Below are 105,043 nucleotides of genomic sequence, written 5' to 3'. Positions count from 1 at the left end.
AAAGCTTTTTAGAGGCTGTGGTTAACGCATTAATTGGTTTGTTTTACTGCAAAACTCAGTTTATAGCGAATTCCCAGAAACCATTTGATTTACTTCGCTATATCCGTAATTCGTTATAACCGTATAACGAATTCTTAATAATATGCATAGCGAATTCGTTATACACAAGGTTTCTTTTCACTTGACCCCAATTTGTGTTTATTTAGGCAAATAAGTAAAATGCATTTCTTTTTAACTTTTAAAAATTAGAATTGATAATTTTCTAAAAATATGAGAGAATAAATGCATTGAAACACTTACGTTAATTAGTATTGGAAACTTTTTACAATATAAAATAATTCATTAAAAAAGTTGTAAATTTTGTTATTTTTCCCTTCTATAGGGACTCAAAATTAGTTCGCTACATCCAAAATTTGTAAAAACCAAGTTTGTTATAACCGAAAATTTAAGAAGGACTTGTTAATGATTTTACCGGGTACTCCACAAAACTTCGCCATATTCGAAATTTCGATATATCCTTGTTTGTACTAAACGAGTTTTACTGTATATTGCTTCACAGAGAAATCTTTCTACTGATAAATTTAATTTGCCAACACATCAGTTTTTCACAGCACAGAAATACATGTAATGTCTACATGTATATGCATTGCTTTTACCTTTGTATTGACATAGTAAACATACGGTAGGTTAACAATGAGAAATATCTACATGTGCCTGCATCCCATAGCATAGAGATCTTGACAGAAAACAATGCTGGAAATATAATTTAATTTGCCAGACAATCACCTTTATTGACAACATGTAATATAACAAAGGATATCTTCACTGGAAGCAGTATAACAAAAACATCTGTAGAGATTCAAGCTTCACAAAGTCGATAACCCTCACCTGGCCAACTATTTCCTCTCAGTAACATTGATTTCATTTATTTTAGATACATGTAAGAATAGTTAAAAACAAAAAACTAGAAACCTTATCTTTCAATTTGATGGACACCTACATGTACATGCAACATAATAAATGTATCCTATAATCAAACATTAATTTCAAATAAAATAATTTTGAACTCAGTAACAATAAAATAAATTCATAGTCATAAATCAACTTTAAAAAATACTCTATGCATCATACATTCCATGATTTTCTTGTTCTTCTTTATACATATGTATTTCTGTTGACAGAAATGCCTCCTAGTCTTAATATCAACTAATTTTTCATTTTGACAATCCTTGATTTCAGAGGCCCCCCTCTGCGCGAGTTCCCCACTCAGTCTTCACTTTGTCTTCTTGTCCTCCTCCTCTGTCACATTTCCCTCCCCTTCTTCAGTTTCCTCCCCTTCTTCCCCCTGCTCCTCCTCATCTTCCTCTTCTTGCTCCTCCTCTAGGTCCTCTCTGTCAACCAATTCAAACTCCTGATCCCCGTTCTGCTCCTCCTCCCCTCCCTCCTCCTCCTGACCTTCACCTTGGTCCTCGTTTTTATCGTTGACCTCACTCTCTGAGTCATTGGCCTCTTGCTCCTGCTTCTTCTTCTTTTTTTGCTTTTCTTCTTTCTTCTTTTTTTCATTCTCTTTATCTTCCTTGGTAATGAATTTGTATGTATATAATGGCTTGAATGAATCAAAGAATCCCACATCCTCTGTTAGATTAGGGAGAATCCATAAATGCACTTTGCCCAGAGTCAGTAACCACAGAACACAAAACAGGCATCCTCGAACTGCAGAGAGAAAAACATGTTGAACAACAGTTCAAACAAAAGTTCTGTATTAATATGTGAATTTTATAATTAAATTCACTTAATTTAACGATAAATTGATGTACAAATTTACATATTCTTTACAAAATAAATTCTATACTTCTTCACTACTTTTATGTACATAATTAATTGCCAAGTTTTTAAAACAAAATACAATTTGCATTCTTTAAACTTCTAAAAGATGGTTGAGCACAATATGTACATGTACTTACCAACAGCCAAGAACAGAATAAACCCAACAAAACTGGCTCCCACTAAACTGACGTAGTAAACGGCCACTCTCAGCCAGTCGGGCCACAGGGGGAACACACACAGTAAAGCAGCACCAAGCACTGAAAGAACAGCACAACAATTAACCTTTCCTGTATATGTACTACTCTACAGAACTCGATTCATCACTCTCATCATATAGGAACTATACCCTACAAGGATCTTGAACATTACCTCTTGTGAACTCAATTTTGACAGGAAATACTGCATGTATATGAATTTTACTTACCCATAAGGAGCCCTATAAGAAATGTAGACATTGGCACAGGGTCGTATATCCACACATATATCTGCAGAATAAAACAAAGCACAATAATGATTACATCATCTAGGTACATGCGCATTCTAGGTTTAAAAATAAAGAAAAACATTTGTTACTTGCTAATAGTTACAATTAATTTTCAAGTTGATGTTTGTGCTTATATAACTATGGAATTCATAGATAGAGCTAAAAAGAAAAGCCTATAATGATGTCAAGAATTACCAGTACATTTACTGTTTAAAACTGATTGATCAGAACACTTAATAAACTTGAACATATGTACAATGTACATGTACTTAAATGTCATTTGATTTTATTGATCTTAACACATCACAAACCTCTTCTGCATCAATAAACCGCTGTTCATCTGCCATGTTCAATCTCAGTTTCTTTTCTTTCTTCTTCTTTTCTTCTTTCTTTGGTTCATCCTTCTTTTTTTCTTTTTCATCTACCTATTATAAATGTATACCATTAATATGTATGTAATTTTTTAAGTAAGTGTAGCTAATGCATACTGCAACTTTATATAACCCAGCAACACAATACTTGATAAAGACTAGACCTGCTGTCTATAAGTAGTTTTTTCTACCTTTTTCTCATCTGAAGTGTCTGGTTTATCAGCATCAGAATCTTTAGCATCTTTGTCCTTGATCTTCTTAGTGTCTTTTTTGTTCTTCTTTTCCTTCAACGAACAATTTCCTTCAGTATTTTTTACAATCAGATCATCAGATATAATCAAAATTAAAAACATTCTGAAATTAAATTTATGGGTATCATTTCCATAGCATAATTATACAGATAATGCACGTGTTGAAGATTATCATGTGAAATTTATCTTTTTATACATGTATAAACAAAAATCAATATATCTATCATCAATAAACAATTCCTACATCTAAAATTCAACCTATTACTACCTTGTCATCTTCTATTTCTTCATCTTTCTTTTTCTTCTTTAACTTGTCTTTGTCTTTTTTGCTTCGTTCAATTTTTGTGGCTCGATGGAAGAGACCTTTCACCATCAACCTGATATTGTATGTAGCATATCACATATTAATTCATTGAGAATATGTATATTTAGTAATGAAATTATTTATTTCTCAGTAATCTTAACTACACGGTTGTAAAAATTATATCTTCGTCAAGTACATGTAAGTGGTAATACATGCATATTACAAGCTATTTACTGGTCAGATGTAAGTTATTAGATAACTTAAATTTTTTTTAGAGATATGTATGTATGGAAAAAAAAATTGAAACACTACAGTAATAAACCAAAGCTACAATTGTGGTTCATGAGGTTTTAAAATCCAAAATCTGTGAATAGAAGATTATCTCCAGTGATAAACCTACCTTTCTAGAAAATAAACACATGATTTTCTGTCTGTGAATTGGATATCACTCTTGGTAGATTTTGCCCATTTAGAATCCAGCAAAGTGTTTATGGCTTGATTTCCTAAGAATATGATATAAAAATGCCATCCTCTTAATTACTCCAAGATGGACATCAGAATTTATCTAATTATCAAATGAAAAACAATGTAAAATGTGTAAGGGTTTGATAGCTTCTAATGCCATGAAATACTTCTACGCTTCAGTGAACGGAAACAGAAGATAGAAGATATTAAAAAGAATATCAGAGCAAATTTGCAAACTAATTGTATGTTTCAGTACTATAGAGGTACAATTTCAAAAAATCTAAGAAGTTGCAAAACTTACCATAGAAACATTTGACCATATTCTGCATGGGAACGAACTTGGCATCTTTGACTGGACAATTGAATCTCAGGTGTTTGGCGATTGCATACTCTTCTTTTGTTGGCTTCTCATTTTCCTAATTTCAACAAATAAATAATAGCAAATAAATCGTATTTTAAAAAAATCATAAACTGTCTATATCTACCCCAATCTTTAAAAAAAAGCACCAACCTGATCAGGGAAGGTGTTTGTGGACATTTATTTTCAGATGAGATAAAAAAAAATGTTTTTATGTCTTATTGTCTATGTGGCTACTGAAATTCCTAAACGGGTTAATGGGTGTATAAAAAGGGAATAATCGTCGTTGATATTTTGTTAATTATTTCATGGGCCTAGATACACGTAACGAAATAAACATTAAAACAGAGTAAATTCTTCTGACTATCCTAACAAAGTGAAAAATAAACAGAACACAGCTGTTTCTAAAAATCAAGTTAACCTGAATATTTCTATAGAAATATACAATGTCATGAATTGAAATGCGAACATACAAATTCTTAATCAATAAAAATAACGGTGAAATTAGGATATATTGCTAAATCTAAGCCATACTTGATCAATTTTCTTCAATTTTTTCCTTTTGTCAGCCATGTTTACGTGGACTATACTACATCATTTGAATGCTTCGCGATACTGACAAATGTATGCGATTTTAAGCGTTTATGTGACGTAGTTTTGCATTTGGGGCGGATCTAAAAAAAAAAAGGGGGGAGGGGTAAATTTCAGGGACGTATATACGTCCCTGGCTCATTTACAGCAATTTCAACAGAAAATATGTTCCCACTATGTTTTTATTGCTAATTCCATTGCGTTTATTTATATATAGGGACCAGAGACATAAAATGTCTCTGATAGGGAAGTGCCCCCCCCCTTCGGAAAATTATCAATTTGCGCATATCTAGAGACGGGGCACAGGGGGATCCGGACCCCTCCTCCTGGAAAAGAAAATCCAATTTAATAAATTTACATGGTAAATATTATGGATTAAAGGCCTCGGATCCCACCCCGCCCCCACCACCCCCACCCCAACAAAAAACAACGTCCCGGGAAAAAATACTGACCAGCTTTTCCCAATTTTTTGTCAGTATTTGTGCGACATGACATAGCGATGGACTATTTTGGATCCACACATGCCCCAAACGTTTTTAAAAGTAAAAACAATCTCTAAGAATTTATTACTGCCTGCGCATGTATGAACAATTTGAATCCTTAGCCCCCTCCGAAATATTTAACATGTACTGTCTATAAAACGCTATCACGGTCATGCAGTCTGAGCCTATCCCCCCCCCCCCCCCCCCACACACACACACACACAAACAAAACAAAAACGTCATTTGGTTAATTCAGAGTATAGATGATTTTTATAGAGCTTATATCAACATTTCCTCTCATATTGACATCTTTTTTAATATCTGATTTATCGAAACTTAATTAATAGTGTACATGTACGATATACAAGTACACAATGTGAAGTGTGGAGGAACAATGATAATATAATATCCTAGATATCAAAAAGTCAAGTTTGTCACAACAGTATATAAAACAATACTTCTACAGTTTTAAATTTATATAAGTTATGTGCAAACACCCGTCCTTAGCCAAACGTTTGTATTTAGGCGAGACAAATAGACATTAATGAGTTTTATTTTGATAATGAGGAATACCGGTAAACTAGTATACAGGTAATAACTGATACCTGGATCTTCTGCTTCCAGTTGAGGAAGGAGCTGCGCTGCTTGGCCTTCTTGTTGTTCTCCTGGATCGCACCTGCCTTGCCCGTCTGCTTCTCCTCGGCCCGTGTCCGATCCTCCGCCTCCTGTTTCATTTGCTGCCACACCTGCTGGATGTCAAACTCCCCCTCCTCCCCCTCGTCACCACCCCCGTCTCCCCCATCCTCGTTTTCACTCACATCTTCCTCCTCAAACCCCACACACAACTCGTATTTTGGGCGGACACGCGGCATGCTGTGTAGTACTAGCTAGGACCCGTGATATTTCGGTACTGGGACGATGGATGGTGCACAGTACACGGGTAGGTAAGAATGAGAGACGTGTTACTTCCGTGTGTCATAGACATACACAGTGTTATGCAAACTTCGTCCCCCCGGGGGTAGCGATCAAGGAAAAGTTATTATTCGGAAACCTAGCTAAAATGGGTTTAATTTATACTGATATATTTATGTATCTTCATAGTAATAATGAAGTTTATTTGAGATATTATTCTGATTATTTTAATTTGTTTAATTGATGACAATACATGATAATAATGTGCATATAATATTTATTTTAAATACATATACAAATAGTACACGTATACAGCATGGAAATATGCTATACTCAATAATACATGCAGAGAGAGTTCATTTGATTTTCACAATAAAATGCATTCAATCATGTTGATACACAAGACTTTCTTCTGTGTACTGACTCCAGCGACTGTCCACGTAGAACTGTTCGTCTGTGTGTCGATCCGTGGCGGTTGTGCCGGTGTTCGTGTGAGTTGAGGATGGGCTGGGATTGCCGTGAAGACTCTACCAATCAGGGGGCTGGGCTGCTTCACACCTGGTCCACTTCCTCTATGTCCCTGTCGTCTCCGTCGGAGTGGTCCGGAATCTCGCCGAATATCTCCATTTGTAGACTGCGCATCCTCTCGGCCTGTGTGACGGCGTAGTCGCGGTACACGTTCTTGGCTCCTTCGATGACGGCGAGCTGGAGTCGGTAGGTGTACCGGAAGGTCCGTAGGTTCCTCTCCTTGGCGATGTCGTACCTGGTCTGCATCCCGGACAACTTGTAGTTCAGGAGAACAATCTGCTCACAAGCACGCCGGAACTTGTGCTCCGTCGCCGCTAACTGGAGCCGCAGGCGGTGAGTCTGCTCCTCGCTGTCCACCATTTCCACGTCTGTATTAATGGCAGCGTCGTTGTCGATCGTCACTGGGAAGGTTGGCTTAGAAGTGAACACTTGTGTTTCCATGTTGATTATGGTACTGTTGATTGCAATAAAGGGCTTTATATAGGGAGGAGAAAACAGCGCTCTCAAAATGTCACACAGAGACTGGAGCATTCTGATTGGTCCGCCACAGGACGATTATCTGGAGATAATCGGAGTGCGATAATTATCACGCTGCCGTTGATAATCATCTGAAGACTCGAACTTCGTGTCACAGTTATGATTGGTTCAAATCGATCATCAGAAAGCCGTAAACTCAATTAGCGGAATGTCATATCGGAATTTGTGTTAATTATAAGTGAAGAGTATTTATTAACGGGAATGCAATTAATTATCTAAGATTTCAGTTTGTTTTTTTTGGGCAGTACATCTAACCAAACTATATAACTTTGAAATAGTATTTAATATATGTAAGAACTATTTGTAATAAATCAATTTCGCAGACGTAAATAACGGAGGCGTAAAAACTTTAATTGCATGGCGATTTATTTTATATTTAAATATTTTTTAATATTTTGCATCATTTGCACATTTTCATTTGGAAAATACAATATTATAAACCTGTGTATAAATACTTGCCATTCAAGTTTGCAGAAAAAATGCCATAAAAATCGGAGAATGAAGCATTCCATTGGACCACCACAGGACGATTACCTGGAGATAATTATCACACTGTCGATGATAATCATTGAAGACTCGAACTTCGTGTCAGAGTAATGATTGGTTCAAATCGATCATCAGAGAGCCATAAACTCAAATAGCGGAATGTCACATCTGAAGCTGTGTTAATAAAAAATCACGCGTAATTAATAACGGACAAGCACTTGTATATTTAACAGTTTAGTATAGCTAATTATGCATATGTCACTGTGACCAGGGACGAATAGCATCAATATGAAGATGCTGAACAGTTGATAGGAGAAAATTTTACACCAATACATTTAGGACCTACAGCTGTAAGTATTGTACTTAGGCATTGGAATTTAATTACGTATGTAGTGTAAGATATATTCAAGAAAAAAAACGAGGAGAAGCCTCCCTCCAAAATGTATTGAAACAAATATTAATTTTTTTTCATTGTTGGAAAAACATTCCAAAAACAATTTGATAATGTCAATTTAAGATAAAAGAAACGTAGAAGCACTTGAATGGTAGCCAAAAGGTCATAAACGGTGAGTGCATGTGTTTTTCATGTACAAATGTTTGGGTTTTTTTATCTACATTAAATTTCATTATCAATTTCTCTATATTTCAGTGGTTTTTAAATAAATATGTTTAATATAACAAGTTCTTTTCCTCAAAGTTTTGGTAATACTCTTTGTTTGTTACACTAACACGGAAAAATGTATTGGGTGCTTCAGACTGTACATTATATATTCACAACCAATAGCAGTAGTAGTATTAGTAGTTTATTGGCGTATACATTACATACATTGCCATAGCATACAATTTAACAGTACTTTACAATAATTGTGGGTACAAGTGGGAGGCAGGTTATTATATAAATAGTGCCTGTTTGGGAGGGTAACAGTTGAAATTGACACCCCGAGAAAACCATTGTCAACCGACGCGAAGCGGAGGTTGACAATGGTTTTCGAGGGGTGTCAATTTCAACTGTTATCCTCCCAAACAGGCACTATTTATTTTGTTATACTGAATGTCTTTTTTAAAAATTTTAAGAAAATTTTACTGCTTTTATATAGGAATAACGTGAATTCTACAGCGAACCGTACGCGCATAATTTTCGCGCATGTAACATTTTTTAATGTTACCCGTTGCCAAGTGCGTTGCTAACGCTGAGGGTAATAGTAAATATTATTAACTGCGTCTTAACTAATCAGATTTCAGTATTTAACATGAAAGTATAACAAATATATATACATATATAAAAGGTATAAAGTGGATGAAAAAATATCAAAAAGACCAACAAAGCAGTAGTTATATATAAACTTAATTTACGCGTATTGACGTCTGATGGTAAAGTTGTCCCTGTTATTAAAAGATTCGTACACATATTTAGCCAGTTTTTTTTAACATAAATATAGAATCAGAATTGAGTAAATCAATAAATTTTGCCATACTTAAAAGCTTGGTCGTATATAGAAGTATTTCTTAATGTATAATTTCCTTAACTCCGTGTAAAAATCACACACCAAAACAAAATGGTATTCATCTTCGACATCGTTTGAATTACAATATGTACATTTCCTTTCATTAATAGGACATTTTTTATCATATCTACCAGATTCGATTCGTAAACGATGTGGAGATAATCTAAGTCTACTTAAGGCTTTCCTATGTTTATCATATAATATGTGATTTAGATACTCTGCCTGGTGTACAGGCAAGTTTAGATATTTATATAGACGTAAAGGGTGAGCATTTTCAGTTTCTAACCTTAAATTTTGGTAAAAACAATCTGACAATCTTTGCTCAAAATATACATAAAACATTTTTTCATTTACCGACTCAGGGTAATACCATACATCACCGAAACCATTTGACAATAGGGTGTTCTTGACAAAAATAATCCAGCTTGATAACATGTTTTTCAGATCATAATCATAAATTGATTTTTAATAAGACAATTTTGGTAGCGTAAAACTTTAAACCAATACTTAATTATGCGTAATGTTCTAGTTAATAACAATGGTGTTCTTCCTAGTTCACAATACATGTATACTGCAGGGGTACATGTAGAAGTGTTCACCCCGAGCAGTCTTTTACAGAATTTTAAATGAACACGTTCAAGGTCTTTCGCATTTGTATATCCCCACACTTCAGCTCCGTAGTTCATTTTCGAGGAAAAGGCCACGTCAAATAGTTCCATCATTGTCTTGCAATCAAGAGACAATTTTTGAGTTTTGTGCATAAACGTTTTATATAATTGTAGTGTTTTTTCCGCGGTTATTTTCACATGTTTATTGAAGAGGCCATTTGGGGATAGAACCGTTCCAAGATATGCAAAACTGTCCAAAACTTCCAGATTTTTTTTATTATAGCAAAATTTGTATCCCTTTCTTGTTCGACCATTTTGGAAAATCATCACCTTAGTTTTATCGTTATTGACTGTGAGGCCCCATCTTTCACAATATGTATGAAGCGTGTTTAGGTGTTTTTGTAGACCATTAGTTGTTTCGCTTATTATAGGTAAATCGTCTGCAAATAGAAGCAGAAAAATGTTTATTTGATCAATGTCATAACAGTATTTATCTATGACACAATTAATTTTTATAAATGCTTCATACATGTATGGTACAATGTTGGTACATGCACTGTATATTTACAAAAACTCTTTGAATTACCCCAATACTTCCCTCATAAAAGAATAGGTTTGATAACTTAAAAAATCTACAAATTTTGTGTTTTTATTTCAAATATTCATATTTTGACATTTTTTTCTCTGCAACTTGTGAGTCAAATTAAAAAAAAAGATTTCTGCCGTATCTTCATAGTTATAATAAAGTATATTTGAGATATTATTCTGATTATTTTATTTGTTTAACTGATGACAATACATTATAATTATGTGCACATAATATTTATTTTAAATACATATACATTTGCTACAATACAAATAGTACACGTATACGGCATGGCAATTTGTTATACTCAATAAAACATGCAGAGAGAGTTCATTTGAATTTCACAATAAAATGCAGTCAATCATGTTGATACACAAGATGCACATCGATTCACTCTCTTCTGTGTATAGACTCTATCGACTGTCCACGTAGAACTGTTCGTCTGTGTGTCGATCCGTGGCGGTTGTGCCGGTGTTCGGGTGAGTTGAGGATGGGCTGGGATCGCCGTGAGGACTCTACCAATCAGGGGGCTGGGCTGCTTCACACCTGGTCCACTTCCTCTATGTCCCTGTCGTCTCCGTCGGAGTGGTCCGGAATCTCGCCGAATATCTCCATCTGTAGACTGCGCATCCTCTCGGCCTGTGTGACGGCGTAGTCGTGGTACACGTTCTTGGCTCCTTCGATGACGGCGAGCTGGAGTCGGTAGGTGTACCGGAAGGTCCGTAGGTTCCTTTCCTTGGCGATGTCGTACCTGGTCTGCATCCTGGACAACTTGTAGTTCAGGAGAACAATCTGTTCACAAGCTCGCCGGAACTTGTGCTCCGTCGCCGCTAACTGGAGCCGCAGGCGGTGAGTCTGCTCCTCGCTGTCCACCATTTCCACGTCTGTATCCATGGCAGCGTCGTTGTCGATCGTCACTGGGAAGGTTGGCTTAGAAGTGAACACTTGTGTTTCCATGTTGATTATGGTACTGTTGATTGCAATAAAGGGCTTTATATAGGGAGGAGAAAACAGCGCTCTCAAAATGTCACACAGAGACTGGAGCATTCTGATTGGTCCGCCACAGGACGATTATCTGAAGATAATCGGAGTGCGATAATTATCACGCTGCCGTTGATAATCATGCATCTGAAGACTCGAACTTTGTGTCACAGTTATGATTGGTTCAAATCGATCATCAGAAAGCCGTAAACTCAATTAGCGGAATGTCATATCGGAATTTGTGTTAATTATAAGTGAAGAGTATTTATTAACGGGAATGCAATTAATTATCTAAGATTTTAGTTTGTTTTTTTTTGGCAGTACATCTAACCAAACTATATAACTTTGAAATAGTATTTAATAGATGTAAGAACTATTTGTAATAAATCAATTTCGCAGACGTAAATAACTGAGGCGTAAAAACTTTAATTGCATGGCGATTTATTTTTTATTTAAATATTTTTTAATATTTTGCATCATTTGCACATTTTCATTTGGAAAATACAATATTATAAACCTGTGTATCAATACTTGCCATTCAAGTTTGCAGAAAAAATGCCATAAAAATCGGAGAATGAAGCATTCCATTGGACCACCACAGGACGATTACCTGGAGATAATTATCACACTGTCGATGATAATCATTGAGGACTCGAACTTCGTGTCACAGTTATGATTGGTTCAAATCGATCATCAGAGAGCCGTAAACTCAATTAGCGGAATGTCACATCTGAAGCTGTATTAATAAAAAAATCACGCGTAATTAATAACGGACAAGCACTTGTATATTTAGCAGTTTAGTATAGCTAATTATGCATATGTCACTGTGACCAGGGACGAATAGCATCAATATGAAGATGCTGATCAGTTGATAGGAGAAAATTTTACACCAATACATTTAGGACCTACAGCTGTAAGTATTGTACTTAGGCATTGGAATTTAATTACGTATGTAGTGTAAGATATATTCAAGAAAAAAAAACGAGGAGAAGCCTCCCTCCAAAATGTATTGAAACAAATATTAATGTTTTTCATTGTTGGAAAAACATTCCAAAAACAATTTGATAATGTCAATTTAAGATAAAAGAAACGTAGAAGCACTTGAATGGTAGCCAAAAGGTCATAAACGGTGAGTGCATGTGTTTTTCATGTACAAATGTTGTTTTTTTTTTATCTACATTAAATTTCATTATCATTTTCTCTATATTTTAGTGGTTTTTAGATAAATATGTTTAATATAACAAGTTCTTTTCCTCAAAGTTTTGGTAATACTCTTTGTTTGTTACACTAACACGGAAAAATGTATTGGGTGCTTCAGACTGTACATTATATATTCACAACCAATAGCAGTAGTAGTATTAGTAGTTTATTGGCGTATACATTACATACATTGCCATAGCATACAATTTAACAGTACTTTACAATAATTGTGGGTACAAGTGGGAGGCAGGTTATATATATATACATATATAAAAGGTATAAAGTGGATGAAAAAATATCAAAAAGACCAACAAAGCAGTAGTTATATATAAACTTAATTTACGCCTATTGACGTCTGATGGTAAAGTTGTCCCTCTTATTAAAAGATTCGTACACATATTTAGCCAGTTTTTTTAACATTAATATAGAATCAGAACTGAGTAAATCAATAAATTTTGCCATACTTGGTCGTACATAGAAGTATTTCTTGATATATAATTTCCTTAACTCCGTGTAAAAATCACACACCAAAACAAAATGGTATTCATCTTCGACATCGTTTGAATTACAATATATACATTTCCTTTCATTAATAGGACATTTTTTATCATATCTACCAGATTCGATTCGTAGACGATGTGGAGATAATCTAAGTCTACTTATAAGGCTTTCCTATGTTTATCATATAATATGTGATTTAGATACTCTGCCTGGTGTACAGGCAAGTTTAGATATTTATATAGACGTAAAGGGTGAGCATTTTCAGTTTCTACCCTTAAATTTTGGTAAAAACAATCTGACAATCTTTGCTCAAAATATACATAAAACATTTTTTCATTTACCGACTCAGGGTAATACCATACATCACCGAAACCATTTGACAATAGGGTGTTCTTGACAAAAATAATCCAGCTTGATAACATGTTTTTCAGATCATAATCATAAATTGATTTTTAATAAGACAATTTTGGTAGCGTAAAATTTTAAACCAATACTTAATTATGCGTAATGTTCTAGTTATTAACAATGGTGTTCTTCCTAGTTCACAATATACTGCAGGGGTACATGTAGAAGTTTTCACCCCGAGCCGTCTTTTGCAGAATTTTAAATGAACACGTTCAAGGTCTTTCGCATTTGTATATCCCCACTATCAGCTCCGTAGTTCATTTTCGAGGAACAGGCCATGTCAAATAGTTCCATCATTGTCTTGCAATCAAGAGACAATTTTTGAGTTTTGTGCATAAACGTTTTATATAATTGAAGTGTTTTTTCCGCGGTTATTTTCACATGTTTATTGAAGAGGCCATTTGGGGTTTGAACCGTTCCAAGGTATGCAAAACTGTCCAAAACTTCCAGATTTTTGTTATTATAGCAAAATTTGTATCCCTTTCTTGTTCGACCATTTTGGAAAATCATCACCTTAGTTTTATCGTTATTGACTGTGAGGCCCCATCTTTCACAATATGTATGAAGCGTGTTTAGGTGTTTTTGTAGACCATTAGGTGTTTCGCTTATTATAGGTATATCGTCTGCAAATAGAAGCAGAAAAATGTTTATTTGATCAATGTCTATGCCCGCTGACAAGTTCTCGTGCAAGTGTGTGTCCAGGTCTTCCGGGAATAGAGAAAAAAGCAATTGCTGTGATGTTAGCAAATGAGCATTCATTTAGATTTCATATCCCATGAGCATGTTATTGCTCATTATTACAAAAGATATGGCATTCGTTAGCCGGAAATATAATGAACAATAAGGTGTGAATTAACATTTTATCTTTAATTTATTGTCACAAACAATATTACTTTAAAGGACATGTTTAACAGTACATTCGTAATACATAACAGTATTTATCTATGACAATTAATTTTTATAAATGCTTCATACATGTACGGTACAATGTTGGTACATGCACTGTATATTTACAAAAACTCTTTTTGAATTACCCCAATACTTCCCTCATAAAAGAATAGGTTTGATAACTTAAAAAATCTACAAATTTTGTGTTTTTATTTCAAATATTCATATTTTGACATTTTTTTCTCTGCAACTTGTGAGTCAAATAAAAAAAAAAAATTTCTGCCGTATCTTCATAGTTATAATAAAGTGTATTTGAGATATTATTCTGATTATTTTATTTGTTTAACTGATGACAATACATTATGATTATGTGCATATAATATTTATTTTAAACACATATACATTTGCTACAATACAAATAGTACACGTATACGGCATGGCAATTTGTTATACTCAATAATACATGCAGAGAGAGTTCATTTGATTTTCACAATAAAATGCAGTCAGTCATGTTGATACACAAGATGCACATCGATTCACTCTCTTCTGTGTATAGACTCTATCGACTGTCCACGTAGAACTGTTCGTCTGTGTGTCGATCCGTGGCGGTTGTGCCGGTGTTCGTGTGAGTTGAGGATGGGCTGGGATCGCCGTGAGGACTCTACCAATCAGGGGGCTGGGCTGCTTCACACCTGGTCCACTTCCTCTATGTCCCTGTCGTCTCCGTCGGAGTGGTCCGGAATCTCGCCGAATATCTCCATCTGTAGACTGCGCATCCTCTCGGCCTGTGTGACGGCGTAGTCGTGGTACACGTTCTTGGCTCCTTCGATGACGGCGAGCTGGAGTCGGTAGGTGTACCGGAAGGTCCGTAGGTTCCTCTCCTTGGCGATGTCGTACCTGGCCTGCATCCCGGACAACTTGTAGTTCAGGAGAACAATCTGTAAGTATTGTACTTAGACATTGGAATTTAATTACGTATGTAGTGCAAGATATATTCAAGAAAAAACCCCAGAGGAGAAGCCCCCCTCCAAAATGTATTGAAACAAATATTAATGTTTTTCATTGTTGGAAAAACATTCCAAAAACAATTTGATAATGTCAATTTAAAATAAAAGAAACATAGAAGCACTTGAATGGTAGCTAAAAAGTCAGTAAATTGAGACATAAACGGTGAGTGCATGTGTTTTTCATGTACAAATGTTGTTGTTTTTTTATCAATATTTTAAATTTCATTATCATTTTCTCTATATTTCAGTGGTTTTTAAATAAATCTGTTTAATATAACAAGTTCTTTTCCTCAAAGATTTGGTAATACTCTTTGTTTGTTACACAAGCACTGAAAAATGTATTGGGTGCTTCAGACTGTACATTGTATATTCACAAACAATAGCAATTGCTGTGATGTTAACAAATGAGCATTCATTTAGATTTCATATCCCATGAGCATGTTATTGCTCATTATTACAAAAGATATGGCATTCGTTAGCAGGAAATATAATGAACAATAAGGTGTGAATTAACATTTTATCTTTAATTTATTGTCACAAACAATATTACTTTAAAGGACATTTTTAACAGTATATTTGTAATACATAACAGTATTTATCTATGACACAATTATAAATGCTTCATACATGTACGGTACAATGTTGGTACATGCACTGTATATTTACAAAAACTCTTTGAATTACCCCAATACTTCCCTCATAAAAGAATAGGGTTGATAACTTGAAAAATCTACAAATTTTGTGTTTTTATTTCAAATATTCATATTTTGCGATTTTTTTCTCTGCAATTTGCGAGTCAAATAAAAAAAAAGAGTTCTGCCTCATAATTAACATACTCAATATGCATATTTGTAGATGTAAAGTTTTCATGACAATTGTACATATAGCTCCATTTCCATAACACAGCGAATATCACAAGAATATTTTTGTCAAATCTAATAAGCATGGTTTAAAGAGTAAATACATCAACATGAATGTTCGTTAAGGTATCCGATCTATAATAGCCCCAGGTTCAATGAATTTGGTGCATAACAGATATGTATGGGCTTAATACTCAGTATACTTGGACATAATTTTCATGTTTAAGTATCAATATGTAAGAGTGGAATGTGTCCTAATTAATGACCTTTTCCTTTTTTTGAAGAGTTGCGCCCCTTTGCTTTTATTCTATAAAATTCATTTTAAAAAATCTATATAGTGTAAAATTGATTTTCAATAGTTTTTGTATTCCTAATGATAAAATACATCTTTTCACCAAAGCATTTATTGATATTCTTAGAATTTACTTTTTTATTTTAAAAAATGTGCTTGTCCCCATAGACCATAATGCAATCTTTATGATCAATTAATCACTGCTTAGTTAATAATATTTTTGAAAATTTCTCTCAGTAAATCTTTTTCTTGTTTAAAATGCTTTAGGTATCAAAGTATTAAATACATGATGGATATTCAAGGTTGGAAAAATTAGGTCCTATTATGGATCGGATACCTTAATGACATGTACATGTGTAATAACTACATGTGTATTAACATGTACAAAAAGACATTTAGAATTTATCCGCATAGCACTTATAAAAACTGTTGTCAGCACAAAATAACAGAGCCAGCACTAGTATGTACATCAGACAATACAAAACAGGACTTACCCGGTAATGACTGCATGTACAAGTAAGTACATTCATAGAAGCATACTGTACACATAAAAATATGGAACCTCGACACATTCATAGCATGAATGTTCATACATAAATGTTGTGAAGCATGTGGTTGCACATGTTAAGCTACTAGCAATGTTTGATTGTAAAAAATAAACCTGAATTGCAGTAACATTGTCAATAATTACCAGTAATCATTAAGTAAAGTGGAGCTTATAACTTGTTTTGAAGCAAACTTTAAGATCCCAAATTTTATGATACTTTCATGTTTCTAATTTACGGTAAAACGATTCACAGGATACATGTACATGTATCATAATTCTCTGTCATTTTCAGTACTTGTTCATTTGTTTAGCAAATTGCTAAAACATGTCATTACTACATAAATAATCCATAAACAAATATACAATCAGTAAATAAGTTTCAAAAAGGCATTTGCAAACTATCTTCTGTACACAGGCACATTTAACTGCCAAATTAATCTATACATAATTTGCAATAAAAAAACAACATGTTAATGTACATATGTATGTAAGACATACCAACTTAATAAATCACAGGTGACATGCATAACACAGTGTTTACAGGTGGAAACACCACTGCACACACATCAGAGCCGAGAACCTTTCACCAGAATGGACACCACCCAATGTAACACTGACACAGATTCTCGTGGGAGGTGGCCTGTTTTATCAGGAGGTCCACCTGGGTGGGGACATCAATCGGATCCCCCTGAGAGAAGTCACGACCAGTTAGTTTGTCCCTGACCCGATTAATGATGGACAGTGCCTTCTTGTTGATGACCTCTGCCTGGAAATTGTCCCCGCTGACAGAACTTGCGGCCTCAGGGGCAGATCGTTTGTGGGCGGTCTGATTGATATCGACGTTTTCCAACATGTCCGCCTGTTCCTGACTTCCACCAGAGTACGAATCTTTGGTCTTTGTTTTCCCTTTAGCTGTTGCTATAAATGAAATTTATAAGTTCACAATAATGTCTGAAATGCTTAGAAAATGTGCAAACAACCAATTCAAAAACAATTATTTCAAGCCATTAAATTGAAATTTTTTTTCATGCAGATGAAGTTGATTCCCTCTTTATTGAAAAATATAAATGTTCCTGGTATATGATTTAAGTCAGTGACCAATTTGATGTGACAATTTTAAAAGAAACCAATATAATATTGATGGTTAAAGGGAGTGGGCTACATACTGTCCATGAGCCTCCAGTTGAGGAGAGGGTCGTACACGAAGGCCTCGAGCACGGCCATCAGACTGTCCTTGTGTTCCCTTAGTACCTCCATCACACTCTCACAGGTCATCTTATAGTTACCGTCGATACCTGTCACCTAGCAACAAAAAGCATTGCATGTTATGAAATAGTAAGATACATTATAGAAGAATAATTTGCAACATTATTGTCACACAAATTCTGTTTTAATAATAACACAACGATTTCAAAAAGTACGGTAAATGAGAAAGGACACACATATATAAGTCAAACAAATTTAAGATATTTTTTAATTCAGGATCTGGGAAAGGACAATGTTATATGAATATCAGTCAAGCCTGAGTAAAATTTTTTTTATCTGATGATCTTATTACAAATAAAATTAAGTCAATTAAATACAATATGCACATAATATTGGTAAGCATAATTCATAATGGTCATCAGGTTGTGTAAGTCGTACCTCCATAGCATTGATTAACATGCGAGTCAAGCGGAATGGAATCTTCTCTGGAAACTTTTCTCTCACCATGGCAACCTCAAAGCAGTCACCAAAGTCAATATGGATGACCTTGCCGCTAGTACGGTCCAACATCAGATTGGAGGGATGTCTGAATTTAAGTTGAAATTTTTACAAAACAACCCTTATTATAACAAATACATGATAACTAAGGCATGGGACACAATCCTTGAAACCTTTTAATCATACCTGTCTCCAAGACCCAACACATAGCCCACCATAGACATAACAGCCAGGGAGCGTGTATAGTTTGTACGTCTATCGAACCACACCTGTCAAATTATGAAGCACACACCTTAACATTTCTCTAACATTTATTAAATTGAGTTTAAAATTGTTCACCATCGGAGTTTTATTCACCAACACAAAGCATGACACTGTGTGCTTTACCTCTGAGCTGGGACTCTTGTACCACAAGATCTTGGCCAGGTCATCTCCCTGGGTGTGCTCCAGAGCATGCTCAAATACCTCCACCTTCTGCATCAGGGTCAAATGGTCATAGTCTGGTGCCATCTATAAAACATCAATGAATACTTGTATATACATGTAGTAACCAAAATTTTGATCTCGGATACTGAAAATTAACTTTTGTTTGTATAAGAAACATTTTTGCAAGATTCAAAGCAATATCATTGTCAGAAATATTTTTCACTGCAAACCAGTCTTTTTTACTCAATCGCTATCATTGGTCCCCATGAAGAAGATGGAGAAGGCATTGCCTGCTGCCTAATCCATTTAAGTAAATGTATATTTGCATAACAAAATATTTTCATTTCAAATTGGTCCCCATGAACAAGTTTAGCACTGGTAAATTAGAAAAATAAGGTTGGTTCACAGTATTTCAGAAATGTACTTACTCTGAGCATCAGCCTGTGCTCTATGTTGAGCAGAATTTTCTTTTTCTCTCGGTAGTCACGGATGAGGGAGTGTAGGGTGTCGGTGTGGGGGACCCAGCCAATCAGGCCGGAGTTTGTTGACAGGGGGATAACAGAGAACCGCTGAATCCTGTCAATACGTCAGAGATATAGCAATAGTGAAGACTGTCGACTTGTGCATGTACAAGTACATGCTTGCAAAGCAAATAAATGTAAAATGTACCGGTAATAAGTTAAATAAACTAAATCTACTATTACTCCTACACATCACAAACTATGAGGAGGAAAAGATAATTTAGTAAAATTTACAAAAAACATTCACAACTTTCAAATCAAGTAACAAAGTTCCAATCTATTTTTTATAGAAGTTAGTGTCTTACGTAAGGTTCCTTCGGAAGGTCTCTGGATTTTCCACCAGGAGAGAGTTGACTAGTCCAAAGAGCTGCATGACTCGCTCGTCTTGTCGCAGGTCCTCGTGTCCCTTCAGCAGGAACTGGAACTCCTTCCCATTGGAACCTATTAATGAGGGATTAAAGTGAAACAATTTAAAGTATATATTCCATTTCTATTGGAACTCCTTCCCATTGGAGCCTGTTAATGAGGGATAAAAGGGAAACAACTAAAAGTACATATTCCATTTCTATTGGAACTCCTTCCCATTGGAGCCTGTTAATGAGAGAACAAAGGGAAACAACTAAAAGTACATATTCCATTTCTATTGGAACTCCTTCCCATTGGAGCCTGTTAATGAGAGAACAAAGTGAAACAACTAAAAGGACATATTACATTTCCATTGGAACTCCTTCCCATTGGAGCCTGTTAATGAGGGAACAAAGTGAAACAACTAAAAGGACATATTCCATTTCTACTTGATTAAAATACAAAACAGGCGTATGTTATTCTGCAAACATTAACAAATAAGTACTAATGTTTTAAATAAAACTGATGAGTTGTTTTGTTTGATTCCTTATTGTATTATCAGCTTGTAACTGCAATAATGCACAACTAAAATACAATGTACATTATTTTGATTGAATTTACCAATCTACTTAAACTTTTTTAAATACATGCATAAGGAATCAGTATGGTGACATAAAGGCAAGCCACTTACCAAATATGCTGAGTTTTCTGGGCCTCTGCTTTGAGGTAATGACTTGCAGTGAGCTCTGGCAGCGTTTGATTTTGACGATCGGTTGGTTTGGTTCATACTTCCCAGGCACAGCTAACTCCAGATCTTGACAGCGGAGAAGTTTAGGAGAAACATACTGAAGCTCCAGGGATGTCAGCTGTTAAAGGTAAACAATACAATTACCAGTAAATACATGCATACATACAAGACTACCTAGATGCTAGAACCAGGTAATAATTTTGTATAAATTTTCCAATATGCATCCATCTACTTTTAATTTTGGTAGGACAGCAAGTCTGAGAAATTCTGCATTTGGTTGAATGCTATCAAATCCATTATCTTTTTCTAAATGTACATAGACTTACACTCAAAGGTTTTGACCTGAATTGTTACCAGTATAGGTGATGGTTACCTGAGGTAGCTGTTTAGAGATCCTCCTGAACACATGGTAGTAGAGATCCCAGGCCTGGGTCAGGTCCTTGACATTCTCTGACCTCTGGTACTTCCTACACCACTCCTGGGCCTCCATTAGGTCACGGCCGTACGCCTACAGAGTAACACACTCAATGTATACACACAGATGTACCACTGATAGAGTAACACACACCATATAGACACACTAATGTACCACTGATAGAGTAACACACACCATATAGACACACTAATGTACCACTGATAGAGTAACACACTCCATATAAACACACAGATGTACCACTGATAGAGTAACACACACCATATAGACACACTAATGTACCACTGATAGAGTACTAATGTACCACTGATAGAGTAACACACACCATATAGACACACTAATGTACCACTGATAGAGTAACACACTCCATATAAACACACTAATGTACCACTGATAGAGTAACACACTCCATATAGACACACAGATGTACCACTGATAGAGTAACACACACCATATGAACACACTAATGTACCACTGATAGAGTAACACACACCATATAGACACACTAATGTACCACTGATAGAGTAACACACACCATATAGACACACAGATGTACCACTGATAGAGTACTAATGAACCACTGATAGAGTAACACACTCCATATAGACACACTAATGTACCACTGATAGAGTAACACACTCCATATAGACACACTAATGTACCACTGATAGAGTAACACACTCCATATAGACACACTAATGTACCACTGATAGAGTAACACACACCATATAAACACACAGATGTACCACTGATAGAGTAACATACACCATATAAACACACTAATGTACCACTGATAGAGTAACACACACCATATAGACACACTAATGTACCACTGATAGAGTAACACACTCCATATAGACACACTAATGTACCACTGATAGAGTAACACACACCATATAGACACACAAATGTACCACTGATAGAGTAACACACACCATATAGACACACTAATGTACCACTGATAGAGTAACACACACCATATAGACACACAAATGTACCACTGATAGAGTAACACACACCATATAAACACACTAATGTACCACTGATAGAGTAACACACACCATATAAACACATTAATGTACCACTGATAGAGTAACACACACCATATAACACACAGATGTACCACTGATAGAGTAACACACACCATATAAACGCACTAATGTACCACTGATAGAGTAACACACACCATATAAACACACTATTGTACCACTGATAGAGTAACACACACCATATAGACACACTAATGTACCACTGATAGAGTAACACACACCATATAAACACACTAATGTACCACTGATAGAGTAACATACACCATATAAACACACTAATGTACCACTGATAGAGTAACACACACCATATAAACACACTAATGTACCACTGATAGAGTACTAATGTACCACTGATAGAGTAACACACTCCATATAGACACACTAATGTACCACTGATAGAGTAACACACTCCATATAGACACACTAATGTACCACTGATAGAGTAACACACACCATATAGACACACTAATGTACCACTGATAGAGTACTAATGTACCACTGATAGAGTATCACACTCCATATAGACACACTTATGTACCACTGAGAGAGTACTAATGTACCAATGATAGAGTAACACACTCCATATAGACACACTAATATATCACTGATAGAGTACTAATGTACCACTGATAGAGTAACACACTCCATATAGACACACTAATATATCACTGATAGAGTAACACACTCCATATAGACACACTAATGTACCACTGATAGAGTACTAATGTAATGTACCACTGATAGAGTAACACACACCATATAGACACACTAATGTACCACTGATAGAGTACTAATGTACCACTGATAGAGTATCACACTCCATATAGACACACTTATGTACCACTGAGAGAGTACTAATGTACCAATGATAGAGTAACACACACCATATAGACACACTAATGTACCACTGATAGAGTACTAATGTACCACTGATAGAGTAACACACTCCATATAGACACACTAATATATCACTGATAGAGTAACACACTCCATATAGACACACTAATGTACCACTGATAGAGTACTAATGTAATGTACCACTGATAGAGTAACACACACCATATAGACACACTAATGTACCACTGATAGAGTAACACACACCATATGAACACACTTATGTACCACTGATAGAGTTACACACACCATATAAACACACTAATGTACCACTGATAAAGTAACACACACCATAAAGACACACTAATGTACCACTGATAGAGTAACACACACCATATAAACACACTAATGTACCACTGATAGAGTAACACACACCATATAGACACACTAATGTACCACTGATAGAGTAACACACACCATATAGACACACTAATGTACCACTGATAGAGTACTAATGTACCACTGATAGAGTAACACACTCCATATAGACACACTAATGTACCACTGATAGAGTACTAATGTACCACTGATAGAGTAACACACACCATATAGACACACTAATGTACCACTGATAGAGTAACACACACCATATAGACACACTTATGTACCACTGATAGAGTAACACACACCATATGAACACACTAATGTACCACTGATAGAGTACTAATGTACCACTGATAGAGTAACACACTCCATATAGACACACTAATGTACCACTGATAGAGTACTAATGTACCACTGATAGAGTAACACACTCCATATAGACACACTAATGTACCACTGATAGAGTACTAATGTAATGTACCACTGATAGAGTAACACACACCATATGAACACACTAATGTACCACTGATAGAGTAACACACACCATATAGACACACTAATGTACCACTGATAGAGTAACACACTCCATATAGACACACTAATGTACCACTGATAGAGTACTAATGAACCACTGATAGAGTAACACACTCCATATAGACACACTAATGTACCACTGATAGAGTAACACACTCCATATAGACACACTAATGTACCACTGATAGAGTAACATACACCATATAGACACACTAATGTACCACTGATAGAGTAACACACACCATATGAACACACTAATGTACCACTGATAGAGTAACACACACCATATGAACACACTAATGTACCACTGATAGAGTAACACACCATATAGACACACTAATGTACCACTGATAGAGTAACACACACCATATAGACACACTAATGTACTACTGATAGAGTACTAATGTACCACTGATAGAGTAACACACTCCATATAGACACACTAATGTACCACTGATAGAGTACTAATGTACCACTGATAGAGTAACACACTCCATATAGACACACTAATGTACCACTGATAGAGTAACACACTCCATATAGACACACTAATGTACCACTGATAGAGTAACACACTCCATATAGACACACTAATGTACCACTGATAGAGTACTAATGTACCACTGATAGAGTAACACACTCCAAATAGACACACTAATGTACCACTGATAGAGTAACACACTCCATATAGACACACTAATGTACCACTGATAGGGTACTAATGTAATGTACCACTGATAGAGTAACACACTCCATATAGACACACTAATGTACCACTGATAGAGTAACACACACCATATAGACACACAGATGTATCACTGATAGAGTAACACACACCATAAAGACACACTAATGTACCACTGATAGAGTAACATACACCATATAAACACACTAATGTACCACTGATAGAGTAACACACACCATATAGACACACTAATGTACCACTGATAGAGTAACACACACCATATGAACACACTAATGTACCACTGATAGAGTTACACACACCATATAGACACACTAATGTACCACTGATAGAGTAACACACACCATATAGACACACTAATGTACCACTGATAGAGTAACACACACCATATAGACACACTAATGTACCACTGATAGAGTAACACACACCATATAGACACACTAATGTACCACTGATAGAGTAACACACACCATATAGACACACTAATGTACCACTGATAGAGTAACACACACCATATAAACACACTAATGTACCACTGATAGAGTAACACACACCATATAGACACACTAATGTACCACTGATAGAGTAACACACACCATATGAACACACTAATGTACCACTGATAGAGTAACACACACCATATGAACACACTAATGTACCACTGATAGAGTAACACACCATATAGACACACTGATGTACCACTGATAGAGTAACACACACCATATAGACACACTAATGTACCACTGATAGAGTAACACGCTCCATATAGACACACTAATGTACCACCGATAGAGTAACACACACCATATAGACACACTAATGTACCACTGATAGAGTAACACACTCCATATAGACACACTAATGTACCACTGATAGAGTAACACACTCCATATAGACACACTAATGTACCACTGATAGAGTAACAGACACCATATAAACACACTAATGTACCACTGATAGAGTAACACACTCCATATAAACACACTAATGTACCACTGATAGGATCAATTCAACAAGACCAGTACTCAGTAACCCTAATCTTGCAGTACAAAGTACTGTACACCAACTTTTATTAATTCTGATCACTTTATTTTGAAAGTTATCAGTGATAAATTGGATCACTGCCATTCATGAGGAAGCTTTAATTTTGTTAAAATAATATATACATGTACATAAAACATTAAAAGATTAGTTCATGATTTGAAATATTAGTGATGACCAGGTAGTCAGTAACTTCATAATCAGTACTGTACCTAGTCATCATAATTACCAGCATATATACAGTACACTACTGTGGAGATTCAAAATGATGTCACTAATTACCTGATTAAATGAAGTTTCCTTGAGGGTCTGGGGCCCACGCTCCACCATGTTATGTAGCGGCTCCAGGGTAGAGAACATGCCCTTGATGTCCCTCTCCCCAAAGTATAGCCTGGAGGCCTCCTCTAGTCCCTCGTGCCACAACTCATGCCAGAGAATGGCCACTCGGATCAGCTCCTCACTCACCTAAACATCAAAATCAATTACAAATTCTGCTTATTATTTGAACACAGTTTCAAGGAAATGACTACCATTTTTGAAATTGGTATGTGACATGACTAAGCAGGTGCTACTTAAAATGATGTACAATAAATGTAATAAATGCAAATAAAATATGAAATTGTTGTGGAGCATAAGAAGGTATCTTTTGTGACTCAATTTCTGAATAGAAAAACTTACAATATTGTTTTAATAACAAGCAGGCTTGGGGCGAATTACATTGTAGAGTAATGCATTACATTACCATTACTTCCATGAATTTGGGCATTAAATTACCATTACCATTACTTGATTTTCTTGAAGTAATGCATTACATTCCCATTACATGAGTAAAGTAATGGATTACCATTACCATTACTTTGTTTTAAAAAAGCAAAGCTAATAAAGAGTTTTTGCAAATGTTTCAAATATAAAACACTCTTTAACATATCTAGAGGTTCATGCTCAGTATTAGGTTCAAATTCAATGACTATACAAGAGTCATTCTTTATTTGCTCAATATATAATCATCTTGTGGCATTATGAACAACATACGTATTACATAAGTAAAATGATATTCATAGACATTTGGCATGATCCAATGTAGGATACGAAATAGAGACACAGAATTACATGCATAACAAAAAACAATTTATGGAATAATGTTGCGGTTATCAAAAGCTAAACAGAGATATTTCCCCAGATTACACAAATCTTTATAATTTTGGACACTTAATTGTATTAATTCATTAACAGATGGTTTTTCCCAGTTACATTTTTTAAGATACGGTGTTTTAAGATTGCTGTTGCACTTTATGATCGAAGTTTCAAAGGGTTCATCTTTTAACTGCATCCTGTTAGTTTGAAAATCTTCCCAGCTACATGTATACTAAATAAATGTTTTAAAAATACAGGAGCAGTCGAAGCTTGGACTGAAAAGTACTGTTTGATGATCTTTATCTTAATTAGGATATATTAAGTGCAATAATAGAAAAATACATGAATCTTGTATTTTCTATCAGTCCAAACTAATGTACAGTGTACTTAATATACAAGAGAGAGACAAGAGAGAGAGTGAGAGAGAAAGAGAAAATAAGTAAGTAAAATTATTTTCAAATGGGTTGTAATATTGGAAGTGATATTTATTTTCATCATGGATGAACAGTGCATTCATTTTGCTTTTAAAGGTGCATGTCTGTCTCCTATTCTATTGGGACATAGCGAAGGGAAGGGGATTGGGGTGTTTAGCACTTAATTCTTATAACAATAGATTGTTTTAATACTTAGATTATCCTGGGAGCATAGTGTGTTGTTGACACATTTCTTATTGAAGTGCAAACTAATTGGAGTAAATTGTTTAAATGATTAAAAACTCTTCATAACAACACTCTTAAAAATGTTATGAAATTGTGCTGTTATATTTAGTAATACATGTATTAACAATTCAAAAATGAATTTTTTAAAAACTTTTTTAATAATACAATTAAAACATTTTTATCTCAAGAATTATTTCTTTCTTCTTTAAAAATAAATTTAATCAAATTCAATTTCAACTATTCATTTATTCATCAGATTTAAAAAAGTGAACATGCATAAATAAGCATAGTAATGTAAAGTAATGCCATGTAATGCCAGCATTACACTAGATTTTGGAAAGTAATTAATTACATTACCATTACTTGTAATGCTAGTTTTGTGGCATTACACATTACTAGCATTACTTTGAAAACATGTAATGCATTGCAATGCATTACCATTACATTTAGCATTACCCCAAGCCTGATAACAAACATAATGTTATATATGTATAAGACATTAGGATCTTACCAGCTTGGCCTGCTGTACCAAAAAAACTAAATCAATTACAAATTCTGCTTATTATTTGAACACAGTTTCAAGGAAATTACTACCATATTTGAAATTGGTATGTGACATGACTAAGCAGGTGCTACTTGAAAATGATGTACAATAAATGTAATAAATGCAAATAAAATATGAAATTGTTGTGGAGCATAAGAAGGTATTTTTTGTGACTAAATTTCTGAATAGAAAGAACTTACAATATTGTTTAAGTAACAAGTATAATGTTATATGTGTATAAGACATTTGGATCTTAATTACCAGCATGGCCTGTTGTACCAAAGTGTTGCTGTGTTCACACATGTTCTTCAGGATTTTGTTGGCTGCTGTTTGGCGGGCAGGAACGTTAGACTTGGAGGCCACAGTAAGGGGGTAAATCAAGGCCTGATATACATGTAACAATCTTAACATCTTGAATCAGCCAATTCAATCATCAACTTCATTGTACATTCAAATAAAGCCAAGAATGTTGTAGAAAATGCATAAAGTGGAAGGCAGGTACTTTATAAGTATAATTTAATTCTCATACTTTAACTTTAATTATTACTTAAGACAAATTACCTGAGGGTGAGCCTTGCCGATGTCGATCAAGAGCTGACTGATGAGACGACTGACCAAGGGGCGTGGAATGTCAATCCTGGCAATCAGTTGAGGAATCACCTACAAATAAAAGGAAATAAGTCATCTTTCTCAAGGTAACCCTAAAAAAATACACTCACATGTACATGTATGTACTAATAAAAGGAATAGTTTCCTCAGCTTTTTAAAATCCCTGGGTTGTAAGAATCCCACAACTTACCTGCAGCCAGTTCTCCACCTGTATGGTTTTCAGTCCATCATTCAATGCCTCATATACCTCTAACCACTGACCATAGTCAAACATCAGCGTCAACAACCTACAAGTTAATAGGAAAAAAAAATGAAGCATGTAAATTCCCTCTTCCTGGGTTTCTCCAACAGCATGAAGAGGTAATTAATACATGTATAGAGTCATGATGCCTACAATGAGTTGCTGGAATCTACAGAATTTACCTGAGTGTGTCCTGTAAACTTTTATTCTGGGACAGAGAGATGGACCTAAAGAATCCCTGTACAGCTAGAACACAGTATTTATGCATCTTGGAGGCAGTCTGTAAGCAAAGAAACAAGACTGGTAAAAATGCAACTCTACCAAACAAAAGATCAACTTTAGTTAAAACTATGAGAGAGATAAGGGTAAAGACTAAAGGGAGTCTACATATTGTGGTTTCTTTAATATTCAGTGGTATCAAATTTATTGGATAAACATGTTGTAAAATACAGTTTTGAGGATACATGTATACATGTATCTTATTCAGATGAAAATCTAATCTTTCAAATATTGTTTAAAACATATCACCGAGACACTGGTGTCCGTCTTTGGTGAGAGGGGCGCGTCTCCTCTCCCCGGAGGGCCAATATCTCCAGGGGACTGGGGCTGATTGCCCGACTTCTCTGATTGTTTGTAAAATAAGACTGCTTCATAGTTGATTAGAGCCCATCCATGCCACGCCTACAGTAAACACAATACAAAAATCAATCCAATTTTTTTTTTTTAAGTTAACATGGTGAATGGGAATATCTGCCTGAGGAATCTCCTGCTTACCTTGTACCAGTATTTGTCGTACTCTGTGGCCAGGCTGTAGTACTCTAGAATCTGGGTCACTGATTCCTCGTTCACTCCATACAACATGTCCGCCCAGTCTCCAAGCTTCAGGTAACACCTTCATTATAACAAAATAAGGAAAAATTGTACAAAAAATGTCAAACAGAGTCCTCCACATCATTACGTAAGATAAAAGATATTTACATGTAAGTAGGTCTGGAAAGTCTTAAAGTAGTGTGAACATTCACAAAATCAAAAAATTTGACAATTTAAGTGATTTCATCATAACATGTTACATGTATATAACTGAAGATTATAACTATGATTTTAAAATTTGATGAATAATTACCTGGCCAGCAGCTTGTTCAATTGAGTTCTTTGTTGAGTATCCTCAGGCGTTATCAGTTGGAGAGCCCGAGTTTGAAGTGAGTGTTGGACAAAATGTTGCAATTTACCATAAGCTTCTTTCTGCAAATTTTGATTTTTTTTATGAGAATGTTGCTACATTTCAATTAAATCTGATAAATGTAATACCCTTACATATGACTGTAGATTTAATAGTCTTTTACCTTCTGACTACTCTTCCACATGTGTTTGAGGTAAGCAAAGGTGACCTGAGGGTTGGTGGTAGGAATAGGCTTATCACAGTTCTTAGCAGGGTCCATTCCCAACAGCATCACCAGAGTCTTCTGGGAAAGGGCCTACAATTTCATAAATTCTTTGATAAAAAGAAGACAATACTTTCCTAATTACTAATAATGTAGATGAACATGCAGAAATTCCCTGCAAACAAACACAAAGAGCTGCTTTAGTCCAACAATGGAGGAGAACTGTTGAAACAAGAGAGGAATGTAGCTAGATAGTCTAGCTTGAATGCTACAAATTCAGAATGCTGCAAATTCAGCATCTAAGGACAGAAAAAATTTAAAGGAAGTATTACGGCCTACTGTGCCTTCTGACGTAGAGAGAATTTACATGTAGTCTACCACTGACCAGTCTTCCACTCTTCCTGCATAGGCTGGCGTACTTCAGCCATGTTTTCATGTCTTCCAGGGGCGACACAACCAGGGAGCGGACCTGGATGATCTTCTGCCAGTCTTCCACCACGCGCTGACAGCCTTGGAGGCGGTCCCACCACATGTGCTTGATGGCCTCCTGTCGTTCGGGGACCAGTTTAAACTGCATGACCTCCTCAAGCTCCGACAACATCTGGACATTGACCATGGCCTGGATAACAGAATTAACTCCATAATATAAATAATGTCCTACAAAACCAGTGAAATGAGTTGGGAATATGAGATTTGGATTTAGAGATGTAAAAAGAGTGTTTACCCCATAGGCTCTGTTGTAGCTCTCCCCTGCCATAGCTGTCAGCTCTGTGTCCAGAATATCTCTGGCTTTGTCAATGCACTGAAATAAGATGCATTGGTATTCTTAATTCCCTTAGCCATAACAATAATATAGGATCACATTTGATTTTATCAATTTTTTAAAAATGTTCAGTACTGACAGAATGCATACCTGTTGTGCTAACTGGTAGTTCTCTGTATGGAGAGCGAACACAGCGCGGTAGAATGCCCCATTGTAACTGTTCCTGGGGATCAGACACATGTACTCCTCCATACTGTCCCACTGACCTACATAACGCAAAACAGTTACAAATCAATCTCTTGGCCATAGTGCCCCACTGACTCATGTAATACACAAAGAGGTACAACTCAACCTCTCTGCCTGTTCCAAGGACTCCTTACTTACCCAGTCCCCAGGCAGCTGAAGCAGCCATTCTCGCCATGTCAGTGCGATTCTCATCACTACTGGTCCCCCACTTCTCACAGGCAATCTGATGAAGGTGACCCCTGGATAAAAAGGTACAAGATGTAAAATGATCTTTGTATCTTAACTTCAGGATAGAGAAATAGAAAAAAGAGAATAAATCATGGAACCAAGTCTCAGAATAATCAATTACACCAACACAATGAACTGTACTTGAGCTTCTGTAAGTACATGTCCATTATGTCAAAAGTATCCATTTATTACACACACATCAAAATGAATAAGCACCCTCTGTTATAAACCTACCACTCTGCTAATGCCTCTAGACATCTCATTCTGCCCAGAGTCAGGTTGAAATCCTCAGGTTTCTCCTCCTGTTTTTTCTCGTAGGCCTCTAGAGCTTTATTCCACTCGTGAAGCTTCTCATACCAGCTTTCTTGTACTTTCTACCAATGGCAAGCATTCATCAATTTACACGTATATTAATTTTCCAGCATCTTTTGTTAACATTTACAAATTTATCGTTTATTTAAGATAATGGAATAATATAATTCTGGATGAAGACAAATGTTATAGTTTTGTTTGTTGCTTTATGCTATTTTTTATCAATGAATAACAAATACTGGTACTGTTTTGATGATAGCCTTAAGTTAGCCTACTAGAAAAAATAAAAATAATTGGGAGCTCCAAACAATTGTCTATTTATACATGTACATCATGAAAATTTCTAATTATTTTGATGTTATTAAGTCATACCACATCAGTCCTGTGATTCTGTGCGTACTGTAGCACACCAGAGGCTGACTCGGGCTGCTGAAGCTTGTTGTTAATACTAGAAGTAAACAAAAGGTACATAAAAGTATACACGTAAGAAACAACATGTTGTATTTAGACAAAGTGGCCTTTACATCATTCAGAAGTCACATGACAGTCACCTGATCAGAGATTCGAGAGTGGCTGTGGTGGGTCCCCGGTGGAACTCCTCTTCCTTGTAGTGTAGAGCCTTGGCATACGCTCGGCACCTCATCGCCCGAGATCCCAACAGTGAGGTATCTAATGGCAAGGGCCCCTGAAAGATTCAATCATTAATTCATTATGTGATTGATAAGTTATTAAAATTTATGACATCTGTGACCTCATTTCTTCTTTGTTACTCACTTTATCACAGTGTTCCATGAATTCTGCCAGATTAAGAAGAGTCTGAGTGATCTCGGGTATTTCCTGAGATGTGAGGGCTTGCTCGAGACTAAGAATGAGTTCATCTTGCTGAGCCTCTGTAAGTTCAGTCCAGCAGGACACAAAGGCAGCATTGAACAGATCTCTGAAAACCAAAACTCAATTTGTTATCTTTGACTACAGGGATAGAACAGGTATAACTTTAAATTGAGAAAGCAAAGTTTTGGTTATGAGTTTCAAGCATTAGTCATCATATTTAGTAAGCTCCTCTGGAGAGGAGATGGGGATTACTTGGCAAGAGACTTATAATGAGATGGGGACCAACTTGGCTAGTAAGTTGTAATGGGATGAGAACTTACTTGACCATACTTTGCCAGTGAGTTGTAATGAGATTGTAAGATAGGGGCTTACTTGGTCAGTGAGTTGTATTGAAATATTGACATACTTGGCCAATGAGTTGTATGAGATGGTGAGATTAGGACGTACTTTGCCAGTGAGTTGTAATGAGATAAGATATGGACTTACTTGGCCAGTGAGTTTTAATGAGATGATAAGATAAGGACTTACTTGGCCAGTGAGTTGTAATGAGATAGGGACTTACTTGGCCATAGAGTTGTAATGAGATAGAGACTTACTTGGCCAGTGAGTTGTTATGAGATGATGAGATACGGACTTACTTAGCCAGTGAGTTGTAATGAGATAGGGGCTTACTTGGCCAGAGAGCTGTAGGTCTGGGCCAGAGCCCAGCAGGACCTGAGGGCAAGGGACAGGGACTTACTTGGCCAGTGAGTTGTAGGTCTGGGCCAGTGCCCAGCAAGACCTGATGGCGGGGGATGGGGACTTACTTGGCCAGTGAGTTGTAGGTCTGGGCCAGTGCCCAGCAGGACCTGAGGGCGGGGGACGGGGACTTACTTGGCCAGTGAGTTGTAGGTCTGGGCCAGTGCCCAGCAGGACCTGAGGGCGGGGGATGGGGACTTACTTGGCCAGTGAGTTGTAAGTCTGTGCCAGAGTCCAGCAAGACCTGAGGGCGGGGGACAGGGACTTTCTTGGCCAGTGAGTTGTAGGTCTGTGCCAGAGCCCAGCAAGACCTGATGGCGGGGGATGGGGACTTACTTGGCCAGCGATTTGTAGGTCTGTGCCAGAGTCCAGCAGGACCTGAGGGCGGGGGATGGGGACTTACTTGGCCTGTGAGTTGTAGGTCTGTGCCAGAGTCCAGCAAGACCTGAGGGCGGGGGACGGGGACTTTCTTGGCCAGTGAGTTGTAGGTCTGTGCCAGAGTCCAGCAAGACCTGAGGGCGGGGGATGGGGACTTACTTGGCCAGTGAGTTGTAGGTCTGTGCCAGAGCCCAGCAAGACCTGAGGGCGGGGGACGGGGACTTACTTGGCCAGTGAGTTGTAGGTCTGTGCCAGAGTCCAGCAGGACCTGAGGGCGGGGGATGGGGACTTACTTGGCCAGTGAGTTGTAGGTCTGTGCCAGAGCCCAGCAGGACCTGAGGGCGGGGGATGGGGACTCTTTCAGGAGCTCTATACTCAGTCTCCTCAGCCACTCCATCCAGTCTTCCTTGGATTCCTTTCTCCCAGCTTCCAAAGCCTGAAACAAAATGAAAAAATTATAGAACAGTGGTTATTTTAACAATACAAAGTTTCTTTAACCATCCTCCCCTTAACCAAATGATTATTTCTTATAGGTCTACAAAGAATTTCTGTAAACAGATTCAAATATTTCTATTATTACAGTATTAAAAAGAATCATCACAGAAAATTTGTATGTACATTGTACATAATATATACATGTATATGTATATAATTGAACATGTACATGTACATTGTTTGGATGTTTCTAATAGGTCCTTCAAATGTAAATTGATCAGATTAATTCTGGTCTATAGTTAAATGTATTTCTATACTTGACTGAATATTCTATTACAACGGAATATCTAACCAATAAACAACAATATCTCAGACCACCTTACCTTTTGGAGATTTATAAAGCTGACATGAAGCTTCTTAATCACAGCTGTGTCTGCCATCGATTCACTAGATTCTGTTGCCTTCCCACGATTCTTTCTGTGCTTCAATAAAATAGGATCATCTTCTTCCTCAGCAATGGTTGATGCCTAAAGGTAAAGACACAAAAGAGTGAAAATTCCAGAGTCTATAAGATGATATTTTGTATTTAAGCTGTTAACATACTATAATTATAATAACATTTTGACTGACCTTGAGAATCCTTGCCATTAGAATGAAGTATCGCTGGTGAGCTATCTTGTGTTTCTGTATCACACGTTGGACCATCGGAATGAAGATAGTGAACTTTGGACCCATCTGCATCACCATGGCACACAGTGTATCCATGGCGGCTGTCTGTAACTCAGGCACAGAGTCCAAGGTTCTCACAAGGGGATGAATGATCCGGGAAGCAAACTCTGTCAGGTCAAGGGTCAAGGTCAATTTATCTACCGTTTCCAAGGCAATCCTAAAAATAGAAACAAGAAACTATAATGTACTTTGTGAGTGTTAAAAAAAATATATACAATTGATTCAGAACATATGATGAGCTTTTAGGGAAATTATAAATATCAGATTCTTTTTTCTGTTGATTTATGCACTGACCTTTTGACTGAGAGAGGGACATCTGGGCTGTCAAACAGCTTCACCACAGGAGGGAGAAGTAGATGGAGGTAGTCATCAAGGTTAGCCCCAAACAACTGTAGGGCATTCAGTAACTGTAAGGAACAGAGTCTACATTTAGCATAGCAACATATACATAAAATATTAGGACAAAATATCATCGAAGGTAAATATTGTTTTATTTCATTGATAAAGTGCTGTAACACTGGTAATTCCTAAAATGTATTACCAAAAGTAATCCCTACAATGTATTACCATAGGTAATTCCTACTATGTATTAACACAGGTAATTCATATAATGTATTACCACAGGTTAATCACACTAAGTATTACCACAGGTAATTGAAAATGACCTGTGTTTGTATCACAGGTAAATCTTACAATACAAGACATTGACCATGTACAGACCTTGCCGGTGACTGCCCGGTTGTCGCTGGAGTCCTGCATGAAGACTTTGAGGATCTGGGGGATGATCTGGGGGAGGTAGATCTTGAACTCTGTCCCCAGGGCCGTCACAATCTGCTCCACCAGGTTAATGATTGTGTTCTGCATAGTGCTGTTGGGACTCCAGTACTCCTACATTGGTCAACCAAAGTTTATTTGTTAATGTTTTTAGAAATTGTCTCAATACTACAGTAATATCATATTTGAAGATCCTTGCTTGGTTTAGTTGTAATACAACAACAAGAAAATATTTCCATAATACATTTTGTTGTTTATGAAATTATCCATGTACATCGTATGTATGATAACTTGAAATCAATCAGCTTAAAAATATTGTAAGGACTGTACCTTTATAATGGTGAAAATATCATTGAGGTAGTTCCTGATGTGTTGCTTCACGATCGCAATGATGACTCCCAGTTGTTGGAACAAGAACTGTTTAGAAATAACATTAACATATTTTGTCAATATTTGGTAAATAACAATCAAACAATTGGCATGGTGTACATAATAAAAGTATTGTGACAAATGAGAAACAACTTCAAATAATTTATCAAGCACCCGTTATGACCACACCCACTTCATAACATAGATCTTCATTAGAGTAAACTTGACATGATCTAGCATATATAACTACTGACCTCTCTAAACGTCTGATCCGCGGACCGGATGACCGCCAGGTAAGCTGGGATCACCTGCTGGATGTAAGGAACACACTTTATTCCCAGACTCTTGAAGATGAAGGTGATCGCCTGGACCACCATTGTGTGGTGCTGTGAGAGAGATGGATCACGGATTATCCGCATCAGTGTTGCTATGGCAATGGCTGGATAGATTTCCTCCAGAGTGGTAGAAGCGGTCATGTTGGCTAACATTTCACTTGTGTTTTCTGGATAGAAACATACACATGTACTGAATGTATTATATTTTTTGGTATCAATATTACTTTACCTCTACATTGTATAAACATAATAAGAACTTTTCAATTAATTTAGAACAGTTTTCTTTGTCAGACAATAAGATATGAGTCAAGCACGAAAAAAGTTTACAGAGACTATAAAGGTCTCACCAGGCTGGGTGCTGTCAGAGGATAGCTTTGTGTCCGATGCACTGACAGAGTTGGATTCATTCCTCTGAATCATTCCCTGGTTCATCTTATGTTTGTGGGGATCAAGTGCTCCAAGCAAACCAAGTACACGGATCACCTATAAAGCCAATACTCAGTAATAGATATTGTTGATAAAACAAAACAAGAGGCCCATGGGCCACATCGCTCACCTGAGGAACAATAGTTATGATAAAATCAGCTCAATGGAGTCATAATACAAACTATCTGGACAATGTACAATAATACATGTAGATCCTGTATAAATAAAATCCATTTTCCCCTGGATATTCTTATGTTTATAATCATTAGTCCCTTTTCTAACAGGATGATTTTATAGTCATATCATATGTTGAGTATTGCAGTTCTCAAAAAGATCCCTAACAATAGTTTATATACGGGATATAAACGTACATCAAACTCTGAACCTTCTCATGAGGCCAAAGAATTGTCCTGGGGCCAAAGTCTTAACAATTATAAAGAATCATCTGGCTGATTAGTTTCTGAGAAGATTTTTAAAGATTTACCCTATATATTCCTTTGTTAAACTTTGACCCCCCCCCCCATTGTGGCCCCACCCTACCCCTGGGGATCATTATTTTCACAACTCTGAATCTACACTACCTGAGGATGCTTTCACACAAGTTTCAGCTTTCCTGGCTGATTAGTTTCTGAGAACAAGATTTTTAAAGATTTACTCTGTTTATTCCTATGTAAAACATCGACCTCCCATTGTGGCCCAAACCTACCCCCAGGGGTCATGATTTTCACAAATTTGAATCTACACTACCTGAGGATGCTTCCACACAAGTTTCAGTTTTCCTGGCTGGTTTCTGAGAAGAAGATTTTTAAAGATTTACTCTATATAATCATATGTTAAACTTCGACCCCCCATTGTGGCCCCAACCTACCCACAGGGGTTATTATTTTCACAACTTTGAATCTACACTACCTGAGGATGCTTCCACACAAGTTTCAGCTTTGCCGGCAGATTAGTTTCTGAGAAGAAGATTTTTAAAGATTTACTGTATATATTCCTATGTAAAACTTCGATCCCCCATTGTGGCCCCACCCTAACCTCGGGGGTCATTATTTTTACAAATTTGAATCTACACTACCTGAGGATGCTTCCACACAAGTCTCAGCTTTCCTGGCCGATTAGTTTCTGAGAAGAAGATTTTTAAAGATTTACTTTTTATATTCATATGTTAAACTTCGACCCCCCATTGTGGCCCCACCCTACCCCCGGGGGTCATGATTTTCACAACTACCTGAGGATGCTTCCACACAAGTTTCAGCTTTCCTGGCCGATTAGTTTCTGAGAAGACGATTTTTAAAGATTTACTCTATATATTCATTTGTTAAACTTCGACCCCCCCCCCCCCCCCCCATTGTGGCCCCACCCTCAGGTGAGCTAAAAAGGTTAAGTTTACAATTCAATAAGTTGGTTTCTGGAAGAACAGACTTTGAAAATTTTCGTAATAAATATTGACAATTTTTTTACTTTTTTAATCTGTAGCTTTTAAGATCTGTGTACAAACATAGAATTGTGAGCAAATCTCTGTATCTTGCTTATAATTCGAAGCTTAACACTCAAATATGGTTAGTAAATAGAAATTGTAGGGTAACAATTAAACACAAGAAACATGCACTAGCTACATGTATAACAAATAAAGAACACAATTTATTTTTTCGAAATGAATCATATATATACATGTATATACCTACATATTTCCGTCAGCGATATCAAACTCTATTTAAACTGAATAAACTCGAGAAAATGCCGAGCATCTCAACAAAACCTATTGCATTAATCTACCATTACGCAAAAGACAATGCCGAATTACCGATAGAATGAATTGTACTTCAGTACCCCTACATCAGATATTGCTTAATTTGCGCAGGTAAACTGTTAACTGTTTGATTTACCGAAGTCTCTGTTTTATTTGATACGTAAAAATCACGAAATACAGACGATAGTTCCCAGGTTACAAAGCATAAATAATGAAAACGAAACGAAAATCAGAACAAGCTAACACCAACGTCATGTGTGAAAACTGTCAACGCATTGAAATATTTAGCCTTAATTTACTTCACAAAATCGGCACCAATATATTTTGCATGTTTCAAAAATTTCCCTTCATACGCGAACGGTTGCATAGCAAGTAAATTCATCATAGTCAGATCGACCCTTTTTCGTATGATGTCATGGCTGCTTTAAACAAAGAACCTCGTTTTAGAAGTATGGAATACGAGTCTTGGTAAAATGGGTATGCAAACCCAGGCCGTGGCAAAATAAAAGCCGGGGCAGATCGGCAATCGTCAATTCCAAATACGCATTATTTTGCAGCAATTTTTACAGCGAATACAAATATACTGGTCCATCAAATACCCTGAAATTTTAATGAGATTGGCAGATTAATACCTGCCAATCTTTTGTTTTGCTCAGACCAAGTCTTGCCTACCCATTTTACCGTAGGTAATTCTTACCGTATGCCGAGCCCGAAGCTATTAAACTGATTGAAACACGCATTTCCTTTATTATTATTTTCGTAATAACTCAGATTTGAATCAGAATTAGCACTTAATTTTTGCAATTTATATTTTCCTTCCCATAAGGATAATTTATGCTAAACTACGTTGAATTGAACTAATTAGTTCTTGAGAAGAAGATTTTTAAAAATGCACCCCCCTTTTTCTACAGTTTCAAGGTTTTCTCCGCTTTGAATACAGATCGGACTTTTATTTCTGCAATTTATATTCGCCCTCACATAAGGATGCTTTGTGCCAAATTTGGTTGAAATTGGATAAGCGGTTTTAGAGAAGAAGTTCAAAATGTAAAAAGTTTACAGACGGACAGACGGACAGACGGACGGACAGACGGACGGACGGACGGACGACGGACAAAATGTGATCAGAATAGCTCACTTGAGCTTTCAGCTCAGGTGAGCTAAAAACAGAAAGATATTTAAAATCATTACAAATGAATCATTTATTTATCAAACAATTGGGATAATGTTATAAACTCACCTCTCTTCTAATTCCTGTAGCTTGCTCTGTTTTCAAGAAGTTAAGGAGTACTTCCAGCAATGAGGGGTAGCGTTTGTAGGGCTCGATCACGTATCCTGTACTCTCAACCAGCTGTCCCAGGGTCCACAGTGCAACCTACAGGTACGCATTGAATTAGATGTACAAGTACATGAGTATCATTGCATTTTACATTTCACTGATAAAAGAAATGCAACTTGTATGGTACAATTTCTGCGATAAAGAGGTACATGTATTAGTGTTTCAATAGCAGCAGAAAATTCAAACTTGCACAGAAGAGGTATCAGATTTTTTATGAAACTTAAGTTACCTCTCTTTTCTGTAGAGATGACGAGTCTTGTAACATTTCCAATATCAAGGGAAGTAACTCATCCATCCACTTCCTCATCTCTGTACCACTGACCTACATTTACAACCAAGGCAACTGTATTGAGTCACACAACAGAACTACAATATGTAAATAGAAAAAGGAACAGATGGTTTTGTGTAGCAGTTTCTTTACACTTGTTGCCCCTCTACCTGTGCCTGTTCTCCTATGGCGACCAGTACACTGATGGTGACGTTGGGGTTAGGGTCGGGCTCCTTCAGTTTGGGGATCAGGGCGTTCAATATGGGTTCCATGTACGGGCGCACCAGGCGGGCAGCATTAGCCACCAGGTGGCCAAGCATCTTAGCGGCTTGTTCTTTGTTTCTTCCCACCCCACTGTACTCCAACTCTGTTCTGATCTGTGCATAACATAAAAGTATTCAATTCAATTGGTATGAAATGTTTTTTCTCAATGTCAGATAATGTAAAAAAAAAAAACCAACAAAATCTGTGAATACCTGAATAAGTGTTTTCCTCAAAGAAGGCATGACATATGCTGGGTTTTTACTGCTAAGTCGACCAATGATACAAATTGCCAGCTCACGAATCTCGAACACCTCATCATTCAGGGCCACAAACAAAGCAGACAGATTCTCTGCTTGGGCTAGATGAGGATCGAACCGGTCATCCATAGAGACCAGAACACAGTATCTGATGTCAGAATCTGAAACATCAAAATGTTTATCACCAGATGGATCAGCATGAATGTACATGTAAGAGTATCTTTGAAATGGCTTCCATGTGAGGACATTTATGGTGCCCCAATATATGCATTGAATTTGGGACTTGCATGTACATTTTGAGGAGTTAACCTTTCTCCCAGTTTCAATGACCTACATTTATAATGACCCCCTCCTCCCACTCACCTGTGTCTGTGATGCCCACTACCAGCAGCTTATGTAACACCTCAGCCACTGTATTCATGGCCGCTATGCTGATCTGTCCTTGACTATTGGCAAGCAACTGAAACAAAAACAATCAAAATGCATTTTTTTCTGTATTTAATATACAATGTATAATGACTCTCTCACAAGAATGACTACAGTGTGTGTCATACCTGTAGGAGAGGTGTCAGCAGCCTAGCACAGGTACGGACGGCTTCCATGCGTATCTCCTTGTGGTCACTGGACAGGTACTGCTCAGCACAATGCTGGACAAACTGGGTCAAAGAGTGGCCTAAAATACCAAAACAAATAAGAATGCATTATAATATGAAAAGATTAAGAACTCTAAAATTCAAGCTAATTTAAAACACAAAATAAGGCTCCAAAATCTTCATGTGTAATGTAAAATCACAAAAAAATTGCTCACCTTCAAAATCAAAGCTTCCCAGAGTTTTTAATGCCAGTGTTATGCTTGTGGCATCTTGGATGTCTGCCAAATTTGTTAAAGAGGCTAAAATAGAACGAAATGAAAATAAGCTTTCTTTGGAATCAAAAGACAATCAAATGACCAAACCTTTAGATCAATAAATAATAAATATTGCATAATCATGACAATAAAACAAAAGTAAAAAGACTTTACCTGACATAGGGAAAGGCTGTAGGGGACTTTTGGGGGCCCCAGGGTGGCGGAGTTGTCTCCCCATTAAGATGAGTGAGAGGTTCTTCAGCAGCCCTTCCTGAATTTCTTTCTTTAGTTGTGGGATCTGTATGGCCAGATCACGAAGGGCTGCAGTCAAAGCAGGACTGAAGAAAAACAATCAACATCACATAGCAGTGAATAAACTTAGAGAGGTGAAATAGTGATAAAAAAACAATAATTCTTTTTAAGTTTTTTCTTACCTCAGACCAGTCGCAAACATGGAGTCTAACAGATCTCTGACATCCTTAATCATGGCTGGGCCTACAGCTCTGGCCAGCATGCTGATACAGGTAAAAACTGATGGATCCACCACCATATTCTTCTGTTTCCTGTGATTTATTAATGAATACATATTTTTTTTCAAATCTCATTTCATTAATGCTTAACTAGTCAAGAAAGCTGTAAATTTAAAGTAAATTCATAAGCATCGTAAGAGAGGGTTCAAGCAGTGAATACTTCACTAGACATACTTGGCTGGTAGGTCTTTGGGAGGGAGGGAAGCCCTGATGACCTCCAGGATCCCGGGAAGGTATCGGACAATGTTGTCCTGGACAGAAATGGCCAGTAGTCCAATGGCCTGGAATGTGGAGGTCTTGTCACGTGTTGTTTTCAGTGACCCCAACAGGAAGTTGATTGTATCATCCAGGTACCTTGATCCAAATATTGACAAAATGCAAACAATATCAAATTAAGTTAGAAATACATTTTATTTGTTAAAAGATTTCTTGAAAAGTCATAAAAAAGTACTTATAGTACATAACATTGTATATAAATTCAGGGCCATTGGACATTCAAGACCAAATTCATCACTTACAGTCGGGAGAATTCATGTGGTTTAAAGGCGGCAAGACGTGGAAAGATAACTTGTAGAATCAGCTGGATGTGAACACTCTTGCTGTTCTTGTGTCTCAAAAGTAGGGCACACACCTTCAAGACAAATAACCTCATCAACATATACTGTACAATATTGGTCAAGTATCACTGGTATTTTTCTTTCTTTAAATGTACCTTATCAAAATGACTTTCGACAAGCTGTTTACAAGTTCGGCTTTCAAAACTGATTTTCTGCATGTTATGCCGATTGCCAGACATAAAGTTGTTGATGGGGAATGCTTTGTGTTGGAACTGCTGCAGGGCTAGAGAACTGGAGGGTGATTTGTGGGTCTTTGACATCTCCTTAAAAGTAAAAAGTATATTCTATTGTGATATACATGTATTTTGCATAAAATTAAGAACAAACAGCTGAGTCATCATTATATAACATAAACATCTAAATGTCCTGACAGACCTTAAGAGTCCTTTCATGTTGATACTGCTGGTTAGTTATATCTTCCATTTCCATTCTTAGCCTCTGTTGATGAAAATTGAGTATTAAACATTAATGTAGTACAAATGTATAACATAAAACCAAATCTTAAAAATCTCCATGTAAATTTAATAGAAACGCCTTCATCAGATCTAACTGACAAGCGCTTCTGTGCAATGATTTAAACCCTTTTCCTATTACCTCTCCCTCAATATTACTACATCTCAACAGTTCATTCATTATGAGAAGGGATCCATGAGCCCAGTCATCTCGAGATAGTTTCTTCTCTCTTCCCTGCAACTCATCATACAGTTTCACAGCCTCATCATAACATTGCTAATAAAAGAAAAGATTTGTTTTGTGTAAATCAATGATAATCATGTACATTTGGTATCAAATCTTAAGGTTTGTAGTAATAATAATGCAATCACTACATACCCTGTACCACTGAGCCTTCTGAGTGGCCTTGCTCTCTCGCTGTGAGGTTACCGCCAGAGCGGCCCTCAGGGCTGCAACAGCTCCTTCTCTGATGTTGGGCTAAAATTTACAAAGTCAAAATCATAACTGATTTCATGTACGTTATTACAAAATTCTTGGACATATGTAGAAAATCTTAATTTCTACTCCTACCTACCCATATTTGTATTTTAGTTTTCCACAAAGTTAAAATACAAATGTAACTTCTATTAAATTAAGTCTTACCTTCGGATCTCTAACAGCATTGAAAATACAATCAAAAAACTGCTGTACTTGTTGAAAGAAGAATGTTGGGGTATTTACAGCAAGTTCTTTCAGCACCAGAACCTATGAAATATAGAAAAAAATTATGTGACGTACATACAAGAAAAATTGTCATTCAACTTTTGTTTATCTTTGGCAAAATCAGTTTAGTTTTTTAACTTCCAATATAAAAATAAAAGAGATGATTGACTCACAGCAGCTAGTCGCTTGCTCTCCTGTCGATCACTAGTTAACCACTCTAAGGCACGCTTCACTTCATGCTCCACGTACTCTGCAGCATAGGAGCCTGAGGAGTAGGCCAGCCAGCCCACTGCCCGAGCAGCCATCTCCATGACTGATACATCATTGGACGGCAGAAGATTCCGAAGGTAATTAGAGAACCTACTTATTCTGGTGGAGGTGTTCCCTACATCAACTCCAGTGAGACTAACTATAAAAGGGAAAAAGTTATTTTTTTCTAAAGAATAAAAAGACTAGTAAGTCATATTTCAAAAATCAAAATAACTTTCTATTATAGTGCATATCATTATGTCATACAACGTTACATACCTATGGCCAATATTCCGCCTTTGCGCTCATTCATATCTGAACTGGATACCATTTCAAAAATGAAATGGTTGAATTTATCCATGAAGGTTGTGTGGTACTCGGAGGGCATTTCCCGTAACTCAGTGACCACAAAGCGGTATAAATCCATGGCAGACTTATTTCTAACATCTTCATTTTTATTTTTTAACCCTGTCACAAACTGGGTTATAATTTCTTGCAGATGTTGTGTCATATTTATAATTTAACCTTTACACTGGCCTATATTCTTCGAGATGAGCATCTAAAATAAAAGATTTTATTTAATCTTACACCACTTGCAGAAATTTTAACATGTCTGTTAACTACTACTGAACATCAGTTAATGGGGTTATGGTAATGTGATTATGTGCATTACCGTGCATTATGATAAATACTAGGCTAAAGCTTCGACAAATCGCCTACGCCCCCAAATACTTCATCATAAACTCCGCATCTACTTATGACACTCGATTAAACAAACATGCATATATTTAGCTTGTAATATAAAACCTACAAGGTTCCATGGAAGCTTTACGATAATAAAAACAACGCAGTTTAAGACATCTCATATAATAACAATCATGCTTTCCTTGATCAAGTGCAACCGGATATAAAAAGTTTTACGACAATTAGCAGGACAAGTTTTGTTTTTAGGAAGATCCAAATGGCCAAATGCATTTATTTCTAAAGTATAAAAGATCACAAAATTTCAAGTCTAATCCTAAAGAGTACAGATTTATTTCATTCATTTTTGGAAAATTTTACGACATTGTATCATTTCCGTTTTCTGTTCTGACCATGAGTACCAAGCTTGGCAAGCATGACGTTAACGGCACAGAGAATTACACGAGCCATTCTACAAAGACAGATCGGACTAAAATGTCTTCATTTTCCTTGAATCTCAGAAAGTATTTTGTGGCCCTCCGTCCGTGGTCTTTTACTGCATCATTGACGCCAGTGGCCCTGGGAAGCACCCTTGCCTACAAAAGTACAGGGGACTTCAGTATCAGTGTCTTTTTGGTGACTTGTCTGTCAGCATTGTCAGTTCATGCAGCTGGGAACTTAGTGAACACTTATTTTGATTATCTGAAAGGCATAGACAGCAAAAAGACCAGTGATGACAGAACATTGGTGGATAATGTTCTACCCCCAGCTGTTGTTTCAAATCTAGGAGCATTATTTTACATAGTAGGATGTCTTGGATGTTTCGTATTGACAATCATCTCTCCAGCAAAGATGGAACATCTTGCTCTCATGTATTTTGGAGGACTGTCTTCGAGTTTTTTGTACACAGGTGGTCTTGGACTGAAGTATATCGCCTTAGGAGACTTGCTGATATTTCTCACGTTTGGACCACTGACCGTCATGTTTTCATATCTTAGTCAATCAGGTCAGTTATCTATGATGCCAATTCTGTATGCACTGCCACTGGCTCTGAACACTGAATCGATTCTGCATGCCAACAATACTAGAGACATGGAATCAGATCGAAAAGCTGGCATTGTTACCATGGCCATACTTCTTGGGAAAACTGGATCATATTTCTTCTTTGCATTTTTATTATTTGTGCCATTCATTATGTTTGTGTTGATGGGACTCCATTTCTCATTTTGGATGTTTATACCTTTGATATGTGTTCCAGAGGCCTTCAGTTTAGAGCGTGTTTTTCGAGATGACAATTTGCAAAAACTTCCACATAAAGTAGCTAAATTGAATTTAGTATTAGGAATTTTATATACTGTAGGTTGCATCTTATCTACCAAAACTGCTTTTGTTCTATAAATAGTATCTAGATGTTGTTCATTTTGTGATTTTGGTTTTGTTTTACTTTAAAAAAAAATATACTATTCTAATTTGACATGAAAGTTATATTGCATGATTTAATTTGAATTGAGACATTACAATCAGTACCGGGTAGATATTTTATGGATCGTAAAAATTGCTTGTGTTTTACAGTATACCAGCATTATATTAATTTGCATGCAATGTTCACAATGTATATTTATTAGCCATGACTCATGAATATTTGTCAATCTGTGTAAACATACTGTAAATTCATTGTGCATTTATTAAAAATGACTGAAGCTTTCAATTATGAAATTTTATTTCAAAGTAAACCCTTTTCACTGCCCATGATGGCTGATTTTGAAAATAAGTAGTTGCTAATGGAAGTTGATCTACAGTATTGTATACCAAAGCTTCTGAGTATAGATGTATATTTTTACACAGTTTATTAGTATACAACAAACAATTAAATTAATAAAATTCATGGTGGCCAAATTTCACAGATTGTGAATTTTGTGGAGTGGCATGTAACAAATAAGACTTTGTTTAATAATCTGTTGAGAATGTGAATACCAATGTAATTCCAAGAAAATTGAGCCACCACAAATTCAGCTTATCTTGCTTACTGATCTCAGACTGGCATTTTATGAAATTTAATACACATCCTGCTTGTCTCATTGATAATTTAATAGGAGAAATTTTTATACCTGAATGTAGTATAGATGTAAAATTTGTTAAATCTTATGTTTAAAGATATCAATTGTCCATAAGTGCTTGTGATTTGAGGATGTAAAATTGTGCATTATGAAAAAATTGTTCACATCTGTTTAACATCTGTTCATCTTGTTCAGATGATGGCTCAGCTCAGATAAAAGATTTATATTTTGACACCTGGGTTGAACAAACTTGAACTAATGAGATTAACACCTACATTACCAGGAATTTATGTAATCTATGAATCATTTGGTATTATTTTATATGATCATTTTGTGCAACTATGCCAAAGAGCATCCCATCAAACAGACCTGCAATCAAAAGTCAAAATCAGTGTAAAGATCAGCATGGGATAGGTCCTGCTAAAAATTAATACATGTACAAATGTATATGTACTTTTGCAATAAATACAGAAATTTATTTTTTTTTCAGAAATCACCTTGAAATATTTAAACATTGTTAAAATTTACATTGCTAATTTTTTCCTACAGATCACCTGCTTTGTTTCTCTTTTACTCTGGTATCAGAGTGAAAATATAGATAATTATGAGTGTCACACATGCACTAAAGTGGTTAATACCTGCAACTTTTAAAATGTGACTATTATTTTGCATGTCTAAAATCATAATTCATTATATTTCTGTAAAGTTGGCATAAACCATACCATTTTGGTCAAAGAGGGCCGTGTACATGTAGTTACTCAGGAGTAGATCTACCCCACTGACCAAAGCACTCAATACCAAATACAGACAAAGTACTGGTACATCTATTGTATTTCCAGATTCATATTCCATGCAGATTTTCAAAGCTGAGCTCCAAGTTCATTGAACCTTATCTGGAGATATGCTTGAAAGAAGTTTCAATTTTATACTCATTTAAAAAAATTGGGGTCCAATTCAGCTTCCGAGTCATTACTGGTATTACGTCTATCTAGCTGCATTTAGTTCAGGTAGGACCTATTTCTATAATTTGGGAATCAGATATACAAAATTGTACCTGACCAAAGCAAACCATTCTTGCTAACCCATGATGAAAGCAGGTATGTTTAATAGACAGATGAATGTCGTTTAAAAACACAGAATGCGACCATCTTAAAATCTCCTTTTCATTGATTTAGTTAGCTGCAGGTCTCCGAATTTTTTCAGACCGGGAGTTACAGACCTGCATCTATGATTTAGTTAGAAATAGATACTCTTTCTAATTGACAAGGTTATTTAAAAATGCTTGAATTCGCCCAGTCTTTAGTCTTCCGATGACAACGAAGGCGAAATTAATATGGGGCCAATATTTCCCTGTATACAGTACTAAGTATTCTGTTTCTTTATTAAAGAAAATCCTTTTTGATTACCGAAGTTAAAACCAGGAACATTGAACAAGTCCAGATCACTGGTGTCGGAAGCAAATTGAAAGTGGAGGGGGGGGGGGGGGGGGGCTAGACTGATCCTCAGAATTATTGAGAGAAAAAAAACTAATTCCCAAAATCATGAAAATCCTTATCCGGGGGGGGGGGGGGACCTATACTTCCAAAGCATTCCAGAATCATGGAAATCCTAATTCGGGGGGGGGGGGGAGCTAGTATGCCTTTAACTCCAACTTCTCAATCTTTCAAACGTACATTACGGAACAATTATGTTTCAACAATTACGAAAAAAAAAGTGGGGGGGGGGGGGGGCTTAACCCTCTATTCGGCTATGTGCCTAATGGTTTGGTCTAACTTAGCTAAACCCCCGGTTCCGACGCCTTTGCAGATTATGTCATGCCTAAAACGGGTTGCGACCAGATTTTGATCTAAGAAAGGCAAAAGGACCACAACGGTAACTTGTTAGCTGTAAGCTTTTGCCGCTTAAGGTTTTGGATCATTAAGGTCAGAGTAACGCTTCTGTCAAATTTAAGTGGAGTTGGGCACCTAATTCAATACCAACATTGGCGCGAATTACGTTTCACGCAACCTCTTGCCATTCAGACAAGTTTTAGCTGATTATATGATTATCTAGGCCTGTATCGGAAAGACTTTTCATCTCATCTATATTTACATAAGGTAGAAAAGATTGCTTTGGTCTTCAAATGACTGTGTCACGGTGTGAAATTCAATCTTTCGGACTATTTTTAATAAATTTGTAAATTATGTTTTCGGACTTTGTGTTAAAAACTTTTCATCTATTTCGACAACTGTTTTATAAACGTTATAAATTCCGCGCAGCATTAATCCCACCTGAGGCACAATCAGTGATAGACAGCTAATCTTTTAATTGACTTCTGTTTATGTTTATTGACACTTAAGCTTCTTTCATCTTATTAATCCTTTTATGTACATGCTGCTAAAATGTCCCGAGTTACTCAATAGCTGTTTGATAATTGATTTACTTACATCTGTACTTCTTATGTTAATCCTTCATTGTGTTGTTCCATTGTTTATTATATATTATTCTGAATTGTAAATTATAGTCAGTTGGAATCAGACCTTCGGTGCTGATACATACCGAACTCACGTAAAAGTATATTTCATGTAAAGTCTATATAAAAGTCTGAAAACTAAAACGCGTGTTGGCTTGTTGGAGGTTTTATGAGGCTGGGTCCAACAACAAGAGAATAAGCTCACGGTTGGCCCTGTATTAGTCCTGTACGGGAGAGAGCGCCCCGTAATAACTGCCCCGTTTCCTCATAGTCGATCTTGTTTCCCAAAGTATGTTTTCATTGTTTTTACAGAATTTCATATGCATATATTTACATCTACCGAGTACATATGTGTTTTTCTGCAATGTTGCCACCTTCTTACCCTGCATGAATCACCAAAGAGAGCATTTTATTTTTAGGTAATTTCCGGGAAATTTTAGGTGACTGTAGCGATTTCAACACTCTGAATTTTCCGAATATCACTGTTTACCCGATACGCCTCTTTGACAAAAAATTCAGACCCAACCGTTCTTTCATATTGCTTGTCTTCACTCTTGATACATGATTGATCTTTCAATAAATAAGTCTGACTCTTACCTCGCTTGTTATGGAAATCGGATCAGTTCTCCACGTTCCTTAACATTTACAGTCATGATGCCAATTCTAGACTTAGAGGTTCATCATTCAACAAACGGATCTACGGTCGGTTTGTACTTTCAAGGTTACCGTGAAGGTAGAGCTTGCAGAACTAGCATAATGTTTTATTTTTTACGTTGTGCACAGCTACTAAGTATTAAGCTATAAAAGCTACAATAAGTCACACTTAAGATATTTACTGCTTCTTTGTCTATGTATCTATGTAATTTTTCTACTTGCAAAGACAACTGGTGGCTTTTCTCCACCAAAAGATTGTAAAAGGATAGGTGGAATGAAGAAATTAGAAATTGTTCAAAAAATTTATAAAGGCACTTCCTGCTTCTAATGCTTTTGGTTAAAATGTTAAGATGATAGGGATTAATGACTATTGTTATACCCCTGTAACACAGTTACTATATAACTCTATACGGAAAAAAGTCCAGCATTTTGACTGTTGGACTGGAACTGTTAGATTGGAACTGTTAATTAAAATCGACTGTTTAAAAAGACTGTTGACCGGTGACGTCACCTTCCGTGAAAACGTGTTATTGATTAGAAGGGGTATAACAAAACAGTTGTTGACTGTTTCTGACTAGTGATTGATGTCGTTAATTACATGTAGTTGCTGTGACTGTAAAATTGTGCATTATGAAAAAATTGTTCACATCTGTTTAACATCTGTTCATCTTGTTCAGATGATGGCTCAGCTCAGATAAAAGATTTATATTTTGACACCTGGGTTGAACAAACTTGAACTAATGAGATTAACACCTACATTACCAGGAATTTATGTAATCTATGAATCATTTGGTATTATTTTATATGATCATTTTGTGCAACTATGCCAAAGAGCATCCCATCAAACAGACCTGCAATCAAAAGTCAAAATCAGTGTAAAGATCAGCATGGGATAGGTCCTGCTAAAAATTAATACATGTACAAATGTATATGTACTTTTGCAATAAATACAGAAATTTCTTTTTTTTCAGAAATCACCTTGAAATATTTAAACATTGTTAAAATTTACATTGCTAATTTTTTCCTACAGATCACCTGCTTTGTTTCTCTTTTACTCTGGTATCAGAGTGAAAATATAGATAATTATGAGTGTCACACATGCACTAAAGTGGTTAATACCTGCAACTTTTAAAATGTGACTATTATTTTGCATGTCTAAAATCATAATTCATTATATTTCTGTAAAGTTGGCATAAACCATACCATTTTGGTCAAAGAGGGCCGTGTACATGTAGTTACTCAGGAGTAGATCTACCCCACTGACCAAAGCACTCAATACCAAATACAGACAAAGTACTGGTACATCTATTGTATTTCCAGATTCATATTCCATGCAGATTTTCAAAGCTGAGCTCCAAGTTCATTGAACCTTATCTGGAGATATGCTTGAAAGAAGTTTCAATTTTATACTCATTTAAAAAAATTGGGGTCCAATTCAGCTTCCGAGTCATTACTGGTATTACGTCTATCTAGCTGCATTTAGTTCAGGTAGGACCTATTTCTATAATTTGGGAATCAGATATACAAAATTGTACCTGACCAAAGCAAACCATTCTTGCTAACCCATGATGAAAGCAGGTATGTTTAATAGACAGATGAATGTCGTTTAAAAACACAGAATGCGACCATCTTAAAATCTCCTTTTCATTGATTTAGTTAGCTGCAGGTCTCCGAATTTTTTCAGACCGGGAGTTACAGACCTGCATCTATGATTTAGTTAGAAATAGATACTCTTTCTAATTGACAAGGTTATTTAAAAATGCTTGAATTCGCCCAGTCTTTAGTCTTCCGATGACAACGAAGGCGAAATTAATATGGGGCCAATATTTCCCTGTATACAGTACTAAGTATTCTGTTTCTTTATTAAAGAAAATCCTTCTTGATTACCGAAGTTAAAACCAGGAACATTGAACAAGTCCAGATCACTGGTGTTGGAAGCAAATTGAAAGTGGAGGGGGGGGGGGGGGGGGCTAGACTGATCCTCAGAATTATTGAGAGAAAAAAAACTAATTCCCAAAATCATGAAAATCCTTATCCGGGGGGGGGGGGGGACCTATACTTCCAAAGCAAAAAATCTTGCCGACCATAACATTTCTTTTTCCAGAATCATGGAAATCCTAATTCGGGGGGGGGGGGGGGGGGGGGGGGGGGCTAGTATGCCTTTAACTCCAACTTCTCAATCTTTCAAACGTACATTACGGAACAATTATGTTTCAACAATTACGAAAAAAAAGTGGGGGGGGGGGGGGCTTAACCCTCTATTCGGCTATGTGCCTAATGGTTTGGTCTAACTTAGCTAAACCCCCGGTTCCGACGCCTTTGCAGATTATGTCATGCCTAAAACGGGTTGCGACCAGATCTAAGAAAGGCAAAAGGACCACAACGGTAACTTGTTAGCTGTAAGCTTTTGCCGCTTAAGGTTTTGGATAATTAAGGTCAGAGTAACGCTTCTGTCAAATTTAAGTGGAGTTGGGCACCTAATTCAATACCAACATTGGCGCGAATTACGTTTCACGCAACCTCTTGCCATTCAGACAAGTTTTAGCTGATTATATGATTATCTAGGCCTGTATCGGAAAGACTTTTCATCTCATCTATATTTACATAAGGTAGAAAAGATTGCTTTGGTCTTCAAATGACTGTGTCACGGTGTGAAATTCAATCTTTCGGACTATTTTTAATAAATTTGTAAATTATGTTTTCGGACTTTGTGTTAAAAACTTTTCATCTATTTCGACAACTGTTTTATAAACGTTATAAATTCCGCGCAGCATTAATCCCACCTGAGGCACAATCAGTGATGGACAGCTAATCTTTTAATTGACTTCTGTTTATGTTTATTGACACTTAAGCTTCTTTCATCTTATTCATCCTTTTATGTACATGCTGCTAAAATGTCCCGAGTTACTCAATAGCTGTTTGATAATTGATTTACTTACATCTGTACTTCTTATGTTAATCCTTCATTGTGTTGTTCCATTGTTTATTATATATTATTCTGAATTGTAAATTATAGTCAGTTGGAATCAGCCCTTCGGTGCTGATACATACCAAACTCACGTAAAAGTATATTTCATGTAAAGTCTATATAAAAGTCTGAAAACTAAAACGCGTGTTGGCTTGTTGGAGGTTTTATGAGGCTGGGTCCAACAACAAGAGAATAAGCTCACGGTTGGCCCAGTATTAGTCCTGTACGGGAGAGAGCGCCCCGTAATAACTGCCCCGTTTCCTCATAGTCGATCTTGTTTCCCAAAGTATGTTTTCATTGTTTTTATAGAATTTCATATGCATATATTTACATCTACCGAGTACATATGTGTTTTTCTGCAATGTTGCCACCTTCTTACCCTGCATGAATCACCAAAGAGAGCATTTTATTTTTAGGTAATTTCCGGGAAATTTTAGGTGACTGTAGCGATTTCAACACTCTGAATTTTCCGAATATCACTGTTTACCCGATACGCCTCTTTGACAAAAAATTCAGACCCAACCGTTCTTTCATATTGCTTGTCTTCTCTCTTGATACATGTTTGATCTTTCAATAAATAAGTCTGACTCTTACCTCGCTTGTTATGGAAATCGGATCAGTTCTCCACGTTCCTTAACATTTACAGTCATGATGCCAATTCTAGACTTAGAAGTTCATCATTCAACAAACGGATCTACGGTCGGTTTGTACTTTCAAGTTTACCGTGAAGGTAGAGCTTGCAGAACTAGCATAATGTTTTATTTTTTACGTTGTGCACAGCTACTAAGTATTAAGCTATAAAAGCTACAATAAGTCACACTTAGGACATTTACTGCTTCTTTGTCTATGTAATTTTTCTACTTGCAAAGACAACTGGTGGCTTTTCTCCACCAAAAGATTGTAAAAGGATAGGTGGAATGAAGAAATTAGAAATTGTTCAAAAAATTTATAAAGGCACTTCTTGCTTCTAATGCTTTTGGTTAAAATGTTAAGATGATAGGGATTAATGACTATTGTTATACCCCTGTAACACAGTTACTATATAACTCTATACGGAAAAAAGTCCAGCATTTTGACTGTTGGACTGGAACTGTTAGATTGGAACTGTTAATTAAAATCGACTGTTTAAAAAGACTGTTGACCGGTGACGTCACCTTCCGTGAAAACGTGTTATTGATTAGAAGGGGTATAACAAAACAGTTGTTGACTGTTTCTGACTAGTGATTGATGTCATTAATTACATGTAGTTGTTGCTGTGACTGGCTGCGGCTAGTACTACTAATCGATGTTAGTGGCTACAGTTAGTGGCCCTGTTTGTGGTAACTGTTAGTCGCTACAGTTAGTGGCCCCTGTTTGTGGTAACTGTTAGTGGCTAATATATTATTGGTTGCTGTTACTGGCTGCTGCTAGGACTATTGGTTGCTGTTTGTGGTTATTGTTAACGGTTACTGTTAGTGGCTCCTGTTTGTGGTTACTGTTAACGGTTACTGTTAACGGTTACTGTTAGTGGCTCCTGTTTGTGGTTACTGTTAACGGTTACTGTTAACGGTTACTGTTAGTGGCTCCTGTTTGTGGTTACTGTTAACGGTTACTGTTAACGGTTACTGTTTGTGGTTACTGTTAGTGGCTCCTGTTTGTGGTTACTGTTAGTGTCTACTATTGGTGATCACTGTTAGTAATTACTGTAAGTGGTCACTGTTAGTAGTTACCTTAGGTGGTTTCTGATGGTGACATAAATTAGTGGGTGCTGTTATTGGATACTGTTAATGGATGTTGTAAGGGCTACTGATATTAATTACTGTTAGTGGCTACTGTTGGTGATTGCTGGTAAGGGCTACTGATATTAATTACTGTTAGTGACTACTGTTGGTGATTGCTGGTAAGTGCTACTGATATTAATTACTGTTAGTGGCTACTGTTGGTGATTGCTGGTAAGGGCTACTGATATTAATTACTGTTAGTGGCTACTGTTGGTGATTGCTGGTAAGGGCTACTGATATTAATTACTGTTAGTGGCTACTGTTGGTGATTGCTGGTAAGGGCTACTGATATTAATTACTGTTAGTGGCTACTGTTGGTGATTGCTGGTAAGGGCTACTGATATTAATTACTGTTAGTGGCTACTGTTGGTGATTGCTGGTAAGGGCTACTGATATTAATTACTGTTAGTGGCTACTGTTGGTGATTGCTGGTAAGTGCTACTGATATTAATTACTGTTAGTGGCTACTGTTGGTGATTGCTGGTAAGGGCTACTGATATTAATTACTGTTAGTGGCTACTGTTGGTGATTGCTGGTAAGGGCTACTGATATTAATTACTGTTAGTGGCTACTGTTGGTGATTGCTGGTAAGTGCTACTGATATTAATTGCTGTTAGTGGCTCCTGTTGGTGATTGCTGGTAAGGGCTACTGATATTAATTACTGTTAGTGGCTACTGTTGGTGATTGCTGGTAAGGGCTACTGATATTAATTACTGTTAGTGGCTACTGTTGGTGATTGCTGGTAAGGGCTACTGATATTAATTGCTGTTAGTGGCTACTGTTGGTGATTGCTGGTAAGGGCTACTGATATTAATTGCTGTTAGTGGCTACTGTTGGTGATTGCTGGTAAGGGCTACTGATATTAATTGCTGTTAGTGGCTACTGTTGGTGATTGCTGGTAAGGGCTACTGATATTAATTGCTGTTAGTGGCTACTGTTGGTGATTGCTGGTAAGTGCTACTGATATTAATTGCTGTTAGTGGCTACTGTTGTTGATTGCTGGTAAGGGCTACTGATATTAATTGCTGTTAGTGGCTACTGTTGGTGATTGCTGGTAAGGGCTTCTGATATTAATTGCTGTTAGTGGCTACTGTTGGTGATTGCAGGTAAGGGCTACTGATGTATTACTGTTAGTGGCTACTGTTGGTGATTGCTGGTAAGGGCTACTGATGTATTGCTGTTAGTGGCTACTGTTGGTGATTGCTGGTAAGGGCTACTGATGTATTACTGTTAGTGGCTACTGTTGGTGATTGCTGGTAAGGGCTACTGATATTAATTGCTGTTAGTGGCTACTGTTGGTGATTGCTGGTAAGGGCTACTGATATTGGTTGATGTAAGTAGCTACTGCTGGTGATTGCTGGTAAGGGCTACTGATATTGGTTGCTGTAAGTAGCTACTGTTGGTGACAATTGTTACAAAGTATAAGGAACTTTTATTTAAACAGAAAATGTCGGAAGATGTCTAAATATTTTATATAAATTTCCTTTATAGACCATTCCAACTTGCCTGTCATGCAGTTGAGCGATTGCTGATATGACAAACGCATATTGAAACAATTGTTACTTAGTCTAAAGAACTTTTATTTCATCAGAAAATGTCGGAAGATGTCTGAATATTCCCAATATGTAACAACAATATTAGAACAATGAGAGCAACAACATAAGAATTCTGCACGGATTGACCCAGGCATGGTTTTGTGTGAAGACCATCACTACATTATTAAAAGCCAGAAACAATGGAATCAGACATTGTCATCTTAAATTCATAACATGGGTAGCCATATCAGATAACAGACACAATGCCACAATTAATGTTAGCTTAACGCTTATCAAAGAAAAAGGTCAAATAAAGCTTCACAATCTGACGTCTTCTTTTTTTTGCCAAAAAACTAATCGTTGCATTCAACTTTGGTTAGCACTTCTTCGAGGAACAAGACCATTTCAGAACAGACGCCAAACGATCAAGATGTATTACTTTAATGAGAGAGGATAATTAACTTGTGATATAGGATGGGTAACGCACCCAGTGAGATCGATGACGCGGGGAAGAGGAATCGGATCACCCCCAACATGAGCCGACAGAACACCCAGATAACGGTCCGGCCGGTGGATGAGGGGATGGAGATGGACTTCGTGGACGAGCGCTCCATGTCCCATTCCCCCAGTCAGGTGTTCGCGGAGAGAGCGTGGAGGGATACCCCCGACGGCCGGACCCCGTCTCCCAACCCGATGTCTAATGGAGGGAACTACAAAAAGAAGAAGGCCATAGACAGGCTCAACCAGGTCATGGACTACGTGAGTTTCATCTTCCTTTGTATCAAAATTTTCCATATTCCGCACGCAAAATCAATTTTTAAATTATATATCAATTATAAAGGAAATATATACCCAAAAACATTTCAAAAGATCTGCCGTCAATTTTGATTTAGTGATTTTTAAAACGACATGGTATTTAAAACCGTTAATCCTAAGGTTTACGTAATATTAACCATTTGCGAGATAATGCAAACTCTTCTCATGCATATTTTTAAAATTTGCAAATAATTTCAGTGCCAGTAATTTTTTCCCTTTGATATTTGTGTCACGCACAGTTCCAAATAAACTGACGGATGCATGGTTGATTTATTTTGAGATTTAACTAGTAGGTTGGTCTGACATTTAAAGTGTCAGCTCATACTGAACAATGATTGCGCCACGGACAATTAATCATTAATTAATTAAACCTCCCCAGTGGTATCTCTATCACTACATGCATGGTATCACCACCCTGCGAGAATCTCTTGTATTTAATAGCCCACCCCCCCCCCCCCAAAAAAAAAAAAAAAAAAAAAAAAAAAACAAAAAAAAAAACAAAAAAAAAACCCCAAAAACAAAAACAAAAAAGAAAACAAAAAACTTTTTTGTGTGTATAAATAATTATCATAATTTGGCATAAATTAAGTTGGCATAAATAAATTTGGTTAATATCCAATATGATTTTAAATTTGAATACCAGGGGCGGATCCAGACTTTGAAGTTAGAGGGGGCGCCAGTTGTAGGGAGGGGTCTGCAAGCCGCCCTGAGGCCCCTATGTAACACCAATGAACCCATGGGTTTTCGTCATACTATACCGTTAAAATCGTCTGTAGAAAAATCTCATGAATTCCCATAAAATCAATAGTTAAAACTTATAAGTTATTCATTTTCTTTGCAGAGAGGAGTAATTTTAGGGGGGTGGGGCGCCGGATTCGCTCCCCAACCCCTTTAATCCACCACTGATATATGTACTTTGTAAAAATTAACAATTTGTAACACTACTTGTCTTCTACTTTATCTAGTAAAAAAAAAAATATTTGTTCCTTTGACGGTTCTTCCTTGCATTGTATCTCAAGTTTCAATTCTGATTGGAGAATGCCACATCTGAAATTATCAAAATTTGTTTTTAATTTCAATACATTATTTTATTTTGGAAGTTAATTTATCTTTCTTAACCATATATTCCCTGATTTAAAAGTAATTTTTATGTTCAATAAAATCGCACAGTAATTAACTTTCTCAGATATGTACTAAATAAATTCATAGATTCAAATAATAATCTGATATTTGACGTTCATCTAAGATTAATTGGTTTGATTCAAGTTCTGATAGAAAACTGCTAAACGCCTTGTCTTTCATTGTCAGTAATAGATTTAAAGAGAAAAGAAAAATTCAAAAAGAACTCGTAAGTTGTAAGAACTTTTTCCTTATCCTTTTGAGAAATCAATAAAATATGTTCAAAACAGATTTCAAAATCGTATTGCATCACAATCGTGATTCTAATGCGATAACCCCCACCCCAATTTCTCGTGAAAGGCTGGTAAAGGTGTAAATTAGAATAGAAAATGATAATATTTCATCACAATTTAAATAATTTACAATGAATAGAATAAGGATAATCTGTAGCGGGGCAATTATGTTACAAATACATGTACATGTATATTGGCATATTTTAAATTTCTATACTGTGTTTAAACCACCCCCCCCCCCTCCCTGCACCCGTTCATTCGTAGATTTATAAAGAAACTTTGCAACCCTTTACATGTACAAAGTACTTTGATTCCATCTTTATAATGGCTCATTAATTTTTTTTGCTGACTATAGGTTTAGTTATGGTCTTAGATATCTAATTTCATACTAGTATTATAGTCTCCTTTTAATTTGCCATACCTTGAAGTGTGATCTTTTTTGTTTCAGATGAGCGCCAAGCGTTCTAACACCGTTCTCTCTAATCCAGCGTCAACCAGGTCAACGAAAGACATCGTGTACGAACTTGAAGAGGAATTCTCGGATGATATAAATAAGAAACTGGGGAAAAATCAAGAGGAAAAATATAATGTAAGATAAGAGAGAGAGAGAGAGAGAGAGAGAGAGAGAGAGAGAGAGAGAGAGAGAGAGAGAGAGAGAGAGAGATCGTGTACGAACTTGAAGAGGAATTCTCGGATGATATAAATAAGAAACTGGGAAAAAATCAAGAGGAAAAATATAATATAAGACAAAAGAGAGAGAGAGAGAGAGAGAGAGAGAGAGAGAGAGAGAGAGAGAGAGAGAGAGAGAGAGAGAGAGAGAGATCGTGTACGAACTTGAAGAGGATTTCCCAGATGATATAAATAAGAAACTGGGAAAAAAATCAAGAGGAAAAATATAATGTGTGTGAGAGAGAGAGAGAGAGAGAGAGAGAGAGAGAGAGAGAGAGAGAGAGAGAGAGAGAGAGAGAGAGAGAGAGAGATTAGGCAAATGATGCAGATTACTATTTTGATAAGTAAACGAAATAAACAGTGTTTGTTATTTAACTTATTTTACCAGTTTATTGGCAAATTCAATTAATAGTGTAACATGCCCCAAAGAGAGCGAAGTAACTCAGACTGTACCTGGTTCACTAAATTAATCCCCTCTCCACAATTAAGTCATTTAAAGGTTAACCCAGTGTAGACTGAACATAATTTAGAAAGTTTAATATCTCGATTAATCCGATTAAAACAAAGAGTTGATTCTTTGCGACACTGTTCTCCTTTGTACAATGTAGCATGCCACTGCTTGGATGGATGCTTTACGCGGGGATTATGACGACACGTGTCGTCTGCTGATGATGTGGGTGCTCTGTTTCAGGTAATTGAAAACTTCTTCGAGAGGATGGGGTCGACAGTGAGCGCGGGAGAAGAGAGCTCAGAACGGGACCCGTCTCCTGATTATTATGGGGGATCCAAAAAGAGACCCCTGGGCGACGACCCACACCCAGTCTCTATAGGTGAAAAGAAAAAGGGTCTTCCTGATGATCCCGTGGACGAGAAAAAGAACAGGCTAGCGACGTCACAACTGGTAAGTCGGTTACTAAGGAAACATAAATTTCATTAGTTATGAAAGTTACTATCTTTGAGTTCATATCCGGCTTTCGTGTTTGGGGGATACGTGATCTGGAACGTGTTTTATGAAAAACAGCAATGACACGTATACCTTATTTATGAGTTTAAAGTTTAAGTTTAAATATGCTTTATATCATTTTAGAATTGAACACTTTTGAGTCGGATCTTATTATAATAACAATATAGTTCTGATAAATCAAAGGTTCAAAGAAACAATATGGTATATGTCATTTCCCTTCAAATGGAGTTATATGTTAAAGTATCTGGTATAGAAAACAGCAAAACTGTATATTCGTCTCATTTTAAGTGCCTGCAATCTATCAAATTGAAAAACGAAAAAAAGGTATCTAAAAGCGAATTTATAGAGTAATTTTCATTATCATATTTTAATTAAGCTTAAACCATTCTAACTTTAGTAAGTCTTCATGTCAGTAGTGATATGGTAGCCAGCCACTAAAATAAGTTAGGGTATTTGAATTCATTTGTATATAGACGCAATGGTATAAACCATTTCGGGTATATAATATACATTGTATTTCAAATCCTGAACCCCCTACTCGAGTCTTCAACGTGTCACATATATATGGTTTTGTTTTTTCATCAAGCCCGTGTTTTACGGTACCCATTCCTTTGAAATGAAGGTAAAATGTATATCTATTCCATTTATATTTTGCTTACATTACTATCTATTTCACACAATATATCACAGTACCTAACAACAAAGGAATAAAATAGACTAATTCTATTAATAAATTGTGTTTCAATATCAGTATACACAACTCAAATGATGTTCATAAAAACGTACTTTTTGACACAACCAATCAGTTTGCCTCGTTTCCAAAATAACACATAATGCAAGGTGCGATATGATCGGCAGGGTAACACGACATTCTTTGTACGGTACTCTGGGCTATGGGACTGGGTCATTACTCAAAGCGAGGAACCTCGTGAGGTATATTGCTCTTACATTAAAGGGGCTTTGTTTCTCGTAAGAGCTTACATCACGGAGAATAAAGAACATTTAAATTACACCGGGTCCTAGATCTCGCACAATGATTCCTTTTAATAGAGACTGTCAAATCTAAAACTTAAATTAAACAAATTACTTATCTCATTATTTTTTTTTTGTATTATATTAAGATGTGTATTGCACAAATATTTTAGCATGTGCTGTATACTAAGAACGATATTAAAAAAAAATAGTCAATAGTCAATTTTAATATCAACATACAAAGTAACCTAACAAATGACCTGACCAGTAAAGTGCAATTCCACTAAAAATTAGAATAAAAATTATTATATTTTTACAATAAAATTCAGTATTTTCAAACAAATGATAATCATGTAACGATACAGTCCTAAATGATACAGACGGAATTTTAACAAATGTCTCTTCTTCGTCAGTTTTTTTTAATCTTTTCTTTATGTAATTTTATGTACCTTGAACTGGCGGGTAAGTTGTAAATATGTCACTATCTTTCTGTTGCACAGAATAGGGAAAAACCTACCGTACAGTTTGCTACCATGAAGTTTCACAAGAAGTGCGTGTATTCCCAGACTCACTTTTTGTACACACGTGACGAATCTCTCCTTCCGGACATGCCGCCGCCACACCCACCCTACACACGGAAGTCCGAGATCTTTGATGCCAGACAGTACAGAAGAGTGGACAAAAAAGCACTGAAGGTACATGTATCATGAATAAATATAAGTATCGCATACATATCACCAATCTTGCTCGAAATTATACACTATACAACCGATACAGCACTGCGTTTAGTGACAACACTTCTGATTGGCGCATTTTTATAGACCCGTCATTTATCAAATGCTTGATGCATAACGCGTGGAAACAAACTACTGTCCTTTCCGATTTATTGCATTTTATCAAATATAATATACAACATGATTATGTACAAGTTTCGATTCCCAATAAGCTAAATTTCTGTCAAGGACACTACGAAGTCGGTTTGCATTTTGAGAGAAAGTCTGCGGCAAGTAAAGAGTCAACATCAATAGTGAATATTTTATGATGAATTTTTAGGTAAATTAATGTTCCTAAAGACTGAGTGAGTTATAAAATAAGGTTTAGCAGTTCGGGAATAAATTAGCAATACTGCGCAAGAGTTGGCGGGCACCAAATCGGCAAATTAACACGCTTCTTTTATAAACTACAACCCCTGATTCAAACTGTTTAACTGTTACAACAAATAGTGTCTTCACTCAACGCATCGCTTTATCAACCGAAGTGTATACTTTCAAGCGAGACTTGTTAAATATTAGCTGCCGACGTCAGAACTAGTCAGGACTTTTATTTTAGATAGAAAATATATTCCAATATTTTAATCTGACATACTGATAAAATCTTTTTTAGGTTCGTAAAGCAATTATAAATGGAATGTTAAGCGAATTAGTCACTTACCTCACAGAGCGCTACAGAGACGATATTTCAAAGCTTCGCGCCCTGTACGTGTGGCTGACGTCACAAAACCTGCGCAAGCTTAAGCTTCCACTTAAACCAGCAAGAGAGGGACATGTTCTACATTACCTAGAAAAGTTGAAAAAGAAGCGAGGAAACTACGCACAGCTTTTTAGTCATCTTTGCAAGTAAGTTACATTTTTGCAAGCATGTTAACCATGCTCTTGTGGAATTCTTTGACATAATACAGTGGTAAATAAAATAACAAATATCTTTATTTAAGTTTGGCAGGCCTCCCCTGTGTTGTAATTCACGGATACTTGAAGGGAAGCACATATGAGATTGGACAAACCCTTTCCAAAGACACACATTACGGAGAATGGAACGCCGTTCTTATAAACAACAACTGGCGTTTCATCAACGCCTACTGGGGTTCATGTGCCGTAGGGACTGAGACAGACAGTGATATCGCCATGTACCGATTGGACGAAAATTTCTTCATGCCTGATCCCGATCAATTAGCATACACCCATTTTCCAGAAGAACAGAAGTGGCAGCTTTTGGAACCTTCGATGTCAATGTTTATTTTCGAAAAACGTGCATTCCTGAAAGAGAGATTCTTCGAACTTGACATGAGAGTTCTATCCCATCCAGACTGTGAAATAAAGGTACAAAATGGAGAAGAGGAAATTCTGTTTGGGATGAATCCAGCTAGAGCCCCGAATTTAGATTTCATGTGTTTTATTTTTCTGAAAGAAGAGAAAGATTATAGAATTCTATACGACGACGAGAATAGGTATCAGCACGACTTTCTATACAGACCAAACGACGATTCTCTCTCCATCAAAATCAGATTTCCCAAGAAAGGCACCTATCGTGTTGAAATCGTTGGTAAAGACAACTCTATAATAGACGAAGGCTATGATTACGACTGGATTGCAGTCTACAAAGCAACAGTAGTAAATGGTTGCAAAAAGTATGTAGCGTTCCCTAAAGCAGCAGACGCCGGTTGGGGGAACAGTCCCATTTTGGAACAAATCGGCCTCGAATCCGCTAATTATGAGCAGAGAAGGGCCATACTTACCGCGGAAGAGGGAATGTGCACAATTGGTTACGAGATTAAAACACCAGAGGCCAGAGATCTCATGCTGTCGTATAAAATGATCAACGTCAATTCTGGACTTGATGACGTCACTATGGAATCAGACGATTTCACGATGGAGGATGGCAAGTTTCAAGTTCACATTAATTTACCCCCCGGTGACGAAAGTGCGTTCTGCTTGTTCGCGCAAATTGACGACCCAGAATACGGGTCTATTGAGAAAAATCTGTGTAACTATCTCATCATATCCACCCCTCTGAAGGAACTGGATAAACAGGAGAAGCAAGCAGTGAAAAGTGTGGAGGAGGGTGAGTTTGAAAGTTTGAACATTAAATAGGCCTGTTGTTTATGAATACAAAAGAATAAAGGTGAATGTTTCTCTAATACAATATAATAGCATTAACTCTGAAACAAGTAAGTCACTTTGCTTGATAATTATCAGAGAATTAGATTATCAGAAATAACTATATTTGATGAGAAGGATAATGTCCACGTGCGTCAACCTCAACAATTGTCAAGTATTTGCAGCCCCAACATATTCTTTGATGCATATAGGGACAATGTATATCAATAAGTCTAGTAAGTCAACGCAAGTGGTTCACTTTTTTCCAAAGCAACCAAAAGGAAATACATGTAGTTAGTTTGGACCATTTGCTTTGAGATTTGCACTTATTTGCGATGTCATACAAACAAAAATCTTGAAAAGTTTTGTACACCTCTCCCATTCAGCAGCAGTTTTATTGTTTGTACATAAAATTCTGGTTTACATTTTAAAGTAGGACTAAATAGGTCAGGTAAAGCTATTTTTAAGAATAGTCTAAATTGTTGAAATATCACGAGTTCATTTTTGCGGCAAATTCTTCTTTCACAGTGCTTGATGATGCAATTCACTTCAAACAACTGGAGATGCTTGAACGAGCGGTTGATCTAGTAGAAACAAAAAGAGCAACCCGACATATGTATGCCAAAGTGATGGAAGCGAAAGACACCATAGAACGGTTGAAGAGTATATCCAAGATGATGCACAAAGTTCTGTCCCTTGATCAGAGAACCATTGCTGAAATCCGAGGCTATTCGAACCCCTCACCGGAGATTCATGCCGTGATGAAGGCAACCTTGCTGTTACTGGGTCATTATGAGGAGGAAACTAGGGTAAAAACTGAATATGAACAAATCCTCGTTAATTGTTATCCTAGTGTATAAGGTATATTTTCAACTAATTCTTCAAATTTCAGGAATGGAGAAGCGTTCAAGCAATCCTGGGTAAAACAGGTCGTAACTCATTAAAACGGAAAATCAACATGTTCGATATCAACCACTGTAAACTAGATATTGCACTGGGTGCCCAAAAACTACTTGGCGATATGAAATTACAGGACATCTTAAACCAAAGCTGTGGAGCAGCCACATTCTTTGAATGGGTATGTTATTTATCAATTAAACTATTTCGGCAAACTATGCTCTATTGTAATATTTTATCTATCTTGCATAATGTGTTTCAAAGGTTCACTTTACTGCAAACGAAGTATCCCTTAGAAGACCTGACGAGAAACTCCGCGCTGTTCCGTTGATTTCATTAGCGGCAGTACGTTTCAAAGCAAACAATAAGGACCTTGACAAAGTTAGACAGATGGCCCAAGCCGACATTGACAATGCAATTTATTCTAAACAAAATGCGGCCCTAGCACCACCACCAACTTCTCAGAATAGCTTACCCACCAACAAGCCCTACTTCAAAGAAATCAATGAGGTAGACGAGGAACCTGATTTACCGAGTCCGTTTGCCAAATCGCTGAAGGGTCCCAAAAAGGGGGGGCCAAAGGAGGATTTAGAAAGGTTTGGAGCAGTTGGTGGGGAGGATTATGTTACAATAAATGATGGCGATCTTGCTAGCGGTTCCCAAACTGTTGAGGCTGTAGTCGAAAATTCTTACCCGCAACGAGGCGGAAATAGAGGAAAAGGAAGAGTAGCAAGTAAGCCGGTGGTAACAGGTCCAAAAACCCCAAAACCAACTGTTAAAGCTAAAATTGAGCAAGAAAAATCAAGTTCAGCATCTGCATCCAAAAATATACCGCTTTCACCCTCATTCGAAAAAGCTATAGAAAAAAATTTAGAAGTTGACCGTCCAACGCCTCAATATACTAAAGCCGCGGCCAGTCCACCTGCGCCCCAGAGTCCACCGAACGCTGACGATGAAGGGGGTCTACAACTTCCGGGAGGAGATGACTCATACGTTAATATGTGGTTAAACAAGTAGAGCTGACAACCTCCATATGCTGAACGTCTTTAAAGAATCTGGTAACTGACGTGGTTTGAGATTTGGAGCTTTGCTAACTGTGACGGAGGCATTGACGTTTGAAATGCTGCATTAATTTCTCGCTCTAAACATTTGACTTTTTTCTAATGCTTGGTTTTGTATAGTTGTAACATGCTGAAACTCTAAAATAATCTTATTATATTTCAGCGTGAAGTTGATACTTTTTTATCTCAATGGTACCAATTTGACTTTTACAAAATTCGTCTTAATTTGTATGCAATATATGTAATAAAAATTGCTTTCTCACAAATCTTGCTGCGTGTATAAAACTATAGTCTGTCACAAGTTATTGCTTCCATCACTTTTGAAAGAAATACAGTTGAAATCGATGTAAGGGAATATATCCAAGATATCTTCATTGAACAATTATCATTTTTCACTCTTAAAAGTTCACAGGAACGAAAACAAGTTTCTTGCGAAGATTTATAATGGGAAATGTTTACATTTTTTCTCCATTCGGAAGTACTCGGGATGCCTCGTTATTATCCTGGCTTATTAATGGCTGATGCAATGCAATATCCCCGTAGACTTTCTATTTTTGGATGTGTAATGAAACCTGAATCGGTAAAGGGGGCGTTTCAAAACAGATAATCTGCACATTTTTCATATTAGTGGATGGACTTAGTTTGAGCACAAAGGTATCAATGATTATCGAAATATCAAGCAAAAAGTGGTGGAAGCAAAAACTCGGGACAGAGTATAGTATATCAAATTCCAGAATGAAAGTGCCATGCATGTCTTTCATGACTATGCATCCATGACATTCTAAACTTAGTGGGCCAAGTTAAGCTGTGTAATTTGCAGTATTGCAATTTAATTTGTTTTTAGCGACGAAGTAACTTTAAAGGCTTTTTATGTTGTGTCATTATATATATACACACAAATATTTTAAATTTTTATTTGCAGACAACTGAAATAATCCACGAAATGAAGAATCGATATGAAGACGACGTTGTCCAGATGACTATTGCTCGGACTCGAGGTTCCCGAATTTCTTACACCCGCCAGAAAACTTCAATTTGTACTGAACTCTAAATATTGCCATTGTGTTTAAAATGAAACTTAATGATATTTTGGGCGAGTTTTATAATTCAAGTCATTGTAATGTCATTGGCAGTTTTGTAAATACCGGTATTCTATAAATGATCATATGTTTATAGATTTTAAAGTTGTAATTTAAATTTGTAATCATAACTAAGAATCAAAACTTTGTACATATACTTTCATGATGCAACCATGCTTACTTTGTTAAGTCCATTTTCATATAATCAGTATTAGTTGTGTTGCTATTTTGTAAATCATCTTTAAAACTGCTGCTGTATCTGTTATTTTTGTAGGTGTTTCATCTTTCAAAACCTTCGGTTTGTTATGTACATTTGATCATTGCAATGTCAAACATATTGTGAATAACACAGCAAAGGCGTTCTCGGTCAAAATGAAATTGCAGTTTACATTAAATCATTTAGATCATATCTGCATCCTTATAACTAGGGTAATTTCATTCCAAATTTGATAGTCAAAGCCTCATTATATACCAGATTCCATTACTATTGTATTGTTCAAAACTGTCATATTGTAGGGTTTTTTTTATTTGCTTGAATTTTCAATCAATTCTGATACTATTTGAAAAATGCACTGTTACTTACACTGCATGTGATAAAATATATTTCAAGTTATTTTATGTTTTAAACTTATATTGTTATCAGTAAAATTATACCAAAAAAAATGCTTCTTAAGTTTAACTATTTCCTTTTTAATCTATATTCGGCGATGTCAGGATTGAACGAAATTCGCTGGGCGGTTAATTAAAGGGTTCACTGTCCTAACCCAGTTGTATCAATTCGGTAGCCCTTTAGTGTTTAGATATTTCCTGCAGAGCTACATTAGAATTTTCCATGCATCTTCTTTAAACAGAGGTTGTGATTAAACGCACCCACCACAAAGCCTCTGCTGCTATCTTAAGGTCTTTTGTTCCTCGCTTTGCTGCGATGGTGATCGGACCACTACATATAAGATTACCGAAATGGTGCAACCTCTTTTTAGCCTCTGCTATTCTGTTGTAAACTGATCGATATTGAATCTGAAGAATATGTTGTCAAAGTAGCTTTTAATGGTTTTCTGGATGAGTCTGGTACATGGCCATGTTGCAGTTCTTCCATGATGATTATGATGAGTAAGAGCGGGATGGATCTATAAGCATTTGTTAGGTCTAGCCAAAATGTTGCTATAGGTATCCATGGTTTTTTGATATACTAGCCTCTCTGGTTAGCTGTGTTATTAAACTGGTATGTTCTAGACATTCTGGAAATCCGGAGATTCCCCTTTCTTCACGGCAATATCAGTGTAGCAGTTGATCATGTACGCTGTCAATATTAGGAGTGTCATTGTTCTAGACAGTGGCTTACCTTGATGGTGTCTTCCTCTTATGATATCATAACTCTTGCTGTTATTTTTCCAAATACTAGTATTTTTCAAAATACCTGGGACGATTCTTTTCCTGCAAATACCTTTAAGAAGCCTCCATAGTCGACGCAATAGCTGTGGGCATCTTATACTTTAAATATAGGCCAATTAGCCCAATAACTGATCGGGATCTTGCTCTATTTACGACTTCCATCACTTCTTTCCATGTTGGTTCTTTTTAAGGTGATGCTGGTTGTTCTACTTGTAATCATTTGAGCACTTTCCAATTGGGTCGTTCGTCATTGGGTCTGAATGGCTTGACATTAAGTGTTCCTCTATATCTTTCTTTTTAGTTTTTAGTCCTCAACGCTCCTGAATTTTCGTTCTCTAAAGCTGATTTTGTTAACCTAGAAGGGTCGTAGACAAAAACTGCTCTTCTTCTGGATGATTTTCTTTTTCTTGATATGTTTGTATTCTATTTTTACTTCAAGCGAGATCTTATGGTGTTCCTGAGTTGTTGTAGCCCTCCTGTATATTTTCCTAAACGACTTTTGCTTTGTATGCATATAAGATTTCTGAGTTTGTTCTGACCTTTCTTTTCACGCTTCTTTGAAGAGCCGAATTCAGGATAATTGTTAATATTTACATCGTCATTAAGCTGGTTCCATTTTCCATTGTTGTTCATGGCTGGCAGTCTGATCTTTTTCCCTTCCACTTTCTCCTGGGTCTTTTGCAAATTTTTCACATCCTTATTAAAGGCGTAGATTCTTCCTGTGACTGTACAGCTGTGTAGAGGCCATCATTGCTGCGGTGTATTTCCTGACTTTGCATTTCACCAGTTGGTATAGTTGCTGTGTTGGTTGAAGTCTACACGCCCCGTGTATCGATTGGTCGAAACCTACAGCGACCTAAGAAAAACTACGGACTGCAAGGAATAATCATGATATCGATGTTGTCAGACTCAAATCCCCGTAGGAGACGATTTGGATGTTCCTTTTAAGAAACGTACAGATGTATACCAGTAATTAAATGAATTTTACTTATTGTTTAACGAACAATTTGCTAAAAGAAAGATGTAAATATAAACAATAAAATGCTTTCTTTGATGATTCATGCGGGTTATGAAGGTTTTGCGATCATAGCAGAAAAAAATTACATAACCTATTAACGCGGGTCATACTTGATTTCAAACGGCGAGGAGTTTCCCGAAGGTGACGGAGTTAGGGTAGTGGCGGAGTTAGGAGGCTATATGCGATAGCATGTACATTTATAGCGAGCGAAGCGAGCTCTAAGAACCAGTGTGCGCTGGAAGAAGAACGAGCTAAACCTACAGTTCATCAAACAAATTTTTTTGTTACGTCCCATAATGCTCTCTAATGTTTTCACCCGTGGTGCTATGCCAAAAATGGCCGACTTTAAACTCGCCATTTACGATGTCTTAAGGTTTGAAGACACGTTTAGAGTACTGTATATGCTTTGGCGAGACTCAAGAGATTTGTTAGTTGCTTCCATACTTTCGTATTGAGTTGAGATACGTAAACAAAGACGAACAAAGTTATGGATGACGTCACAGTGCTCTCGCGCTATATTTCCCGCGATAAATTTAGAGGTGGATCAAACATCTGTTATGCGTGTACTAAGCTATTTCAGTATAGACTGCGATACCAATCTGATTAAAAACAGATCTTTGTAACGCTCCGAAATCCTGATAGTCGCTGAACAAAGTGACGACATCAGAATTTGTCGGAGGGGATCAGAGATCTGATTTTAATCAGATTGACTGCGATACCTATCTCATTGACATATGATTTGTTTTTTTTTAATATAGAGATTATTTAAGTATATACTAGCAAGAGCCATACTTTACTGTCATATCGATTAATTTTTAAGCTAATTGTACATGCATGTACAGTAGGCAGGTAAGTATATATGAGTATATCAGTAGGGAGGAAATAAACAATAGGATATTGTGAACTAAATAAAAAGGAATAAGGGGGGGGACCAATTAAAAAGATTATGTAGATATTGCATATAGTCAAACCATTAAATTTAAAAGTGGGAAATTACACACCTACAAACAGGAACCGGACACACACACACACACTCTCTCTCTCTCTCTCTCTCTCTCTCTCTCTCTCTCTCTCTCTCTCTCTCTCTCTCTCTCTCTCTCTCTCTCTCTCTCTCTGGAGAGGGGTAGGGGGTTGCGCTGTATGTATCGTAGAGAAATAATCTCTCAAAAATTCTTTGACGTTCGTTGATACCTAAATAACACTACGTTGACAATGATGCAATGTATGTGTAATTCTTTCTGCGCTCGCCAGAACGGTAGCACCGTAAAACATATTATTTTAAAGAGACTGAATTTTATGTATAGTTAATTAGTTGTCTTTGAACCCCATTTTCATAAAAATTTACATCACTTACATCTATCATTTATCATAATCGAATTATGTTGTCAAATCTAAACAAAATGTATCGGATGATATACATATAAAGGTTTTACTTTTAATTAGGCATTTATTTATCAAGCATATGCAAAAGGGTAATAAGATTGTGCAAAATTTTTATTTGGATTTTTTTTTACAGTGTCTAAATTTAGTACATTAGGGCAACACGGGTGTTAGATATCGAATGAATCCATTAATGGAATTACAAATTGGTTTGTCTTCATACTTGATACTTTTTAATTTAAATTGTATTAGATTAAAATATTGATTTTTAAATTTAAAATTTTTAAATTCAATTTAGTTTTTAATGCAGAGTTGTTCCTCTTGTTGGAGCTCTTTAATGACCTTCTTACACAAGGTATGGCGGCCAATATGTGTAATAATATATTATCCATGGGTTTCCGATAGTCTTACACTAAACACTGCTAATTGTCTCTTTGGTTAACAATTTTGAAACTTTGCCATTTTTAACCTCAGCCATCAGGTACAAGTCTAGGCAGCCTACGGTTTTGGAGGATAGATGCTTGCACCCCCTGGTGGATCTTTTCAGATGAAGGGCAATTAACTCTGTATTTACAAAGGGAGTTAACTATGACGTAAATATAATCATAAGACAATTAAAAAACCACGTTATTTAACTGTCAATAATTATATTTATTGATAATATTTAATAAATATTAAAGTTAAAATAATTGCAGGGCTGATTTTAAAGAAAAATATTTTCAGTGGAGACTCTCACATTTTTTTAATACTCGATCAGTATAATCGATATTAAAAATGGTATCATTAAATTCATGTTAATTAATATAAGTTGACAATGTCTTTTTGTGTGAAGGAATTAATTTTGCATGATACTAAATAACCTGTGTATTAATTAGAATAAGAGTAACAAAGTCCCTAGGGTGTGCAAAACATTTACTTAAATTATACATATACAATACAGCTGACCACAAGATATCCATTATTGTCTCTAAACGTGAATACATTCAGTTATGTTCGAATGAGGAATAAACATCACCATGTTGTTATTTTTATTAAATAAAACAGTTGTAAACAGTCTCTGTCATTTGTAAAACTGAACACAGGAAGTACACACTTTCAAAGCATATTGTGAAAATACTATACATAGAATTTCAAATCGCCGCATACAATCATTAGTTTATTTCCTTAACTTCAATTTCCATGGTCTGGTGCTTGCATTTTTTCATTAAAAAGATATTCACGAAGCCTTTGAAATATACCGATGCTATCCTCCAAAAATGGAGGATAATTTCACTAACAATGCAAAGCGATCTTCCATATATGGTAAAAATTGGCAGCCATCTTGAAATTGAGCTATCCTCAAAAACGGAGGTTGCCTAGAACTGGCCATAGCTAGCATCGGAAAACGCCGATATAAAATCAAAGTTAGTCTTCGTCACATGCAGTTTCTAGCTATAGTGCCGCATTTGATCAATGAAAATTGGCGACATACGTTTTCGATAGTAGGATTCATTAACTTTTTTTTAGTTACACACAAATGTGACATTGGACCTAACCTTTTGAATATATTCTTGACGTTGCGCACGGTGTTGGTGTTAATTTCGGTAACGTAAAAAACGTCATTTTCACTCATAACGTAATGATACATTTCATTAAAGTTCCCCGAGATAATGTAGTTTATTTGAGATATGTACCTAAAAAGTGTTACCTATCTACATGCCATTTCTAGTGAAATTTTCAGTTTTTAACACCGATTTATGAAATATAAAAAAAAAATCCTACATTTTATTACATGTTTTGTTGAAGTCCGCATACATTCGAACAGATCAGTATATAAAATTACATATGTCCAAATTTTTTTTAATAATAGTCAAATACTGTGCACGCACCTTGAATTAAGGACATTTTAACACCAACACCGTGCGCGACGTCTCTTTTATATTTTCAAAAGTTTTCCAAGCCTTTATTTTCACTTAAATCGTCATATATGTATTATTAATAGTTTTCTCCATGAATTCAATGCATCACATATAATCATTACAATATACGTACCGTCTTATTTCAGAAGAAGTTTATTTATTACCCTTCAATAGGATTCCAAGCTAAGAAAAGCTTTACAAAGTCATGAGATAATTTTAGCATATGAATACGTCATCAAAGACCGGACGATGAGTATTTTAGATACTGTGGTATCATAATTGGAAATTTTAGTGACTTTACTTGAAGCACTAACTGAGCCTAAAATAAATTTTATTAGTCACTTAATTAAATAATTTTAACCATTTAACGCTGCATAACTTAGACGGTACATATGTATAAAACCGAGAAGAGATTTTGTAGTCCGATTTCCCAAGTAATTTGGAAAATGATGTAATTTTAGAGAAAACTTGCGCGTCCAAAATAGATTGACGATACCGGAAACACTGACGACACTCTCTCTATATAGTACACTGTTTCATTTAAAAATGATGAAACAATTTACTGTTGTGTTAATTAAAAATTGTGTCTCTATTTACATGACGTTCTGTTTTCAGTTGTGCTTTTGATTCTATAATTTAAGTAACAACAAGTGTGTACCTGCGTTTTATAATGTTTACAGTCCCGACCAGGCCTCCATACTTTAAATCTGATGCAACCCGGCATTGTGGAAGCAACATGGCTGAAGACGAGCTGGTAAGAACAGAAATCAATATGGCGATGTCTATCAAAGTAGCACATGCTGAAAATGGCGGGTTTATCGAGTCTTACGATGCAGATTTCCCTAATATAAGACGACGTATTATAATTGTTCAACGTAAATTCAGATTCGAGAAATTACCAGATGGTCTCCTCCATTATTTCTACAACGTAGTTAAAACTTCGTCAATTAACAAATATATTTGTTTAAGAACTAAAACATTCCTTTATAACTTATAACAACTAACCTAAAATCGTGAAGGAAGAAAAAAAAGTATGTTTATTCCCACGCCAAACACACAGCGCCGTTTACTCAATTTACCATCGGCATTGTAAATATATCAATCACTAAACCGACGTTCCTTGAAGTTAAAAATTTACACCAATTTTATTCAAAGATTGCATGATAACTTGCTTTTTCCATAAAAAATATATTACAGAAAATGAAATTTATTTAACCTTTACATGCCCATTTATGTGAACACATTTTATTTTCATGATAATTCATTTTGTGTTGTAACTTTCTGTTTGATGTGCTAAACAAAATAGTTAAACACTTGTATAGTCCTTCTTGCTGAAGTTACCATGGCTTGTACCTAAATTTATAAAAATCTGCATGGTGCAACATTAGTTGGTATTTTATACGGGGACAGTTTGTCTTAATTTCTTTTCCTTATTCGATAGAAATTGTGAACCACCCTAACGGTAACCCAGTGTATACTTACTCAAATATTTAAGCTACCAATTCCTATGATAATTTCAGTTACCGTTTGATCCCTCAAATATGAAAAAGAAGAAGAAGAAAAAGAAGATGCCATTTGAATTGGATGGAGGAACAGAGGAGGCAGAGACCCCCACCCCAGCCCCAGAGGAGGAGGCACCTGCAGCAGAGCCAGAAACCTCTGAAAAAGCAGATGATGGTAAATATTATAACTGTACTGGCGTGCGACCAGTTCTCGCCGAGTACCATTTCTCGCCAGTACATTGTGACGTCATTTTATTAACACATAAAATTATATACGAAAAATGACGTCACAATGTACTGGCGAGAAATGGTACTCGGCGAGAACTGGTCGCACGCCAGTACCTTTTTTTTTTCATTAGGTCACCAATTGTTTTTTGTTTTTTTTTTGTCTGCAGAGCCATCACTCCCCTCAAATTTGAACCAAATATCAAACCCATTCCTCATGGCAGAAAGCAACAGATTTTCCAAGTTTCATGATTAAAATTCCTAAATGCATTAGAGTTATAAACTAGAGCAGAGCTCGTTGCAAAGCAACGAGTGGGTCTTCCGTTAATGTCAGAAGTAAAGCTGGAAGTTCCTGTCAGAAGCAGAGCTCTTAAACCAACAACAAGAGTAACGAAAATAAAAAGATGAAAAAATCGAATTATTCCTGGTACGACTTAACAAAATACGAATGATTTTAAGTACGACTTAACCAAAACATTTCCGATTTCAAGAACGACTTAACAAAAAAAATCCGAATGTGTTCAAGTACGACTTAACAATTATTTTTGGTACGAGTTTATTTTACTTTGAACATTACGCTATTTTTTAAACCAAGGAAGCGGAATCAAAATTTCCGGAAAAATCAATTTTTAAACCCCGATATCTCTGTTATGCATCATCCAATTTTGAAACGGCTTTCAGTGTTAGATTCAGCTAAATAAGCTCTACAAAACACATATTTGTTTTTGATTTGATTAGAAAATTCATTTTTTCGAAAAATTTGTTTCACTTCCGGTTTCGACCGGAAGTGACAAAATATTTTTTTCTGTACATTTGCCATAAGTCTATTCGCAGATTTACAATCACAGAAAATTTCAAGTCTTTATAAACAACCGTTTACGAGAAAAGTGCTGGACAAAATCACTTTTTGAAAATTTTTAAAATGACGTAACTAGAAACCGGAAGTGACTTAATGACTAAAAGTTTGAAGGCTTCAAGGGACAAGAAATTAAAATAATCCCTGAAAATTTCTTGCAAATTGGTTGAATAGTTTTTGAGATATAAAGCAAAAAAGAAGTCAGAAGGAAAAACAAGAAGAATAATAATAATAAAAAAAAACAATAGAATAACAAGAGGGTCTTCCGTTGAAAACGGAAGACCCTAATTACAACTTGTGGGAAATGTTAGTTTTTTGGTTGGTAAATATGCCCTATTTGGTTGAAGCTGGCCAGTATTCTCAACAAATGATCAAGGGGGAAAACTGATTATCATCTCAATTAAAAGGTTTTCACAACTTGACTTAACACCCGTGGTAAATAATAGCCTGGTTTAGAATTGGCATAATGAGTGAAGCAAATTTAATAGAGACCTCAGAAAATTACAATCAATGTTTAAATTATTGTTCTGACAATAGAATTGGTTGGTATCTTGTTTAGAAATAATAAGCCTCCCAAATAAATGCTCAGATTATTATAAAATCATTTAACGTTGGACATCTGCGTTACATCAATAATATATTAATTTAAAACAGAATTTTGTTAATAAGATAATGCAAGTATTTCATTTATAATATGTAAAGAAATATAAATTTCACTTGAAATAGATTCGTTTCTTTTTTCCAAATTTGATTTGAATCATTTTTAAATTATTTTTGAAAAATAGGGTTTTTTTAATCCATGTTTGTGGGTTTCCTTACTTGCTACATGTACCAACGAAATTACGTCCCCACGAACCAGGAAAATGTTGGCTATCCACGAACATTGACTACCATGAATAAAAATGATTCCACAGAGTTTGTACTATATTATTTTTTTTTTTTCATTAGGTCACCAATTAAAAAAAATAATTTTTGTCTCACCCTGTGAAATTATGATAGCTTTTCAGATTATTCATGTTAAATGATATTCTAGCAAGAGGGACTTATCAGGTTACCATTCAAAAGTGAAATAAAGATAATTTCAATAATCTATGGATTGATAAATCCCTCTTGATTGTACTAATGTCAGATTGTACTATCTGAATGATGTAATACAAACATTACCATTCATCTGCTTATTAGCAAACTAAGTGGATGATATGACAAGTTTGGTCAGTATTTTTTATTTATTGTTTATAATGCAAGAAAGCCTGATCTGTAGATAAATTTTACTATTTCATCCTTGCATTCCTTTTACAGATTTTTCACTGGACTTCGGTATCAAAAAGAAAAAGAAGAAAAAGAAAGCATTTGATATGAATGAATTGGAAGACAACTTACCAGAACCAGTATGTGTAAAAATCTAGTATTTCTAATGCTTGTTATTATTTCTCACTAATGAATAATGATTTAGATGATACTACATGTACCTGGTACATGATTGTTTATTTGATTTTAGATTTGTCTCATACATATGAACTTGTTGATAACTTTCAGTAGTAATTTATAAAGGACTATGTGCGGTATGGTCAAATATCTGCCCCCGATTTCAACCAATTTTTAAATAGTATCGTATAAAAATAAAATCTTCACAAATCATTGTATAGAGGATGCCTATGACTTTAATCTTGATTTTAGTCATCATTGCTCATTCGCTGTTTATCTATGACGTCACTTAAATGACCTAATCCCTACAAATTTGCAAACAAATGAAAATATTCTTATTTTTGCTCCATATTTTGCATTCGGAAGTATAGAGCGCAGGTCTGCTCAAGTGCGATTTTAACATGTTTTTCGTCAGATAGTTATACACATTATATTAAAAAATGGTACTTGAGCAAGCCTGCGCTCGATGTTTCCCAGTCGAAAAACCATCGGAAAACACCAATATTTTGCTACAAAACATCAATTTATCAAAATAATGCAATCCTTATGACGTCATTTCTACATTATGACGTCACTGTGATTATAACCTTTTACACCTTTATTTCCAATATGATTTTAACTATCTTTCACCTTATTTTTAAAGCTCTTTCTAAAACCTTGATTCTGGGGGCAAAAAATGCATAATACCGCACATACATGTAGTCCTTTATGCGAAACCAGGAAATTAATGCAAAACAATCTGTGAAATTGACAGGAATCTAAAGCAGAAACAGAGGAACAAGAGGCACCAGAAGGGGTAGAGGAAGACATGAATTTTGCTCTACCCTTAAAGAAGAAAAAGAAAAAGAAGGTGGACTTCACAATGATTGAAAATGAAGATTCTGAAAAGCCAAGTGATGGTACTGCTATTTAAACGCATTGATTAAATCAAAGAAAGAGTTGAAGACAGAGAGTTTATAAAATCCTGTTTCACAGGATGCATTGCCAGTCTCTGTTAAAATGCTTGTGTATATGTACAGTGCTTAGGCGGTTTGGCCTGATGTCCTTGCCAAGATTTGGGAAATTAAAAGATATTACAAAATATTAGTTATTATGATATAATTAGTTGAATATAATTAGCCCTGAAGATTTTTTCCTCAAATCTTAGTGACATTCGAAACATTTACATTTTGACATATGCACATGAATAATTAACAAGGACCTTGCTTGTTTAGAAAAATTCTTGTACGGTAAATATTGCAAATCACTGGTACTTGTTTCTAAATCACAACCAAGATATGAAATAATTTTCAGATAAAATAATATTTTTTTTGCAAACTAAGGCTTGATTTGAGTTACATGCTCTTTGTATTTTTCTAGACCTGGACCTGGATGATGCACGGCCTGTGCCGGAGGGGAAGGCGTGGCTCGCCTCTGACAGGGACTACACATACGATGAGGTGAGGCTGGACTAGGAATGAGAAGTAGACCGTATGACACAGAGATCACTCTTATAATGAATTTTTGCTAACATCAAACCAGTTTCATTCCCCCTAATCCTATTGTTGTGTTATAATTTTTAGGGTAAAATGAAATATGGTTAAAACAAATTAAAATTGCTTATCCTTGATGTTTCACTATACCTGTGTTTACCTGTAATCCCAAAATTTAGATTTCTAATTGATATTTATCCTGAATCTTTATTTCTGTCTTAGTTACTGACACGAGTGTTTGATATCATACGAGAGAAAAATCCTGACATGGTTGCTGGAGAAAAGAAGAAATTTGTCATGAGACCTCCACAGGTGCTGAAAGTTGGAACTAGAAAGTCATCATTTGCAAACTTCTCAGACATATGTAGATTGTAAGTATTTGTATTCATTTAATGGAAAAAATTTAATTGAAAATTATTCTACAGTGTACACTTTTAAAATAATGCATTACATATACATACATATATATATTTATATAAAGAAAATTTGAAAAATGAAAGACAACACAGAGTAAAACGTTAGCGCTTTCATTCAATCTTCAGACATTTTTAAAATAACAATTACGTTACTTGGTGATGTCTACAATACAATGACGTCATAGTTAAAGTTAACGTTGTAGAGGGATATTGCTGCGTAATCTATAGCGTAATTCAATGAAATATATACACAATAAATGAAAAAATTGAATTATAGCAGTCTGTTGAGGCAAGGCTTTAAAGTTTGAATAAAATGTTTTTCTTTTTCTCTTCTTTCCGTTGCACTCTCTGTAAAAAGTTTATAAAAAGGGAACAATTTAAATTGCCCGCCTCCGCATACATCGATGTGCTCGCTGAGTTTTATTTTCCGGTACTCTGGGTCTTTAATTTGCTGTTTATGCACCGGGATTCTTGTTCTTAATGTAGTCCCTGTTTCGCCGATATAAAATTTGTTGCAACCATCACATATAATGGTATATATTAAATTTTTGGATTGACATGACATGTCCGAATTTATGCGGAATTGTTTTCCTCTGAAGTCAATCAAGCTGCCTTGTTTTAAAAACGGACACGTGCCGCATCGTATGTCTCCACATTTAGATACCGTTTTTATTGACGTATTAATTGTAGATGGACAGAGTATTCTCTTAAGATTCTTTGGTTGCCTTTTACTGTTAATGAACTTGAATTTGGATAAAACGCGAGCCATATCTTCATCTGTTTTGAGAACTCCGTTGAGATGATTGATATAAAACCGGACACTGCGATATTTTTTGGATTTAACTATATTTATATATATATACCGGTATAAACAGTACTACATATATCTGTAAAAGATACCCAATTTGCTTGCAAGAAAATTTCATTAGCACCTCAATGCAAGTTTTCTAACCTCAAATCAGTCCTTCAATGTCTTTTCTAAAGATTATCTGCAAGATGCATCATTGAAAAAATCATGGCTTTGAATATTTTATTCAATAAATCTCTTGATAAGGTCATCATTAATAAAAGTTTGTTTACGGTATGTGTGCATTGATAGTCTATAGCCTTAATGCATTAATAACCTATAGCCTTGCTAAATATGAGTAGTCTGTCTTTATTGAAAATGTATGGCTATCATAGCTAGTACATGTAATTAAAGGGCAAAGAGTCTATTTGTTCCAGAGTTGTAATTCATTTCATTTAAAAGATACTAGTAATCAGATACAAGTTCATGTACAGGTATGCTTTTTTTTTTCTCTATTAATGAATTTACTTACTTTCAGATTACATCGACAACCCAAACATGTATTGGCATTTTTATTAGCCGAATTGGGAACTAGGTAAGCATCAGCAACTATTTTCTTAGTTAGTGTTGTCCTTCTTATTAGGTAAACTTACCATAAATCTGTAAAATTTTGTGATGATCTAATTTTCACTGTTTTTGTGATCACGTTTACATTGCAAAATGTTAAATAGGCTGAAATTATATCCAGTATTGTTTGCTACATTGTATAAGAAAATTTTTTACATCCATTGTAAAAATTTCTGCTGCAAATAAAAAATATTACACATTTTCACTTTTTGCAAGTTTTGTGACGTGTGAAAAAAAGATGGATATATGGTGGTTCCTCATTTTGTACATGTATGAAAGAGTTCTTTTGACTTCAATTTTATATTCCTCTTTATAGCGGGTCTGTGGATGGTAATAATCAGCTCATTATCAAAGGAAAATACAACCAGAAACAGATTGAAAATGTCCTTAGGCGATATATCAGTAAGTATTGACTTAATCCATATGTAGAGGTAAACTTATATGGAGTAGATTTTTTTTTCTCATAAAACAGATGGCTTTGTCATATATTATGTCGAGTCAGCAGTTGCATTCCCTAGTTTATTCCATGACCACTTCTTAATAACAATCTAAGCCTAACTCTAAACTTGTAAGATTACTTAGACTTTGTATTTGACTTGTACATCTCACAAACCATTGTCATAGCCATCATTTAAAAGTTTGACCTATCAATTGTTATCAGATTAAAACAGACTTTTGTAAAACTTTCAATATGCACTTAATGTGCATTCAAAAGATAGAAGAGGGGCAAGACCTAAGAGACAAAATTATGTATAGAAGAAAAATACGATCATTCTTTAAGTACTCTGTATTATGATGTGATCAAATACGGTTGGGGGGGGGAGGGGGGGGGGTGATTAAATATCAAAATAGACACTGATGAAAAGTATATATTGGAATATACATTATGAAATTGATATACATTTGTAGTGTTATCACAGACAATGACACTAAAAAATGTAAATATATGTACATGTTTACAGTTACAAGGTACATGTATAGATAATGCAAATCAAACATGATATGCATCGTTTTTATTTGCAAATGGCCAGTTTAGGACAAATACTTGCAAAGATAGAAGTTGTTACATGCATATCTATTTCTAGAAGTATAAGCTAGGTATTTAGTATTCTAGTGCAAAGAAAATGCAGGGGTTGCTCACATAATTATGGACTATTTATTGCACACATATTATGATTGGTTCACAGTACATGTACTTTACAGTCCACTGATTTGTTTTACAGAGGAATACGTGACTTGTCACACCTGTAGATCACCCGACACTCTCCTACAGAAAGACACAAGAATTTTCTTCCTCCAGTGTGAGTCGTGTGGATCAAGATGTTCCGTCACTAGCATTAAATCCGGATTCCAGGCCGTCACAGGAAAGAGAGCGGCCATACGAGCAAAGACGGCATGATTGTAATCACCTTCTGTCAGACAGAACTTTCAGGTCTTTCATTTTACCAGTGGTTAATGCCATGATTGCTGTTTGTTTGAAAGCAAACATGAAGGGTACATCAAGAACAAGTAAATAAGTTCATGTGAACTGAACTTTGTGTATGATTTGTATATAAAGTGCATATATAACTGCTTTATGATTATGTCTGGAGTTATTTTAGCTAATTGTTTATACCATTACAAAAATAAGAGTTCAACTGGCATCCACTGCAACAAATGCAAAAACTACTGATTCAGATTGTAAATTGTCGTCTCCAGAAGTTGTGTATTTGTTTGACATCCCAGAAAGACTGGGTGAAACGTGTCATTCTTTCTGTAAATTATCAAAACATATTTATTGTCCATGATTTCAATGACAATAAATTATATTGAGAATTCATCTGTCCGAATTTTTCTTTAAAAATATTCAGCATGGTCATTTACATTCATTGTTCATTAACTGATTTAATAACTGAGCAGAACAGATGCTCATTAGCATAAGGACGCAATACTGATGTGAGTCTAGAATTACCTGTATTAGAAACACTTATTTGTTATTTTAATTCAGAGTATACATATACCGGTACATTTACCAAGTACTTTTGAATCTTCAGCACTTCTTAAAATACTTTTATTGTTATACATGTAATACAGTTGTGTCCACAATATGTTTTGCCTTAATTCAGTCAGCTTGCATGTGTCACACAAGTTATTAATATTTGGACAAAAACGTGTATCTCAGAAGGCAAGAGGCCTAAGGGCATAAACAGTCACCTGAGTATGATAAAAAATTTACTCTGTTAATGGTTAACATAATGGTAGTTTAATAATTACATGATATGATGTGTGAATTAAACTGAAAGAGGATAATATCATGCTCAAAAACAAGATTAAATAATTTAATTCTGGTTCTAACATGATTTCTGATTGGCTTAAAAAAAAATTTTTGTATCATATAAAGAATGTTGCATATGTCGCAGTTAAAATAACGTCAAAAACGTATCAATCCATCTGACGTTAAGTTTTGAGTTTTGTACAATTTGATGTCAATTAAAAGGTCAAATGACTGTTTTTATCTACAACTATTTACGAAAAATTAAATTAAATTCATTGTTTATAAAGCGTAAACTGTCCCAAAATATTTTTAATCGTTTAAAACAAATAAATATTGAATTCATTCCTTTAAAGAAGAAAAAAATGTTGCAGAGTGGAAGGTAAACAAATTATCCAAGGGAAACAACTTTGATTAAAGTATTACTATATACATGTACTTATCTTCTATGCCACCAATAATTAAAAGTAAACCTGCTTAATAACTACAGGCCTCTTTTCTCACTGTATCCTTAGCATAAACTTAGTTTGCCTTTTAGATACCTTTAATTTTAAGTTTAAATTCATATTCACTAAATGACCAATAGACCCCTCTCCTCCAACTATGACCCCAAGACATGAATTTCAGAATTTTGTTACATGTATAAGCTTCCATTATTGTACCATCTACTCAGATAGCTTGCTTGGTGTCCAAAAGAGGACTAATTGATGCATAATAAGACAGTCAAGATCCCCCCAAAACAATATCACCACCCCTGATCTGGGGGTCATGAAATTCACCAATCTATAAGAAACCTTTGCTCAGCATAACCAATTATTGGTACTCAGTTTCACTGCTAGATGCCTGGTAGTAGAGAAGAAGCTTTATGAAGAGCTGTTCCCTAAATGACCAGTAGAGCCACACCTAACAATCAACTACTGACACTTGGGCCATGAATGTCAGAACTTTTATACAAGTCTCCTTGCTCGTCCTGACCACTAAGTATAAGTTTGCTTACTATGTATAGACAATGGTATAAAAGAGGGCTCACAACTTACATGTACAACAGTGGTCACATGAAAATGGAGAGCAATAGATTACCTGAGTGACTTGGGTTATCTACAATTTGGATATACATGTATTGTACTTTGATTTATAAAACTACTTCATATGGCAATCATTTCTGATGTGAATGTAAAATGCAAGATACCACTCCTAGTAAATTTAAAAGTCTGAAAAATTCTAATGTTGAGAGAATAATTTAAAATTTGATTGTGTGATAAAATTGATTGATATAAAATTTATCTTACTGGTAGTTATTTAAACTTCTTATGAGGTCACAATAAGTTGTCAGAATTCAGGTTAAAAATTATGCTTGAAAATAAAGCAAAGCCTGTGATTCCTTTTAGAATTGTCACACCCACATGTATCATCAAAATAAATATACAAAACTTTGAAAGTACTTCATTTAATCACAGTATAACATTATTAAGATAAACAAAATGACAAATATTACAATTCATTACAATCAATAGCAGATCCCAACAAGCTTTTATTTATAATAATTAAATCATAACAAAATGCACCAATCATAAAATTCAGCTCATGTAAACTTCTACAGCCACTTTATTTCTTATCATAATCACACACTAACATGCATTTGTGGTACACATGTACAACATATTGGTATGTTGGAGTAGAATTCCAACTTCAAGTTTTTTCATCAGTTTTACACTTTGTAAATACATGAATCCTACATGCCCTTGTCAGTTTATAATGGTTAAGCAGTTTGAGGATATGTTGTGATAATTATCACAATCTTAAGAAGGTCTCATAAATAAAGAGTTGTGTTTAGATGTAGACTTGGTCTAGTGTTCTCATATCTCAGCTGAGGATAGCCAAGACAAAGTACTGCTTTTATTACACATAATGAGATATGATCTGTTTTCAGAGTGAAAAATCTTATAACAGTTGTTATTGAATCTTGAATGTACATGCCTTTACACACCAGAAATTACAGAAAATATTCATATGATAGCGGAGTTGTATACCAGGATAATGAAATTTATAAGAATCTTTTGTATTTACACTTACATGCATGCATATCACTTCATCCAATAATTGGATTAAAGAAATTATTACTTGTATCTACAGATACACTAATTCCGTTGTAAAAGTTTTTTTTTATCACAGTTGTAATGGTTAGGACTTAGATCTGCATGAAAATTTGTTCGAAAATGAATGCTTCAATCTACCATATTTTCTGCATCACCAGTTTATAATATTCAGCATCATTCAGGTATATCTGCCAATGTCACAATGCAGGTAGATGTAATAATACTGTATTTCTTATCAACTCCTTTTATTCTCTCATGGTTGGTACTGATATGTCAACTTAAATGTCTGATTTTATCACCCTAGTCAAATGTTTCACAAGTCAGCACATACAAAAAGGATCATTATTATGTCTTTGTTTTTTGCTTTTTAATTGCATCAATAATTTAAGTTTTCTTATGTAAAACAATACATATCTCTTAAATATTTAGTAATAACCTTGTTTTTTTTACACATACTTGACTAAGATTAATTGGGAATTTAAGGTACACTGTATCATACAGACGCAGTGTAGTTATTTCTTCCACTGACTAAGGGTATTATAAGAAACGAGAAAACCAGCCATACTTTTTGGACCTTAAATCCTCTTGTTTGTACTGTTTTTGTGATTCCAAAAATTCATCCCTGTCCAATCCTTCATTTAGAGCCACCTCATTGGCTCGTACAATGACAGAAAATGGCTGCCGTGGAAGATTTTTAATGGCTGCATCTAGTGGTAAAACAGAGAGTTTATCTTTGTGTTCTCTAAGAATTCCCAGATTTCTCAGGAGCTGCACAGCTTCAGATGAATCAAACTCTACTCGAACCCCTGTAACCTTGGAAACCCAGTCTTCTGCCCATTTGTTTATCACATCTTCAGTTGCTCCACCTGGAAAATACAGGCATGAACATGTTACTACAATGTCGGTAAATAATCTGATACGTTATAAAATCTTTGAGTCACTCTTGAAAGACAGTAAGTGTTTTGATAAACTTTTTTAAGATTAATTGGCTGTTGATAGTTATTGACAGCATTTCATTTACATGTGGTAGTTAACATTTACAGTTGGGGTACATGCATGGTTATATGGTAAGAAGTACAACTCTTGCTTACCTAGTTCAGCGATGACCATCTGGTAGTAGCCTGTGTCCTCCTGTCTGGCCCCAGGGGGTCTGTGGGACAGAATACACATGTACACTATCAGGGCCTCCTTGAATGTTTCATCCTGCGCTCTGTCCACCATCAGAGCCAAAAAGCCACGATTGTTAGCGACAGTCTTAAAATACGAAATCCTATGCAGGTCCTCTAAGTACTTCTTGCTTTTGCTGGTGTAGTTAAATAGCACTGCAGTTCCTGTGAGTAGTGAAGTTAACACAGTAGGGAGCACAAGATTCATGAAATATAATTTACTATAGGCTAGGAATAACGTGACTTCTCCCACAATGGTGAAGACCCCAGCAGCAGTGGACCCGGCCAATAAAAGCTTGTCCCTCACAGTCATGCCTGTCCGCCCCGAAGGGAGGAGCATCTCTAAAGACTTGGCAGGGATCTCCTTGAAACACTTGAGCATGATTTTGGGGTCCCCCTTGAGTCGACAGATGACCACCACTCTTTTGAGGTAGTCTGGTTTGGGTACTGACTTTGGTTGACTTTTTTTCTTGGAGAACAAAGTTTGGTACCAGGGCAGACTAACATCTACTTCTTCCTTCCCCAGGATCCACATGCTTAAGATATTGTAGTCGTTTTTGTCTACTTTCACCTGTAACAGCAATACATGATCTAGTATCAGTTGTCTTAATTGTAAACCTAAAATTGTTTCTAAGCAAACAGATGTATATTATTCAACAGAACTTATCGTTATCTCGGCGTATACTTAAATTATATGTATTTCCATTTATTTATACACATTGCATATACTGGTACATGTATATTTGATTTTCTATACAGTTCATTACCGGTATTTGTGAACAAAAAATACATGATTGATATTTGTTTTTAAGTCATTGCTAATCTTGGTTAAAGCAACTTAACTGTAAAAGAAATCATTCAATTAATGTTTTACAAAACTTGAATTTTTTTTTACCCTGATGCCTTGAGTTGTGTGCTCTCGTAGAGCTTTATGCACTGTGTCATCTGAGAGCTTGTAAAAATTGGCCTTCTCCATAACATCTTCAAGCTTCTGTAGGAGCCAAAATTCATTGTCCAGCCTTTCAGTTCTGGAAAACCTTTGAGATGGCAAGGTGTCTTTATCTGGATTAACTGGGTCAAATAGGGTCTGGAAAGAAGTATTATTACATCATTCCTTTAACTGCCAAAATTAAAAGCTGAGTAATGGGATTTTGCACACATGTGACGTAGAATAATTGCCTTTAAGTATTTGAAGTTTTGATTTATCTGACAGACTTTGAAAATTTGAAAACTAAACATTCAGCTGCTGATCAACTACATTCAATGATCTTTGCCCCTTCACCATGTATAAGAGCTAGGATAGCTAGGATACATCAGGGATTCTATCCAGATTTGTCCTCTTTATGTCCCTGACTGACTCTCCTACCTTGAGATCATTGAGGACACCATGGTATTCCTGAACGATGGCCGAGTCCAGGGCCACAGCAAACTCGTCAAACTTGCGCTGCTCAAGAGGGGTCAGGAGGTCCCTCTCCTCCATGATCCTCCGGATCAGGGTCCGTCTGGTGATAGGAATGTACTTCTCCCTGTCAAAAGCGCATAACAGATGAATCATACTGTTATCTGATCACAGAGAACATAACATTTAACAAAGACATACCAGTAATACCAGACTGTTTGATACAGTATATAAAATCCATAATTCACTGACATAAGTGACAACTACATTCACTTTATTTCATGCTTGGAAGAAAATTATTGAAAATTGTTCTTTAATATGCCATTTTATAATAATCATTGTAATATTTTACAAGTGCAACTCTTTTTCAATACTTTCCTTCTTTCACTTGTAAAAAGGTTAATATATATCTTGATATTGATTCTCATTCTTCAAATTCAAGTTGAAATAAGAAAAGGTGAAATGAGTATATTATGGTTATACTCTTGCTAACTCATTACCTTTTTAAAATCATTATATCCCTATTAATGCTTTTTTTTTTTTATACAACAACAAAATCAATACCTGATGCTCAATGTACAAATCTATCTCATGACAGATAACTGAGAAACCTCATACAAATCTCTCATGACAGATAACTGAGATACCTCACCTGTACAAATCTATCTCATGATAGACAACTGAGAAACCTTGCCTGTGCATCTTGTGATAGATAACCAAGATACCTATACAAATCTCTCATGACAGATAACTGAGATACTTCACCTGTACAAATCTATCTCACTGGGTTCCTGTTCCACTTTTGTCACAGCTCCTTTTGTCTCCACCTTGCTGTCAGCTGCCTTTGATTTCTCAATTTCTTTGGTCTTACTACTTGTGCTCATTGATACATATTGTGATTTTGTTATCACACTGACAAAAGGCACATTTTCTGTAACCATCTAGAATGGAATAACGGTAATTTAAAAATTAATTTACATTCAGCAAAATACCATTGAAACAAACACTGTCTAAGAATATTGAAGGTTCTATTTGTTATAAACAATTCACATATTAATTGAGATAACTGTGTTCACTTTTTAACATTGCACTGAACATTTGCTGTTCAAGAAAAAGATATTGATTTGCTGAGCTACATAATATAATATTGATATCATTTATTACAAAATTGGGCATAATGTGCATACTTAACCTTTCATTTTGAACAACAATTATACAGTGTGAATTTTAGATAAATTACAAGTTGCAATCTTTATTTATTTTCCCTCTTTTCAGAAAGATAAATGCATTATTTTAATAGAAATTTCTATACAAACTTGGTAAAGAGTAAACCGAAAATAAAAGTACTAAAGTACTTGATCAATTTCCCTACCATCCAATGCCAATCATACATAGATTAATCCGTGTGAAACTTAATTCCGAATTTCTATTTAAAAATGACAGTCAACATGTTAAAAAGTGAAAACATATCTTGAAGGGCAAGACAAGACATTCATTTTCAATACTAAGAACGTCAAAAATCATTGCTCTTATTACCTCTAACTAATAAAATGAATTGGTATAATTATTGAATGAAATAAATACCTGATTGATAGCAGAGTGGTGTTTGCCATGTCTTAAACAGCGTAAATGTTTCAATTTTAGAAAGTGGGCTGCCATGATTAGTTTCTGCAGGCCGACATCGAATGGTCGACATCGAATGGTCGAAGTTTTAGGCAAATGTTTGTTTATCATAAACGCGCAGATAACCAAGAATCTTTGACCTTGACATTTTATTTCCCGCGAAATTTAACTTCCTGCTAAAAATAAACAATAATATACATGGATCCATCAGAAGTAGAGTTTTTGGCAGAGAAGGAATTTGTCACAGTCGTTCCAAATTTTGCATTAGATAAAATTTATCTGATAGGGGTAAGTGATGGGTTTTGTATTTTCAATTTAAAGTTTAAAAAAAAATTTACAATACATATCAAAATCAAAATACCAGAATCAAATCGTAACCTCAGGCTATAATCCTGCTACTGATATCTTAAAAAATTGAACATTGTTGAATGGATTGATAGCCAAGAATGTCTGTTGTTTGTAGGGAGATGTCAGTGTGTTAATAAGGTTCATTACAATCTCTTGATTTATAGCTGTGTAGCTTGAATAAGTTATATCTGCATGTAGATTTATTAAGCCATTCAGAATAGCTTGATAAAGCTTAGCTTCAGGTCTGTAACTCCTGGTCTGAAAAAGACCCGTGAGCTACAGTGCCTCCCATAATAAAAGCAATGCAAATTAAAGTGCACAAAAAAAAAATGTAGGGAGACATATCTTTATTAACACCAGGTCTATCTGTTTGCAGGGAGACATTGGACCTTTAACACCTGGTTTACCTGTGCAGGTTCCATTATGGATGGCTGTGAACCTAAAGCAAGGACAAAAGTGTAGAATAGTCCCTCCTGAGTGGATGGATATTGGTCAGTATTATAGTGTCATAGGCATAGTCAGGAACTTGGGGTGGGGTCATATACCTAGCAGAGAAAGAGGCACAAACACTGCACACTCTTTACAATAAAAGGGTATAGATACACACCAAAAAGTACAAGCCAATAACAAGGGAAGGGGTTAATTTGAAAAATTCTGTGTAGAGGGAAGTATTTGCCCCCTGTTTTATTTTTGCCCCACTCGCTCTCGAATTGTCAGTAAGGGAATTTAATACTTGGTGAATTCCAATGTCTCAAATTATCTCTTTTTCTCTCTTTTAACACAACTGTGTCTGAGCGCATTCAAGACTAGGAGAAACCGTTTGCAAGTGTAGAAGGGCAAGAAAAAAAATGGGCAAACATAACCTGTATACAGCTTGTTCACAATAAGCAAGAAACCCCATAATATTTTGAACCCCCTCTCCAATAGCAATGAAAATTAGAGGGGGTTTCAAAATATCGCAGCCATAATATTTTGAACCCGGGGTTCAATATTTAATGGGGGGTTCAATATATCGCAGCAATATTTTGAACCCGAGTTCAATATATCGTGGGGTTCAAAATATTATATGACACTGGTACACCAAATTAAGTGACACCACAGACCAGTCCACACCACATAATGGAAACTCACAAAAAATGAAACATCATATAATTGTTACAATTAGTTATAGATAAAAAATGATAAATAAATACAGGTTACTATCAGAAATTGAAGGCACACATTACACTAATAGACAAAATCACTTACCACATAAAGGCAATTACATTACAATAGAATATTTATATCATTTGTGAGTAATTATAATAACATACAAGTATGTTTAATTTGAATATATGTTTTCAGGTTATGATTGCATTGTAATTTTAAGGCCTATACTTTTATTCTTTGTCAAGTTTCTTTCATTTTATGTGTCTGCCTAATGTCTTGTTTTTCCTTTTAGACCGCCTCCAGGACAAGAAACAAGAAGAAACAGATTCTAAATTTTTCACAAAAATGCCATGTGACCATTACATTGAAGTTACCCAGCTGTTACTGAAAAGGTTGGAAGCAGATAGCATATTCTTTTTTTAATGCACCTGCCCGTGTCCCTACTGGTATATTATTATCTGTCAAAATGAAAAGCCCCCTTTTCATTACCGTATTACGAATAATAAATAAATCACAGAAAATTTACTTATATGATATAATTGATATTCTATTGGTGAATGCCAATATTTCTTCTATAGAATGCATTATTTTGAGGAAAGTAATGACTATAAATTTTAAATTTGTTTTTTACTGATTACCCAGTATGTAAAAAGACTTTCTTCTGAGAAATATCAAGCTTTAATTTTACAAAACTGACCTCAAGTGCCTGTTCTTGCTTATTAAATTAGGAATATTATATTGTTATTAATTATTACCGGTATTTCCGTATTTAAAATATTATTTTGAATTCTCATTTAATGATAGTAAATGAACTTTTGAGCTTTATGCACTCAGCATTTCAGTAGATGTGTACTTCTCATACATGTAAGTTTGTGCTAGGTTTCTTTTCCACATGTACCATTATAGTGGCTTGTACTTCAGATACTCACAAATAAATACACGTTACTATCAGAAATTGAAGGCACACTTAATGTACGATTTGGCCTCAAATATAGCCTTTTGCAAACATCAGACATTTTCAATATTATACAATATTAAGTTTAAATATAACCAAAGAAACGCAAATTACACAATCACCATGCTCTAAGAGTCTTAATTATCTTACACGCCATCATTAAAATATTCAGGTTTTGTTAGGGATATATAGGGAAGTAGTTAGTATATGATAAATAATTGGATATTTGACTATTTGAACCACTCTAAACCAAAGACATCCAATCAAAATTATATTCTACAGGTATTGTAGTACACGTTTACATTGAATTAGTTTTGGTTTAACGTGGTCTTTGTACTGAAAATTAGACAAATATTTCAATTACATGTAGTGTCTTTTTTATTACAATCATGTCTATAGCCATATATATATTGAAAATGCATCTGCTGAAAAAGTTAGATGCGTGGCCTATTGGTAACGCGGAGGTATTTTTGATTTTGTTGTTGCTGGATCGAATCCGCTAAGTAGTAATTTTTTTTCACTTAAATTGAAATTGAGTAGAGAGGTTAAGTTACATGTATCTATTCTTCTGGGTTTTTTTAAATTATCTTGTTTAATTCAGACTGAGTATGAGCATACCCAATATATAGATCTCTTCATTAACACTTTACATGTACTCTATTTATACTTGGATCCATTGCATTTTGCTTGAACTTATCACGGTTCAGAATATCAACTACTGTTATACACAGAGTTTCCCGAATTAATGACAAATCAGTTGTTACAGACACCACTATAAAATCAGTACAGTGTATCCAGGTTTCGAAAATCATATTGCGACATATAGGTACCTGAAGCTATTTTTAGTAACAGGTACTTTCTTTCCAAACACAGGTGTAGGCGAAATAATGGGAAAAGGCGCTATACCTCTTTTCAACAAAAAAATTATATCTTCACATTATTTTACTGACAATGCTAAAAAAAAACTTTCATGATCTAATATCAATTTTTGTTTTAAAAAATTACCTGTACTTTATTTCTATTCAAGCAAGGCATCTTGATGTTACTAAAATGACATGTATTATTTTCACATACAAGTTAGAATTTTCATTTTCTGAAGACTGTTGTAGGAAAACAGTTTGAGCTGTAAATATTAGTGTAAATCTTTATCATTATTTAGTTATTTTGTGTGATTTTTGCTTCAGTCTTGGTTAACTGCCTAATTCAAGTTATTGGGATACATTTCAGTGCCACAGATGACATCCCTCATGCCGATGAAATTCGGACTCTTGTGAAGGATATCTGGGATTTAAGGATCGCCAAACTACGAAGCAGTATTGATACTTTTGTGAAGAGTGATGCCACACACGCTAAGGTGTGATCAATATCCCATTGTCTTTAATCACTGATGTAAAACATGGACGTAAACTGATTTTAGATTCATTTCTTACCTGATCAAGAGTATGCCTCACATGTAATTCCTTGTTGAATGATAGACAACCCTTAGCCTGTTCTTGTCTTCTTTCTGTACTCATGTACATTATTACTGGTATGCAATATTTGATGTTTTATTAAATACTTGTTTTACATTTCAGCTGAACTTTTTGACATTGATGGAACTGAATACTGTGCGGCCCTTCCTTACGAAAGCCTTAGATCAAATGCATGTTTTACGATCTAATAATAATGGAAGAATTCAATCAACTCAGGAATAATAAATTATTTATTTTTATAAGATGTGTTGTTTCTTCTTTATGAAGTCTTGTTAAAGCTTCTGATTATATAGTGGTACTGTAAGGATTGCTTCCCTTTGTGTATCATTTGATGGATTAAAACTACATTTGTTGTGGCAAACATTTATCGCTACCCCCTTGGGTGCCAGTATCTGATTTATTTTTTGCAGGAAATGCCCATATTCCGAGTTGTATGAAAAAAGTGCTCACATAACCAGTCCAAATAAAACCAGACGCTACCTTTTCACTTTATTTCACATTAAGAAGGACTGGCTTTAACTAGACTGAACTTCTAACCAATATCAGTGTGTGTTCCCCAACAAGTAATAATAGATTTCAATTTTCTCTGTCTGGTGTATTGTATTGTAGGACTTTCGGATTGTAAATATCCAAATTAGAAATTCCTTTTGACTATAATAATAGTTACAATACAGGAAATTTTCTTGCTGTAAAAAGAATATTTCTATAGTCGGGTACCTATATTTTTTGTATCTACATCAAAAAAAGCTACGGGTACTCATGGTATTGTTGCTTAAGGTGGAATAGACACCTCCATGTTGTGACATTCTATTTATTGAAATAATGAAATTGAGTTTATTTCATAGTTTCTTTTCCAAACTTGTCATCTAAAAGCGTAGCACAGTGGGTTAGAAGAATCACTACAATCTGTAAGTTATGAGTTCAAATCCCGATGAAGATTTTAAAATTTTCACCTTTCCAAAGATTTTTAAAACATTTTTAAAAATTAAATATGGTTAAATTTGAAAAAACTTAACTTTATGAAAGTATGCTAAATGTACTGGTACTTTAATCCACATTAGTATGGACAGATGTCCCATACCACCTTAAAAAGCGGGAAAATAATTGTACTAATAATGTATTTTGTCATGTGAAATCTTGTCGAGTCGACCACTTCCAGATTACAGGTTGCACATAATTTTCATTCCATTTGGTCTGCATTCCAGTTACCATTCTTGTGTAAATTTTCCATCAAAAGCATCAGAAATGTGTTCTTGATTTATTAAAGAAACATAGACAAAAACTACATTTTCTTTGATTTTTATTTTTTTGTTCACTCTTAATAGTAAATACATTTGTTGGTATATATATATATGGTGGCATGAGCATGAACAAGTGAGAATTAAAAACTAACTGATGATTACACCCAATGTTAAGCAAAAATTAATGCGATTGACAGAGATTTTACTAGAAAGCCTCATTCTCAGTACATCTCGGTAATCAGCGTTCATAAAATAAACCCAGCAGTAAAAACAGATCATTATTATATTGTATTCCCTACAATAAACTCTCAGTAATTCAAAAACATGGTTAAATTTCACTCAGTTGAATAGATTTTAGTAACATATTTTGCAGGTTGAATTTTTATATTATGGAATCTTTCTTTATATTCACTTCTGATTGTCAGTGAGGTAAAATATTTTTTTAAAGAAATGCCCATAAATTTAAGTGAATTTTTTCTGTACAGCACTGTATGTAAAGTTACAGCATTTTACAAACCATGACTAAGATCAGCACTATTGGTCATATCAGCAGTAAAAATGCATTCTTGCCACTGCAATCTATTCCATAATAGAAATTAATACACAAAATTTTGCCATGATGAGAATACAGACTCTTCTGTTGAAGAAGATAGAAAAGCTATAAAATAAAAAGGACAACTTAGAGACATTTTCAAAAAATAGCATACCGGTATAATATTCTATAAAAGGAAATGCGACCAAGAATGGTCATGTAGAAATCTTTGAGTACAATGCTACATAATCACAAAAACTGATTAATATATGTCATAAAAAAACAAATAAATAAAAACATTGTATGCAGTACAGAGAGATGTCCGAGTTCTGCTGTCACTAACAGAAACAATGACGTTTCCTTGTCAGCACATCAATTCTCCACATAAAGAAATCCCGTCATATTTTGAGTACCAGCACTTTTTTCCCCTACACAATGGCTTAAGTCACATTTTGGCCATCCAATTCTTTTATTCATCACTACAGTATTTTTCAATTTGATGCAGTCCCAGAATTCCTCCCTGACCACGTTCCACGAGATCAGTAACGAGTCCCTCGCTGCAAGAGATCACTAGTGTAGATCCTTCAGGCACCTTTTCAGTTTGTCTATTGCACTTTGAGTTTCCACTCTTTTCTCGTTCATTTCCTTCTTTGAATTGAGCATCTCCTGTAAACAGAAGAAAATTCAAATTTATGTTCTGTATACAACCTTGTTTTTGTTTGGAATGCTAACTTGCTAACTGTTAATGATAACTTACAGACTCTCACCTTTAATTGTTAAGTAATTGTTAATGTTAACTTACAGACTCTCACCTTTAATTGTTAAGTAACTGTTAATGTTAACTTACAGACTCTCTCTGCTGCAGGGACTTGGCAGTAATCAGCAAGTGACTGTTCTGGGATTGAAGCAACTTGTACTTTTCTTGCAAAACTTTCTTCTCTGTAATTTGTTCTATTAAAAACAAAAGCAAAATTTGTTGCATACATGATAGAAATTAAAATTCATAACATTGAATATTTGTAATACTGGGCTTGTTATATTCAAGGTTTATTTTGCTGATGAGGAAATTTGATGAATGAAATTTAAAATTTTCTCATAGATCTGACCGGAGAGATAATTCTGGTAGGACTGGATGACAGAGCTAAGTCCTGGCCAGCGTGGAACTGGCTGTTCCCCATCGCCGGCATCACTTCCTCCAGATAGACATTCCAAACTTCCCATTTTCATTTCTGAGAAGATCAAACACACATAGAGATAAAATATATTTCTCTGTAATATCATGAAAAAGATATACACCTTAATGATAGGGAATATGTACCTCGATGCAAAGCTTTCCGCTGTGTGGATAGGAGAACAGATTGATGGAATTCTTCAGCGAATTCTCGACAAGCATCCTTATTTGGAGTTTTTGACATCAGACCATAGCCTAATGTCTTTGACTCCATTTTCTTTCCCTTCACACGATTCTTATATGCAGAATCTGTCAAGCTCATCCTTCTTTTCTTTGATCCTGAAATGATACAACAATGGCTACTTATAACCGCTATGAAAAATGAAATGCATGTAACATACTACACTGTGGACAATCTAACAATTGTACCTGTCTGAGAATCTTCTGACAGCCTTCGTTTCCTTTCCTCCTCACAAACATGTTTGATCTGCTCCAATTCTGAAAGAGAATCAAAGAGAATGTTAACAAAAATGAGAATTTCAATAAAATTGTGTGCGAGTAAAAATATTCACATATTTTGGGTTCAATGTGAGGACTTGGGTGTGACAATCAGGATGAAATTTCCATGAAAGTACCTTTTTTCTTATTTTTGTCCACAACAGACAGGTGGAAGCTGTTAAGAAAAGAGCATTTCTCTGGGAAGTCTTGGTCCTGACACATCTGCTCCGAAACAGACCGGGGAGGGGTAGACAGATTGCTGATCTCACCTTGGTCGGATTCCCCACTCTCCAGCTGTACTGGGGACACGCTGCGCTCGTGGTGCAATCGACGCCGACTCCTCAGCCTCTCAAAATCAAGCTCTGAAAGAACCCATGTATTCTATTTTACTTCTTGAAATATAATTATTTTTTATACACAGGCAATCACAAAACATAGTTTATCTTTTCTTGAAAAGTTTCAAAAGAATTGGGATCAAGAGAGAATGTTTAGAACAAGTGGATCATTTTGAGGTCAATAATTTTCGTAATACAAAACCAATCTTTTTGTAAATAGTAAAATTCTTGGCAGTTTCCTTCCCAAGTTCCTTTAAAAGAAAATTTTGTAGTCATAAACACAGTATCATAAATTTCACAAATACTGTGTTGCAAATTATATCCTTGAGGTTTACCTTTTTTGACTCTTAGTGATGTCAGACCAATTGTTTCCAGAAAACTCATTTTCTCAGGGTTTTCATCCACCGGCAGAGATGGGCCGCTGGTGATCAAGAGTAGTCTTCCTTTTTCTAACTCTTCAGCATCCTCCTCCTCATCGCTGTCTGTGTAGTAAGGGTCCAGAGCCCTCTTCTTCTTCAGCCTCTGCTCTTCCAAGTCCAAACGACTACGGAGGGCTTTCTGAGATTCTCGATGAGAATGTGATGAATGATTTGTTGATTTGCTGAGTTTATGACTGTGTTGATGATTCAACGACGATGAAATAGAGTGAGAATGCACAGAGTGGTTGCCCTTTTTACTGTCCTCGTGTCTCCCAAGACGTGCCTTGTCCTGTCTGAGTTTATGGTCGTTTGAGCTGGAGGAATCGTTGTGTTTGTGATGAGAATGGTGAACATCTTCTCTGTGCTTATGTTTGTGAGAATCACTTTTGTTTCTTTGGTCACTATGGCTTTTAAAGCTGGATGAGAATTTTTCCACATCAGTTGTTCCTGAATGGTATCCATTGGTTAAACTTTTGGTATCAAATGGTCGGAAGAAATTGCTATCTGATTTGGAGTTTCTGGGCTCGGTGGATGAATGGGTAGTGGAGGCACTGCGGTCCAAGGAATGCAGCTGAGTATATCGAATGTCTTGTCCATCGCCAGACATCTACAAAAATCAACATTTTTAACAAAGTGTGACTTGTGAATGAATGGGTAGAATATAAATGAATACTGAAATTATATTTTTATATGTTTAACTTCATTTAAAAATCAACAATGCAATCATTAGGTGTTCATTTTCTTCATGAATACAATGTATATATTTTAATTTTACATGTAAATTATCTTAAAAAATAAAACTTTATTCATCATCTGTTTAAAGTTTAACCAAACAATCTCAGCGTGTTTTATTGAATACTGACCTTTGGACCTGTGCTGAACAGCTGTGAGTATTTCTCGTCTCTTTTATAGCTGTGTTCCAAGTTACTGGGCAAGGGAACACTGCCCCTCTCACCGTCTCGCACTGACCGCTCGGGCTCCAGCCCCTTGTCAGAACGACTGTCCTTTCTGTTATGTAGGTCTTTAGCAGTTCCCTGGGTGATGGAACCAAAACGAGACATCCCCAGTTCCTCAGCTCTTGGTAACCTATGGAGATCCCCACTCCCCTGAGATCCACTCCTATCTTTTCGAGATCCTTCAGAAATATGGCTGTAGTAATGAGCTTTATCTCTTTCATAGTCTTTCTCTCTTTCCCTGTTTCTTTCCTTCTCCCGCTGAAGTTCTTTGTCTTTCTCTCTTTCTCGCTCAATTTCCTTTTCTCTTTCTTTATCTCTTTCTAGTTCTCTGAATCTTTCTTCCTCTAGTCTTTGTCTGACAAAAATAAAACAACTGTTGACATTTTCCATAATTTTGCATTGTAATTATGAATCATCAAAATAGAAGGAATTTCATTGATGATTTCATTGTATTGTAAACGAGGTAGATTCGGAGAACTGGCAGTATCCTAAATAAGGTTACTGATGTTTCATTAGGCCAAACGACCAAACAAAAACCATATAAAGCAAGCAATAAAAATTTCCTTTCACTGTATCAAAGTAAGTAAAACACGACCATTAGAGGTGACAGATGGTGAAACTGACCTTTCAGACAGGGAGGAGGATATGTGATCTTGCAACCGGGAAGCAGAGGAAGCAAAGGGATACTGCTGGTGTAATAATTCAGGGGGGTACCTCCCAGAGGCTAGCAGGGGGTGGACCCCCGATGGGTGTAGCATCCCCGGGGGTGCAAAGGGCAGGTACGGGGGCTGTAACATCCTGTACCGCTCCAACAGCAGAGGGTCATCAAACCTACAAAGGTAGAAAAATCATAGTCACTTTATAAATCAAAAGGTGGTTTTGACAAATCATAATGTCTGCTGTTGCAGGATCAATAATCTGAATGTACAATATTGTAAATTACTAGGTGTAAATATTCTTAATACAAACATGTCCTTAAATACAGCCCACATACATCAAAATTAATAATTTTCCCAGCTTCAATTACCAAATTAAAGTTCCTGAAAATAAACGTTGAGATTTACAATAACTTGATCTGGTCACTCATTCATTTCTAACTTTCCTTGTTTAAGGTTTACCTTCATATTTGGTGAATATTTTGTATATACCTGAGAACTGGTTGTTCACATTTATTTTTTTATGTACATACCTGAAAGCGGGGTGGGGAAAGGGGTGAGGTGGGAGGAAAGCAGCAGGGTAGGCAGCTGAGTAGGCAGCTGCTGTTGCTGGGTCAAGGCCAAAGGCTGTGGGGGGTATCTGGTGTCGAAGGTCATCCCCCGGTCTGTAAGGCTGGAACCCTCGGCCAAGGCCGTCCTCTCTCATCGCGGCCGGTGAAGAACTGTGAACAGAGTGGGGGGTCATACGACTGAAAGGAAACAAGCACCTGTCAAAAAGGTTCATCAAAAGTGTTAAAAGGTCAAGGCACCAAATCGGAAACACTTAATACCTTCTTGAGATGGAGAGATCTTTGAGTGAGTTTCGATCATCGTCTCGATTTGAATGAGTGGACTGTGGGCGCTCTCGCTCCTGTTTCAAACTCATGGCCTCGTACATCGAGGAAGCAGTGCTCTGTACTGAGTGCGCTCGCTCAATACTCTACAAAGTCAGACAAGATAAAGGTACAGAAATATTCAAACATAAATAATATACTTTTACTAAGTAGTCATGTATACAATATGTATCTATTTGTGAAAGGTGATGAATAAGATATATAACTACTTTGAGTAATCCACATCCTTTAAGCATCATCTCAAAATTTTCACTGAAAGACAAGAGTTTTATAAAGTGGTCACTCCGCATTTTTCAGTTTCTCAGAGCCGTTATTCCCGGCACTTCAGCTCTGTATGATTTTAGTCAGTAAATATGTATGCTCTATAATTTGTCAGTTGTTATCTGTTTTCCTTCACCTTCTTGTCTTATGACAGAGACAAAATACCCTGTAATTGAGGCTATACATCAGGGATCGAGGACTAGTGGGGCCCCGAGGCCCGTGGTAAGTGACAGCACTCGGTAATTGGCTTTGGCTTAGGACTGTTTCAGAGCAATTATCTGAAGTCAGATTCCTCTCATAGACAGGATAATGCCCTGTTTATATTCTCTAGCTTTGTCACCAGCGCTTCTTGTAATGACTAATATCTCTCTATCATGTGACCAAAGGGAGATTTGTAACCAAGATCAGTTTGTCATAACAGAACTCATTTAAAATAGGAAGCTTATTGGAGAAAAAAAGAACAGTTTTACAGTTTATTCAATTTCTGATGATAAATAATTCTATAAATTGCATATTGAAGGAGTTTGAATTTCTCCAATGGACCTTTTCTTGAGTTAAGTATATGGTGTATACCTGTTTTGTTTCTGTGCTGGGAATTGTGGGATGAGCTTGAGTGGGCGCTATGGTAACCACCGGTGGTGAGGTCAGTGATGAGGAGTGGCTGTTGTAGACGAGGGGCGGGGGTCCTCGTTTGGGGGTCACCGCCCGGGGACTGACACTAGAGCTGCCTGGCTGAGAAGTATGACCAGGAGTTGTGTCCTCTACAGGGAAAATACATGAATGAGAGTCCTTCTTCCAATCATAATGTAAAGTCTACTCACAAATATTTACAAATTCTTCATTCCATTTGTATAGAAAACAAATCCTTCATTCCATTTACTCACATATAAACACAAATCTTTAAAAAAAAATCATTTATGCAAGAAATTAATGAAACGAATTTAATAATTTTTGATGGACTTGTCATTAAAAAAATTGCTTAGAGAAAACTTAATCAATTCACATTAACTAATTAAATCATTAATGGGAAACACAATGGGGTCTATACAAGAATTAAAATGACTCTGTTATCATTTTGAATTAAGTCATTTAATTACCTGGGTCTTTCGCCTGATGTGCAAGTTTTCGGAGTGCCGCAGCGAAGCTGGCGGTGCGCGTTGCACTCATGGCTGAACTAGCACTGACAGAGGTGACACCGTTACTAGGAGAAACCTGGTTCAGCGGTGGCACCGTCGCGGTGTTCCGAGACAGCTTGGAGGCCGCAGGACTCATCATTGTTGAAATTGAGGGTGGTTTCGCTCCTGGTTGCAGTCCTACAAAAATATTACGCCGACTCATAAGTCTCAAGCTTGAGTACAATACAGGTAACTACAGTTCAATTTGCAGTTTGACTGCAGCAGTACAACTACATGGAGTAATAAACTAATGGTGCTCTTGTACTACATTGACTAATAAACTGATACAAGCATTACCAATTTTTAATGCAAGTAGACACAAAGAAATGAGAACCTCATTGTTAAGAGGCTTGTTTACAATAAGATCTAAGTTTACAGTCATCAAAAGGTGTTAACTATGCAAGTTCTTTCACAGTATCAAATCCACATCAAATTGATTTCAAGAATTGGTGTGCCTTACTCCACTCCATTTAATTACTTGGCTTACACTGTATAAAAGGATGATTCTGGATAATCAAGACAGCAATAAAAGTCAACATTTAAGACAAACAGTCTTCCCCAGTATACACAGAGCCGGCTCAATGTTTAATAGGAAGCAGTTTGCCTGTCATTTCACACACAGCAGCATGTTCTGTTAAATAGGTCAAAAGACTCAATTCCAATAGCTACCATATGTTAGGCTATCTCACCAAAAAATATAATAATGTGCATTTTTCTGGCCCACTGAAATGATCTCACAAGCAGTTTTTGTTCCTGCTGCTGCAAAAAACACAGTGATACCTAACAAAGCATGGGAAAACAAAATCGTATCTGTCAGTTTCACAACTCGTTAAAGACGCGCAAACAAGACGCAAGGTCTTTGGAGCATGAACTGCCAAATTCATATAAGTGGTGTTCCTTCCCACACCAACAGATTAATGGAAACGGTGAACTAATTTATTGAACAATTACAGAGTGAATCTTATCTGTCATAGAGATTCTCTTTGTAAAGTTGATACACACATGCCTTACTGATCAGTAAATAATTTGTTGATAGTGAATACGACAGGCTTGGACTATGAGGGATAAGTCATGCTGATTTGAATTACATGGAATATGCTATTGATAACTTCTGTCAGCCCTAATTATCATCCATTGAAGTCAGTCGGCAGAAAACAAGCTTGTCCTTTCTGCAGAATCTACTGTTGCGCTGATGTGATCTGACAGGTTGGGTAAACTGCATCTGTATCCCTTCAGCTGTCTGATGCCATCATAGCGTTGTGTACAACTCTGCCAGCCCTTGTCAAAGCCCCCCACCCCCTCCCAGAGGTCACAGTTTTTTAGTTTTCTTTAATTTTTACTTATCCTTGATTTCCACAATCAAGGGAGGGGGAAAAATAAGATGACTTTTTCTGTTTCATATGCATTTAAAGACTTGTTTAGATGTAAAATATAAACTGCCAGTTTTAATGGTCACAGAGTACATTGCATGGACAGGTATGCCTTCACAGGTGAGAAAGTACATGTTCATTTCTGGCTATTCACAGGCCTTCTCTGTAAGACACTGTACTTTCAACATTACAACCTACCGACCACAACTTCCCCCTCCCCCTTATTAGCTGGCATTATCCCTCAGGTCAATATCAGAACCAGCTGCAAGGTGCCTGTAATTAGACAGGCGGTAGATTTATCATCAGTTCTACCTGTTGTTTCTGACTGTCTCATCATGGCTCCTCACAACTCCTCCAACAATCCCACACAGAGAGAGAGAGACAGCCTTCATGTCAGCTCATTACACAGGTGGATTCCTTAATGTTGTTGTCATTCAACCAATCACTTCTCCTTTTATTGAATAATTCTGATTCTACTTTAACCCTTTATGTGAGTTGGGCCAATTTTTGAATAATGAAATATTTTCAGGTCTGTTTTTGTATGTTTAACAGGTATGAGTTGGGTTTCCCTACATATCAAATTCTCACCCAGTCATACAGCAATAAAAGACCAATATATATCTTCTCCAGTCTACGGCATCAGAATTCTAATAACCTTGTCACCTGTTTGTTTACCCCCTATAGGCTTCACTTACCTGGGGAAAAACACAGGGGTGATCCCTCAATCTTAGAGGCCCAAAAGATTGACACACTCAGTCCACAAATCTCTACCTCCTTCTATCCAGCTCTAATGAAAAAGTTTATCATTTCAATCACTTAGGTGAAATATTTTCACTCTTAAAAAACCCTTTGTTGGTGTATTCTAATATCCAGCATTATAAACAAACAGCGAGGCAGAATGGGGCAGCCTCTGCTAGTATTTAAAGCTTTTAAAGCTATGTAAACACACTGAACAGAAAAACCAGTGTAGTATTGTCCACTCCATATAACAGTTACATACAAATTACCCCAGACTCTTTGTGGGTGTAGGGGCCGCCTCATTGTCAATACAAATCACCTGTTTAACGGCCACAAGCATCACCTGTGTAATGACTGGTGTCTAGAACTGTCCCTCACTACACAAAGATACTCAGGACCTACTCTTCTTGGCTGCTGATGTTGATTTTCTATGATTTAATGTGGGATAAACTCATCTTCAAGTTGATGCATCTTATCAAAATGACTGGTGTGAAATATAAAAATAAAGGAGAATTTAACAAGTTTTTCTATACTTCATCAATGTAGAAATTTACTTTTAAAAAAATTTCTATAATTTAGACCTATCTTTCAAAATATCATCATATCATGCTTATTTTGAGTGAGAATTTGATCATTTTAATTTTTAGTGTAAACAAACCACATAACAATAGTATGGTACTTTGTAGTACTGTAGTCTAGAAACTCAATTTTACAAATTGTTGTATTAGGAAAAGATTAATGAATTTGTGTCTAATCCTTTCGACATTTTTTTATTTATTATAAATGAAGTACGTTGAATAAATGTTCAAATAGCTGCTGACTGGATTTTTCACACAGCAGTAAATATTACAAATGACAGCCTTCTCATTTCATATTGTTTGACATTTACTCAACATCTAGCTGTGACATATAACCTGTTTCAACAGTTGGATTGAATTGGATTCCTATTACCTCTCCCCACATGACTACTCGTATTAAATGCATATTGTTTATTTATTATTTTGTACATAGGGAATGAAATACCCTATTTACAAATAGTACTGACAATGAGTTTACAGATAGTAATCATGAAGACTTTTTCTTTAGAGGGCATTAATAACACCCCACATGGTCACTGCAAGGTCATCTGAAGGTCATCAACTTTTATCTATGTCCTTATTGAGGAGACAAGGGAAGTAACTGATCTGCTGCACTAATGTGATAACCAGATTATGCAATGGCGTCCCAGTGAGAAGATATCTGTGAACAATGAAGACAGCTGACAAACAGGGAAGGAAGCTTTGCTGTGAAGTGCCCGTTCAGGTTCCAATTGCCTGATCTTCAAGTCAAGAGGCATCTAAAAGCTTCCTTGATTGTCCAGAATAAATAGGGAATATTTTAGTGAACCAGTTTCACCATTTTCATCTCCTTCACATCACAGACTCTATATATAGAGATTAAAACTTGTCTTTATCAAGAATACAAGAAACTAGAAGTAAAGACTAAAAAAAAGATGTATCTGTGAATTCCAATGGAAAACCAGATGTTTCTAAAATGGATAAAAATGAACCTGTTATGTGTGCAAAATACTCATATATGAAGTGAGGAACTGTTCATTGTTTAGAACAATACAATAAGAGAGTAGGATCAAGGTGTAAAAACAAAGATCTCTTATTACCGTACAACCTTTGATAAAAATAAGTTTCAAAGGTTCTGTTTCAGAAGGGTACTTTGGTATGCATATCTCTCAAGTGTTTGCCTATCAGTAGAGATTTGATTGTTAAATGCTGGTCTAATGGAGCAGATTGATCAATACTTCTCAATACGACTCTGACCTCCTGAAGATTCTGTCGACTGTGTGTGATTCACACTGGCTCACACAGAATTATTCAAAGCTAATATGCAGCCAAAAAACAGATGCTTTTAACAAGAATATCCCAAGACCGCATTAGCATAATTTTAATTTTTGTCTTATTTCTCATGATGTAATCACGTTAATGTTGACAGCCTGAGGTTAAAGGGCACAACCTTGTGATCCCTTGCTTGACAAAGATTTCGGCGCCCACATCAAATTTACATATGTAGCACAAGTAAGTTGACATCTCCTTAATTAAACCACAATGCAAGCTTTCTTATTCTTCTTTGGAGTCTTGAAGACTGAATATTTACAGTAGGAGACTGCACAAATCATTCTGCGGGTTCTGAATTTTGGTTCATTATTAAATCATGCTCCTTGATGCATGGCTTGTATAGTGTCAATTCCAATGACCTTGCAGCCTCCAGAGTCTGATTAACATTTATAATTAATGAGTGTATGAAGGTATGGTCATGACATTTCTATATCAATTAATTTGAATCTTTAACAAGGACATTATCACAAGTAAGTTAGCCATCATTAACATGTTAA

At 35.8% G+C, this 105,043-nt stretch overlaps 8 protein-coding genes and 1 long non-coding RNA gene across 15 annotated transcripts in view; 4 read left to right on the top strand and 5 right to left on the bottom strand.

Moving 5' to 3' along the window:
* Positions 1-753: 753 nt before the first annotated feature.
* LOC105331600 (translocation protein SEC62) lies at positions 754-6,020 on the bottom strand. 2 transcript variants are annotated; one of them, XM_011433866.4, is made up of 9 exons: positions 5,739-6,020; positions 4,004-4,118; positions 3,638-3,740; positions 3,202-3,310; positions 2,874-2,966; positions 2,623-2,736; positions 2,252-2,312; positions 1,965-2,084; positions 754-1,713 (listed from the first exon to the last, which is right to left on the bottom strand). In XM_011433866.4, the coding sequence occupies exons 1-9, from the start codon at positions 6,003-6,005 to the stop codon at positions 1,274-1,276; spliced, it is 1,422 nt and encodes a 473-aa protein (XP_011432168.3). In that variant the 5' UTR covers positions 6,006-6,020; the 3' UTR covers positions 754-1,273. The 2 variants fall into 2 exon arrangements, with proteins under 2 accessions (XP_011432168.3, XP_034339216.1); XM_034483325.2 differs by lacking the exon at positions 5,739-6,020 and adding an exon at positions 4,595-4,700.
* Positions 6,021-15,786: 9,766 nt separating this feature from the next.
* Positions 15,787-45,023, bottom strand: LOC105331599 (serine/threonine-protein kinase mTOR). Of its 3 annotated transcripts, XM_066078245.1 has the most exons (54): positions 44,916-45,023; positions 44,384-44,663; positions 44,029-44,264; positions 43,796-43,897; positions 43,532-43,630; positions 43,295-43,429; positions 43,076-43,138; positions 42,796-42,963; positions 42,602-42,714; positions 42,258-42,437; positions 41,988-42,116; positions 41,728-41,891; positions 41,515-41,598; positions 41,261-41,379; positions 41,070-41,166; positions 40,662-40,867; positions 40,356-40,562; positions 40,147-40,239; positions 39,819-39,953; positions 36,753-36,888; positions 36,325-36,572; positions 36,032-36,118; positions 35,648-35,815; positions 35,222-35,334; positions 34,829-35,084; positions 34,582-34,725; positions 34,099-34,199; positions 33,923-33,964; positions 32,591-32,753; positions 32,368-32,501; positions 32,189-32,264; positions 31,739-31,878; positions 31,415-31,515; positions 31,181-31,296; positions 30,992-31,069; positions 30,653-30,886; positions 30,229-30,360; positions 30,009-30,127; positions 29,660-29,777; positions 29,414-29,566; positions 29,068-29,165; positions 28,835-28,931; positions 28,597-28,695; positions 28,297-28,419; positions 25,981-26,163; positions 21,094-21,228; positions 20,664-20,838; positions 19,933-20,068; positions 19,535-19,682; positions 19,068-19,190; positions 18,867-18,949; positions 18,621-18,768; positions 18,143-18,278; positions 15,787-17,894 (listed from the first exon to the last, which is right to left on the bottom strand). In XM_066078245.1, exons 2-54 carry the CDS (start codon positions 44,613-44,615, stop codon positions 17,560-17,562), a joined length of 7,440 nt encoding a protein of 2,479 aa, XP_065934317.1. In that variant the 5' UTR covers positions 44,616-44,663; positions 44,916-45,023; the 3' UTR covers positions 15,787-17,559. The 3 variants fall into 3 exon arrangements, with proteins under 3 accessions (XP_065934317.1, XP_065934315.1, XP_065934316.1); XM_066078243.1 differs by lacking the exon at positions 33,923-33,964 and having other exon boundaries at positions 34,057-34,199; XM_066078244.1 differs by lacking the exons at positions 33,923-33,964; positions 44,916-45,023 and adding an exon at positions 44,778-44,795 and having other exon boundaries at positions 34,057-34,199.
* A 139-nt stretch (positions 45,024-45,162) lies between these two features.
* LOC105331598 (ubiA prenyltransferase domain-containing protein 1) lies at positions 45,163-46,493 on the top strand. The gene has a single exon (XM_011433861.4). The coding sequence runs from the start codon at positions 45,200-45,202 to the stop codon at positions 46,181-46,183; it is 984 nt and encodes a 327-aa protein (XP_011432163.3). The 5' UTR covers positions 45,163-45,199; the 3' UTR covers positions 46,184-46,493.
* A 10,104-nt stretch (positions 46,494-56,597) lies between these two features.
* LOC105331597 (uncharacterized) lies at positions 56,598-67,306 on the top strand. 2 transcript variants are annotated; one of them, XM_011433859.4, is made up of 10 exons: positions 56,598-56,971; positions 58,889-59,029; positions 59,801-60,010; positions 61,546-61,740; positions 62,429-62,661; positions 62,757-63,883; positions 64,447-64,727; positions 64,811-64,996; positions 65,080-65,873; positions 66,799-66,958. In XM_011433859.4, exons 1-9 carry the CDS (start codon positions 56,687-56,689, stop codon positions 65,830-65,832), a joined length of 3,411 nt encoding a protein of 1,136 aa, XP_011432161.3. In that variant the 5' UTR covers positions 56,598-56,686; the 3' UTR covers positions 65,833-65,873; positions 66,799-66,958. The 2 variants fall into 2 exon arrangements, with proteins under 2 accessions (XP_011432161.3, XP_011432162.3); XM_011433860.4 differs by lacking the exon at positions 65,080-65,873 and having other exon boundaries at positions 66,799-67,306.
* Positions 57,971-58,996, bottom strand: LOC136273568 (uncharacterized). The gene is made up of 2 exons (XR_010711734.1): positions 58,862-58,996; positions 57,971-58,075 (listed from the first exon to the last, which is right to left on the bottom strand). It is a non-coding gene; the product is annotated as an uncharacterized lncRNA (long non-coding RNA).
* A 6,017-nt stretch (positions 67,307-73,323) lies between the features above and the next one.
* LOC105331595 (eukaryotic translation initiation factor 2 subunit 2) lies at positions 73,324-81,772 on the top strand. The gene is made up of 9 exons (XM_011433858.4): positions 73,324-73,397; positions 74,164-74,320; positions 76,526-76,614; positions 77,406-77,550; positions 78,011-78,090; positions 78,346-78,494; positions 79,865-79,921; positions 80,270-80,355; positions 81,177-81,772. The coding sequence occupies exons 1-9, from the start codon at positions 73,380-73,382 to the stop codon at positions 81,350-81,352; spliced, it is 957 nt and encodes a 318-aa protein (XP_011432160.3). The 5' UTR covers positions 73,324-73,379; the 3' UTR covers positions 81,353-81,772.
* Positions 81,773-83,635: 1,863 nt separating this feature from the next.
* Positions 83,636-88,546, bottom strand: LOC105331594 (transmembrane protein 143). Of its 2 annotated transcripts, XM_011433857.4 has the most exons (6): positions 88,450-88,546; positions 87,631-87,806; positions 86,833-86,992; positions 86,362-86,553; positions 85,392-86,037; positions 83,636-85,166 (listed from the first exon to the last, which is right to left on the bottom strand). In XM_011433857.4, exons 1-6 carry the CDS (start codon positions 88,522-88,524, stop codon positions 84,838-84,840), a joined length of 1,578 nt encoding a protein of 525 aa, XP_011432159.3. In that variant the 5' UTR covers positions 88,525-88,546; the 3' UTR covers positions 83,636-84,837. The 2 variants fall into 2 exon arrangements, with proteins under 2 accessions (XP_011432159.3, XP_065934314.1); XM_066078242.1 differs by lacking the exons at positions 87,631-87,806; positions 88,450-88,546 and adding an exon at positions 87,518-87,582.
* Positions 88,547-88,617: 71 nt separating this feature from the next.
* On the top strand, positions 88,618-92,654 carry LOC105331593 (DNA replication complex GINS protein PSF2). The gene is made up of 5 exons (XM_011433856.4): positions 88,618-88,776; positions 89,213-89,327; positions 90,278-90,377; positions 92,168-92,294; positions 92,515-92,654. Exons 1-5 carry the CDS (start codon positions 88,687-88,689, stop codon positions 92,632-92,634), a joined length of 552 nt encoding a protein of 183 aa, XP_011432158.1. The 5' UTR covers positions 88,618-88,686; the 3' UTR covers positions 92,635-92,654.
* Positions 92,655-93,695: 1,041 nt separating this feature from the next.
* Positions 93,696-105,043, bottom strand: part of LOC105331592 (genetic suppressor element 1) — a 27,936-nt gene continuing 16,588 nt past the window's right edge. Inside the window, exons 3-15 of one of the 2 annotated variants that reach the window (XM_011433854.4) lie at positions 100,472-100,687; positions 99,948-100,135; positions 99,051-99,199; positions 98,754-98,969; positions 98,189-98,395; positions 97,472-97,919; positions 96,525-97,215; positions 95,992-96,216; positions 95,786-95,854; positions 95,504-95,695; positions 95,292-95,414; positions 95,033-95,136; positions 93,696-94,851 (exon numbers count right to left, since the gene is read on the bottom strand). In XM_011433854.4, coding sequence (XP_011432156.3) covers positions 94,756-94,851; positions 95,033-95,136; positions 95,292-95,414; positions 95,504-95,695; positions 95,786-95,854; positions 95,992-96,216; positions 96,525-97,215; positions 97,472-97,919; positions 98,189-98,395; positions 98,754-98,969; positions 99,051-99,199; positions 99,948-100,135; positions 100,472-100,687 — 2,924 coding nt within the window. In that variant the 3' untranslated portion in view covers positions 93,696-94,755. The remainder of the gene's footprint in view (positions 94,852-95,032; positions 95,137-95,291; positions 95,415-95,503; positions 95,696-95,785; positions 95,855-95,991; positions 96,217-96,524; positions 97,216-97,471; positions 97,920-98,188; positions 98,396-98,753; positions 98,970-99,050; positions 99,200-99,947; positions 100,136-100,471; positions 100,688-105,043) is intronic. The other variant, XM_011433855.4, reaches the window with a different exon arrangement.

The sequence above is a fragment of the Magallana gigas genome, chromosome 3 (genome assembly GCF_963853765.1).
Source record: "Magallana gigas chromosome 3, xbMagGiga1.1, whole genome shotgun sequence".
Taxonomy (NCBI): Eukaryota; Metazoa; Mollusca; class Bivalvia; order Ostreida; family Ostreidae; genus Magallana; species Magallana gigas.
This window is presented reverse-complemented; position numbering and strand designations above follow the sequence as displayed.

Bases quoted from the DNA above. Each gene is read 5' to 3' on its own strand.
- LOC105331593 (XM_011433856.4), top strand. From the start codon at position 88,687: ATGGATCCATCAGAAGTAGAGTTTTTGGCAGAGAAGGAATTTGTCACA. The intron at 88,777-89,212 runs GTAAGTGATGGG...ATCTGTTTGCAG, and splicing joins ATAAAATTTATCTGATAGGG to GGAGACATTGGACCTTTAAC. The intron at 89,328-90,277 runs GTCAGTATTATA...TTTTCCTTTTAG, and splicing joins TCCTGAGTGGATGGATATTG to ACCGCCTCCAGGACAAGAAA.
- LOC105331599 (XM_066078243.1), bottom strand. From the start codon at position 44,615: ATGACACAACATCTGCAAGAAATTATAACCCAGTTTGTGACAGGGTTA. The intron at 29,778-30,008 runs GTAATTATTCAT...GTTATAATGAAG, and splicing joins TTGAACAAGCTGCTGGCCAG to GTGTTACCTGAAGCTTGGAG. The intron at 18,950-19,067 runs GTAAAGCACACA...ATAATTTGACAG, and splicing joins ACAAGAGTCCCAGCTCAGAG to GTGTGGTTCGATAGACGTAC.
- LOC105331595 (XM_011433858.4), top strand. The intron at 76,615-77,405 runs GTATGTGTAAAA...TGAAATTGACAG, and splicing joins AAGACAACTTACCAGAACCA to GAATCTAAAGCAGAAACAGA. The intron at 79,922-80,269 runs GTAAGCATCAGC...TCCTCTTTATAG, and splicing joins TTAGCCGAATTGGGAACTAG to CGGGTCTGTGGATGGTAATA.
- LOC105331600 (XM_011433866.4), bottom strand. From the start codon at position 6,005: ATGCCGCGTGTCCGCCCAAAATACGAGTTGTGTGTGGGGTTTGAGGAG. The intron at 2,737-2,873 runs GTAGAAAAAACT...CATTTATAATAG, and splicing joins ACACTTCAGATGAGAAAAAG to GTAGATGAAAAAGAAAAAAA. The intron at 1,714-1,964 runs GTAAGTACATGT...TTCTCTCTGCAG, and splicing joins TATTCTGTTCTTGGCTGTTG to TTCGAGGATGCCTGTTTTGT.
- LOC105331594 (XM_011433857.4), bottom strand. From the start codon at position 88,524: ATGGCAGCCCACTTTCTAAAATTGAAACATTTACGCTGTTTAAGACAT. The intron at 86,038-86,361 runs GTAAAAAAAAAT...TTGCTGTTACAG, and splicing joins ACACAACTCAAGGCATCAGG to GTGAAAGTAGACAAAAACGA. The intron at 85,167-85,391 runs GTAAGCAAGAGT...TGTATTTTCCAG, and splicing joins GATGGTCATCGCTGAACTAG to GTGGAGCAACTGAAGATGTG.
- LOC105331597 (XM_011433859.4), top strand. From the start codon at position 56,687: ATGGGTAACGCACCCAGTGAGATCGATGACGCGGGGAAGAGGAATCGG. The intron at 59,030-59,800 runs GTAAGATAAGAG...GCTCTGTTTCAG, and splicing joins ATCAAGAGGAAAAATATAAT to GTAATTGAAAACTTCTTCGA. The intron at 64,997-65,079 runs GTATGTTATTTA...TGTGTTTCAAAG, and splicing joins CAGCCACATTCTTTGAATGG to GTTCACTTTACTGCAAACGA.
- LOC105331598 (XM_011433861.4), top strand. From the start codon at position 45,200: ATGAGTACCAAGCTTGGCAAGCATGACGTTAACGGCACAGAGAATTAC.